Source organism: Megalops cyprinoides, chromosome 6 (genome assembly GCF_013368585.1).
Source record: "Megalops cyprinoides isolate fMegCyp1 chromosome 6, fMegCyp1.pri, whole genome shotgun sequence".
Classification (NCBI taxonomy): domain Eukaryota; kingdom Metazoa; phylum Chordata; class Actinopteri; order Elopiformes; family Megalopidae; genus Megalops; species Megalops cyprinoides.
Genome location: NC_050588.1, coordinates 36275678 through 36419856, shown reverse-complemented (window position 1 = coordinate 36419856; position 144179 = coordinate 36275678). Strand labels below are relative to the sequence as shown.

General features: G+C 41.7%; 2 protein-coding genes across 2 annotated transcripts in view; both read left to right on the top strand.

Moving 5' to 3' along the window:
• Positions 1-86800: 86800 nt before the first annotated feature.
• LOC118779724 (V-set and transmembrane domain-containing protein 2-like protein) lies at positions 86801-129909 on the top strand. Its single transcript, XM_036531934.1, has 4 exons — positions 86801-87137; positions 122310-122479; positions 124846-124890; positions 129173-129909. Exons 1-4 carry the CDS (start codon positions 87020-87022, stop codon positions 129494-129496), a joined length of 657 nt encoding a protein of 218 aa, XP_036387827.1. The 5' UTR covers positions 86801-87019; the 3' UTR covers positions 129497-129909.
• Positions 129910-143836: 13927 nt separating this feature from the next.
• Positions 143837-144179, top strand: part of LOC118779365 (regulation of nuclear pre-mRNA domain-containing protein 1B-like) — an 11396-nt gene continuing 11053 nt past the window's right edge. The window contains exon 1 of the mRNA XM_036531431.1: positions 143837-144179. This exon is cut by the window's right edge and continues 639 nt beyond it. The gene's annotated coding sequence lies outside the window, so the exon portion shown is untranslated.

Genomic DNA, 144179 nt, shown 5'->3' with positions numbered 1-144179 from the left:
GGGATGGCCTCCACCCATTTGGAGAATTTATAAATTATCACGAGGCAATAGTGATACCCCCCCTCTGGCACTAGGCAATGGCCCAATGAAATCTAGTTGCAGGGATTCCCATGGACCTTTGGTGCGACCAGGTTTTCCCTGGTTGAGTCGCACATATTGAACATGATTTTGCACCAGTGGTCAACGTCGGTATGCATTCGGGGCCACCAGAAATATTGTTGAATTAGCTCTGTTTTCTCTGAAACATGAGCGTATTCGTGATGTAGCTTGATGATCGGATTTTGGAGGGCCCTTGGCACGACACATTTACCGTCCCGCATTACGATGCCTTCAGCTACTGAGATGGCTTGGTCCTGTTAAGTGCGGTGCAAGCTCTCCGTCTGAGACCTATAAATCTTGTTGGTATTGTTTGAGATCTATGGGGGTATCTTGGATGGTGCTTATGGCAAAAGCGGGTAGTTTAATGCGGTGCCAAGGCTCTCCTTTTCGATGCTCGAATCTTGACTGATATACACCCGAACCTTGACTACGGAGATCCGGTTGTACTGCTTCCCATATTGCTGTATTACTTCAGTGTTTAATGGGTTTCCCAGCGGAAGTTAATTTTTCGCAATTGCCATTGGGCCATAAAATCGTGCACAACTCCAAATGTATAGCGGCTATCGGTATACACACACAACGGTTTGGAATATGTTTTTATAGCTTCTAACAATGCAACAGGTCCGGCTTCCTGGGCCGACATGGAGGGTGGTAGCTTGAATAGTATTTGGTGGCCAACATTCGAATTCGGAGGTTGAGGGGTCCAGAGAGCACACCCAGAATGGAACTGACCATTTTCCCAAAATCTCGAACCATCAATATATACTCTAATCTGACCAGGAAGTTCTCGGTCCATGACTGCACTCGGGGTCTCTAGCCCTGGTTCACAGGTGTGTGCCTGCCCCTCGATATCCCCAAGTAAATGTGGGAGAATCCCATCATTAACTGTGGTAATATCTCGAACCTGAATGTTTGTCAGCAACCTAGCCAGTCTTTGAGCTGACACTCCTTTAATTTGGCCCTGCAACAGCATTTGAACCGGGGTGTGCATTGTGTGCACAACAATGGGTTGAAAGCCTACAAGGGGCTCCGTTGTTGTAAGCATCCAGTGCACCGCCAGAACATGCTGTGTGCATGGGTCAAAACACTGTTTGATGGGAGATTTCTTCCAGCTGTAGTATGCAGCTGGATGCAGTTTGCCCCCGTAGTCTTGTGCTAGCACTCTAGCCTAGCCATTATCGGGCTGCTCTTCCGCCAGGTGGTATGCGATGGGCAGTAGTGTGGGTCATCCTGGGGACTGACCGAGCGCTTCCGACTAGTTGACCGTGTGGCAAGGTCACGCGGGCTATTGATCATCTGTCGAATTGCGGCGACAGGAAACCCGGCATAGTCACATCATTCCTCAAGAGTCGAGGCGTAGTTTTGGCCATGCTGTAACCTATTTTGGAGGCTAGCAATTTGGCTCGCCATTGCTTCACCCTGCCTAGCCCAGCTTTGCTTTTCATAGGCAAAGCTGTCTATTTGCATGCGAAGTTTCTGCATTTCCTCTGATCGTATCTTCTCTTGGTTACACATGCTAATGAGGGTTCTCTCGTGTTCCTCTAGAGTTTTGAGGTCATTTCAGCAAATGCACAATGGCTGCTTGGAGGTTTTTATATTTAGCTTTGGATGCTAAACCATGGCCCTCCGCACCATACCAATTTAATATTTGGCTATTATCTGCTGTAAGAGCTAAGCCCTTGCCTTTTATTTTAACGAGGACATCTTTCACAAAGAGTGCCAGGGTCTACATGATTTCCTGTTCTACTCTTTCCCTATTGTGTCCTTGATCAGCCATGTTATATAGGTTATCAAAGTCTTAATAAACCTCCGGGTTTCTACGGTCCCCAGCTAGCTTGGGTATGTTGACCTGTTCTACCAATGTGTCTGTATGTGGTCTGGGTCCCTGAATGTCCCTCAACTTCCAACTAAAGAGTAAGAAAAGACCACTTACCTCAGGAGATGAGACCAGAACAGGGTGCTCGCCAACATACAACACATGCCCATCCAAAGACACGCTAGAGATTACGCAATACCTTTTCTGTATTTACAACCAGGTCAGATAAAAAGTTGGCGAATTCCAATAAGAAAACACTGTAAGGGCCAGGTGGCCTGTAAACTATTACAAGGGTAAATAGCTTTGCACATCCTGACAAGACTGCATTTCAGCCAAGTACTAAGTTCAAACGAATGGAAGTTATAGCCAGGTTTAAAGGTGGCACAGAGTTTGAAGCGGTGTACAGCAGCAATGCCGCCACCTCTACCAGTAGGTCGAGGGACCTGGTGATTACAGTAACTGGGAGGAGTTGATTCATCAAGAACCACAAAGTCATTAGGTTTAAGCCAAGTTTCAGTCAGGCATAAGATATCAAATTGGTGATCGGTAATCAATTCGTTTAATATAGCTTTAAGTTGTAACGATCTGATATTTATTAACCCAATCTTATGGACCATTTGTCTACAGGTACTACTTTCAGGTTTGTCAAACTTAATTTTTATCAAAAACATCCAGTAGGGGCTGGTAATTTGCTGATAATTTAAGAAGTTTGGGAGTTGTGGAACAGACACTGACTTATCAGGGCCAAGGCCAGTCCTACAGATGTCTGCTTTTTCCCTGGAACCACCACTTAGTCTGAATTCCTCTAAACTTTGTCTCTATGGAATTGACTATGATTCATGTTTCTAGAGATGATAGTTGCACCCTCCCTCGAGGGGTGGATACCATCTCGTTTTAAAAGACCAGGCCTCCCCCAAAACTTGTGCCAATTATCTATAAAACCCACGTTGTTAGAGGGGCACCATTCAGACAACCAACGATTAAGTGACGTTAATCTGCTATAGATCTCGTCACCGCGCCGCATGGGGATGGGGCCAGAGAAAATTACTGAATCCGACATTTGTTTGGCAATCCTGCACACCGACTTAATAGTTAACTTTGTTACTTCCGATTGCCTCATGCGAACATCGTTAGTGCCAACGTGAATAACAATTTTTGAGTATTTCGCTTTACTTTTACCTTTAGCTTTAGCCAGCACTTTCAAATTGGCTTCAATGTCGGAAGCTCTGGCTCCAGGAATGCAATTGACTATGGTCGTTGGTGTCTCTATGTTCACGTTTCTAAGAATAGAATCGCCAATAATCAGGGCTCTTTTAACAGGTTTCTCAGCAGGTGTGTTACTGAGGGGGGAGAACCTGTTGGAAACGTGAACCGAGGGTTGGTGGTGCACCGGGGGCTTGCGCTTGCGTCTATTTTCCCGAACCGTAACCCACTCGCCTTGCTGCGAAGGCTCTGCCGGGGTTGAACTAGGGGAAAGGCTAATTGACGCATCCGGTACTGAAAAGGATTCGATAAACTTTTCACTAGCTTTAATCTCGTATAAGGTGCGGATGCGTGTTTCTAATTCTGCTACCTTCTCCGTCAACCTAGCGTTAAGCTCGCATTTAACACAGGTGAAGTTGGTCGTAATGGCGGAGAAGGAATAACTAAACATGTTACACACAGAGCAGGGGAGACAGCGAGAGGGAGGAGAGCTAAGGATTGGAGAAACAGAGCTGCGAGAAGCCATCGTACGTAACTAGTGGCTACTTACGTAGTTTTTGCGAGGGTGTCAAAGTAGTGTCGGCGAGTACTCCGGGTTTGGGTCCTGGTTGGGTCCTAACCGATCGGCATCTTGCGTCTGGCGTTTGGGGACGAGCAACAGGAAGTGCGGGGAACGAGCAACAGGTGAGGAGCAGCAGGTAGCGAGCGAGAGCGTCTGGAGCGAGAGCGTCTGGAGCGAGAGCGAGAGCACAATGTTTTCAGGGTATCTATAAAAAAAAGCCAAGCGCTTTTTTTTTTTTGTCACTCTATACGCACATTAACGTGTGTGTGTGTGTGTGTGTGTGTGTGTATATTGCTCTTAAGGGGAACTTACATGCACTTTATTTGAATGGAATGTTATAACGCATGCATAACACTGTAATAGTGACATAGGACACAAAATATTTCACAGTAGCTGTGATCAGGTGACACAATATCTGTGGTGTTGGACATTAAACTTGTAAAACCTGATGCAGAAAAACTGTGACCATGTCATAAGAGCTGAAGCTGGACAAGAGAGCCTGTCTGATGAAAGTGGGTGTTATTGAGGACCATGGAGGTACATATCTTTTACCCTGCATTTTAGCCTTGGGTCTATTCAAGGTGGATGAATCTGAATAAGCTGAAAGTCAGATTGTATGACAGATTCATGGTCACTACCACAGATATCAGCATAAATAAGCTGTCATGACATGCTATGTCTTATGTCACTGTTATGACAGTGTAATGGATGTGTTATGATGTACCATTCGAACAAAGCATTCATTTTTCCTTAAGAGCTTAAGAGGGGGCGGGCATTTCCTGTTTACTGTAGCTGTTGGTTGGGTGAGAGGTTGTGAAACTGCAACATCACTTCCTGTGAGATCACGTTTCACATTAAAAGTGGTTTGTGTTACTGTCCGTAAAAGTTGAACTAATAAAATGACGGACGGCACTGCACCTACATCAGTTATTGAAAGAGAAGCAACTGGAAAGAGTCTTGTGAAATGTCCTAAGACATTTAACAATGAAACAATTTAAAGGTGACAAGTTTTGGCAGAAAGGTGAAGGCTTTCTTTAAATCACGCTAATGTGCATATAGAGTGCAACAAAGATTTATAATAACACCGCTATAAACCTTTATTTGTGTTTATATGGTGCAAAACAACGACCCTTCACAGCAACATTACCTTGTATCACACTAATGAAATCACCGTGCTTAGCAGTGATTGAATTGTATCTTATTTCAGGTTTTCAGAGCAGGCGAATGGTATCTCATCTCCAGATGTGACCCACACTCAGCTGCCACACGGATGAATAGGACAAACGACAAATTCTGCAGCTGGCTAGAATCGAGCTTCAATTGAACTCCAGCCCATCTGTCCACTCCTATTATCTGGGCTCTGAAGTCACCCTGGGCCCAATGACAGCAAGAGGCTTCTGAGAGAGTGTGCCTATTCGCCAGCCTCTGTGCTCCAACTTAAGTCAATTATGTGTGTCTAACTGCTTTTAGTCTGCTGTCTGCTGAGATGCCACACCTGCTTAAAACAGGAGAGAAATATGCATGAGATGACACATTCAGATCATTCTTAAAGGGACCATTTTCTACATCTTGGCACATGAAAAATATACGAATCCATTGAATGTGAATATATAGGTCCATTTTTCCTTAAAAGCTTTGACTCAATAACTCTGACCCAAAAAAAAAAACACAGAAAATATTAGTGGTTAGAATGTTAAACTTAGCATAGCATAGTTTGAATACTGTCAAGAGACTTTCAGTAAGGTTTCATTTAAATGGGCCTATTCATTGCAGGACAATATTCGACTGTTTTTCTATAAGCGTAAAATAATGGAATGAACACGTGAAACATCCAGATGGCATACGTATGCTATCTTTCTGAATTCCTCTTCAATCCAGTTCTGTCTATGGATTTTGTGCGCTGCAATGAACCACTGGGGTCTTGTAGGGCTGTGCTCCTACCAGTTCAGCAGTAGTCTGTTTAGTGGATTTTTTTACCAGCAAAATAAGCAGCTTAAATAGATCCAATATTTGGAAGGTACCATTCTTAAGGTTACCATTTTCCTGAAAAAACATCTGTGGCCTACCTTGTCCCCACCATCTCTTGGGCATTTTGAATTCAAGTGGTTTTCAAAGAACCAGCTGAAATGAAAAAATCATGGTACTTCACTTTATGAGGAATGTTAGAACTGGGAGAAATGATCTACATTTTAATGTCAAGAGTGACTTAAAAGTTTTCCTGGAGGGCCACTTCAAGTTGAGTTAAATGGCCATTTGAATAGTTCATGGTTTACTGATTATCCTCATAATAGTGTACCTTAAGGTGGATGAATCAAGTTGTTTACGTTTGTGCAGAGTTATTAAGCAGTAATATGCTATTGTACACAGTAATATGCTAGAGAATATTCACAGAATAGGTGCACTGCAGTATTAGGATCTGCCTCTGTCCCAGTCGTATACCGTTGGTGTACCTTCTGCAAAGGACTACTTTCCCCCCAGGCACTGATAGCCTTGGTACTTTGATTAGCACTTTGCCTTTCAACAACCTCTCTGTCAAGCATCATTTCACAAAGTGTCACTGAGCCAATCTTCGCTGTTTAACAGGGCATATTCTTATGATACAATCCATTTTACTTGTTATATCCATTATTAGTCAACATTTTTCCTTTCCTTTCTCTTCAGACAAAAGAAAGTGACTCACTCTCAGTGCTCAATAGTAACCGTATTTCATGGGGCTGTCTGCTTATTGTTATGAAGAAATAAATGACAGTCACCACATGCATATGGGGACGCTGACAAGAGAAACTGACATTGAAATGGACTTGGAAAATAAGTGTTTCCTTGTCATTCGACATGCATTAATCACACTGACTGTGTTCCATCCAGACACCATCTCAGCCAAATTGGCCATGTCCAAGCCTATATGGCCCAAAATGCATAACTTATCCTAATGTCTCTGAAGGAAGTGACTTGAAGGCCAAAATGGCCAATAGATAGGATCTTCTATCTTTCTGAGCAATCAGAAATTTTACACCAGTATTAAGTTCAGACGCTTTGGTATTACTTATCGGGAGATGATGGCAGAGACATTCTGACCTAATGGTTGCGGAGCAGATACAGTGAACTGGAACAGAATACTTTTATATGCCCCAATAAAATGTTATTAGGGATAATATATTTGAAGCGGGATGGTTTGGATAGTGATAGTAAAAGCCAAAATGAAATGTTGGCCCATGTCAAAGCACTGATCTGTGACCAATTCTGTTTTGATTCATTGACATTTTCTGGTCTATAAACTCCAGTCCAAGGTCAATGGCAAGTGTGCGGTGCAGTTGAGCTGGACTGCTTAAATCTCAGACGAGTTTTTCATCTAATGCAGTACATCACCACTTGTTTTTCTCAATTTAAAAATTAATTATTGTAAAGATTAAATTACAAAATCAATAATATAGAGGTGAGGATAAATCCTAGGGATGACAAAGGAAACGTTCATGTGAATGAACTTAATTTCTTCCTATTTGGCAAATCCTGTATTGGGGAATTTCAAAGTGAGTAGTTCACTAATTCAGGCTGTTGAGAAATTGCTTTGGTCTAGGTTGATGGGTTACCCAGGTTCTATCAGAAATACTAGAAAAGGCCCAGAATTTCTCGTTTGTGAAAATGACAAAACATGCAAGTACCACAAAAAAGTGAATAATAATATTAGTGGAGCTACTTAATATACCCATCGCTGTCCTGCCAGGTGATTTACCAATAAAGAAATTATTACATCAACCAATACTCAGCTGACAGTAACGGCCAATATTTGCACCTACTCCAACTGATGCACATCAACTGGCTGCCTGCTGTTATTGCAAGATGAAATCATTAAAAAAAGTCAGTCGATTTTATCAGGTGTCCCTTTTATGATTTCACTCTGTGATAACAGCAGAGAGCCAACTGATGTGCATCTCTTAAGTATCAGGCATCTGATAGTGAAGAGATGGCCAGAATTCCTATTCAATATCCAAAATGTAATATCTCCATCATTGCAGGGCTCGATGTGGATGAAATTTTTTTTATTCTGACGGTGATGAGGTGGCCATGAAGGGAAGAAGGATTCAAAGGTTTATGCAGAAAGTTTGATTCCCCCTCAGACTGACTCAGGAAGAAAAATTCTTCAAATTTTCAAAAAGTGTAAAAGTTGAGCTCTGTTAGTTTAAGACAGTTGGATTTATATGTGCATATGGATATATGGACTGTATATAGCCCTTTCACAAATTCTTTTTTGTAAGTAAGAGAAAAGGAAGCACGGTAGTAAGAGAAATCCAACTCAACAAAAGAGATGTGGGGATGGGGGAGAGAAAATAATGCAGGGCAAGTAATAGACAAGTGATATATACCATGTCAGTAATTCAATGTATAATTTATGGTAAATCAGCTCTGACCATTATCTGAAGTGTCTGGGAGCATTACATCAAGATTTTCTATTTTGCATGTGATGACTGTGCTGCATATCGGTGCTTCCCAACCAAAGCCCCAGGGGTACACTGGGAACTCGGCCTTAATGAAAACCTGCATGCACAGTTAATTCTGATTTGAGCTGTTAATTGAATTCTTTATTTTTACAACTGTACATTTATTCAGCTATATCTACTGAAAATATATGGCGGAGGGTGTACTTGCTTTATAAAGGAACTTGTTTAATAAACTATTTTTGCTAATATCTGTCGAACAAATTAGTGTCTGGTGTTTCTATTAAGCATAATTTCTTGCTCAGTTAAGGCCCCATGATGACTAATTACTCCTAATCAATAACGTTGAATACCACAATCTCAGCAGGCATAATGTAATATGCCAATAAGAAATGTCAGACTAAATATTCTGTCCAATTTGCCTCGTCTGAACTCGTACATTCTGGCTGTGCCTGAGATTGCATTTGCCGTTTACATTTAGTCATTGGGCAGATGCTTTTATCCAAAGCGACTTACAAGTGAGGTACAATACAACACAAGTGAAAAACCATACAGAGTCAGTGATATTAGTGATGTTAGAAGTGCTGCATGACCACGTTTCAAAGGTTGCCCAGGCAAGGTACAAACTAGCAGGTAAAGCTACTGAGTATGTTAAACCATTAGACCATTTTTTTTTTTTCAATTATTTTATAGTTTGGTAGGAGACAGTTGAAGTTCCTTTAGCGGGGTAGTGTTTCAGTTACTCAGGTGAGCAGTAAGATTGTCCTTGCTGTACTTCCAACAAGAACAAGAACGTTTTCTGACAGCACTTTCCTGTACATTCCTCAGCAAGAGGCAGTGGAAGCCACAGAAGAGGAAATTCAGAACCGTAAAAATGTGCATAGAGCCAAAAAAACGCACTGGACAGAAGTGAATAATTTATTGGGTCCAATTTTAGTGGTGTTTAGGTTTGGGCAATGCTACATGGTCAGATGCACATGCAACTTCAGTTGTCCATTTAATCACCACTACAGGTGAAACATTAGTTGGCTACCCAGCTGTTAGCTAACCATGTACCTTTCCTACATTTTCTCATACGTTTAACAGGGGTGTTTGTACTAACAATAAGGGTAAACTGTCAGGGTATAGAATGACTTGTTGGCACTCTGTCAAAATAGCATAGCAAAATGCCATCCCTGAATATGCAAAAGCACTCACTGGCCGCCTTTAACTTCACCCTCAACCACAGGGAAATGCAATAGCTCAGTGGGGGTCTGGGGTATTGACTCCACTAATTCTGCAGTGAACACAATGTTTAGTGACAGATCCACACTCAGTTTTCAAGAATTCTTTTTAAAGAACAAAAAAAAAAAAAAAAAAAAAACTTGCACTATTAGAACAATCGCACATGAACTCCAGACCCCCAGGCATCAGCAAATATTTGTGAAATGGTGTCAGTCAGATCAGTGTTTAATTAACAGCTAAATCAAACCTTACTAATTAAAAGCTCAGCCAGAGAAAAACAAACAAAAAATGGCTAACACATTATGCCTCCAGCATCAGGATTGGGAAAGCAGGTTTCAGATTTCACTACTGATCATGAAACAAACCCCGCAATAACATCGAAGCTCAGAGTTCTACCATCCAAGACTCCCAAAATCTTAATATACAGTGCCCTCCATATGTATTCACACCCCATTTTAAACAGGAACAAAAATATGCTGTAACGATAGTTAAAATGCATTGTCTGGGAACAATGACTTTCCTCTTACGATTACAGTATAACATTTTTATATTGAGCAAAAAATGATCCAATATGTACATTTTTTTTTTTTTTGTTACATCATACTTTAGTTTAAAAAAAGTCAGAAGTACAAACACCTAAGGAGGTCACTGCATCCTTTGATGCATGAAATCCTGATTGTACAACCCTCAGTTGTAGTTTTTTTTTCTGTATGTGTGCATTTTTCAATGCCAATGACAAACGAATACTCACGATGACTTGGGTCACCCCCGATAGGCAAACACCAGGTCCGATGTCTAACATCGCTCACATTAAAAAGCCATCTGGCTGATAAGGGGTTTGGTGTCTGTGACTTTGCGGCTGAAGCCAGATTTACTTTCTGGGCGCTAAAAAGAACACAAATTTTTCTTAATCTAAATTGAAAACTGCTGAAGTAGAAAATAATTTCATTGCCCCACGTACAAAAGTGTCTGGGGCGGGATCATTTTCTGAAGGCTGTGGTGTGATAGCGTGTCAGCAGTCATCAGGGATAAATGATTACCTGCATTAAACAGAAACACTGAGGTGGGAGAGGGTGGGGGGGGAAGGTTACTTCTACCGCTTTCCTTTTTTACACACACAACCAGACCCCCCCCCCCACCCCCACCCCCACCCCCTCTAAACCTAAGCGCTCATTAATTATACTGGGGTGTTTGGTTCCTGGAGAATAAACCTCTTCTCCGTAAGGCCGGTCTCATCTCATTCATCCAACTGTTTGTTCCACAAAGTAGAACCTAAGTTACACGTGCAAACAGCACCAAAGCTAAGACTGCCCAGGCTCAGAAGAGCACTTGCATAAATACCCAGTTGTGATTAGGTGACACCTCAACAGTTTCTGATTACACTTGGGCAGAGTGACATGATGGTGAACTACAAACATTGATATGGTGATGACCCTTTGTTCAAAGACAGCTCCTGCAGACAATTTGGTGTGATTCTGCATTCACATGATGGCACTGCTCTAGGACAGTTCCTGTGGGGAAATTGGATGTGATCTAGAAAGATTGTCTCGCCCTGATTTAAATTTGACGTGATTTGGGCGAGTAGATGAATGTACATCCTAACCCCCCCCCCCCCCCTTTGATCATAGATTGTAACCAATCTTCTGATCAATCATACAGATCTAGTAAGTGTTTACCCCAGTGTTTCTGATGACATGAACAGATCTGCAGCAATTCATCATAAACCCTCCACTTGTGACCAAGGCAAACACTTCATGTTTTTTATGATCAATCTTGCTGGAGCATTCCAGACGGAGTTCCTGTCATTGGCAGGTAGTCACTTCCTTGTTGCATCTAGGGAAGTCAAGTGCCACCCCCCCCCCGAACACAATGTAGTCATCCGCTGTTCCTTCTGTTGCTGGCCTGATCAACCGGGTGAAGTGTGGTGCAGATAATGGTAATGGCGTATGTGTCTAGGGATGTGCCAGTTTATGGAGCGTGTTGGAGTCTGTTCTCACACTTACACTGATATCACTGAGGTTACCAGCACTTGTTCTGTTTTGGCTTCACGCCTGAGCTTTTGGGTCCCATTTGACATGGCTGGTGTAGATTCACCTCTGCTTGGTCATGGACCCGTGATGATGCTTTGCTCTAGGACAAGGCCTGTGGTAAGTAAACAAAAAACACAGTCCACAAGATGGTAGATTACTCACCTGTGAAGTCCTGGGGCCCCACTCACAAGGTGAAAAAGGGTATAACACAAAAAATAAAAGGCAAGATGCAAATGAAATCTAAGTGCAACAGTAAGTTTTACTGTCCCAAAATCATTTACATTTACATTTATTTAGCAGACACTTATCCAAAGCAACGTACAAAAGTGCATACAGTAAGTATAGCGACAGTACGGGGGCAGGATGTGTAGAGTTCCACAATGAGACAGTAGTTCTCAGCTGAGAGCAAAGTCTGTCTGGGGACGCAGTACTAGCTAATTTATACAACTACAGGGTATAGGGCAACTAACAAGATCCGAATTCAAAAACAGCACAATGAGTGCTGTTGGGAATTTTCTCCCTTCGTGGAACCAAGTTGGGAACAGTGAAGTAACACACTGACCACTTCAATTGAAAAGATTTATTTGGATGCGCAAAGTGAGACTCGCGTGGGTGCAGTGACAATGCGTTCTGACCGAATCTCGACATACTCGCATATCACACCTGGATGTCCTGGGGGACACCTACTGGGTCAGTTAGGGGACATCCCTTTGAACCCTATATGTGGGTGGCTTTCTCTACATTCCCACACACACACTCTGTAACAGCCCTCTGACTGTTAAATACAAAATGTAGGTCAAACAAAATGCAATTTTGTGCTGGGTCAGTCCAGGTAGTCTGTAGAGGTGCGTCTGAAGGAATGGGGTGAAGGAGCTGTCCGTAGCGGGACAGGGAGTTTGTTCCACCACTGGGGAGCGATGTAGGTGAAAGGTCTAGCAGAACGAGCACCTCCTGCCTTGACCATGCAAGGAGCGAGGCGTCCAGTTTCTGCTGAGCGCAGGGATCGGGCTGGTGTGTAGGGCTGGATGAGTTCTTGGAGGTAGGTAGGGGCTGTCCTGTTTGCAGAGAAGGCGAGGGTCAGGGTCTTAAATCTGATCCTGGCAGCGACAGGAAGCCAGTGGAGGGATTTAAGCAGGGGAGTAACATGGCACAATTTGGGGAGGTTGAAGATTAGTCGGGCAGCTGCGTTCTGGATGAGCTGGAGCGGCTGGGTGGTACAGGCTGGGAGGCCTGCGAGGAGAGCGTTGCAGTAGTCCAGGCGAGGGAGAACTCTGGCCTGTGTCGCATATGTTGTCAGGAATGGACAAATGCTTCTGATGTTGTGGAGGAGGAATCGGCAGGCCCGTGACGTGCGAGCAATGTACATTTTACATTTACATTTATTTATTTAGCAGATGTACTCCTTGAAGTCCAGGTTGCTGTTGAGGATGACGCCCAAGCTCTTTGCTGACTGAGAGGATGGTATTGTGGTGCCATCGACGGTGATGGAGGTCATGCAGGAGGGAAGGGCCGGCTGGGATGAAGAGCAGTTCTGTTTTTCTGAGGTTCAGCTTCAGATGGTGGGATGACATCCATTTGGAGATGTCAGCCAGGCATGCAGAGATTCTTTTGTTGACCTGGGGGGTAGAGGGAGGGAAAGAGAAAGAAAAGGAGTTTGGATGTCGTCAGCGTAACAGTGATAGGAGAAGCCATGTGATTTGATAACTGAGCCAAGAGTTGATATAAATTGAGAAGAGTAGTGGTCCCAGTACTGAACCCTGTGGAACTCCTGTAGTGAGGGGGGTGGGTGCAGAGGTGGAGCCTTTCCAGTAGATCTGGGAGGATCTACCAGTCAGGTAGGACTTGAACCAGGAGAGGGTGGTTCCAGAGATGCCCATCTCGGACAGCTTTGATATTAGTGTCTGGTGGTTGACTGTGTCGAAAGCAGCGGAGAGGTCAAGGAGGATGAGGACAGATGACAAGTTGGAGGCCCTAGCAGTGTGGAGAGGAGGAGTGGCCAGGGGTGCGGTTTCCGTTGAGTGGCCAGCTCTGAAGCCTGACTGATAGGGGTCCAGAAGGTTGTTCCTGAGAAGAAAAGGGGATAGTTGGTTAAGTACTGCACGTTTCAGGATTTTAGAAATGAGGAGAGATACCGGTTGGTAGTTTGTAATATCTGATGGGTCTGTGGATGGTTTCTTCAGGAGTGGTGTGACCAGAGCTTTCTTGAAGTCTGTGGGGACAGTACCAGAGATTAGTGAGGCATTGATAAATGAGGAAAGAAATGGGGTGATCTCACCAGATATTGATTGGAGCAGAGTAGAGGGGATGGGGTCCAGAGGGCAGGTTGTGGCATGGTGGTCTGTGATGAGTTGAAGCACCTCCAAGTCTTTGAGCGGCATGAAGGAGGACAGCTGGTTGATGCAGTTGGTTGTGGTGGTCAAGGGTGTTGTTGAAGGAGTGAAGGTGTCCTGGATGCTGGTCACCTTTTCCTCAAAGTAAACCCTGAAATCATTGGCAGAGAGGAGAGAGGGGAGGGAGGAGGGTGGAGAAGGTGGAGAAAAGTTTTCGTGAGTTAATGTTAGCAATAATTTTGGATTGGAAGAAAGAGGACTTAGCTGATGTTGCAGTTGTAAATGCTGTTAGCAGAGCGTGATAGGTAGCCAGGTCCATGGGGGATCTGGATTTCCTCCACTTCCTCTCAGCAGCTCGCAGCGCAGTCCTGTCAGAGCGGTGGGAGTCAGTCAGCCATGGACAGGAGGGTGATGGTCGCGATGGCCTGGAGACAGTAGGGCAGAGAGCATCTAAAGATTGAGAGAGACACGTGTTAAGGACTGATGTAGCAGACTCAGCAGGCATGATGGAAAATGAGGGAAGGGGAGGGAAGGTAGAACAGTGGAGGAGAATGCAGAGTGGGAGAGTGTGTGGAAGTTTCTTCTGAAAGTGAAGGTGGGGGGATCAGTAGGGGGGTTGGGGGTTGAGGGTTGAGGGTGGAGGGGAGAGTGAGGGAGAATGATACGAAGTAGTAGTCCAATACGTGGAGGGGAGTCACCATGAGGTGGGTTGTGGCGCAGCTCCTGGTGAACACAAGGTCGAGCTGGTTGCCGGCCTTGTGGGTTGCAGGTGATGGCGAGAGGTTGAGGGCGAAGGACTGGAGGAGGGAGGTTATGTTGGCCATCGTGGAGGTCACAGATGGAATATTGAAGTCTCCCAGTAGAGTCGGTGTCATCAGGGAGGGAGCTCAGAAGAGTGTTGAGCTCATCAATGAAGAAGCCGAGGGGACCTGGGGGGCAGTAAAGAACAACAATGGTGAGGTTTAGAGGATGAGATACAGATATGGCATGGAATTCAAATGAGTTAATTAGAGATAGTATGGAGGGGCAGAGGGGAGTATCTCCAGGATGGGGCGATAAGCAGCCCTGTGCCACCTCCTCTGACTGACTGGAGTATGCGGAGGACAGGGCAGCAGGGGTGGTGGTGTTGTCCGGGGAAATCCAGGAATTGGAGTGACATGGTCTCAGCATAGGCTGTGATGAATTCAGCCTTTTGAACCGATGACTGGCAGTTCCATAGTCCACCCACCACTGAGATCACCTATATGGCAGGATACTGCCGTACCGGCAGCCTCTGTGTTAACTAAATACCTGTGATGCTAATTAACTTGATCAAAAACACAAAGTACAAACAGCTGGTTACAGCTGAGCACAGGTGATACTAATCGATGATTAACGCCACAATAGAACAAAACTGGTCACTGCAAACACAAAGTTAAGTACAACTACAGCTAACAATTACCAAGAGCTGGAGGGAGGACTGGGAGGCAAAGGCAGGGATGAAGTCAGCTTTTTTGACCGCGGACTGACAGTTACAGAGGCCAGCTGGGAATCGGAGTGGTGAGGGGCATGGTGTGTGAGGACGCCTGTTTAATTACCACAACAACAGTTCTGACGTGTAAATGGCTTTCCGGTTGCCAAAACTGTACCGCTTAAGCTAACGGTTCATTTCAATTCATTTTTATTTGTATAGCGCTTTTTACAACACAAGTTGTCACAAAGCAGCTTTACATTGTTCCCAGACCTGAGACCCCTGAGAGCAAGCCTAAGGCAACAGTGGCAAGGAAAAACTCCCTATCAGGAAGAAACCTTGAATACTTCATAGGTTTAGGTTAGGTAACAATAATACTTCAAAGCACGGAGATTGATAACCAGACCGACAAAACTAGCAAATTCTAGCTAAAGATGAACACAGCTGTAATACACGAACAAGAATAAGTGAATTGGCTCCCAATTCACTCTGTAAGATAAGAAAGAAATGCTAAACACCTGCTTTGGACATGGGCAGAAAATGTAGCATTCATGTCTGTCCAGGTATTTAACTGAAGTAAGCGTAGTTGTGCTGCCTCTTCTCTGCTCTGGCTTCATGAAAGTCCAGACATGTAATATGACCAGCCATGTGATTAAGACTATGCTCGCCTGTAATTCCCTTTCAAAGGCTAGCTATGCAGGGAAACGGCAGACTGTTTGGCTTTTTTTTTATTATTTATTTTTTTTATAACTGTAACGGTGTTCCTTTCTCTGGTCACCGTGGTAGTTTCTTACCAAAAACGGCAGTGGAATTCTAGTTTGGTTGAAATTTATAGTACATTTGCTTTGTCATATACATCAGTAAAACTAAAATGGAACGTGCTGTTGAAATTCTGTATACAGAAGGATAACTGCAAGAGACAGCCGTGAGTGCAGTTTGCTGGATTATGCAAAGAGCAGGTAAAGTTGCTGCTCTGTTGTTCTCAACTTTACTTGTGCATGCTCATGTCAAAGATTTGGAGTTTAAGTCAAGGTAGATTTTACCAATATGAACATCTGATAGACAGTCAGCTCATACACCTCATTGGGCTTTCACAGGAGATTAAGCTTAACCTGACAAAATGCATTTCCGTGAAAAAGCTTAGCTTTCAACAACTTCACGCATTCCATTCTCCTTCTAATCCATTTTTGACCAAGAAATAGATTCTCATTCCGCAAGTTTTGATTGATTACAAACAAAATGCCATGTTTATTACTTGGATCGATTCATATTTAAGGGATTCTTGGTTTTTTATCTGTGCAAGCAGTGGGAGATTTGAATTGTGCATGCACGCTGTTATGTGTTCAAATTGCACCAAACATTCATTAAAGGGAAAAAAAAATCAATTGCTCACATCGGTATGGCATACTAATACTAATATTCTCACAGCATTCATAAATCCACATGCCATACAGCTGTGATGTCTGTAAAGGCTAATTATTTTTGTCTGACTGAGGACAAATGTTTTATGAATTTTTCATTAACAATGTCATTATTCAAGCAATTATTTGCATATTAACTGGCTGTAAATGGAAAAGGCAGGGACTGCCATCAGACTGACAGATAATTGTTTGGTCGTGACTGAGAAAGTTACACGTTGACATTCAGTGGCTGTAGATAATGCAGACACAGGCAATGGCATAACACTGTCAAATGTCTAACTGAAGCCCCAGTGTGTCTGTTGCTTTGAGATGTGCAATTAAAGCATTGTTTTCATGAATTTAAAGTGTTTTTTGGAGCCCTCCTTTATTTGCCAAGAGTAGTTTAGCTACACTTACGCACCTACTCTCTCCTATAAGATATGGGAGATTTCACTTATACGCAACACCATAATGATTTATTGATCTAACGGCAACAGTCATGATTCCTCGAATATTACAAAACTGTTCATCTTTGTGACAATTTATGATTCATGGAATATAAAAAGTGAACATAGATTTATTCAGACATGCTCCAGTGCTCCCCACAAGCTTTCTGCTGGTAGTGTCAGCTAACTTGTACATGATTATAAAAACCACACTAAACACTAATAACAGTAAAAACACCTCAGATAACCCAGCTGCAAGAATTTTGGCTTACCTCAAACAAAAAACCTAACCAAAAGTAATCATCAATTGATCAGTTTCACCTTTGTAGTTTTTATTACTCATTTAGATGTGCATTTAAAAATCTGTTAACTCTATTCACTCTATTTACAGTGATTTTGAATTTTAGGCACTGCCCATATCATTCAGATTTATGGATAGCTTATGAAGATGAGCATTAGCTCATCTTCCAGCTCCCCAAGAATGACATCTTCCAGTTAAGGTGGGGATTCATCACAACAGCTTAAGTAAGGAGGAGTCGCCACCATATATATATATATATATATATATATATATATATATATATATATATATATATATATATATATATATATATATATATATATATATATATATTTTTTTTTTTTATACATCGTGTGAGCTACTGGACACCTGAATTTCCCCAAGGGGATGAATAAAGTGTCTGTCCATCTATCTATCGAAATGTAGACTGAATCCATCATGGTATATATGGCAGGATACTGTTCCAGTGATGTGCATCAGCTCACAACTATGATCTTTTGTGCTTTCGATCCACCCCCAAGTATTTCTCCCATCTAGTTTATATGCATGTCTATGGTTCACACCCTTGAGAATACTGCACTGTTTGGCCAGCGTAGTTACTATAGCAACTGAAGGAACATAGTCCTCAGTCACCTGCAGGAGACAAATGGACCACCACTTAGCTCCTAATGCCCACCTTCTATGCATTACTCAAGTGCAACACTCACTGGAATAATGGCATTACTTAAGAAGGCCTTAAGGAGCTTTTGGGGACCATTTCTACCAAGTTTTATAGAAACAAGTAATTTTGAGTGCTTTCTGCAATCCAACTCCACTTGCTCTTTACAGCTAGTTACTGGCACTCTTGAGAATCCAAAAACATTTCTGTATAAGAACATGATTGAGATTTTTAGTAGGTTAATATTTGGCTATCACCATTTACCATTCACTCTGTCAAATGGCCTATAGCTGCTGACATGCAGGTTTAAAATACTAAGACTTTTAGTTTACTCATTGATAAATGAGTCAAATTTTTGACTTTTGGCTCAAGTAAAATGAATGTGTAGAACTACAACACAGCGGTATGGTCTAAGCCTAATGGCTTAATGGGTACACCAGAGAGCGTAGCCTAACAGCTTAATGCATTTACATGCATCAAGTTAAACAAATAATTGTTCTGCCGTCCAGGTCATTTCCATTAGTAGTGGTAATGGATTACTTGATTTTAAAACTTCAGGCTTGTTTTGAGTATTGACTCAGAATGCACTCAGTAAAGGACAGGTGTGAGCGCTGAAGGGAGTCATGTCAATACCGTGGAGTATCCATGCATAACGTGGAACCAGGATTCCTGCATCTCGTGTCCGTCTCACTCACGTTGCTGGGCCTGCCATTCATTTTCTCCAGTGCATCTCATCAGTCATTGGCTGTCCCAACCCCTGATTCATCACACAGCAAGGACTCCACAGTGGAGCACAAATTACTGCACGGTTACCACACTTTGATTCCCACAGCCCACCATGCCCACACACACACACAGACACACAGACCAGGTGAAGACTGCTGCTAGATTCTTCCCAGAAATTATGTTAGGAAGCTAGGGTTACTGAAGCTCTTTGTTGAGGAGCTGGTGCAATCAGTCACCAGTAGATTTTATTCGGAGGGCTCACTCAAACACAAGAGGACCCAGCTTCTTCTAACCCTGCCTGAGGTCAGAGCAGCCTAGAAATGACTGATGGAGGGAACTCGGAAAGTGGTGCTGTGCTATGCACAGAAGACACTCCTGAGTGAACCTGAACATTAGGACACATCAAGCATAGGTCTTTGAAATGGACATAAGCATGCATACTTTGCCCAGGGAACGCCTTTGAGTCCTTGAGGCTGTGTGCTGCTTACTTTTAATGGGATATGCGTGCTAGTACATGCATTTCCTCACTCCGAGAGACTCATACCTTGAAATCCTCCTAAGAGATGTGCCCCTTTCACACAAACGCAGACAGGCAAATGTGCATGTGTGTGTGCACACACAGACTGGAAAAACATGTAACTTAGTCAAACGCAACAGTCATAAACAACGTAATCACGACTTGCACCATTTCGAAATGGCTGTGAGACACATTTCATGCGTGTTCAATTTTCTGCCCAGCTGTTTGTAGACGCTGTTGGGTGGCACGTTTGTGCAATTTCCTAACCTTAATAAGGGATGATGGGTGGATGTGTATTGTTGCATGTTATATATGTAGATTGTTTTGGCTTCCCTTGGCATGTAAATAAGCTGGTGCAGTTTTAGATTAGAGCTCTTCTCCAAGCTAAAACTTCAGTTTGCGTCATTTGTCTTGAGCAATTCTGTATGTTGCGTTCGCCTGCATTATGGATGTGTAATGACAGGCATCATAGCCATCCTTCCATCCCCTCTGAGCACCTCGCATGTTTACCCATATTGCTTTTGAAATATATATAATAATTGCTGATATAAATCAGCTCTGAATGACAAATAGAGTATATAATTTTTTTAAAAAATCTGCTCAGTTCCGATTTCATTGGCTGTTTTTCACATTACGTGGGGGGAAGCGCTTTAAAGCAGAAACGGTGCAATGTAATCAGCTATTGAGTGATATTTCCTGTCTGCATTATTTTCACTTGTTTTTCCAATCTGCATAATTACCGCTGGCTTTATTTATAGGCACACCTCTAGCATTCACACTTACACTGGGAAATTTGCACACTGATGTTTCGTCGCATCAGTCCTGCTGCTGGAGTGGCGTGTGCATGTCATGATTGCAGGTTTTGACACACTATGATGGAAAAAAACAGACCTTTTGGGAGGTATTTACCCTTTCTGCCATCTTACTGACAGCCCAGAACCTGCAGGACTGGATGATAATGAATTGAGTCCAGTGATCATGTTTCACTAATGCTCCACAAACCCAGAACTATATAAATGTAGCTTGCCCCAAAAATTAATCAGTCATCGTCCACCCTGTTTATTAATGACAGCCTGTACAGAACTGAAAATGGCAAATTTGTATTATTTCTTGGGGCAGTTATCTTTGTGTTACTATGTGTGTGTGTGTTGGGAGTGGTAAAGTATTCCCCTGTATGCATCTCCTCCCTCTCACATATGCAATCAGCACACAGGCTAAGTGAATCAGGAGTGAAATTTGTCTCTGATGAAATAAAGCCCAGTAGCAGATAAGGCTGGGTGCAGGAGGGCGGCCATCTTGTCATCGCTGCCTCCCCCGCCAGTGGTATTTGGCTTTTCTGCCCATTTCGTGGGTAATGGATAAAGAGGACAGCAGTGGATCAGAGAAATGGAGGCTGACAGCTCATTCAGTGCCTGCTGAATTTGTTTATTCCAGAGCCTGCTTCCAAAGGAGGGGGAGGGAGGGGGGCGTTCACACACTGTTGGTAACTATAGGCAGGTGCGTGTCATACAATACCATAAGATGAGATTCAGAGGGAAGGGAAAAAAAAGAAGAAATGGGTAATATTGCTGGGGAGATGAGGGCGCAGGATGTGTGGTGGTGGTGGGGGGGGGGTGCTTATTTCATTTTTAGAGACAAAGGATTAGTGGGATTGACAGGAAAAGGCCAGGTAATAACTGGCATGAAGTGTGTCCAGACTGAGGTTGCAGAATAAGACATTATTATTTTGAGTGCTGTTATACAACAATAGGTCTCAGTTCGTACATTGTCAATGTTCCTCCGACACACTGTAATCTGAGGTCTATTGTGGTCTGGAAAAATGGATTTCACTAGGTTGATGTCATTATTCCTTATTAATCCAGTAAAACCTTACAGATATGGTACTTGTTCCGTTAGGTAGGTTCTGCCAGGTAATGGACTCATGCACAGTCATCAATATCTGCTTTTCCCACACCTGTGACAAGACAATTCATTCAGTCATTACTCAAGCCTTTACAAGTTTGATTGCAAATGGCAGATCTTCTCACAGAAGTTGATATATGAACATACAGTATCAGCAAATGAGTTGTCCTCGGAGCCTCTCGGTGACTCCCAGTCAGTAGACTCCATGCAGTCCTGAAGCATGTCTGTTGCTTCTGGAGTCCGTCTCCTTACTGTGGTCCTGGCTGGTTTAGCCCTCTTCAGTTGCTGTCTGTATGTCGGGACCATCTGTATTATGCAATGATCTGAGTGTTCAAGGGGTGCACGGGGGATGGAGCGGTACGCATGCTTGATGGTGGAGTAAGTGATCCAGTGTATTACCGTCGCGCATTTCGCACGTCACCAGCTGTTTGTAACACGGCAGTTCTTGTGAGCGATTACATGAATTGAAATCTCCCATGACAAGAACCACCGAGTTCAGCCAAGAGTTACCCACGGAGGAAATTTGCTCAGCCAGCAACTGTTGTGCTTCTCGAACGGGGGCTTGCAGGGGGATGTAAACACCTACAATGATGAGACGAGAATTCTTTCGGGGAGTAGTATGGTTTTCACTCAATAAAAACTGATTTCAAGATACTTGAGCAATGTTGGTATGTTTTTACTACATCCGAGCACCAGTTTTTGTTGATGTAAAAACGCATACCTTCTCCCATTGATTTCCCACATGCCGCTATGTCCCTGTCAGCTCTGATAAGTTGATATCCAGGTAAATCCCCCTCGGTGTTGGTGATGTCATCGTGCAGCCAGGTTTTGCAGAAGAATAATGCAGAGTTCCTTCGAAAATCTTTATTGGTCCTTAAAAGTAGATTGACTTCATCCATTTTATTAGAGAGAGCGCATGTTTGACATGCAGATGCAGTGTCCTCTCCTTCTCCATATGAGGAGGGCACCAGCTCACCAACTCCTGTAGTGCTGCACCTTTTGCTTGTAGGCCGGGCGGCCTTTCCAGTTGGCTTCGGGAAGTATGCAATCATGGATTTCCTCCGATGGACTCAAAGACGGAGATGAAACAATTGACATTAATTCCCTGATGTTTAGGAGCATATTCCGATCATAGCTGTAGCGCATGTTGGAGAGAAAAATAAATTTACATGAAGAAACTATGTAGTAGAGGGAGCGCTGAAACACCGTGGCTGCCACTTCGGAAGGTGGCGCCCATCATTGGATCTGTCCAGGCTTCCCTCAGCCTGATCCCCCTTCACCTTGAAGCCCACAATCCTTTTTTTATTCCTGACCACACACCTCGCACATTGTTTTGCTGGAGCTTGCTCACCAGCTTTTGCCTGTATGCCGCCTTGCTCTCCCTCAGCCTCACTTTCAGCTCCCTCTGCACGCTCCTCAGTAACTCCCTGTCCCCATCCCTGAAGGCTCTCTTCTTATTCTCAGCAGCCCCTTCAGGTCACTGGTCATCCAGGGCTTATTATTGGGGAAGCATCGCACTGTCCTGGTGGGGATGATGATATCCACACAGAAGTTGATGTACTCTGTTATACAGTCAGTCATGGAGTTAATGTCATCTCCATGGGGCTCAGAGTTCATCCCAGTCTGTGGCCTCAAAACACCCCTGAAGAGTCTCATTTGCTTCCTGTGACTACCTCTTACCACCAGCACAATTGAACATAAGTGTATCCACTCCAGTTAAACAAGCAACAGTGTCAGGCAAGGATAACACTCCCAGACCAGTGATTGTGAGTGTAACACCATTCAAGCCCTACCACAAGTTAGCTTGTGCAATCTGATTAAGCAACAGAAGCCAAGTATACCACTTCTACAAACTGTTGATAATCTACAATGAAAAGTTAAAAAGTATGGTGTGTAAATTCAGGTAAATATATTGCATTACTAGTGCTATGAAAGGTGAATGTCCACATAAACTGATTTCAGACAGGTGCCATAAACACCCCCCCAACCATAATCTTGTCAGAATGATTTGAAATGCGCACTCAGATGAAAATAAATCTATACCTGTTATAGCTGGGAAGCTGTCACACAGCCTTCAACTCTCATAAACTCAGGTCACCTCCAGATGCCTTTTCATAACTATAGAGTTTGTAATAAAGGCTTTTTAAGACTTAAAGGGGTCTGACAAAAGCTGATGGACACAAGTTTTATTTGACCCCCAGCCTAATGTTCTGAGATCCACAATGTTTGATATTTTCATCCTAAGGAATGTTTGAAATATGTGCAGATGTGTGACAAGAGTTCACTCCTCCTCTCCCATCTCTCATCTCTGTCTGCCTTCTGATCTTTCTGTCTCCCTCAGTTATAGCTGTGTCTATCAATCCCAGACTTGGGCGGGACACATTCATTTCACAGGTCAATTCATTTTAATTATCATGCATCTTAATTTTGTCTCGGTTAAAACTGCGCGACTGACACTTTATAAAAATCTCATTAACCTTCCAGCTTTCCAGTCCTGTTCTCAATTCATAAGATGGATCGACATTTTGGGGAGCTTAAGCGGCAAATAAAATCTCTGGAGTTTGAAAGGACAAGCTGAAGGGGAAAGAGACACGAGCAGAATCAATTGATTTGCAGAAGAAAATATTGGATTTCAATAGTAATGTCTTATTGCTTTTGACCAATGCTGATTCCGTATGATTTCTCTGCTGGAGTTCCTCTTGCTGTTCTTAAGCAGTCCCATTTGGCAGAAATCCAAGACTCTTTCTTTCTCTTTCAAATTCATGATCTGATTGTACAGGCAAACAATGCAGGGTATCAACTCCAACTCCTTTTTTTTTTTTTTTTTTTTTTAAATGTCTCCCTTCAACCCAAATAGTCCTTTTCACCACAGAAATCTGTTCAGCATTCCGAACTCAATTACAAACGCGCACGTGAGAGGTCTGATTAAAACCACTTGCATTTCAAAAGGATGTTCTATCTGTTCGAGATAAGGTGTCCGACAGAGGTGCGGTTGAAGCCGCGCTCCGCGGTAACGTTAACCTCCCCGCGTACGCCGCACTCGGCATCACCTGCCGCCGCTCATCACACTCGCCCGCGTGTGGAAAGGTAATTAGATGCCGGCTGATGTAGATTAATGCTCCGCTCTGCCAGTACCAGCCGCCGCCATTGACTGTATCAATGGGTTCAGCCTGCTCCCCTGCATTCCTGATGAGCTCTCTTCCATCCTCTGTCAACATTTGACTCCTCACAGCTTCGGCTAAGGTGAGGCCGCTGGTGGCAGGCTCAGTGGCAGGAGAAAATAGAGGGGTGCAAACGCAATCCACGGGGGGGCACAAAAGTCATAAATACTGTGTAGACATTGGGATATAAGGAGGCAACTGGGGGTGCACCCCCATAGCGCCAGGTCTGGCTGTGTGGTTGCAGTTTAGAAGTGCAACATGTGAGCGTGCGGGGGGTTTTTTTTTTTTTTTTTTGTGACTGACCACTTGACAAAGAAAGCAGTGCATACATATTTAATTTCACAGTGAAAACAGACAATTAAAACTAATGATACAAGTACACATATATATACACACATACATTGTCTGGGAAGAATAATATGCACTGTGCTTTTCAAAGTCAAGAGATAACCAGAGGCAGGGAGACAGTTTGAGGGGCAAATCCTCTCGTTCCAGCATGCATCCTGCAAATCCTATAAAGATATGCAGATCAATCATAAATCACAGATCCATGACGTACTAATGCTATCTAGCTGAAGAGCTTTAGGCTCTGTCAAAAGCTGTCGATGTGCGCAATATAACATACCCTGAATGACCTGAGTAATTCAGTCTCTCTTGGAGATCTGACAAAGAATGTTAAATATATTGGTGAATGCAATTTATATTTACACTCATCCATTTCGCTCTACATGTTTCCTGCTTTAGTTTAGTTATATTCATAAGAAACATCATGAAGGCCATTTTTCCCCCTTTCATTCTGAATTTTATTTGCAGACATCTCATTTCTTTAAATGAAACCAATGTGATGTGTTCTTTTTCCAGAGGGGGAGAGAGAGACAGGAATGCAATGAAATGTTCTGCATTTACCTTCAGGGTGAAAACGAAGACCTTTTGAGAACTTGTGAAAGAAAAATATGCCCACCAACAAGCAGGCAAGACTTGGAGGTTTGCTTGGGTAGTGTGTAGTGTATTTCTGTGGGTACTGGGGGTGGCACAGAGGACCCCCGGGGTGGGGGAGTGGGGGCTACTGATTTAAATTCTTTCTGACTGCGCCATTCCCGGCTCCCTGATCTCTTCTCCCACCATAATCGACTTCTCTTGCAGGCCCACAGCCTCCATTACGATACTGATTAACCTGGATGTGTCCGTCCGCCTGTTTGATGGGGCTGGATCGAGGGAGTTCCACGGATGGGGGGGGGGTGGATTGGGATGTTGGGGTTGCAGGGTTGGGGGGGGGGGGGGTGGAAGCTTGTTAAAATGTATGAGTTTTATCACATCTCATTTGCCGTAGTTCGCTTGCTGATTGAAGTGGTGCTCTATGGCAATATGGGCGGATGGGCCTGTATTCCATTTTGCCTGTGAATGGCAAGACCGCGTGATGCTCTTCCCACAAACAGCACTGTTTTTTTTTTTTTTTTTTTTTTTTTTTTTTTGGGGGGGACAAAAAGTCCAGTCCTCATTCTCACTCTTTTGCAGGAGGATTTGATTAGGACTGAATGGGCTACAGACAGAATTTCGCAGTTTGAAGCTGGATGTTATCAGCTCTGCACTGTCATTAATCTAATGATGGACTGACAGAGAAAGGACAGAGGCGCTGTTCCTGCTGTTCTCCCCATCAACCAAACTACAACAGCAGCACACTACAGAGGCCACACACATATGGGAAATCAGATTCATTAGCATTCTTTGCTTTCACCCCCCCCCCCCCCCCCCAAACCTCCCACATCCCCATGCTCCGGTGTGTGTCTTGATTTTGTTCAACACAGACACCCTACAGTCAGATCCCTGCTCTGGGTCGGGTACTGAGTAATGATGATGCATAGGCAGGAGAAAAGCCATTAGGAACGCATTGCCCTAAAGCGTCAGAGTGTATAAACAAAACTTGTTTCTCCCTTATCTGCCTAGAGCTACAGGAATCTCTGTGGCACCAGACACCCCCCCCACCCCTGCCCAAACACGCGCGACTTTGCATCAAGGTCGGCGGGAAGTGGAATTCCAGGGGGATTGATTGATGGTAATTTCATAAAGGTGTAATGAAAGAAGTATATCAAAGTGGAAAGTTTCTTTTAAACTGAGAAAATGTTCAAGTCATAGGACCTCTTATTTTCCTCTGAGGGCCACACCAAAGGACACTTTTGATATTCCAGTGCTGCCTCACTAATAAAGTTCCAGACAGTTTACATATTAAGTGCAATTTTGTGGCTTATGATTGCTTGAGCGTCTGTGGATCATATTGTCCAAAATTTTGTGTGTGAGACACAAATATGCTCAAATCTAGTCATTCATTTTCCCGTCATTTTAAGAAAATCTTAAGATATACAAAAAATGTGAAATTCCTACTTAGATGCCAGCTGAATATTTTCAGTGAGTGTATGGTGTATGCTTGTAGGGGGTCCCTGTTGTGAAACACTTGTAGAAACTGTAGATTTTCTTCCATTTGCATTATGTTTTAATGCATGTACCCCATATCTCCTATTTTTTGAACATTTCTGTCCATTCGAGATTACTCTGCATTTTAGGCAAGTGGATACAGAGGAAGTAACCTTCTCTACATTACAAGTTTATGCAGATGTAGCTATCAACTCAAAACTGCAAATTTCTCTCTTCCCTCTACTGTATTGCATTTAATGGGTGATGCATGAACAAGCCCATTCACTGAAAAAGGCTAGATGCCTTGTATTTCATCGTGGGGTTCTGTTTCATAGAAAAGGGTGAGCTACACATACTATGCAGTGCTCCATATTAAACACTAGGGAATCACTCTGTGCCATTACGCTACAGTACCATGTTTGTCTTTTCCCACAGAAACCAAGTAGTCACACCATTCACTCGACATACATCTAAGTGCTACGTAAGAGTAAAACTGCAAATATAGAGCAAATTGATTTTTCTTTTCCCTCAGAACTTCTACATTGTACCTGTTTAATTTTAACTTAAACTTTTGCATTGTAACCACTCAATCATATTCTCTCCTTTTTACACAACAGAGAATGTCAGGGATTACTTTTTTTAAAAATATGAGAGGATGCAATTGCCAGGCTCAGAAGGCACTGAATAGCAGTGAGTTTTTGCAAAAGCGGTTTATTTTTATGTAAATACTAAGCTTTCACCTGTAAGGAGTGGCAATAGTGAGGGGAGCTAGGGTTGTCCGTCTGTGTAGAATACAGTAATATTACCCGATGTTAAATAGACTGCGTCTGGGATCGGAAAGCTGGAGGGCAGCCGTCCAGGACCCAGAATCGCTGCTCCAAGTTTGATCTAATCACTGGCAGCCTTTGTGGATTAGCATAATCAGCTCACAGAGTATGTTTGAAATTATTGTTACATTTGAAAAGAAAATGACAGAATTAAATTCAAGTCATTGTGCACACAATTGTCATGCCAAGTGGTGCAGGGGAAGGGGGTATATTATTAAAATCAGACTGTAGGAAAATGTATATTATCCTGATTTTTAAATGGTTTTTATTATTGAAGTACTTTGACAGCCATGTGAAAATGACTGCAGTTATCACTTTTGTGCAAATTTGAAAGAAAGAACAAAGAACAAATTTGCGCTTTGTAAATTAGTCTGCGGGAAATTTTCTGCTAGCTAAGTGGTCCTTCACTCACAAAAGCCCTCATACCTTTGAAATATGGAATACTGTGGAGTATTACAGAATATTTTGAATATCCATGGCACGGAAACTATTTACTCTCACACTTGTACATATTTCCCAGTACTGAAAGATAACAAATATTCATTAAATTTAAATCTGGTACTGTAGTTAGTCCTTTTGGATAAGAGAACTAATTACAATAAATCCAATGTGCAAACAAATCAAATGCTTCAATCAGCTTTGTATACTGTCATAGCTGTCTTTCATTGAACTCAAAATGTGCTTTTAAAATGACATTTTGCACAGTAATTAAAATATCTTTAAGATTATTAATAAATTGAGCTGGGGAACTGTTTGCTTTTATTAATACGCACTGTTCAAGAAATAATTCAGGCAGAGCAGTTATGATTCAGAGGAGCAAAGCTTTATTCTCGTACCTGTGTGGGGAGAGTCAATGCATTCATGCTAGACAGGTGATGCAGTCAACTCTGCATTTGAGTTTTCAAAGTGGTTTGGCAAAATTTCTGTTACGTCGCCGGCAGCATTGGCGACCCCTGAGTGTTAAAATGTTTCATATGTATTTTTCCTCTTTCATACACAATACAAATCATATATAAAATATGATATATCATATAAAAGATTTAAAAGCAAACACAGGAAACTCCCCCACGGTCACAGCCCAGGTTGTTCAGGCCCATTTGCTGGTGTCCTCCCAACACTACAATCAAGATTCAAGAACTTTATTTGTCACAAGCACTGTTATAAACAGTATACAACTTGCAGTGAAATGTACAACTGGTCCAACTCCTGCTACAAATCCCATCAGCCCCCAGCCTTCAGGTCCTTTGGCTGATGGAGTTTGTCCTGCTGGTGCCATTGAATGAACAGGTAGGCCATGTTCGTTCAAATATTTATCAAACGTTCATCCAAACCACAAACATTTAATTTGCTTTAGCTGTTAACGGTGCGTATTAACAAAAAATGTCCAAGATTTAGAAATTCTTAAACATCCAGTCGGCCTCCCTGCATGTTAAGATATTTCAGCCTGTTTCCTTGTTTGTAAAGTCAATGGTGTGGGTGTGTTTGGGAGGAGGCAAACAAAGGACTTCGTGAAAGAGGTCTTATAAAATGACTTCCTCCAGCTTGGGTGTGTGTATATGTTTGTCCAGGATATTCCTATTAATTTTAAAAAGGTCCATGGAGCAGACATGCGCTCCATTACGTGAACATAAGTGCATCCATTCAATTTAAATGAGCAAGTGTCAGACCAGGCCCACAACACTCCCAGATCAGTGTCTGGTTAAAACGTTCAAGCAAACCATCTGTCTGAGGGCAGTAAGGCGTGGTCTTAATGCCTTTTATACCTAACAATTGGTGCACCTCTCGTAGTAGCTTTGACAGTTTTTCCTCTGATCTGTCACAATCTTTCTAGGTACCCCCCCCCACCCACCCACCCATAAGAACAGTTGTAATAGTGGGTTTGCAACATGCCTGGCTTTGATTTTACTTTACGTTACATTTTCCTCCTGAGTTAAAACAAATGATGAAAAACGGGTAGTACCAAATTCAGGCCACATCTTTTCTCTTTATGATGGAAGTGATAAAAAGTGATTTCATGGCTTTACATCACCCACTTGTATCAAACAGCTGGCTTCCAGTGGAAAATTCATTGCTACCAAGCTAAGCAAAGCATACTGTAACCCCTGTAAGTGTTAATGTTTATACCATTCAGAATATAGACTGTGCATCAGCTCTTACCCAGTGAAAACAAATTCAGAGGGCTTTGAGAATTTCTGGTTAACTTGATTATCTGGATGCCTTTTCTGTGCAGAGGCAGGTCTCAGTTTAGCAATCAAAGAAAATGAAAACATGGAAGGGGGGGAAAATCTTTGAATATTAAGATGCATGCATCTCAAGCTAGAAGCCTTTAAATGACATCAAAACGGTGCCAGTAACTTTTATACTATTATACATCATATCCTTTTACTTGCAATCCTGGGGTAGCAGTGTAGCATAGTGGAGCAAGACTTTTAACTGCTGTACCCTTGGCAAGGTACTTATCTGGATATTTACTGAGGCAATTGTGGGTTGTGTAAATGCATAACATGTAAAATTGTAAGTTGCTCTGGATAACAGAATCTGCTAAATGACAATGTGAAGTAAAATCAATTTACATGAGAGCAAATCCTGTCACCCTTAAAGTATGCCAACTTTTTTTTTTTTTTTTTTACTTACTGATACCATTGCCTTTGCAGCTTACAAACAAATGTGTTTCCCCCCCACAGGCTGCAGTTTGAGTGGTTTGATTTTTGTATCCATTTTCTCAATTCACGAGAGCTTGAAAAAGAAGTGCTTGCTCTATGTTCCAGCATGAACACAGCTGATTCAGAGCGGGATACTCATGGCATGAAACAAAGCTGGGCCTACAGGCACAAATTTAAACTAGTTCATAAACACTTGGCCCTGATCAGCAGTGAGAGAGTACTCAGCAGTGGTTGTGCACGGAAGAGACATGAACATAATCATATAAAACCACTACAATAACATACAGTAAAGGAGACTACACTATAAGGGTCTTTTTCTTTGGCATTTTCTACTGCTATGGATTTATGAGAAATTCCAATGTGTTATACTGTCAGATGCTGAGTGACAGTGTGGTTTTATGATTGGCTGTTTCATGTGTCACAGAGTAGAAATTCACTTGACGTGAGATAAATGCTCTGGATCACATTCCAGCCCATCCCTGACAGTTTGAGGGGAGATGCCACGTAGCGTGTGCTACTTCACACAAACAGGAATGAGACGAGGAGCTTGTGTGTGAGGTTTTCATCTTCATTTTAAAGTGTCTGATGGAATTTCCTGTGCTATTGAATTTGAATTGAAGTTCTTGAGCCTCTCGGACAAAATAGAACTGTAATTGAATTGCCCCTATTAAAAAGTGTCAACTGCTTACGGAACACTGCAAAAATAATAACAAAACTGGACGCAGACTTACGTTCTGCCATTCTTTCTGCAAAGAATTATTATTACAGAATCTTTAATGCAATTAGTTTCAATTTCTTCACCGCAAAACATCGCCTGAGACAAGATGAGCCAATGATGTCTACAGTTCCTTCACGCTTCTGTTCCACACACATGCCCAGTAATTACAAACGGCCGCATTCTCAGTCTTTACCTGATCTGCATGCCGCTGGGTTCGGGGTTGGTTTCACACGCTAGTCGTCCAGGCCGATGACATTAAACTTCATTTAGAGTGCTGAATATGTCTGCCACGGCAGGGATTCAAGTTAAATTACAAGTGGAAGCTGCCATGTATCTCATTAGCATTCTGAGCTGTCATTTTCATTACCTAATCTTAGTGCCAACAAGGATTTGGATAAATTACTCACACAAAACCCACCACCTGTACAGAATGCAAGTGATTTCAATTTCATGGATGCATCCATAACTTTCAGTTTATATGCCATGCACAAACTTTACGGACGCTGAAGCCCAGTACTGAAAATGTCAGACAAGTTATGGTGTGTGTCTTTACTTTCTGCATCATTTTATTTTCAATGATACATGGCATTATTTTGGTGACACACATTCTTGAACATCATAGCTTTGGATGCTGTACCAGGGAGAAAAGCACAGCATATTCGACAAAGAATGATTGAAATCACTGAGTAAAATACATTACTTTTTGAGCAGCAGACACTTTTATCCAGGGTGACAAAAATAGTACATGGATTGTTTGTACATTGTTTGATGATATTTTGCTAAATTTACTCTGACAGCTCAGCCTATGTACATTGCTCAAGGTTACAGTAGCACCTGAAGCTCTCATACAAGTCCAGCTCCTTGACCACCATGAATGCAAGCTGCAAACAACTTTGTATTAATGCGCCCTCCCCCCCCAGTCCCTTTTATGTTGCACCATATTGTGTGCACAATGAGAAATGATTAGCATTAGAAAGGCAAAATGCCGAACATAGTTTGGCATGCATCTCAGAGCTACCCTGCTGTTCCCAAACTAATTATAAAGGAGATTGAAACAATTCATGCTACATGTAGATACAGCAAAAGATACAGAATACAAAAAGCCTATTGTAAGAGGACGGAAGCGCATAAACACGCTTTTAATTGGCACCGATTGTAACCGTCTTTGTCAATTATTTTTCTGTTCATTATTACTTTGAAACTGATGGTATAATTGTCTAACCACCTCCATAAAAGGTCTGGTGATACTGGGCCAGTGAAAGGACTGGTTTTCCTAGCAGTACCTAATGCTGCTGTGGAAGAAAAGCAAGCAAATGGAGGCAAATATAATGAAACAGAATAGAATGGGTTTGCTATATTGTAATTTACATGGCTATTTTAATTTAATTTCCTATGACGTCATTTACATGGCCATACCATTTTACATTACCTGCTATGGTATAAATTACAGAGAAAGTGATAGCAACGTCTTGGTGGTTATTTCCAGTGTAGTCTCTCCCTTTCCGGCCTGCTGTCCCATTTATAATTTGATTTTGTTTTAGGTTGTGGTTGTGAATGCATTGCTTTAATGGACTTGCAGGTAGTTTAATGAGATGATGGCTGTGTTGTGTGCCAGTAAATGTGTTTACAAATGAGTGGTACTGTGTTAAGAGGTTTATGTGAAATGTCACTGTGGAACATCCAACATAAAATATGTATTCAAATTATTTAGATGTGGATTGTGCCTCGCAATGTTCTGTACAGTACATTTCTATGCTTGATAATTTTAATTCTGGTTTCTCCCCACTCCTTTGCTCTGTTAACATTAGAAACCTTTTTTTAATCATTGGAGTGTACAGTAATGTGTCTACATTAAAAGATTCTGGCTTCTGCAAAAACAAGGTGATGTAGTCTGTGCCCCAGATCTTAGCAGTTGCACTAGTCTGTGGAAGAAAAAAAAATTTTTTTTTTGTTTGATTTGTTCTCACCCTGGGTACAAGAGCGGAGCAGACAGGGTAGTCAAGTTTGGAGTGAACCACAGAAAACAGACTTCGCATCTCCACGATGCTGAGTCTGAATAGTGAGAGAGGCCTTTTTCACTCCTCACCCAAACCGAAATCAGGTGAGCCATTAAATGAAATTTTCCATTTCACATGCATGTGAGGGACAGAACTCCCTATGCACCTAAAACAGAAGATACAGTAGCATGTCTTTGACTGCAGAGGATAGTGTAGTTCTGTCAGAGTTAAGTGGATTGGCATAATTCAGGAACATCTTGGTTTCCTCTTCAACAGCAAACAAAGATGTTCTTGAATTATACTAACTGTGGCACATCCATATAATAACCAAGTGGTCTGGAAAATTAATTTCATGTTTGCCCATGAAACTCACCATCTCCAGTGGTGTATGTGTGCTCCTTGTGCATAAAGAAGACTCTTATATGGCAGTGGTGCAGGTGATGTCACCTACACCAGATGCAAAGGATGTCACCTACACCAGATGCAAAGGATGTGATTGGCTATAGTGAACCCTTACAAATTGGGTGAATATCATAAAGGGTGATCATGGGAAGTGCCATTGGTGGAACTGAAGGACTTACAATGAGGTTATGCAGCATGGGAAAAAAAAAAACACAGGAAGAAGGCTGGATGGTAGAAGGTAAATATTTTTAAGGACTTAGACCTCAGGGTCATTGTGGTTATTTTTGTAGGAAAGCTTTAAAAGGATGCAATTCTGCATAGGTATGGAATATTCCTCACCAGTATGTAAATTGGTGACGTGCCATCACAATACAAAGATAATACAACATTTTTTGCTTCTTTTTTTTTAAATCCATCATTGCAAGAGACTCAACGCCACCTACCTGCTCGGTAATCGTTTTTGCATTCCCATGTGTAGTGACACTTTGCATTGCATCTGCCTTCTGTCGGCATGCACGTGTTTTTTAGCCTTGAGTTGCTACTCCTCCTCCTCTGCCCTTTGCATGCCTTCTCAAGGCTGACTGCTCTCCAATTGCCCTGTTTGCATGTTGCAGCCATGCACTCCTGTCACAGTCTGACAGGGATGAGATGAAACAAGGACAGCAGGCAGGCACGGTGCTCATAACACTGAACGGCACACTTAGAAAAATGGATTTTCTGCTTGTCTGACAAGCTGTGCAGGTAACCGCTTTCGAAAAGACAAGGCTTTGAAAAGCTTTGCTCAGTGTATTTGAGATACGATTGCATGGAGCGGGACAAGGGGCAAGAAAAGCTCAGAATTCAGGACATTCCGAGGGGGGTTGTTTCACAGAAAAGGGGTTTTCTAAAGCCAGATTTTAGATAAATTTGCGTTGAATACTATAGAACAGCGTTTCTCAAACCTCTCCTGGAGTACCCCCTGCCCTGCATGTTTTAGATCTCTCCCTGCTCCAACACAGCTGATTCAAATGATCCACTCGTTATGAACTCCTGAAGCTGCTTAATAACAAACTGATCATTTGAATCAGCTGTGTTGGAGCAGGGAGAGATCTAAAACCTGCAGGGCAGGGGGTACTCCAGGAGAGGTTTGAGAAACGCTGCTGTAGAACTACAAACCTAGGAAATATTTTACAAATTAAACACACTTATTATTTACATTGATCTGTACAGGGTTAATGTGCGAATGTGTCAGGAACGGGGCTGGTGGCGAAACCCTCCAGGGACTGGCCGATGGAATCCAGCTGGTTCTGGTGTCCCCCCAGCAGAGCACCCTGGAGCTCCAGGGCCGTCCTCAGCTGTGGTAGGTCTGCTGGGTCCATGATGGCTCGTTTGTTCTGTCAGGAACGGGGATCGGGACACAAACGCGTACCACCGGGTAAACGGAGCCAAGCGTTTAATAACAATCAGCGGGCAGTTCGTCGTACAGGGACAGGCAGGGTTCAAAAACACGGGGAAGCAGTCCGGGGGCAGATCCAGGATCGGAAGTCGGGGCGGGCAGAGTCGGTAACCAGGCGGGCGAAGAGTGTCAGACAGGTTGAAGTCGGCGGGCGAAGGACGAAGTCGGGAGACAGGCAGGATTCGGCAAACGGCAATCAGAATTCAGGTAGACTAGAGCGGGGACGAAACAGGAAGAAACTCACTGAAACGAATGAGCAATCAGACAGGGACACACAGGGGAGATATAGGGCAGAGGTAACGAGGCGATGGGATGCAGGTGAGCAGACAGGCAGCGGGGCGGGGCTGAAACAAAGGGGAAACATAGGTAAGGGGAAAAAAACGAAAACACCGCGACTAAGGGGGCGGAGCCCTGACAGAATGTGTTCTGTGTGTGAGGGAAGATGTGGTTCTGTGGATAAAATACTGTGGAACCGTAAGACCCAGTTCTCTCAGAATCTTACTTACATTGAAATTACTACATTTTGTATTGCAATGTGAATACTCAAGTAAAGTGAACTTTAAAGACTTTTGAGTAGACTGTGTGTCATTTTCATAATGGTCAATTTTAGAGCGTAGTGTCTTTGTGTGTTCCTCAATGTCCCTCTTGGTGTTTGCTTTATGACTCTGATAGCAGCAACAATGGTAAAGTATATCCAAAAACTTTAAGATGCATTTGGGGATTTTTGGTTATTTTCAGACTGAGGTCACACTGAATGGAACTGGTATGGTAAGTGTTAGCTTTTTACCTTTTGGTGTGATGATAACCCATGGCTAACAAGGACGGAAACATTCCTCTTTACAGCAAACTCATAGGTTGTCTATTGGACTAATTGTGAATAAAATTAATCCAATTTCCCCTGCTTCACAGTCCCCTCAGGTGAAATATGTATAAATCATTTATTGAACTAAAATTCATTACTCAATGCAAATATATATTTAATGTTTAGTGTACTCTGTCTGCATAATGCCACTCACCTATTAAGTTGTACAAAATGTTCCAAAGTGTGGGAATGTAAATTGTAGCTAATTTTTAATGCCCATGTGAAGTGCTTAAGTATTTTTTTTCAAGACAGTAGAAATAAGCCTCCAGAAATGTTAAAACTCATTACTGCACAGCCTGAAGATACTAGCTCACAAAGGTCCTCTTAGGTTAACTCCTAGTGAGAACGCCATGGTGCCGGAGAAGCATTTGAAAGCGTTGCCGGTGCAACAAAAAGATTCCCAGGGGGCGTTTGTGACTACTGCTATGCAAAAACAATATCTCCAAATAAAAGCTGAGCTGAAGAAAACAAGGAAACAATGTCAACTATGCCACAGAATCTGTTAAGCAAGCGGGAACAAATACAGGGCTAAAAAAAAGATATGTATCGGTAAATACATGTAGTACCGCATGCTTGTGAAATCATTACTGCCCCTTTCAAAATGTTTGAATACATCTGAACAATTCACCGACACCTACTTCGCCCTTGAGAAAGATCTTTCACCTTCTGAGAAAATGAAAACGGCTAATTAATTGTGATGGTTTGAGGTTTTACTCAAGGGCAGATTTCTCAATGTTTCGCTGGCCGTGAAAGATCGTTTGACAACTAACTGATGAGAGAACTTAATATAAAACAATCATGCACACTGGAAGCTGAGAGAACCAATAGACTTTTTTTGCCTGTATGAACCAACGCTAAACTGATAAATTAACTAATGTACTAAGTCAACCAAAAATGATAGTGTGAATTGATTCTCAAAAAAAAAAATCCACTGTGAGCAATGTGATACATTAAAACCAGCAGGCTGGAAAAGTTGAAAGAAAAACGCCCCGGTGTGTGCAACAGCAACAAAGGACTTGCTAAAGAGGTCTTATCTAATATAGTACCTACAGTTCATATTAGCCTGAAAGGCTGGAAGAGGCACCTTGGAAAGGCACCTTTTTAGGGTTTGGGTTAGACTTATGGTTAGGTGAGGGAGGAAAATCTTTCTTTCCCAAGTTTCCTCTTGTGAGGGCTGCCTGGCGAAAAAAGGTTGCACTGGCCATTCAATTTTATGGAGCCTTTAGGTGAGAAGAATTTGGACCCTCGTGTCTTCTGTTTGTTTTGTTTTTTACCGTTTGTTCAAACTTCCTGGGAATCTGGTGTTCCGTTTTCTTATCTTTTCAATTTCGATTCAGTTTATTTATATAACGCTTTTTACAACATGAGTTGTCACAAAGCAGCTTTACATCGGTATTCCAGGCCTGATACCCCCTCAGAGCAAGCCAAAGGCGACTGTGGCAAGGGAAAAACTCCCTGACTAATAGGAAGAAACCTTGAGCAGAACCCGGGTCAGAGGGGGAGCCCATCTGCTTCTGGCTGGCACTGGGTGGACAAATAGAGTAGGAAAGAAAATCCTAAATTTATCCATTGTTTCTCTGTTCTACATCTGTCCCCCTGTGTCCAATCATTTGTTTGTAGGCCCTATATTTCTAGTGCCCCAAGTCCATGGTGAATGAAATGAGCCGCTAGGTGTGTGTCCGTGTCCCTGTGGTTTTTGATGTTATATACAGTATGTGATATGCTAATCTAGTTCTAATTGTGTTCTCGGTTTCCTCAACATATTTTATGTCACAGTGGTTACACTTCTACATGCATGCACTTGTTTGTGTTTGTGGTGTCATTCTTGATTGTAGTGAATTGTTTGTAAAATATCGAGCCTTGTGTGGGTGCCGTGCTGATTCCCGCGAGTTTGCTCCTTACTAGGTGGTTCCTGAAGTTTTTGGATTTTTTTTGTGTGCAGATGATTTTGTACTCCCTGGAGCATGTGGGTCCATCCCAAAATATATACAGTGTTGGTTTTGATCCTGTCGTTCGTCTGGCTGAATGCCGAATATGTGGTGATTAGTGGGATGATTTTCCTTTCGTCCTGTTTTGTCCAAGAAGGTCCCATGGCATCCTGTATCCACAGGGGACCTCTGTGTGCTAGCCTTAATTTTAGCCATCTCTTAATCAAAAAGGTAATTGAAAATGCATTTAAGTGCTTCTGTGGTTTTTGTCATTAAACTTATATCAAGAGAATGCTGGTTTGGCTCATTGCCATCCGCCTTGTCTTTGTTTTCAACCGGCAGCTGTTTTAGTTACAGTAATTGAGTGTCCGGACCTTCATCGCTGCCTCCAGTGTGACTGTGATTGTTTTAGCTATGAGAACTGATACAGCTGATCGTTTCCTCCTGGAATAAAAATGCTACGCATACACAGGTGATGTGACTTTAGAAGGTTCAAAGTAGATTAATTCATACTAGAGAGAATTTGGTAATGATTGAACTGGGGGGGTGGGGTGGGGTGGGGTGTAGGGGAGGATGTAAAACGGCTCACACGCCTCTGTGGTCCTGATACAGGTATACATATCACCTGTTTCTGAAGTCATTCATATGGCTCTCTTACCCACACGTCACTGGCACTGACCCATGCCGAAATGCTGGCTTTGTTTTTGATCTGGATTCCTGATCTCCCTGATTATACATGCATATGCTTGCCTTTTCTCATAATCATTTCCCTCCATCACAGGTCCCAGCGCTGCTTTGTCCCAGTTTTTCTGCCGACGGGGGGGAAAAGGGCAATGTGTTTTTCCTCAGAGCTGCCAGTCTTCTCCCTTTCCACCTTATCGGCCTCTTTTCATGCGTCCCTCACTTTGTTCCTCACCCCTTTCTGTGACCATCTTCTGTGGCCTGGCTCCACTGGGATCTGCAGGAGACTCCAGCCCTGAGAAGGTTATTCTTCAGGAGCTGAGCTTTTGCAGAAATGTCACGTGATGCCTAACATGATGGATTTAAGGGTTACTGGTAAGGACGATTTTAGTCCATTTATTTTCTTTTCCATGTTCTTTTCAAGGGTATTCAGTATTTTTATTTATTTTTTTTTTTGGCATAGCCATTTTAAGACAAAGCTCATCAGTGTCGTGCTTCAGCAAAAAACACAATTCCAACTGCCCCTTAAAATACATAATTTAATAATACAAAATGTTTGATTTATTTCACCGAATGGGTAAATGAATGTCACAGGTACATAGTGTCAATACGGCAAAATCATGTGTTGCAAAACCATACAATACTCAATTTTTCACTGTAAAAAACAATCATACTTTTTAACAATATAATTATAGGTCTGTTGACAGGAAACTTCATATTGTATAACTTCATATTACATCTTTTGTGAACTGTTTTTTTTTTTTACCCGAAAAGAATGTCTTTTTACAGTGGAACTCAAATTAGGATATTACGTGTACACAAACCAGTCTCCGATAATTTTAGAGGCAGTAAAGATCACAAACGCTGTTGTATGTAGTATAGCCTTATAGCTGACAATCTCAACTCTTAACCTGCGAATTTAGCCAAATCATAGGTATTAAATTTTCATTTAAGTGAGGATTTTGATTGAAATATTCTCAGATTCAGCGAGCTTTAGGATGGCTTGAAACTGAGATGGGCAGATTGCTTTGGTTCATGTACTACCATCAGTAAAAAAAAAATCCTGTATACTTCTAAAAGAGCACTAGACCTGGGTGAAGTCATCAATATCTAACATGTAATACCATAACATTTCACAATTTGCTATATATTTATAGTAAGGCATCTGCTCTCTGTCATTTGTATTCTTTAATTTATGTTATGGGGCAGCAGTGTTGTGTAGTGGTAAGGTGCAGGGCTCATAACTGAAAGGTTGCCGGTTCGATTCCCGGCTGTGGTACTGCTGTTGTATCCCTTGGCAAGGTACTTAACCCAGAACTGGTTCAACAAATATTCAGCTGTATAAACATTTAACATGTAAAAACTGTAGTCTATGAAAATCACTCTGGCTAAGTGCCTCTACTAAATGACAGTAATGTAATTTTACCTTATCTCTTATAAAACTTGTTACTGATGTTTTTTTCCTCCAGATTTTGTTTGTGTGATTGTACACATATACACTGCAAACACATACTCAGTATTAATAACCGTAATAATCTGCTGTCATTACATATGCGACAAGGATACGTTCAATCTCAGCTTTTAACAATGGAAGCAGTGCAGACGCACAGGTGCATAGATAATACCAGGGAACAGATACAAGAGAAGAGAGCGACAGAAACAAAAATAGAACTCTGGTTTCCATGGTACCATGCAAGGCCAGTGACAGACTTCTTCGCATACTGTACGCATTGCTATGATCACTCATACCAGAGCTCTTTATCACACGCACAAAGGTGGTCCTGCTATAGGCTCACAAAGAGAATTTCAGAGGGGCCGTGTATTCTGTACCAGCTACTTTTGATTAACTTTGCTCTTCACAGGTGATTAATTAGTCACCCTCACTGAAAGCTCTTCTGAGACCCGCTCCTCTCTTCCTGCTTCCAGCATCCACTAAACTCAGTTTTGACCTCTCTTCCAGAGCTTGAGTTTTGCATCAACGGCAATGTAGCATAGTGGTTAAGGAGCAGGACTTGTAACCGAAAGGTTGCCAGTTTGATTCCTCAATTGCGACACTGCTGTTGCACCCTTGGGCAAAGTGCTTAACCCAGAATTGCCTCAGTAAATATCAAGCTGTGTAAAATGGGTAACAAAAAAAAAAACTAACCTATGTTAGTTGCTCTGGAGAAGAGTGTCTGCTAAATGCCTGTAATGTAATGCATTTCCACCATGGTGGGAGTGAATACATTAACAATAAAGAAATGCATACAAATTAATTCCACGGCTTCGGCTGCATCCTTTTTTTAACCCTGCATTGCCATAATATGCTGGCAGCAGCACTTGCCATGGGCACTCCTGTATGCAGCTGTGGCTTCAGGTAACTCTTTCAGACTCGAGTCAGATTATCAGTGACTCGGTATACGTCAATGTTCCACATGATTCAGCCAAAACCGCAGAGACAGGGATAGAGAATGGGGCTGCAGGTGTGCTGTGGGATTCCTGCAAAGGTAACTCTGTAGGTGCTCAGTCACCTGGGAGTGGTATAACGAGATGAGACTATTTGTCTGTCTGTGGAGGCAGACCAGGCCATCTGTTGCCCCGGGAGAGTGGAACCTCAGGGCATTCTGAAAGGGGAGGGGCTAGGAAGATGGGCCAATGAACTGTCAGTCTGCATGGCACTTAAAGGTGTGAACTGCAAGTTCATGGCTAAATAGTTTCATCCTGTAAATCCCCTATGATCAATATTAATGGTTTGAAGAAGTTCATCTTGACGATACATTTTATATAGACAGCCCCAAAGGTGACAACAAGCATGCATTTTGATTATTAAATGGTACGTTTGGCAAGAAACAAGACATGAAGGGGGAACATAAAGAGATCCTTAACTTGGTTCTTCTGTCCAATGAAAATGTGGTACATTTCCATCTTTCAATTCATTTGTTTGTTTGGGAGGTATTTTGCATTCTCTCTCGAGGGTGAAAAAACAACATAATTAACTTGCATAAAACTATAACAGTACACTAGCTTAATTTAATTAGCTTAATTCTCCTGCTGGAACATATCTTTATGGATATTTATTATTATTCAAACTAAACCACATTATTTAAGTTTCCCGAATTGTCAGCAACAACAAGTGCTATATCTCAACCCTCCAGGCATCAGACAGAGCAGGGATATAACTCCATTTTGTATGACACATTAAACCGAAAGCTGTTCTCACGTTTTCTAGAGAATTGTTTTCTAGTGAGCTGGCAATGCGATCTCCAACGTTGTGGATTCTGGGTGCCCGACTGTCTTGTGTGGGCGTTCTGTTTTAGAGTTAATTTGGCGCTTGGCATTTGTTCAGCTCTAAGCCAAACACTGAGAAGTGTGGCTGTGCAATGGGAAAATGGGAAAATATCAATTTATGGCTGTCGTGGCTCAATCTGTTTCTGTCTTCTGACTCTATCAGCAGCTGTACCAATGGAAGCAGCCCATGATCGTGAGTGAACCAGGCTCGGCCCCCTCCCTCTGTGGATTGCAAAACATACACATATTTTACGAAACCCTAATAAATAGGGTTGGTAATAAATGATATATAAGGAGACAACTGGGGGTGTAATGCACCTCTAAGCAGCCCCATGGCACCGGCCCTGGAGTGAACGTTTTTTTTTTTTTTCTTACCACGATCTGGCTGACCCTCAGAGAGGGGGATAATCCCAACAAGGAGGATAGTGACACTGTATAAAGGAGACAGTTACTAGTTAGGATCTTTTCAAACTTCCCATTCTATGAAGTTTGTTTGTATAAAGGAGACAGTTACTAGTTATAAACAAACAGACTTTGGTATCTCCTATCTGACAAGGCTATGTTGCTCAATTTACATGATTTACAGGATGTAGTGGAGATAAATATCTTTACCCTTGGTTCTCAACAAATGTTTTCTGATGTAATATTACCATTGTAGAGATTATGGGGGTTATAAGTTTTGAAAAGGTACAAGAATTCTTGCTGCCTCGATCTTGGTCAGTTCAAGAAATTCTCTGTGCTTTGTATTTGCTGTTTTCATCATAATGCATTGCAGTTCCTGTACTTGGCCAGTGTTGAAGCCTTCAGTTATATTTCCGCTGATAGGACAAAGTAATATGTGAGCCGAACTATATTGTCACTGGTGAAGCACTTAATTATTTCAGTAAGAAAGCTTTCATTGCCAACAAAGTTTTTCCTGCACAAAGACTAAGGCTCTAATAAAAATGTAAACCCTGTACATTGCTCTGGATAAGAGTGTCTGCTAAGCTACTGTAATGTCATTTCTGTGTTATCCATTTATACAGCTGGTTATAAATGAGAGCATTTGGTTTAAGCACCTTGCCCATGGATACAGCAATGGCGCCCAACCAGAAAACTGAATTGGTTACCACTGTGTTACAAGCCCTGCTCCTGGTGCTTACTGGTACCCCCATACTCCTGTAAATCTGTGAATGTGAGCTCAGGTAAGAAGATGAGCCTTTGAAAATCCTTTAATTGCCAGCCTGAGTGACATCATCTTTTATGTGGTGCTAGATGTAATTGTTACAGGACATTGTGGCCAATTACTGAAACCTGCAGGGCGTGTGCAAAGAATGCGTAGAGCATACAGTCATGTAGGGCCCTGCTCTGGACGAGGGGCCAAAGATGCAGAGAGGCTTTGTGCAAGAATGAATGAATAAGAGAATAAAAGAATGAAGAGTTAAGCTTCTGTTTTAATGCACAGTTGTGTTTCTTGTATTATAAATAAACCCACACACAGCACAGCTTTGTAAAATGTTAGGGGAACAGGGTTGACTTTGAAACAACTGGGCAAAATTACATTCCTACATATGAAAAAAGATGTGAGGACATTTAACCCGCCCAAATGCACCGCTTCCCAAAGAGGGTTTTCTGTCACCACAGTAGTTGTTTACTGTCAGCTAATTTCAAGCGCAGAGCTTCCTCACACAAAGCCGGTGCTGCAGTGAGCATCTCGCAGGAGCCCAGATTTCTAACCTGCTTTGCGAGGGCAAATGAGGTGCAGAAGTGTTCGCTGATGCCCTGGCAAGTTCTGTCCCCCCCCCGCCCCCCCCAGCCCCGTTTATCTACAAAGAACAGATCAGGCTGTTGCAGATTGATTACTGACCAAGTGCGGAGGCTGTCGAATTTGGCAAGGACCATACAAACCTAAAGCTCCGCTGTGAACTGGCCTTGCATTCCAATAATCCACTCCGCCTGACTTAAGTGATGCGTCTGCTCTGCTGAATGAGAATGTGGCACGGGCCCTGATTGCAGATGGTTTTGCTGGTGAAGTCGGCAAAGCAGATGGTAAAGTAGTTACCAGACAGAAATTCGTCCTCGTATGGTGTCGTCGGCGCAATGAGCCGTCACAGTTACCGCTCACTGGAGCACACGGGGATCGTTGAGTCTATGTGGCATTATCATATAAATTTTTTTAGCCCAACTGGTGCCTGCCATTCCACAGGAGACAAACAATATCTTCTTTTCTCCTGATGTATTCGGGAATAAGAGCAGTTAGTATTCTGGTTGGGGCGTCGGTGTGCACTGGTGCCTGATTGCGTGATGTGGAGTCCCTGTTTGAAATTGGACACTTGCACAGTGTGGCGGAAGTGTGTTCTTAATCTTAAATCGGTGATTATGGCTACCTGCAGATCCACGGTGCATTCAGTGGTGTATGCCCCAGAGCTGGACTGGAATTTCAATATGAGTCCTGATTTATTTTTTCCACAGCTGTGGACATCAAGGCCATCATTTTCATGTTTCTGCTCTTCTCGCTGATCTTGGACTGTGTATCTTTCTAATGCATTTTTTTTTCTTTCTGCAGGTAGACATTGTTCAAAGGACAGATTTTTTGCATGCTGTCCACAAGCACTTGCATATCAGTTGTTGCTTAACGTGTGTGTGTGTATATATATATATATATATAATATGTTTTGGTTTATAATGCATTCAATTATGTATACATCTTTTTTGGAGGTAACTTCCACATGTATTATAATCAACCTGACTTGGATAAGATCATCTGCTAAATGATATTGTAATGATGGCAATTATCATTATTGTGGTTATTACTGTGACTGTTGTACAGTACTTTTTTTGCTGTACTGTGGATGAACTCAAATAGATGTTCTGGCTTCATTTTTCTCCTCTGCTGTGGCCAGCCACAGCCCGTTGCCAGGAGTTTGGCTGAAGGCTGTGGTTGTTTGCAGAGCTGTTTTAAGTTAATGTCTCATTAGCTCCACTGGTATATAAAAGATGGCAACAAATCTCAAATTCCTGTGACCTGAGGTGATGCCATTACTTTAGAGTCAGCATTAATCTAACTGCACCTTGACTGTCCATCCTGCTTCTGCAGTACTGTCAGCACAGATTAGTCTCTTAAACCTGGGTTGCCTTTCAGCTACGCATTTTCAAGATGATACAGATTGAACTTTCACTGACATGACCATAGAGGCTGTGTGAAGATCAAAAGAATATTCCCAAAACTCTGAAATCTGCATTCAGTCATACTGCTTTTGTAGTGCAAATGTACAAGAGATCAAATACAACATGGAACATTTGGCAAAATTACAGTGGTATTGGGTAAGTTTCCTGTGTCACAGAGCACATCACAACACTTGAAAACTAGCGATTTTGTCTTGGTTTTATTGACAAAATATTGGTCAACCTATTCACTATTGACACGATCTGCATTTCTTGCAGGTTTTCCAAACCACCTCGAAAGAGGTTCTGTGACCAGCCGTAAAATATGACTCTGAACTGTTAACTCTGAAGCAATCTGAAAATGCTCAGAACTATGTTTGAAGCCATGGTTCTAGGATTAGCAGAGTATTAGAATGATGGGGTGTTGTTTTCCTCATCAAACTCATCCAGGCACATTCTCTGAGCCAATGGTGAAATTTCTTGGGTGTCATACTGTGCACATGGTTCACACATTCACATATCATATCTCATATGGATGGCTCATTCCATTCATTTCTCAGTGCCCATTATATGAGACAATCCACATGCTGTAACCATCAGTGAATCAGCTGAGAATCTACACAGCATCTATGCAGCATAGCGCATAACATAACGACCATCGCTCGTAAAAAGCAAAGAGTAAGTATACTGTCTACTGCACACATCATTTTTATGACACAGATACTGCATTTGTAAGTCAATGGCAAAATGACACCATGTCTATGCAACACCAGTATAGAACCTTAAACAGCACCTCAACCCCAAGACAGACTCTGAACCTACAGAATGCCACTGTGAAATATCCACACTTCCAAAGAAAGAAAAAAATAATAAAAATCACAATGAGGTCCACTAAGCCCATGTTCATTCAAAACCTTTTGAAGTGCACTGTTGCTCCCGGTAACGCATAGCTGCTCTCATTGTGAGCTCACAATCAATTTTTTCAAACATCTCTGCAATCCAGTCAATGTGAGATGACTCTTGGAATCTTGCCACGCTGACTTCTGATGAATTCTGATGAATGAATTCTTTCATTTATCTATTGCGTCCTTTAATGCTCGAATACCTGCAACTAAAGGTTGTTTTTAGTGCCACACCTGCCACCACCAGACTGGTACTGCCAGTGTTTCTCCCCTTTACATCCCTGTCCATTGCAGAGTGACACCCTTCCGAAAACAAGCACTAAAGAGGCAGGATACCTTTTCATATTGCAACAAGCTTTTGTACCATGTAATAAATTCTGTGTATTTTTTTCCTCAATATTTTTGTAGCAATGAAAGGATGTCATTAAAGAACTGCCCTTAGGGATTAAGTGGTTGGCCAGTCATTCTTTAGCATCCCTGCTAAGAGGGAGTTTTCCCTCAGAGGCCATTCACTCAACCTTTCGCACCAAGCCTCCCAGCCTGTTGTGCTATTGGCTACCTGTGTCTCCAAGCAACACTGTTCTCAAGAAAATTGATGTAAGCTGACAATAATGCTCGTTCACACAACCTGTTGTGCTTTTGTTATAACTCTCTTGTTGGATTCATAATAAGCAGACCATGTTACGGAGATTCTGTGGAGAATTTCATAAATTGATTGAATAATTAATAGTGAAATAAGAGGTCACACTCCCAACATTATGCACCACTTCTACATTATACAAATTCATCCCAGGAAGTAGCAATGCTACATGTGAGATAAAATATGCTTTTCCCTGAAATAAATATTACAACAACAAAATGGCAAAATGGTAACCAAAAAGCCTTATGAGCAAATAGCATAACTCCAGGTCAGCATGCTCATTTGGCAGTAGAAAAAGAGCACAGGAGAGGGGGTGGCGTGATCCGGTTTAGGCCTGGACCAATGCCTCCTAGTAAGTTCCACGTCTTGCGGATTTGAAATGAATCACTCTGGCATTTTGACTTGTTTTCTTGAATGGGGGCTGCTGCTGCCGCCGTTACACCTACTCGTCGCTTATTTTCTCTGAATACATCAAAATTGCCTCTGACAGAGAACTGCTAGAAAAGCATCACTCCTGGGAGGGGAAAAAAGCTGCGCATAAACGGAGACCCTGGCTAGGGCAGATACGTTTGAGGCTCGATGTGCTGCATTTGTGTGTGCTGATCCTGAGTTATGGATGATGAAAGGAAAGAGCTCCCACCAGTGGACTGGGATTCTCCGAATGTTCACAGATCTCCTTCCAAGACCCTTGGGTGGGGAGAGGCAGAATGAGTGCATTTCTTCAGAGTATTAGCCTGAAATGAATTGATTAGCTGATGGTGCTAACCGGTCTTTCATATATCTGGGGCTGTCATCCTACTCCTTCCAATAACCATCTGAGTCATTTTCCTGCCTGCTTGAAATTCACATTGGGTTTCACTTTTGAAGTTCCCCTGTTCTAAAGACTCCCATCAGTTATTTGAATGAAAGGTAAATGTTCCATGCAGAGTCCTGCACCTCAGCTGTAACGATTAATCCATCGTCTGTCAAAAGCAGACCACTTTCACCTCTGGCACCACAACATTTACATTCATTCATTTGGCAGATGCTTTTATCCAAAGCAACTTACAAGTGAGGCAGATTACAACACAAGAAAAAAAAAAAAGCCATATAAGGAGTCAACAATATCAAAAGTGCCACATGACCAAGTTTCAATAGTTGGCCAGACAAGGTACAAGCTAGCTAGCAGAGACGCTAGTAGAGATAAGAAATAGCTTTAGGTGGTAGTGATTCAGGTGATCGCAGAAGAGCTGTGTCTTCAGACCACATCCAGTGATTTACTAGCAGTTCAACATTAAATTTTCTGGGACTCAGTTCATAGTCCACCATACAATATTAATAGATTCATATGTTTTGGCTTTATGGCTGATTGAAGTTGAGTGGCAGTTTAAGTGAATAATTTCTTCCACTGGCTCTGCAGTTGGCAATCACGGTGGCATTTTCAATATCATATGTTCTTGGCAACACTAAAGCACGTTAGTTATAAATGCTTGATAAATTTTGAAATGGATGTCATTTCTATGGCCTAAACTTCCACCTGCATATGAATGATCAATAATTTCTATATCCTGAGCATCCGCTTGCATATGATCTGAATGGTGTTATGATAGTGCTGGGTGATGCACCGCCTATTAAAAAGTTGCATTTTCAATAATTAAATACTCAAAAAGCAATCGGCAACCTCAGCCTTATCAGTCAAGTCAAGAAAGAATGACCACTCAATTCTCTCTTTACCAGCCACACACACACGTGTAATTTACCAAGACCAACAGTGGAGGTTGTTGGCTCATTAGCCAATGGCTGGCTTCCCTCTCACACTTTCTTCACTTGCACAAAATAGCAAATGAACATGGTGTATAGCTGATGGAACAGCTCTGCTGTTGGTTAGCTAATTCAGTGGGGATCCTTAAATCACATATTTAAACATTCACCAATGCACTCGCATAATAAAAGCATGTTACCAATAATTCCTGACCATTTCAACAACTTGAAGAAGCCTTGGAATAATGTGACATGAATGAGTCTGAACATTGATTTATGTATTAATTTATTCATTTGGCAGATGACTTAAAACACAGCACATGAGAATAGAGGCAAAGCGGATAGATTCTGTTAGTACGCTGCTTCTGAACATTGCAGTGCTGCAATGAGAGATTTCAAACTCCCCCCCCCCCCCTGTTCCTTTGTATATACATATGGTTCTTCATTACATGCTTCTTTAACATATCACAGTTAATTGAAAAACTGGGCTCGAAAGGATTGCTAATTTACAAAGGAATGAAAAAGTTATTGTGAGCCACGCTGAACTGTCAGCTGATGGCCCTAGCACAGCACAAGAATATATAGCAGTATAATACAATTTGTTGAACTTTTGAGGGATGTCTGATGTCAAACCCCTCTTTCTCACACTGACAAATTGTCAGAATAGCCACTGGTCACTGAAAAATCAGTCCCACTCAACAGATAGTACAACAGATGCATTGTTTAGTCACTAACACGAGATTCTTCCTGGAGTATATGCTCTTGTGAGTCTATGTAGAACCTAGTAAACCTGCATAACTTACCAATCAATCAATTAATAATTAATTAAACAAAGGTTCCCCCTCCTCCTCTCACAGAACACATAACGTCTCATTGTGGCTGCACGGGTTTGGTGAAATGTTTATCAAAGATTGCCAGCTTTAAATTTTTGCAGCATTCTCTTGAGTCAACACTGTGCACACTGTGACAGTTAAAATGATTACAAGTTTTAGCCAAAATGTGTTTTGGTGGAATTAACGACACGTTGTGAAGTTAAAAAAGAATACTCGTTTAATTTCATTATTCAAAGATCAAAGGCCAAATGCATTATGGTTAGAATGAATGTAGCCATGTGTTTCTGCAGTATCACTTGCTACCTGTATTCAGTATTTACTATACAAAATTGTATACAACAGCAGTGTGATGGGAGGCATCTCCAAAGCCAGCTTTCCTCCATTCATAAGTGAGCTGTCATGTCATTATTCTTGGCACTTTCGATTGCTCTGTAGCTTTGGTCCTAAAGGAGTCTGTCTGCTCAACTGCAATCTGTGATAAAAAAAGCTTTGTCTTAAATTTGGCAGCTATCAGGCTCTTTGCTCTGGTCTATTTCTTTTGTGTTTTCTCTCTGATTGAGATCTCTAGTGTCTGGGACATGGGACAACTTTGTCATTTTAATGTTGAGAGACCTAAAACAGAACATCCTGACCACTAGATACTGTCAGAAGCCTCATTTTGCTCCATTTCTCTTTTTTGAATTCATTGTTTTTTTCTGGTATGACACTGCAGAAAACAATTCAGATCTCCATGGGTGGGTGATCTCACTTTGTGAGAAAACACAAGCAGAGAGACTTATGAATCCAGACACGACATGAACCTGTTCTCTCTATGTTTGCAGATCACTTGTTATGAAATTTCATTTGAAACAGAGCTCAGATCACAAGGAAAGCGGGGAGATTGTTCTGTGGTTCCAATCAAGTTTAGTTTGTTCCTTGTGGTCACTTTCTGGCAATTTATGTAATCGTATTTAAAATGGCCCACACATTCCCTTCATATTTTCTTTGACCTTGTGCCTTTCTGATTTGGTGACACTGAGCAGCTCTGAGGAGATGCAGATTGCAATGTATATTTCTCCACCTGTGTTCTTGTCACTCCTGTGACATCCATTTAATGCATTTCTCTATGTATGTCACAGATGCACACTGGTACAATAGTTTGTATTTAATGTGAAACTGTCTTTCCTAAAAACTATGTAATCAAAGCCTTTACAGTGTTACAAAGATGATTTTATGATTTGGATGAAGTAACCCTTTCCAATACATTGAGTAGATTTTTCAATGTTCTATATATTTCACAGTTTATGTAAAAAAAAAAATTATATTGTTTACTTGTTTTGTTCTACAGCCTCCCAAATCTTGGAATGCTTTCAGGACCTGGGACAGCGGCGACTTTACAGACAGGAACCCGCACAGCCAAGGCTGATTTCTAATCACAATCTAATTCTGTCATTCTGAAGAGGGTTTTTTTCTGCTTTAACCACCATGCCCACACTAGGTCTGATGCAGTGCAGCTATTCATTAAAATAAAAATAAGAACTGTTAGGCCCATCAGCCTGGACTGGTCCTTTTTTAGAAAGATGCTGTTTTTTAAACTTATCCACATTATACTCATAAATGCAAGTAAAGACAGTGGTGTTAAAACTGGACCAGATGTGCACTATGTGAAACGGAGTGAGCGATTTCCCAATGTGCTGTTATAGGGAAATAGCAGTAAATCATCCTCTAATGGATGTCTCTCTTGCTTGCTTTATTCTCCTTCACCCAGGCTGTTGTTAGGCTCCTCTGTTGCTAACAACCTGTTACTAGTGCCTACCCCTGACACCACAGAAGTGTGAGTATCCTAAGAGGAATGAATTATCAAAATCCCTGACTTCAGCTGCTGAGACTTTGGTGTGAATGGGCATGGGATTTTTACGGAGACAACTTAACATTCGGTTTATACTTTATCTGTTTCTCTGTTCCCATACAAAAATGAAATATATTGTAATATATTGACACATATGTTCAGCCTGTGATAAAATATATTAAAAATATACTCATCCATTGCAGAAATACATTTCAATACACCAAAGTAGCAACAATTTACATATTTTCACTATTATTGAGCTTGCCAATTTATTTTCTCAAACATGCTCTTGAAATATTATCATTTTGTATTGGCCTCTACCAGCAGGCAAACCAATCTAAAACTGCAGAGTCTTGCAAGCAGCATCAGTTCGTTCGTTTTTTTTTCTTCATTGGATTTATTGTTTACACTACTTACAGCCATAGAGGTTCTTCTGTTTTCCTTCCATCCCTGGTCTCACTAATTGCCTTCGCACTGTCTCTGGTGCCGCAGCAGCTTTGAGAGAGAGAGAACCTGTGGCTTTTCTCTGGCTGCCTCAGTGCTTGGTCATCGCTCCCTATCTCTCCCTTTCTCTCCCTTCTGTCTGCAGAGGTCCTAGTGGGTCTCAGGGCTACGCATTAATTAATTGGGTGACCTGCTCACTTCCTCTTCCCACAGCTCTGCACAGAGAGGGAGCGTCTGGGATATAATTTAGTTCTCGTCACGGGCTGAATGTGTTGGTGTCTGTGTGGGCAGGCCTTTTGTCGGCTGGATACACGCATGCTCTCTGCTTCTGGTTCACAAAAAAACGCTAAAATAATTGAAACCAAGGTCAGAAATCCTGCAGTATGTGAAAGGATGATGGGGAATGGTATATTTGGATGCAAGCACAACTCAAACAACTTGTCAGAAGTACAACTTCATTCAAGGACACTGCATCACAGAGATGTTTTCAATGCTTTCAGTTTGATTACCATGGCTGCCTTAAATCAGAATAGATAAAATCTCTAAAGTACCTTTAGGTTTTTTATATTAGTGTAATTCAGTTTTAGTAGGTAAAATACTAATCTTACCTTTACTGACACAATAATGAAAAAGGGACTCTGACTTTGGAGTGAAAGTCAATGTGAGATGTGAAAGAGATGTACCTGGAGCAGTTTGTGAAGATGACCAGGCTTTGGGAAGGTTTACATTCAATCAGTGCAAAGGTCCTGGACCTTTATTGACACAGGGTGCACATATTATTATTATTATTATTATTATTATTATTATTATTATTATTATTATTATTAATAATTTATGAAACGACCATGCACAAGGCAAGACAAAATTTAATTAATCAGATTCTGGTTAAGATGAAATGGGGGATTTAAATGTTGCACATATTGGGATAGATGAATAAAATAAACACCTATCAACCAAATCTATGGAGTCGAATTCTGAGCAGGTGTGTTAACTGAATGACAAGGTGCACTTTAGCTGAATTTGCATAGTAGTAGCAGTATAAGTATTAGGTCTAAGAGTGTAGTTTGAGTTATTATAAATTTGCTTGCCCGGTTGTTTATAGAGGCCACTTAAAGCGGAGCTTTGGATGTTAGACTACAAGATTACAGTGTGCATGTACCAGAGGACACAGAGTGAGACCTTTTCAGCACTGAGAGGGATTAAAAGGCAGCTGTTAAGCTTTCGGAACTTGTTTCTTTCTCCTTTGAACACCTGCTTTGCTGTCGTTCGTAGAGGGTAAAGTAGCTGGGGAAGCAAAGATGAGGCGCTTGCTGAGCCGCCCCGAGGACATGCTGCATATTTTCACTCGCTGATACTGGATAATGTTTTGGCCGCTAGCAGCGTCCTGTTGGGACATCTGAGGCAACGGCGTTTCTGGCACAGCCAGGGCCCAGTTTGACAAAGCAAAAGGAAGAAGAATGAGAAAAAGAAAACAAAAAAAAAAAAAGACTCAAAGCAAAATTGAAAGGCGTGTTGTTGTTGTTGTTGTTTGCCCCAGCTTGACTCTTCCTATTCAGTGAGTATGTTCACAAAGCTGACCTCTGACCCCTAAAAGAAATCTTGGGAGACTTCTTGGAAAGCAGCGCTGTTTTCCAGCACAGTAAAAGACATGCAGTCAGTAAACAAAACCCTCCAATAACCCGTCAAGCATTAATAACTCTTAAAATAAAAATTTAAATCTGTACTCTAAACTTTTTTTTTTTGGGGGGGGGGGGCATCTATTTTAAGTAACATAACACATGTATTAAGTGAATGCTATATTACTTATTCGTCTGTGCATGATTAAGCAGCACAGATGTGGCTAGTTTCAACAGCACCCCACCCCCAAGCCCCTTAAACCTGGCATTTGGCTCTTCACTATGTTGAAAAAAAGCTATAGGCTGCCACAAGTACCAGCTGACATAAAACTGCAGCTGTAATAAAACTTGTATACAGTGGTGCAAGAACATTGTAATTCCTGCTGAACCTGCCCTCTCACAAAAAATAGTGTGTATCAAGCAATCCACGCTTGTCTAATGGTAGCTAAGAAGCTAATGTTTAAAATAAGCCTTTAACTTCAGAGATGCTAACCATGTGCTGGAACAGGAGTGGTCAGATGGGTGACCAGAAGAGGCAAGTACCATGGCCTGCAGCCTGGTATATAGTCGGGAAGTGAATAATAATGATTTTTGTGATAAAATACAGCGAGAAAATAATAAATCTGACCCACTGTTGGGAAAACAATCAGGCTTACATAGCTTCATGCCTGCCTGTCTCTGTCACTTGCTTGTCTCACTCCCATCTCTGGCTAACTCTCCTTCTATTCTGCTAATGTCTTTAAAACGTGTACCTGTATTAACTATACAAAACCTGCCAGTGATTAGCTTTTGAAAGTGGCTTACCAACACCAGCAACCACAGTTTTCCCAGAGATTACTATCTTACTACAAAAGTGCTATAGACATTCGGGGAACAAAGTCTGAAAAATGCAATTTCTCCGCTGGTGTGTGCTGCCCGTCAGCTGTGGATGTCTAACAAAATTTGTAGCTTTCCATCCCCAGGCTCGGTGCCAGGAGAAAATACAGAAGGGTGCAACTGCAATCCAAGGGGGTGCACAAAAGGTCATAAATATTATGTAGACATCGGGATATAAGGAGACAACTGGGGGTGCACTGAGATTGTTCTGGGGGTGCAATGCACCCCTAAGCAGTCCCATAGTGCCAGGCCTGTTCATCGCTGGTAAATTTCAAGGACAGTTGGTGGAGGAGTTGAAAATTTTCAAGTCTCTCCTGAAAAATAAATTGCAGAGACAACAAATGTGTGACATCGCTGTCCTCGACTGACAGCATTGCTAAAGCTTCAAGCTACAAGCCGGTTTATCCACTTCTCTCAGCGCTTTACAAATTGAAAATATTGTTTCAACGCCACATGTATGAATACACTTGTCTCAGCCTCCTGCTTATGGTAACCCTGGTATTCCCTAGTGTTCCCTTCCCTCGAAAATAAAAATGGAAATCTAAAATTCACAGGTCATTCTTTGAGGAGTTGTCCACTAATGTGGCATCGGCTTTTTTTTTTGCCTTGAAGCAGGCCAGGTCAAACTTTCTTGTTCTGCTCAGTGTGTCGTAAGTTCTGCTGATGAAGAATTTTTCTTTGTGTTGCTACTTGATCTTGATCTTTCACGGTTACTTATTTCCTAACTGGATCACTTTTAAAGTTTAAAAAGTGATATTGCTGTAAATCTCCTGGCACATTTTAAGATGACACAACTTTTATCGACTTTTGTGTTTCAGATAAGAGACACCGGCCTTCAGAGAAAACAGTGAAGCACAAGGTAGCTCACCTTGTATTTTTTTAAGGTCAACCGCCTTAAATTTGACATGCCAGCCAGAAATAACAGAAGTAAAAGAAACAATGAGCTACACACCGAACTGGCATGAACAATGTAGGTATAACATCGAAAGGAATGGAAGGAGTTTGCATAATGACAAGGAAGATGTGGAGAAATGAGCAAATCTTGACCCATGACAAATAACCAGCTGTAATGCGTGACTGGGAACTTCGGGGAGGGGTAACCATTGTCATGTTACCTTTACAGATACAACAATTAAAACAGGACTCTTCAGTCTTATTTTCATTATTCTATTTGGAGTCTGTTGACAAATGGGTGTAGAGATGGGCCAGTTTGTGAAGATGACCAGTTTGTGGGGCTGTTTAGCTTAAGCGGTGCAAAGGTCATTGGCCATGCCAATACTGACACAGGGAGTACTGACAGCTGCCAAAGTACATGCAGATCGTAGGCCAGATTACCATCCTCATCCTTTTCTATGAACATGTCCCAGAATTCCAGAATCCCAGAGGCCATTGGGCAAGAATCACAGACAGACATCAAAGCCACGGACTCAATAAAGGGTAAAATAAATAAATAAATAAAAGATTCTAAAATATCCTCCTCATAACCTCGGCACAGACAGGACCTAAATGCACTCGTGTCCTTATTTATCAAATATAGCAATGTGTACCTGATTTTGCATTTGTGTGGCTGTGGCTGTGCTCCTGGACTGCTTGATGAAATAATCTAGCATCTGACAGCGTGCTGCTTTGATTAAATCTGAGGAATGTGCTTCCCAGAATTCACTCTTCTAGGTTATTTCATTTCATCACACTTGATTGTTTTCTTTCCAAATATATTTGGCAGAAAAGTTTTATGCGGCAGAGGAAAGAAAACGGGACAAGTGTGTGTGTGTGTGTGTGTGTGTGTGTGTGTGTGTGTGCCTCAGGATGTCATATTTGATTTCCATTCAGCTCCATATTTAGTATTTGCATGATGATGTGGGCATTATTGGTTTAGCTTTCCTCCACAGGTGGCAACGGGCATTTTTTGTGGTAGAAAATCCAAAAGACACATTGTCCCATTTAATTGTTTTAATTTCTTTATTTCCACCTAAGGTGAAAAGATTGGTTTTTCTGTCTTTTTCCAGACTGTGGGAGTGAAATGAATTAACCCCCGGATCAACAGTAGGAAAAGAGATTTGAATAGAAAAACAACAAACAAGATATAACAGGAGAAAACAGAATGGGAGACTCAGATAGAGGCTAAGAAGTCGTCACTCTGGTTTCATATGCCATGAAACCACATTGCTTTGAACATGTTATTGCTTCCTCTGTGTGTGTGTGTGTGTGTGTGTGTGTGTACATGCGCGCGTGCGTGCGTGTGTGTGTGTGTGTGTGTGTGTTGGAGGTTGGGGGAAGGCTTTGTATTCCAATACAATACAATAGAAGGCTGGGGATGGGGGACAAAAGAGTAAATACAAAGTATGTGCCTACAGGAACAAAACCTTTGTTTTCCTGACATAATATTTTATTTATTACTGTCATATTGAAACAGTTCCAGTTTTAATTTGCTGGAATTGTGAATACTCAAGGGGTGCTTTTCTTTGCCGTGTCATTAAAAACATATTAATTCCTGCAGATTTATCTTTTTAAAAAGAACTGTATAATGGTTTCTCCTTTGCTGTGTAAATTGGAAGGGGAGGGAAGTGATGCTCAAGGAAACACAATGCACCCATACAGATTAATTAATTATCAGCAGCTACAAATGAGGATTAAGATAATTAGGAAACAAACACTTGTGTGCATGTATAAGAAATGAGCTCCTCACAAAACGCCCTCTGTTCTCAGTTAAGTTCTCCTCATTTCCAGCGTTTGCTTACAGATCTCACAAATTAAGACGGCTCTTACAAAAGCCTCCTTATCCTTATAAATAAATCTCAATATAGCACAATTCTTCATACATCTGCCTGGAATTAAATAAATAATGAAATAAATAATAAACTAAGGCCTTTATTCAGCTCATTGCTCATGGTAATTGTAATTGTACTGCAGGCTTTGTTTTGTCTTATTTCCTCACTGAGGCACCCTGAGGTATATTAAAATCTGAGCTGAGAATGTGTAACCAGGAAAGCCGAAGTAAAACAGCTCTCAGTATATTGCTAGAGGTTTTCACATTAGAATTCAATTACGGGATACATTATCTAATTTCATATAACCGTGTCTCCTGTTTTTGTCGTAGGTTTAATCATAATTACTGTAATATGAAATTGCACAACCACCGTATGCTACATTTTAAAAGGCACGCAATGCAATATCAGCAACTTTATTTGTTCTTTAGGAAAGCAGAAAGTTTATTCCAGATGAGTGGAGTGCTACAGCACTGAGATGTTCTGATATATTGATTTATGTATTTATACAATAAACAATGCACAACATCAGATAACTGCCTAAGAATTTATGCAGGACAGAAAATTACCAAATTTGAGTTTTCTTCAATTATATAGATGTATGGATTATTGTATATACAGGCAATTGTACAGTAATTTTGTGTCAGAGCTCAATCTGTGGCCATACCTCAAGCCTTATTTCTGCATCCAAGCAACTTTCTAAATCTCGTAACATTAATTTCTCAGCAATAACACATCATTGATTTCCCATGGTGATTTTTTTTCTGCAATTTGGTATTTATTATGAAAAACCTGAAAAGAGGTTGAGAATGAGTGAGAGCTAAAATTAAAATAACTGAATGACAGCCAAGATATAAGATATATAAGGGGTACAACAGCAGTGTGCTTGCGGGGAATCAAACTAGCCATTTTTTTTTTTGCTATCTTTCCATAGTTTGGTACTGGAATTGATGTGTATAGGCCCCCATTGTACCAGGTATAGAGGATGTAAAGAACAGGTAAGTGAGAATACAGTAAACAAATTGGCATAAACTGACATGTTATGCCTATGTAAGAAGAAGAAACTGTTTTCTCAAACGTCATTGTGTCTTTTGTCTATTATTAGTTAGCTAATTAGCTAGCCTTCATTCATCATAAAGATGGTGGCCATGTTTTTGCAGCATCTGCTAATGTCTTTAATATCCCCTGTACATGCACAGTCTCATTGCAATTCGAACTTTTTGCAGTCCAGTGTTAATGTTAATGTTTTCTTTACATTGCAATTGTGTTCAATGAGAGCAGGTGACAGTTGAAGCAGGTGAAGATTTTCCTAAAGAGAAAGGAGAGACCTTTGGATGGAAATATTGTTAGAGGTACTAGAGCATTAGCAATAATCCAGCTGGTAGCAAAATTCAGGTAAAGGAGGAGGAAAGAAAGAGAGTGATTAAAAAATGTGCATAGATATTTATAGCGTGGCAGTATGTAGCTGTTTGTGAATCCTGCCTGCAAGTCCTTTGAGGCGATATGGTCATTGCTGTGGGAAAACCATAAAAGGTCTTATCCCTCAGTACCTTGTAAGTATGGCGCTGTGTAGCCAATCCATAACTTGGCAGCTTGGCCCACCTATTGTTCATCCTGTCCACTGTCTTATTCCCTTCTTAACACATCTGTGTAGACTTCCTGAATGCCACGGGGCACTGACACACCAAAAAAAAAAAAAAAAAAAATGTTTATAGCTGATAGCGGTTGCTATTAAAAGTCAGTCCATTAGTGCTGATCAAAACAGTGAAATATTATGTCTCCCGCTGTTTGAGAGCACAGACGCACAGAAGCATGACTCCTTTACCCTCTACTGCTTGTAGGCAGGAGAAATGTAATTAGAGTTTGTCAAACACTGACTGTATTGACCAAACCGAATTCACACAAGTCCATTTTTATGACAACCCACTTTGTACAAAGACACCTCGCTCCCACTAAAGCAATTTTTATCGGATGATTTTTTTTTTTCCTCATTTTTTTTTTCCTGAGCAAAGAGTGTTCTAGCCGCTTGTATTTTCACAGTTGACTTACCAGCTTGATATTTTTTTTCGTGGATGTCCGTAATCCAGTGCAGTGCTGAAACCTCAATGGAAAATTCTTCAGCATTGCCATTCTTTGAAATTTCACTTTGAGAAAATGATTAAGAAAATGACTTTCTAATATTGAATAGAAAAAGAACCGCAAATGGATCGAACATGAATCAGACTAGACAGAACATATTATCTATTAATTTTCAGCCTTTAATGTAAAGATCAATCAATTACTGGAACCCTTTACTGGAACTTATAGTATCTGGAAAAACTTCTAGCATGATGTAACAATAACCATGATTACCAAAACTTTTTTATACATTCCTACAAAATGTCCCTGTGCAACTATCTCTGTCCTTGGTCCAAAGCTAACAATGTAAGTTTTTTCCAATGTCAAGCGTGAAGGGTTTCATCCGTGACAAAAAGGGTGAGGTAAGATGGTGGATGATTTAACAGATTCGCCCTCTAATTAACAGTGCTAAAATGGGTGTGCTAGAGTATGCACTGTCCCAAAAGTGTGGCATAACAGAAAATCTAATTAAATGGATCTGGCTCGTGTTTACCGCAAAGAGCGTTGCCCGATTACATCTGAACTCGCATCTCACCAGCTCAGGCCTGACACCCTCGCCTCCGCAATGGGGTTCAATCAGAGTCTGCGAAAGGAGATGACATTAGCATAAAAGCCCCTTTCTGCTGTCATCTGGGGGCACTTATGGCTGAGATCAGTCTCACCGCAGGGGCTAACGAAGACAGCTGTAAAGAAATTGCACTTTGGATTCATCAGCGCCGCTCGGAGCCGGCTGCTCACCTGCTTCCTCCTAATCATCGTCCTGGTATTTAACAGCATGCTGTAGCCTCATTTGTTCTGCCTCTCTGATGCAATGCTGCTTTCATTGCAGGAATCCTCACAATGCTGGACCTGCCATTGAGACATGTAACGGTTAGGCTCACAGGTACATTTCATGCAGCAGGTGGTACCACTGTGGCAGTGTGGGTTAAGGTTACAGCTATTCCGATTCAAGCTGCTGCGCGTGGATTTTGCCGATTATAATGGTACTGTTGTTACAAGTAGCTACAGCTTACATATTCGGGAGGACATCCACTTTAATACTATATGGTTCAGACAGATTTTATAAACAGTAGTAATCTCTCAGCTTTAAAGATTTTACAACCAGACTAGATCAGACAGATTTTAACAAACCATGGAAAAAAAAAAAAATAATAAATCACTACTTTCCAGTTCAGTTCATTTTCTGATAATTTGCTCTTGGCAATTTCTGAATTTATGGAAATTTTGGACTTATGTAGCATTCCATTTAAAATTATGCCTGCTAGGAGAAAAAACTTCATTAGAAAGACAGTCCTCAAGCTAAGAACGTGATTTTAAAAGTTTTTTTTTTTTTTTTTTTTTTTTTTTTTTTTTGTCTCATGACACCTCTAAAATGTATTACATGGAACCAGAGACTGGTAATACAGATTTAATAACATTGGAGGCCTTGACCTCATCAATTTGTGAGCATCTTAAAACCCATGGAGAGTTATCTTCACAATTTTTCTCATTTGTACAACATAGTCAATCATCCACTATGAAAACTACAACAAATAATTAAAAATTATCCTGGTGTAATAATAAATGCAGTAATCAGAACATGTCATGCCCTAAAAGCAAATTCGTCACCCATAGGCAATTATTTTTCTAACTGTCATCCATCTCTGTCCATAGTCTTTTTTTTTTAGCTGTTCACAGACAGAGACAGACAGGCAGACAGACAGGAATCATCAAATAAGCCCTGTTCCATCTGGCCGGGGAGGAAGTCACAGCAGTCTCTGCAAGAACAATGAACCCCCAGCTGTTCTGCTATGGAAGTGTAATGACTTTACAAGTTCAATAGTAATAATGCCTTTCTTGGTTTGATAGCTAAGAACGGATAAATAAAAACAGAAACCGGTAATTAATAAACACGGGATGAGTGCTCTTACTGTGCTATTTCTGTGCTCCGAACCCTCTGCCCCCTCACTGGAGAACTCGGCTCTTGTGAAGGTCACCTTATTACCATTCCCCCATGAATCCTTTTCAGCTATTGCGGTAGCGCTTGGCAGGGTGGCAGCAGCATTAGGCAGAGCTTTTGTGGGCCTTCCTCCTGTCGAGATAAGGGCGCAGCAGCCGTAGTAAGGCCAGCAGATAAAGGATTTATCTGCTGCGGCTCGTGCTGGCTCCGTGTAGCCGAGATGGATGCTCACCGCCCGCGTCCGTGATCAACGACGGCGTTTATTCGGAGGCTAATGAAGGTGCCAGGCTCAAATACTTTCTCCAGATCCTGCAGTGATGAAACCGTTCGTGTGTGTGTATGTGTGTGTGTGTGTGTGTGTGTGTGTGTGTGTGTGTTAGCATCATTTGTCTAGTCTCTAAATATTCCGCCATTGTTGTTTGTATTATATTGTATTATAGGGTATAGAAAAACGTACAATGTACAGGATATGGACACATAGATTTGAGAAATAACTGCTATTGTGGTGGGTGATGAGAGAAGGTATTTCATTTAAATATTAAATTGAGTGTAAGTCAGATTCTCATGTCAGAATTTGAGCACGAGATATGACAATTACAAATCTTCGTTAAATGGTAAGGCTCACAGTGGGGCATACGTCACTTAATATCCCATACACACATTTTGTTTGTTTTGTTTTCAGGATTTCTACTCCTAGCAAATTACAAGTGTGAAAGTGTTGACTTTACTGAGCCCTTATGTTGTCTCTATTACTTCTCTTTAGCGGCCTCTTTACAATGCCATCATGAGTGTGTCTCTGTGATGCAACTGTCTGCTTTCCTCTGTTTGAATACGGCCGTTGCTTTGAAACAATCAGCTTTGCTTTCACAAGTCCATCGAAATGTGCCACAGCCGGCAAATTAATTCATTAGGCAAATATCTGTGAACATGAGGACTGCTCATTACTGCTGCTGGCAATGTCCATTAAAATGTGGCAGGGGTGAAAACAGATATGCTTTAATCTCCCCGTTTTCAAAGCAGTTGTGTAAAACCATGAAAAATGTAATACAAGCATAAACCTGACAGATATAAGTGATGAGTTCCACAGACAAGGTTTATTGACTATTGACACTGCTATCAGTTTACCCCCTACCTCTGCTAATTAGAATTTGTGAGTAATGAGAACAAATTGTCAAGGAAAATTTGACAAAACGATTTGGATGAGGTTGTAAGAGAATTTTTACCACTCACTTGGTTCCACATTTCTGAGACTGTAATCACACCTACATTAGATGTGATTGTAATTATAAATCTGTTGTTTGTAACTGATTATATAATCTACATTTGCGTGGTCATTGGAGCAGTAAATATAATTGGAGCTGCTTTTGAATAAGCCGAGATCCATTTGGCTAGCCTTGATATTTTCTATAATAATGAACTGTAGTATCCATTATTCAGATAACGTGAAATCATTTACATATCAGTGTTGCAGCTCAATAGGATTGAACATGTCATTAATGTGAGATTTGTGCCTGATTTTGTATGGTAAGCTGCATCAACCAGTCATCATTTGGGAGGGTACATCAGGAATAATCAGTCAACACGTACACGCACGCACATGCGCGCGCACGCACGCACGCACGCACACACACACAGACAGTTCTTTAAAAAACATACACGGCCAATGACCCTGAAAACTGCTGAATACATACTTAATGTGGTCTATTGATTGAGTAATGTGTGTATTCATAAATTCATGCACTGCCATCCTAAACAGACTCATCCTGTATGGCTTTGTCAAAATCCTCCTTCACATGAGAATTCTCAAACCAGAAGTATAAATCTGCTAGTGGACCTACCATTACAAGACGGCTAGCTATATTACCTGGAGGTACAGTTTAGGCTGGGACAGATGGCTCATTGGCTAGTGTGGATGTGTGCACTGTTACTTTTTATAGTACATAATTCCTTGATTTACAAATAAATTCCCCAATTGCCCAATTAACACATGCAATGATACAAGCTATTAGCTGCATCTGTGCTACCTAGGTAGATTCTTCAAATAGTTCTACATGTCTTGGTAGCTAAATGATCTAGCTAATGTGGCAGTGCTCTACCTTCAGTAGAACTTCAGTGTTACTATCACGTAGTATTATTGCCATACAGAAGATACCTGTACTGCAGTAGTTGTGTAGTATTTCATTTTCAAAACCATAACTGGTTCATTAAAATTCAAAGAATTGCTTGCATGCTAGACTAGGTAGTGAAAAAAAAAGTCAGTAAGGTAGAAATAAAACGATGTAATGGAGGTTTGGATGCAGATGGTTAGGATGAGAGAGAACTGCATAACACCATGACAGGCCAGTAAATACAGTAACACAATTAGCTACGGTTGCTAACAAGGTAGCATGCATTACCAGGTAGGTTATGTAAGTCTGCTAGCAACGTAGTTACTGAAGTAAATGCTTGAGACTTGATACTCGTGTTATGGTATCTAAAATAATTACAAATATGTATTGCTGATAGCTATATATTTAAAATATCTTCATGTGTTCATGTGTTGGGCAAACTGTTAATTGTTTTGTTTTTGTTTCCAAGATTGCCATTTCAAACTCATTGTTGCACATTGATAGGTGTAGCAGGGTTTTAACATAAGTATCTAGGACACATAAGCCATTTTAATATTGTATGGAAACAAATTTAATGAGGTAAATTCATAGTTGTTGGGGAAATTAAAAGTAATAAGGAAATGAGGTCATGACAGTGTGTTATATTGTAGGGAATACCCCAAATCTGCATTCCACTGCTTGCTGATTTGCCCATATGCCGCTCAAAGTTTGTCTACAGATCTACCGACCTAATTATTCTCTGCATAGCACTGGTGACAGATAATGTGGAACATGCTGACAAACTTGCATATTATCTCACAGCAAGCCTGAGTGTGGCATATGGAATTCATAATCCCAGGTGACCAGATCATAAACATTGTTTGTGCTGACCACACCCCCTTGAGACGAGGAAGGTTCCTCTCCATTGATGACCACATTGCAGCCAAGGAAATTCATGAACCTCCTCTTTGCAGCCTACTGTATGTGATCATGACTGTAAACTGTCATAGAGGTTTTTTTTTTTTCATGAATAAACCGTTACATTACAACACATTATGTTCACTTAGCAACACTCCTATCCAGAGCGACTTTCAGCACAAAATAAGTGTTACCATTCAAGTTAAATGAGAAACGGTGTCAGACCAGGCTAACAGCACTCCCAGATCAGTCAGTGTGAGCACACTCTATTCAAGCCCTATCACCTTGTGCTAACCTGACTAGACAAGGAAGCCAAGTAGCAGTCACTAGATCACAGAATCCAAAACGCATCACAATGCTACACATAAAATAAACAGTAAGTAATACAAGTAGCAGATGTTAGGAAGTGGAGATTGAGGTGAAACTGAGACGTAGTCTGAAGAGCTAGGTCTTCAGTCTGCGTCAGAAGATGGCCAGTGATTCTGCTGTCCTGACTCGTGGGAAGTTCATTCCACCACTGAGGGACCAGTATATACAGGGATTGTGTCTAAGAGGATATGTCATAGAGGTTCATTTTTTTATGAACAAACCAGACTGATGTTGATCTACAGGCTCCACTTGTCTCTCATTTGATGCCACATACAATTATTTTTAACAGAGTACACAGTAACCTGTGGAGACTGCATGAAGGAGACACAGCTGATGGACACATGGGCTGTTACAGGGGATTCAGGAGATTCGCCACGCTTTGTGTGGTACAGCTCTCCTAACTGAATACAGCTCCTTATCTACCAACTTCCTGGGCCCTTTGAGACTCAGGCAGCCCATCCTTGGAGAGGTGGAGGGATGGTATTGTGTATAAATCATCCGCATTAATTAACATCAAACTTCACAATTCTGCAGGGTGATGGTAATTGATTTGAGGTTTGCGATTAAAATGTCACCCATTTCAAAGCGGCTCAGACAAATGCTGAAACAACAGGAAATCCTGTGTGGTATTTCTGCATTTATTGGCAAAACATTTGTTTAACCCATCAAGACGTTTTGACATGTTTAATTTTCTAGGCATCAAGCGAGGGCTGTTTCCTTTTCTTTATCCAGCCTATTCATGCTAGTTCATTGTGCAGCGATCTCTATACAACAGGCCAGTGTGCGAGATGCAAGAAATATTAGACTGCAGGTGATCAGTCAGGAGTAGTTGCTTCCTTATTTATCCTGTGCGAAAGTCACATAATTCACAGTGGTGGAATATCTATGACTCAAGAAATGTGCAGAAATACAAACCATCAATTTACAGCCTGTTAATTAAAATGTGACTGATGTATGGTAGCATGCTTGGCTTCTATTGCCTAGTCAGATTGCACAAGTTAAGCTGCGGTAGTGCTTGAATAGCGTTATGCTTCCACTCACTGCTCTGGCAGTGTTGTTAGCCTGGTCTGACACTGTTGTTCATTTAACTTGAATGGACAAGCTAAGGTTCTATTATGCTGGACGTTGCTCTGGATAACAGTGTCTGCTAAACGCATGTAATGTAATGTAAAATGGCAGCTTAAAATATAATTTTGAACATAGCAAATGGATCATTCATAGTTTGCAAGTTACATATCAACCCATGGGATGTCAAGATTAAAAAAAAAAATATTCATCCAAATAACCAAATCATTAGATCCATTCAAAGAAGGTCTGGAGGTATGCACACTAGAACCAGGCTCTTCACAGATGTAGTAGTATTGTAGCAGTGGACATGAAAGAAGCACAGTGAGATATCTTGAATTGATCAGAGTCTTGCTTCCAGCTTCATTAGCAATATTAGCATTAGGAGCTTGGCCTAATTTCAGTGGCCATTTACTGGTTAACACGAGGTGCTAGGCTTCTCTATGATGGTAACTGAGCACACTCTGACATTCACACACACTATTACTAAGTTCAAAGCCCCCTCTAACACACACTCACAGCCATGCTGTAATATTTCACACTTCAGGAGAAGACTACGCTAAAGAACACTAAAACAGTCATTACCCATAATTCCCCAAACCAGGAACTGCTTAACATAACATGAACTCGCCGCTACAGTATTATTCTTACTTTAAGGGAAAACAAGCTCCAAATCATGTCTAGTTTTACCTCCTCGTTGCAGCTGTTTTGACCCACGCTGTTTTAACAGCAGTAGATGTTTTTAAGCCCAGCTGTAATTATGCACATTTGTGAGTATGCAATTTATTCAGCGTTTTCTTTTTGCAGGTTGACAGGCCAAAATGGAGATGCAATTTTAAAAGCTGGAAAGTTGACTGGCAAGAAGACTGAAGGGAGAAAACAAGCGAGAGACCGATCCTCCTCTCACATCTCCTCACGGGAGACTGTACTCTAACCTGTATTGACAAAAACCACAGTAATTGGGGTCGATCTGAGTGCCAGAATAAGTGGGACTCTATGTGAGAGAGCGGTGTGCAGCATCTCTGAGAAACTGATGTCTCACTATTTCTTTGGTCTGGATTTATTGGTTTTTGTGGCTTAAAAGAGCAGTTGCATAAGACAAAAAAAAAGTATTTTCTTGCACCTTGCATTTACTAAACACCATTCTAGTGCCATCTAGGGTCATCCAGTGTGTGTTTGGTGCAGATAACTAAAAATATGTATGGTTTTTGTAGATATATGCTAAAAATACAGGGTAACTCTAAATTCCATAAATTGTATATGTTTATTGATATCTGAATATGCATAAATGCATAACACCATACTAGAAGAACTCATTGCATAACAAGTTTCAACACTGCTAGATTCAGTCAACATTTGTCCATTTGACTTACAAATGAAAGCAATGATCATTGTCTTTTCTCAACACAGTTTGTTTCCTCCTTCATTTTCGGGGTTCCAGAGCTAGCCAAAATTGTCTGGGGATATAAAAAGTGACACTTTTTATAATGCATTCATTTTTGAGTCGCATAAGTTTAATTGACACCCTGCAGAACAGCACACTTTGAAAATTTCATGAAGGGATTTTGAGAAGGAGGACACGTCTTTATGTTTTCTGCGTAAAGATATTTTATTAGGTGTTAAGTCACTATGCTCTGCAACCCTGGGGCAACTGACTGTTCTGTGCTGATGGGTTTGCTCCTCTTAGTCACATTGTCAGTCTCTACTGGTCCCCTGGTGATGGAATGAACTTCCCATGGGGGTCAGAACAGTAGAATAACTGACCGTCTTCCCAATGCAGACTGAAGACCCACCTCTTCACACTGCATCTTGGTTCCAATCCTCAATCCCCAGTCCCTTAGTTTTCTAGGCTGTCTAGTTTCAGGTTAGGACAAGGCAAAGTGCGGTAGTGCTTGAATAGTGTTGTGCTCACACTCACTGGTTTGGGAGTGTTGTTAGCCTGGTCTCATTGCTCGTTGCTCATTTATCTTGGATGGATACCCTTCTGTTCTCTTGTGATGGAAGCCGCTCTGGATAAGAGCGTCTGCTAAATGAATGTAATGTAATGCAATGATTGATTGAATTAAAAACAAAAACAAATGCAATCAATTTACCTCTGAGCATGGTTTATGACTTATGCATTGAGGCAATTTCACTGTTATTAATCATTTTTAAGAAAAGAATAATTAACCCCTGCGTGAAGCAGTTGAGCCTGAGTGCCACATAATGTTTATTACTCCACAATTGTGAAAAAATAATTATTGTTCGAGTAATAATATTTGCAATGACTGGATCAGGGAAATTGAGAATTTGGCCCTCCATCTATAAAAACCCCTTTGTGAATCAAGGGGCATGCTTCACTAACTCCAAAGGGATATTGCATTATTATAGCAAATTATTAGCTAAAATCTTAGGCTAAATCACACTTTGGGAGACAATAATATGGTAGACCAAATGGGTGATTTAGTCCTAGATCAGAGCTAATCAAGGTCCTGTAAGTAGACAACTTTGTTGTGCCAAAATATATAATTACCCAGGATGACCCACCAATTTAAGTATGTCTGCAGGTGTTACTAAAGCATCAGTTGGCAAACTAATACTGGAAATGATTTTAAATGAGCCATATGGCCTTGTCAACACCCAGATTCATTTCTGAGTGCCTTCTGTTTATAATGGACGAGACGACATTGCCATTGGCAGGCTTGCAAATGGCCCTTTTCGGTGCTAATGACGACCGGAAGACACACTCACAATGAAGAAGTGACTCCATTTTAAGATGGAGATGGTTTTTAGTCATTGAGAGACCCACTTCAGCATTTCAGTGATGGGATCTTGGGCAGCCATGCTAAATCCTCAAGGTATATTATAAAAAATGGACTAACATTATTAGCACTGAAACGCATGATCATGCACAGGTCCAGCACCAGCTTGTAACTGCTGGATGACTCATAATTCACTAATAATGTAACAACTGTACTTCCTATTCACTCATTTCAAATAATGTGTATTTTTCCCTGTGTGACTTCTTGGCCCTTTTTTACATAGCCACATAGCTTTTTTACATAAACCATAAAGATCAGATTCAAAAAGGACTTTATTATGAAAAAATAAAAATTCAAGCTTGGTCAGAAATTTCCAGGATTGACCATTTTTTAAAAAAATTTATCAATTTTTTGTAGTATTTTATTAATATGTGCACTCTATTTCTCCTCTCTGTGAAGGAGAGGCCAGCTGTTTTCAAGTTTAAAGGAGAGTCAAAATGATACTATGTTGCATAAAACTTTAAAATCATCTCTGTCTATATTATGACAATGTTTAAAAATAAAGCCTTCCATAGGTTAAGGTCTGTAGGTGAGGTGCTGTTATTACAAAATCAATTTGTTACATCATTATAGTCATTTCAGATGTTCCTGTATGGACCAATCAAGACTGCACGTGTCACTCGTCACTACGAAGCAACCCTCAAATCACTCCGCCAAGACAGCAATTTACTTAAATGCGAGTTGCCTCATGAAGCCGAGGTCACGATGTTGATTGCGAGTACAAAAACTATTCACCTTACAGTCTGTCGCCTCCAGCCATTTCTGCAACAGAGAGATGGTATCTGCAGAAGGAGTGTTGATGTGGTGTGAAATTGATTTGCGCCCATGGCAAGCAATTACCACCACGGCTCCATTCAGGTTAATCAGGGCTTCTCCGGCGCGGCACATCCTGTGGAAGTCCAGCAAGCGCTTTTTTTTTAAACATCTGTAATCCCTAATCGTGCTGTCAGAGCCCTGCCGTCTTTATGGAGACTGCCGCATTTCCAATGCAAACAGTCAGGAGAGGAATCCATAACTCCGAGGGTTTTATGGCTTACTCATAAAAGAGTGTGATTTACATACAGGAGTATGGAAACGTTAGTGCAGATCCTTAAAATGATTTCTTCTGGGGTGGGGAAGAATATTTCTCATGGCCCTTTGGGGTCTTTGGTGTAGCATAGTGGCGAGGAGCAGGTCTCATAACCGAAAGTAAACAAAACTTTACCCCAGATTGCCTCAGTAAATATCCAGCTGTATAAATGGATAATGCGTAAAAATTGTAACCTATGTAAGTCACTAAGATAAGTTTCTGCTAAATTGCAGTAATGTAATTTTTCTAGTGAGTTGACAAGATCCATCTGAGAAGCTAAGGTTAAGGTTGCTCCCACAAATCTTAATTATTTGCCTCATCTTGGTCTCTCACACCCCTCTGAAACAGAGAGAGCTTTTTTAAATTGTCACAGAAACATATATAAACTCTCTCTTCCTTGTTCTGTGTGGCTTCAGCTTAGTACCCTCAGTATTCTCTTTCTTTTTTTTTTTCCTCTTAGCCAGGCTCGAGCACGATTAGCAGTGTGGTCACATACCTTCAACCTCCATTATCTCAATCCCTGTGTACTGGAGGCTTTCTCAGTGTGTGCTCAAGGATTGGAGGGATCTGTTTAAAACTCAGGCCTGAGAAGCTCACGTTCATACGCCTCATTCCTCAACCACTGTGTCTTAAGGAAAAAAAAAAAGAGAACAGCAAAAAATAAAAACAAGACTATGCCATTTAATGGGATCAGATGACAGCGTTCTGGGAGGATTTTGGGTTGATAGTAAATAATTGAAGCTTTATCTTTGTGTTTAGGAGTCTAAGGCATTGCTAAACAGAAGTATGATGGGGCTTCAGTTAAATTTCTTTTTCTTCAAAAAATGTCACTGAAAATATTTCCCAGTTTGCAATCCCTCATATTACAGATGATGATGTTTTTTAGATGTTCTACTGTCCTTTACATAACATTGTTATTGCCACTTAGCAGATGCTCTTACCCAGAACAATATACATACATTAGGTAACAAATTTATCCATTTATACAGCTGAATATTTGAAACAATTGTGGGTTCAGTACCTTGCCCAAGGATACAACAGCAGTGACCCAGAAGGGAGTAGAACCAGCAACCTTTCAGTTAAGAACCCTGCTCCTTTAACACTGCACCTTACTGCTGATCCCTGCTCCTCCTCCCTGTAAGTTGTCAGATGTAGCCACATTAGAAGATATCACTGCTTTTAGAGGCTGCCTTCTGAAGGAAACAGTGAAAAATGTCCTTGGTTGTGCTGTAAGTACCAGCATCAGCAGTGGAGCATTTTCAAGGGTCTAGAAATCCCCCTAACTTTTTTTTTTCCCCCCGGTCTTCTCATATCTCTCCCTTAACCATAATCACAAGCCTCTACTCCTCAGCATTTTTTTTTTTGCCTCAGCCCGAGAAGAAATTTCTCTTTACTGGGGCTTAGTTGTTGTATGAGTATTTATTTTTTCACCACTTTTTTTTCCAGGAATTGCAGAGGCCTCACAAGTAAACAGATGTGACAAGCCCTGTAAACACAAGCCGCTAAGCTCAAGGAAATCACTGATAAAAGAAGCTGGGACAGTGGAACCTCTCTGCATCCCCGCAGAGTCAAATCACCCAGCCAGCCCTTTATTTTCAACACTGTCTATTTAATTCTGTCTTATGGGAGCCGCAAACTAAGAGCGACTTAAAAATCTGTCCCTGTATCCCTCCCCATTACTGGGAGATTGCCAGCCTGCATACCTTAATTGACCTGTTCTACATAAAGAGCTACTGTGTCTGCATTAAAGCTCCTTTTGAAAATGTTTTCTCCCCAGCCCTCTTGTTGCTAATGAGGAAAGTTCTGGTACGTCAGTTATGCCTTTGTCCCTTTTGGTTTTATCCAATTATGAATATTTAACCCCTTCCCCCCCCCCCCTGTTTAGCTGGTGAGATGCAAGAATTAATGAGACTTTTTTCTAACAGCAATTGGGATTCAGCCTCTTCAAGGCTGTTCCGTCCCACTCATCCTCAGAGACAGCAAGCATCAAATTGTATAACTCGCTGTGGAAATGCTTGCTATAACATAAAGGAGATTACAAAGACTAAATCTCTTGTTTAATATGCAGATCCGCAGTCACCGGCTCTTTCCCTCTCATTTGTTGTGTCTTTCTTACTCTCATCTCCTTGTCTGCAGGCTAGAGTAATGTTCTAGCTGTTTTTTTTTTATTGAGTGTTTTGTACAATCATCTCAATGTGCCAGAGCCCATTATTGTAGAAATTTTCTTCGAAAAGAATTACATTTAATAATTACGAGTCATACATCAAACAAATGTATACACATCTGCAGCAATTTGCTCACAAAATTCATATGTCCTCGATGTCTGTACATACTCATTTTAAAAAATATCTTTGCCACTGAAAGTATTGAAATTAATAGGAGGCCAGCTTACCACAAACAAATTTGCCCAATTTATATGTCACATATTAAAGAAGCGCTCTTCCAAAGCAATGCAACAAAATGCATTTGCACTTTCATGCTACCCCACCCAATGCTTTACAGTTTTAGCATCTGAACATAATATTACCTGTCCACTTTTCTGTTTGCTAAGATACGTAGGGCCAGTGCTGAAAATGGTCGCAAAATATTCCCCAGCTCCTTGAAACTGTTGTTGAAGAGCTGCATTCTAAAAGGGATATGCCTGTGCTAGCTTGTAAAGCACTTTGAAATGAAAACAACAACCTTCAGAACAGCCCAGTGGTTAGCAGGGTTATTGGCATTAATGGGAGCACTGCAAGACAGATGTTTGAATAACTATATTAACATATCATGATTGATGCTGCACTGGATTTTTTTTTTCTTTTAATCAATCCAAGCTCATTCTGGTAAACTAAGTTCTCATTTCCCTGCTTAAAGGCAAACCCCTATTGGGATATTGCAGCCTTACTACCATATCCACAGTGTGGATTTGCCTCTAATTGATATTATCCAAAATAGTTTTCAATTGCCACAAGGAACAGATGTGCTAATAAGATGAGCGTGGTGAAATAGGCTACCCAGACACAACAGACAATCAGTGAAGAGTAATAGTACGGGTACCAGAGCATTAGCGGACTGGTCTAATGAATAAAGTTTGGCTATTTATGTGTGGACATAAGAACTTCTATCTGAATTATGTGTGTTCAAATGAAGTTAGATGACACAGAAACATGTAATGTTTGTAAGGAATAAAATGTCAGGATTATTGTCCATTTCTGTTGGACAACACAAAAACAACCCGGACACTGTGGTCTGGTTGTTGCCTTCAGTCACTTTAAAGAGTTGCATGCCTGCATTCACTCTTGTAGCTAATTAGTTCTATTTAGCTCTATTTAAAGTGTTCATTAACTTATGCACTGTATCTATGTTCGATTTGAATTGTAGTTATTGCCACATTGGCCTGTAATAGCAGGCATATGCTAGTGAATGGGAAGAAATCATTTTGCACCTACTGTCAGTCACTAACCACCCTTTGCAGAGCTTTCTACCTTTTGCAAGGGCTTTGTTTTCTTCACTCATCGATTTTAAATTGGCTCAGTAAAACTATTTGTCTGAGAAAATGGTGGACATCCTCCCTGTGTCTTTCCGTGAACTATTCTAAAGATGGGCAGACATTTTTCTCACTTCTCTAAAGTTCTAATGCTGACGCGAGAGGCTTATTTCAATCAAAGCGATTACGTCTTGCCCAAATACCAACTGTCATGTTCTCTCCTAGGACAACAGCACGTTGAGAAAAAAATGTCCACAAAGTTGGGCAAAGCTCTTCTGAGTAGTGACAAGCCATCACAGACCCTTGAGATAACTGGAAGTCAGCCAGCAGGAGACGGCAAAATCCCAGCAATGCCTAGTTTTAAAATGAATTAAAACAGGGAAATCTGGAAGATATTTCCCATGGGATTTATATTTTGTGTAACATAAAGGAAGAGCACAGCTTTTGGAATTGATGGGCAGATGTGGATAGGCTATTAAAAAAGAGTACAGAGCATCTGTACCTACTCTCCTCATCTGTTCGGAATTAACAAACATGAGACAATGACTGCAGTTGTTTTCTTTCTTTTTCTTTTTCTTTAGCCCTGAAATATGAAACGCATTAGAATATATGGCATGCACTTTTGAATGGCTGTGAGAGGCGGTGATTTTTCGTGAACGCTTTTTGATGAAGGAACACCGTCTGATGCCCAGACGGCAGTGTTAGCATTGCTCCCATCACCAGGTGCCTTTCACACTCGCTCGAGTGTCCCTGCCAGGTCTCGGGGACTAAACTAAACCAAGGCTCATTCCTTCTGTGGTGGTGTCACTTTCTGGCCCTCCCTGCCATCATGATTAATACGGCGTACAACAGATTGTTAGTCTTCATTTAACCCCCTCTCACACAGCTGCCGCCAGACGCACTCAGGTGTTCGTTACCCGGCTGCATGCAGGTAAATTCATTACAACCACTTAACACCGGGGGGACCGGGTGGCATTGCAAAATATTTAATGGTTCCTCAGAGTATGGTTCCTTCAAGACTAGATCATTGGAGACATCCATGGTTCATTACGATGCTTGGTCTGTTTAAAGGAGACAAAATCCCTGCATGTGTTCGCTTCTACAATTATCGAATGTCTGATTCACCTCCGTTGACATTCATCCATTATTAAGACATAAACCGTTGATGGGTGAATGTTCTGTCACAGAGAGTAAGGGTTAATAAAATGAGCAAGCCGTCCAAAACATTTGCTTCTTCGGCATTTCTTTTTTTCTTTTTTCAAAGCCTTGGGCCACATGAATTTCAGCAGTTAATGTGTTGTTTTTGAATGGTTTTATGCTCTCAGTGGGATCAGTCTTTGGCTTGTTAATGCATTAGGCCATTTAAAAATATCTCCACATGGGACTTCTTTCTCAGATGACAATCTGGCAGCATCACACCAGGCATGCATGTAAATAGCTAACTGTGTGTACAAATATTTACTTTGATAAAGTAATGACACAGCATTATTACAGATTATTATTATGAGATTGGTTTCACCACAGAGAGTGTATTTGTGTAAGATGCTATATTATTTAACACCTTTGAGAGGTTACATTCCACTAGACATTATGTTTTGAGATTCAAAGATTAGTCATTTCTTTGTTCAGTTTTAAAACCACTGATCCACTCATTGATTTTCAGTAAAAATAGTATGCATCTACTATAATTGGAATCCAGATGACTTTAGTCCTCCTTCAGTGGTCCCAGTATGCAAAACATTTATATTTTTTGCAAAATGTTGTTTTTTTCATTTGCATTTAGTTGCTTATAAAATGCTCATATTTAGAGCAATTTACATAGATCATATGTATCATTTCCACACATTATCCATTTATACAGCTGGATATTTACTGAGGAAATTCTGGATTAGGTACCATACCTAGGCGTACAACAGCAGTGTCCCAGTAGAGAAGTGAGCCAGCAGCCTTGGGGTTACAAGCCCTGCTGCTTACCATTGAACCTCACTGCTGCCCCTTAAAATATAATAAACTAAATGATGTTACAACTATACGTATCCTTAGCTGAAGAACAAATGCTATAAAATGCCCCAACGCTAAGGTCGTTGTCGGTCTAAACAAACACTATCTACCAGCTTCCGGTAAAACAGTGCCATGAAAACAATCAAGATTGTTGTGGCCCCCACAAACACTGGCTAATAATCTCACCACTAAAAGCGCGCTTTACGCACTCCTGCTCCTGAACTAGAAAAACGGTCACCGCTGTCACTGTGTAGTTCAAATTCACTGCCATGGATTTTCTATCTTTCTTCTGTCAGCAGTTCACCCCTACAAGATTACCTGTAATGGAGGCTCTCTAGCTGTGTGTGAGTGTCAGCAGCATGTGCCAAATTAAAGAAACAAAACAAAAATGCGTGTGTGCGCGTGTGTGTGTGTGTGTGATGTGTTGTGCCCCATACTAACAATGGATATAATTTTACTGGTTTTCTGCTGTTTGATAAATCAAAAGCTGTTTGGATGCTTATGTGGCTTTCAGAGTTTTTTTATAATTTTTTGTTTTTCCAAATCCAGAGAGGTGTCCAGTAACACTAAATGTTTTCAGTAAGAAAATATTTAAATCAAGACTAAAATGATTTAGCCAGCTGGGCAGTATATGCTAATTATAGAGAACCATCTCAGTTTATTTTGCATTCATACTCATGTATTCATGTTCTAGATACATTTCTTTTTTAACTTGTTGATAACAGCAGAAATTTTCATACTAGAAGCTTCCAGTTGTACAATAAGGCACAAAACAATAGAATACCAATTCAAATAGATTTTTCCAAATAATTGCAAAAACCATATTTGTCGCAGCTCATGCTATTGAACTTGTATATTTTTGCATAAATTTATAAGTGTGGAAAACAATCTCCCCCTTCAATATATTGGCAGTGGAAAATTACCTGGAGCTGTAGATATTAAGGTCTATACTGCATGTGATTTAATAATAAGTGGAAGTAATCTAAAAGGCCATCATTAAGCTTAGCCCAACAATCAGTTTGAACAAGGTTGGAAAAAATATGACCGTTCATGATTAATCAAGATTCATAAGTTGTAACATGTAAAATTTTAAAATTTTTATAAGCTCTGTTACAGGTCTGTCCAAACAAAAGACACACATTCATTTTCAAAAGCTGACTTACAAGATCTATTTTCTTGTTTCTCTTTTTTGATTTTTTTTTTTTGTTAGAAAGCTGGACCGTGCACACACTTTTGCTCCTACCCTGTGATAATGCTCTATAGCTTGGAACCTCCCCAGGGCACTTGTTTTTCAAAAGACACATTAAAGCACCATGGGACTGGCAAGAGGGCGGGTGGGGGTGTGTGTGTGTGGGGGGGGGGGGGGTTGAGTCTGTGCCAGCCCCTCTGCAAAGACACTGGCACTGTCAAACCAAAAACACTAAAATAAAAGAAAGCCATCTGCTGAAAGACTGAGGCAGAGCCAGCGGATCTGTTGCTCGGTTTGTGGTCGACTGCACAACGCCAGTCTTTCTTCACATTCATCCCTTTTTTCCATCTCTCTTTTTTAACATTTATTTTTGTTGTGAGCGTTTTCAATAAGGGAGCGCAGGTGCACAGTGTTACTCTTTGGAAGGTGTGAAGTCACGGCTCGCAGTTAGTGGAGGCGCTCGGCACCCATGGAATGCAAATTGATTGAACTCTGGCTAGCGGAGACAGGAACGCCGTTCTGACTCTCACTATGAAACAGGAAATAAAATTGAAATGAGTGACAATGTGTACCCTAGATCAACATCTACAGAGTGGACTACACCACATACATTCCATTATATTACATAATTGCCATTTAGCAGAGGCTCTTATCCAGAGTGATTTACACAGGTTACAATTTTTACATGTTATCCATTTGTACAGCTGGATATTTACTGAGGCAATTCTGGGTTTAGTACCTTGCCCAAGGGTACAGTGGCAGTGCCGCAGGGGAGAATCAAACCAGCAACCTTATGGTTAGGAGCCTTGCTCCTTAACCACTATGACAATAATGTTATGTAATAATTGAATATAAAAATGATTGTTAGCTTACTTGTTTTTAGCATTGAATTAGCAATGGCACTTTGATCTAGGTGTCTTTATATATATAAATGTACAATAATGTATTTTCTGATGTTTATAAATTGCTTTATATAAAGGCTTTACTAATGGTTTATTAACAAGAGTCATTCTAATTACCTGGTCATAGGACATTTCATTTAAGTGACTCTTTACCTGGAGGTAGTCTCTCACTCTCCCTAAAAAGGGGTTCCCTTATGATCAGTACTTGGTCCCTTTCTTTTTATATCACTAAGATCCAGTCTGGCTTTTCCTCCCACTCATGGCTGGACATAACAAACTACAAGTCCCATAGTGTACCAGGGGGGTAATGAAACCCACCCAAATTACAGGGTGTTCAGAGTTTTAACAAAAGTTCACTGTTAGCCATTTCTTTCTTTTTTTTAGTTACTAAAAAACTTTCTTTTTTTTTAGTACTTTTTTTTTTCTTAACTATGGTTGACTTTAACAGAGAACGACATTTGATAAAAATTGCCGGAAAATTAAAAAGCTGTTTGTTCCAACCGGTGCCAGCTGTGTCCGTGCAGTTTCAAGCCAAAAAATCAGGATGCATGAAAGAGCGCTACCTCCACAAGGTCTCACTCGCGGCACTGACCGCACGCAGAGAGTGCCCACAGCTCTAACGCACTCACAGACTCTACCACCCATTTTTATTAGTCCTCTACAGCCTGCCTTGCACACGCTACACAGACTACTCCGAGAAAGAACATAAAGCTCAGCAACATGCAAGTGCACTTCGGTAGATTGTAGGATCATTAAGTGGCGATTGGCAAGGTAATCAAGCAGTGCTTTCTTCATTACTCCTGTCCCCTGCCAGGTGGTGAGACTCGGGGGGGAGCGACTGAATTCCTCAGTGAGCTGCATCAGCCAAATTCTCTTTCCTCCCCACTGAGGCAGTTTGTTGCTCTCGCCACTCTAATGGGACAGCAAGTGGTGCTGGGATATGACGGTTTAAAATAACATGAAGTCAAATTATCGATAATGGAGACTGAATTTCTCATCATTTGTTCATTTTCAATATACAAGCAAGAACCAATGAATGTCTCACACAGCTGCAGCTACAGTAATAGTTTTGAGTGCAGAACAGCATGATACCCAAGTGAGGCCCCACAAATCGCATTGCGGGTGGACCTACCATCTGTTATCAATAGCTAATTTGTATAAACCGATCAAATGCCATTATTCAGGCGGAAGTAAATTATTATTGCGCATATTAAGAACTGTGCATTTAATGTTGAATTTCTATGCAAAAATAAAGGGAACACAGCCTAACCTTTTATGAAATGGAATTGCGCATTTATGCATTTCATTATGACATCGTCTTCACTTGAAAGAGCAAGAGAGCCAAGACATTGTAAAGAGGGGTTATTCTAATCCGGAATCGGCACAGACATTCTGCCAAATCATCAGCTAGCAGAACACTTGGCAGAAAGGATGTTTTCATTGTGTAGTCTTCTATGCAGTCTTCACATCATAACATCTACAGTCATCCAGGGTTTACTAATTACATGCACGTTACATTATATTACATTATTGTCATTTAACAGACACTCTTATCCAGAGTCACTTACACAGATTTGTATCCATTTATACAGCTGGATATTTACTGAGGCAGTTCTGGGTTAAGTGCCATGCCCAAGGGTACAGCAACAGTGACCTAGCGGGGAATCAGACCAGCACACCTTTCAGTGGGTTCCAAGCTAGGATCTCGTGCTCATAACCCGTACATTAGTGACCGAAATGCACCGGAAACGTGGAGCATATTTCAACCGAGAGAGAAGCCATTACTCGATGAACCGGAAAATGGTGGCAGAGTTTTTATCGCGGCTTCCTCTCCGCGCGGTCAGCTGGATGACAGGGGGAACCATCGTCACCTGCCAGGTGGGAGGCGGACCAGAGCCAGGCTGCTCTGTGACACTAAACGTACTAGATCTTCAGAGAGGGAAGGCCGCTTAACCCCTTCTTGCTAAAAGCTCATATAACATTCAGCAAGCAGAATGTAGCTAAATGAAAGGTTTAAGGAGCCAGCCAAAGAGGGACTGCAGGGATGGTTGTGCTTTTGTCAGCAGGATGGCTTATAACGCAGCTTCACCTGACACTCTGCTCCTCATATGTTACATGGTTATATTTATGTTGCAGTATACTGATCTCATATCTGATCATGTAGAGTACTAAACTACGTTGAGGATATTTCTGGTATGTTGTTATGGTGTACGATGCGCTATCATGGATTTCACTTCTCTTTGTGGGTGGCAGTGTAGCACAATGGTAATGAACAGGACTCAGCAAATATTACATTAATATTAACATTTACATTTATTCATTTGGCAGATGCTTTTATCCAAAGTGACTGACATGTGAGGCAGAGTACAACACAAACAAAAAAAAACATATAAGGAGTCAACAATATTGACCAGGTTTCAATAGTCGGCTAGACGAGGTTCAAGGTTTTTAGTAAAGAAAATGTGTAAAAAAACATGTAAAACATGTAAATTGTAACCCATGTAAGTTGCTCTGCATAGGAGTGTCTGGTAAACACCAATAATGTAATGCAATGCATGCTTTCAATACAAATGGAAATTCAATCCATCTAGGCAACCTCAATCCAAAAGGTTTTCATTCATATTCAGTGTTAGTGTCCTGGGCTAGAAATGCTCGGTCTTAATTGTATATGTGTGATCGATATCCCTGTAAATGGACTCCTTGATTAAGACTTGCCCTGCGTGTTCATGAATATCCATTTAGAACAGGCCCTACAGTCTTTATGTTATACATGAACACTAACATAATCATCTGTGTCCATAATAAGCTTTTTTGTCCATAATCATATATACTAACAAATATTAGCAATTATCAAAAAATAATGAGATTATAAGTGGGATTAGTGTGCAGAGCAGGATCTCGTGTACTCTCACGCACCACTTGGACCGAATTAAGATTGATTTGCAGATTTTTTTTGTAGCAAAGGACAGTATGGGGTCAGAAATTCACACCTTGCCATTAAAAGTCCAAAGACAGCCACAGATATTATTACATTAATGGGACCCCAGAAACAATGCTCATGGTGAGGTAACTCGGCAACAAAGAGAAGGACCTGTCTTTTCACTGCAGGATGCTGCTGTTGTAGGGGGGTAGCATGTCACCAAGCACAGTGTGTACAACTGTCACGGTAGAGGAGTGAGCTCAAATTATTCAATTCATGGCACCATTAAAAACTCTGTTTCCTTGAGTAGTCATGAAAGGGGTTTAGAAACGTATTCCTGTTCGGGTTGCAGTTGGACAGGAGGCACAATGGAGTGAGATCCACAAATTCATTTTGGACTGGGGAATTACTTGGCTCTCTCTGTACGAATTCTCCGCAAGTTTTCTCACTCTGTTTCACTGCAAAGTCAGTTTTTTTTTTTTTTTTTTGTGCAGTGCATGCTTTCACTGACTTCACTTTGTGGGGAAAAAAGTAAAGGTCTGCTGTTTAAAACTTTCTTTATTTATTTAGGGCAGCAGTTTAGGGCATAGTGGTAAGGAGCAGGGCTTGTAACCAAAAAGTTGCGATTCCCTTTGGGGCTCTGCCACTGTACCCTTACCCCAAGGTGCTTATCCCAGAATTGCCCCAGTAAATATCCAGCTGTATAAATGGATAAGAAGTAAAAACTGTAACCTTTACTAGTTACTCTGGATAAGAGCGTCTGCTAAATGATGATAATGTTATGTGTTTTTTTATTGCTAATCTGCTTCCTCCATTTTATTTTTTCCAGGACGGAAGCAGAGAGCGTGGTATACAGTGTAATCCTTGGAGACTGGCACCTGTGCAGAACCAGGAGTGCACTCTCGTGTTTGACTCACAAATGGCCCTTGCTTTTTGCAATGATACCCCTGTGGTTTTACATGTTTAAGTCCTCTGCCACTAGAGCGGGATGCAAAGACTCTGGAATTAAGCCTCCTTGGATCGGGGCACAGATCAGGCTGTAGCATCTTCAGAATCTGCCTCAAATTCTGGCATGGTTGAACATGCGTGTGCAGATCCATCATAGCTAAGCTTTCACCCCATGTGAGCAAAGCTTAGCTTGCTTGGCTTCCCAAAGCTTATGGCACGGTTTTAATATTTATGAGCTGCCAGAGAATCGAAAGGATTTGTGCAAGCTGAAGTGCAAAGGATATTCCACGCCACTGTCACCGAAGGGATGGATAAAGAAAGCAGGCCAGTGAGAAAGTAACTGCACCACTGGAAAACATGTTTCCAGGGAAATTTCCATCGCCCAAGTTTGTGTACATCAACAGATATAATGCAACTATTATGATGTCCACCAACCTAGTACATCACAAAGACATACAACTGCATCCATAGATTATATTTGTATTTTCAAGAATGGATTTTCATTCTTGCACGCTACAGTCATGGGAGTGCAGCAGTAGTTTTGAAGCTGTCCTCATCCTTTATTGCGTATTTTAATATGACGCTCTGCTGTAAATTTCACACATATTGTATGAGTAGAAATCGTACTTTAGAAACAGACAGCCAGTGGGTTCCTTCCCTTTGATTTTTGAATAAAAAGGGCCTTTAGAGAGATTTGATTAAAAATGTACAAAACTGCTATACTACTCTGTCATCCAACCATGTTAATGTTGTTAACAGTATGGAAAAGTAAAAAAAAAAAAAGTATGGCTGCAAGTGGAACATCCATCATGGGTGGTGTCATAGATCTAAAAATAGAGGGGCGAAAGTGAGAACTTTTCACATACAGAAGAATCAAGCATGCAATACAATAAATTATTATTAATATTGAGTAATGGTGTAACCAATGACCATTGTAATGTTTGAGCAAGTCAAACCAATGGTGTCTGCAGCTCACTTAGGAGATGGTGATTGTGAAAACTACAAATCCACTAAAATTAAAGGTTTGGAGTAGGTTTTGGCATGGTGCTGCTGAGAGTGGTCGTTGTGCCAGGTTGACTGGACAAAAAGCACATCCAAGAATTTTAATTTAGCAATTAGCCACAAGGTTGATGTTTCTCAATACTCAAGGATTATATGGATAACATGATTATTTTTCCACTGCTTGCTTATGTCATGTGCTCAGTCTGGAAATGGTCAAATAGTGTGGTTATGCTTACGTTTAGCACATTTCCATATTTAATAACCTGTGTTCAAGCCACACATCTGTTTTGTGAAACTGATGTACTGAAAGACTGAACATTTTTTTAATGTTTGGTTGAAATAAACCCTTTTAAATCACAAATAGGTCCTCAGTGAAAAGCAAGAGCTGAAAAGCCGGACTCAGATGTTCATAACTGGAGCATTTAAAGACAAATCAACTGGCAATTCATCTCTTTGCTTTGTGGTAGACATTTGAACACACTTGAACGAACAGCCTGAGCTTGTCATAGGGATTCAAACCACACAGCACGTGGATCGATACCAGCTCTTTAATCCACCCTGAAGTTTGAGTGAAAGTGACAAGTGACAGTCAGACTTCTCAGACTGAAACCTTCTCCCGGGTTTGACTGTGATGTCTTCTATACTGTTGCCCTTTCATGTAGAACAGCCACTGAAGCTGTACTTCTCAGCTTTCCCATTAGCAAAGCCTCTGAGTTAAAGTGGTCAAATTTCCACCCACGCTGGCCGTCTCCATCCCTTAGTGAATAGAGTGAAAGAGTTGGGGTGGTATCCTTCTCCAGACACCTGCCTGCAGACATCAGCTTCAATTTAACCTGCTGTGAGAGGCTGTGGAAAAAAGGAATATATATATATATATATATATATATATATATATATATATATATATATATATATATATATATATTCAACTTGGGCTGTTTTCAATAAGTGTTTGACAAAGTGCCACATGAGTGAGACATTATCAAACTGAAGTAGCAATTAATGGAGATACGACAAAGTGGATTAAAAATGATCTTTAACATGGATTATGAAGAGTAATGATAAGAGGAATATTTTATCAATAAGTGCAATATGGACACTGCTCATAAGAAAGTACAGTATGTATGGATATGTATTGCAATTGTATACATTTGTCTTAAGCCAGGTGAAGCCAAAGACTGCCTTCAAGAGGGCAGTATAGTTGTTGATCTTCTTCTTCTTTTATTATCATTATTATTATTATTATTATTATTTGTCGTAGTAGTAGCAGTAGTAGCTGTACGTATTTATAATGGCTGATGTATCTGTGCTGTGTAAGAGTACTCTATACTTGAAACTGCGTCGTTAATCTAAGATTAAGAAATTCAAGTGCGATAGGACATCGGTGTCCAAGAACATTTCTGGAATGAAGATAAATGATGTTGTTACCAAGGAGAATAGAACTGGAATAATGACTGGCTAAAAAATATATATATAGTGACTGAAATTCATTTTGAGGACAATACGTTATTGCAATTAGCCCAGAAAAAGGAAGAACGTGTCACCATCCGAAACAGCTTGAGGCTCCCGTTGTGATGAACAGCGCTGTGGGTGACTGCGCTGTTCCTGCTCAGCATGTGTTCCACGAGCCAGCGCTGTCAAAGTTAAAATGCAAATGGGAAAGAGCTTCCGGCCAGCGCGAATATTGAAATTCAAGGGCACCATCTCCACGGTGATGCCTGTCAGGGGGAGCAGCGTGAGTTATCGGTGCGGCAATCCGGCTCATCGGCTGCCGGGGCATTCGCGCGGGGAGGCAATCCACGCAGGGCCCAACATCTGCTGCGAGAGAAAAGGGGCTCCACGCTCCGTTCCCGTGCTTCTAATAACAGCCAGTGGCCCCGTTTGCTCAGTTCCCACGCACGCTTTTTGTGTGGGCGCATGTCACAGGCAGCCTTAATCACTGATTATTACTCCGGCAGTTTTCAAGACCGATTTTACAGCAGAAAGGATGCAGAAAAAATGTTTTTCTCTCTGTTTGGATTAACCTGTGTTGTGTTTTTATATTGTTTGTTTTGCACTATGATTTTAATTGTTTAAAACATTAAAACGCAGACCATACAGCCGGAGCATGGTACAGGCAGCGGGGGACCAGTGGTGTTAAGCAGATGAATAAATCTCTGACTTTCTACTTTATGATTTTAGCATAGCTCTGCATAATAAATACACTCACAGCCTCTTTGTATTTTCACGTTTTCCATTATAAGAGAGCAGAACACATTTAGAAAAACTACTATTGTTTTTTTTTTTTTTTTTTCATTATGACACAGATGAGAATCAGAGCGAGGTGTACAAAAGGTGATGCGAATAAGAAAGGACACATTAGGGGTCTTTATCTTCGTTTGTTATGTTCTTTTTCATTAAGTGAACCATGAAATGGAAGCTGAGAAATATGTGCTTTATGCTTTGAATGTGTTTGTGCTATCGAGCTCAACCCTCCTAAATATACTCCTGTCCAAACACTATGATTTGCATCTTGCTGTTCTCCATGTACAGTCATTACAGACCACCACCCAGTGCAGATCACAATGCAGAATATTTACGACGTGTGCCACTTTTAAGTATATGTAAATGCACGAATGTCTACATGGTATTGATCTCTTGAATGTTTGACTTAATTCAAGATTGATCAGGTTTGATTTCTGGCCCACGCTAAGAAAGCTGCAGTAACCTTGTTTATAACAATGTATTTGTGGGAATATCAGATAAAATCCCTGACTTTCAAGTTCATGACAGAGTTTCCGTTGTGTCATAAAAGCCTGTACCCTGCACTCGGACATCTGTTCAAATATAACTCCCGTTCAGTCCCTGAAATTAGAAATGCCGGCTGAGACAGCTTAGCCACACCAGTAAAGAAGGCGGAGTGCGCCCTTGCTAGCCTATCTTGGGTTGCAACCCCTATACAGTCACTAGAGTGGGTAGAAGATGACGTGAGAACCCAAAATCATCGAGAGCTTCTCTTTCTGCCAACCACAGCCCATCCTGCCCAAACATAGTCCCAACAGGACGTACAGACACAATACTCTCACCGGCACTCCTCATCAAAAACCTTTCACTTACTAAACCAGGACCTGGCTCTTTGAGCAAACGGTGCAGTGAAGATACTCTCGTAGTTTTGAACAACCTGTCACAATGTGACGCTTTTAAATATAACAATAATCCAAGGTCTTACACAACAGCGATTGTGCGGGAAATGGCACTGCCAGTTTGTCAAATCTGAGTGCCTTTCGTAATAATTAAGATAATTACCCATCTAATGTCTTTTCGCTGCTGGCCTTCTCGCTCCACGAGGTATCAGGAACATTTTCAATATCCATTCATGAATATTCATTAGTTTCTGAGATGCGACTCATATTACAATCATCTCCGGATAAACATATGTAAGGTAATTGGATAAATTGTGTTAATCAGGGAAATGATGGCAATTGGAAAAAATGACCTATCATCTTCTGTGTTATTAGAAATGATTGCTTCTGTCGTTTGAATGTAAAATCTAATCTCTCGGTCACTCGGCCGTTTCGATTCCACTGCCGATTTCACCGACATTTACTAGTACTTTTTACACTCACTCCTTTCCTCAGATTCTTTTGCTCGATTGTCTAGTACACTCAAGAAATGACACAGCATTTTATTCAGAAGTACACATACACACATTCATATTATGCGCTGAACAATGAGTGTGTGTGTGTGTGTGTCTGTGTGTGTAAGCGCACACGCGCGCACGAGATAGTACTGATTATACTTCATAATAACTATTCGATGTTTATTTAGTCATTTGGATGATATTCACAATGGAACGTTGTCCTTACCACTGTCGAATATTTTAAGCAAGTATTATTATTATTATTACATATTACCACAGGCTAGATGATCACTGCAGGCAACGAAAAATAACGTGTTAGAATCCAGAGAAGCTCATGGCCAGCTATGCTACTCGGAGTTTATTATAAAGCTTCACTGCGATCAGATTGAATTCCCCACTCAGTCATCGTTAACGTCACTCATAACTCATATTAAGTAACTGCAAATCACGCTAATGTTTTTTATTGTTAACCGGCGAGTTATTGTATAAAAACAAGACGTGAATAACATTTTACACCAAATTATGCTTTAATATTGTTTACTCTAGTTAAAGATTCATCCCTGGATAAAATGCACAACTAGCCAAAGCAAACAAAACCACTACAAAAATATTTCTCTACTACCGTTGTTCATGTCACCAATTATTTTCAGAAGAGTGAACGGTGCAAAGAAATAGTGTCCGCAATAATGTACGTGTTAAATCGTTCAGATTATAACGTGCTTCTGTCGTGTTCACCCTGTCAGTGACCACCCAGGTGTTGCGTTCCTGATGAATGTTACCACAGCGTGTCTCGAGTCAGCCAGGACCATTGAAACAGGTGTAGGGCTAACGGAATATTTTGTGTAGTAAAATGGCACACACTGGTGGTGTGTATTTGCAGAAAGTGTAAACATGTCCATACAGCCTCATAAGAGCGTCTATCATATCTGTATTAGAACGTCAACTGAGCAGTCGCCCACACGCTCCCATATGGTGTAAACCGGGAGCTGTTCGCTCCCACGGTCCTGAAAATTGGCCTCAACTGCCAGATAGACACCCACTGATCTTTTTCTACCGGTTTAGATGAGTTCATTCGTGTATTTCTTTGCGCAATCGATCACACAATAAAACAAGTCTTTGCCTACAAACTGGTTAAAAATTCCGCATCATGTGTTTTGAGGCAATGCTTAAAAATTCAAAGTAATTTATTATATTTTGGCTGGGAGGGAGAGCATACTTGCCAGTGCAATCGCATTCATTTCCTTTTAAAAAACCATTACAGCCATCTAGTGCCAGGTCCCATCCATATCACTATGCATAATGTTCCTGTTCATGGCTTGGCATGTTTAGCATATGCCAAGCACAATCTGCATTGTATCCTCAGTTCTGATCTTTCATACTTTTTTCACAGTTCACTTTGGACATTGTACTGTATTAATTACAAGTAATCCATTCATGACAGCCTAAGGCACTTTGAGGAATATTAATTATTACCCCTGCAAAGAATGCAGCAACTATTTTCAAGCAATTAATGTGAGCAAGGATTGTGCATGACCCCAACATACAGGCCTATCGTGAAAATATTCTCTTTCGACAACCGGGCGCAAAAGTGAACGTATGTCTGTGAAATTTGGTGCAACGCCGTTACAGCACGTCATATTATTTCTGATACTACAGGAGAAGTCATGTTTCATTTCCCTCGGACGCTGCCATCCATCAAAATTTTATGAGAAAAAACACCTTTATGAAAAGCAGGAGAACTGCCAGGCTGCAATTTTCGACAGTTCAAGACTGTTCTTTATGCAGCCAAGACGCCCTGTAGCACAACACATTGATCGCTCAGAATGCATCTACATTATGCATTTGTTGATCATTTAAGGTCGATGTAATTGCGGTGTATTCGTCTCGTGCGCGCATTGAATCGACTGATCTACTTGTCAATCAAAGCCTTTGAATTTTTTTTAAACCAACGTGTTACCTGTGCTAAGGAGATGTTAAAATACCCTTTCCGTGCGGTATTGAAAATTACAGACTTGTAAAAGTTTAATGAATAAATCACCGACCCAAATCCCTCCGCCTAATTGACATCCTCGATGTAAGCCCGGGCACTCTTTTTCGCTCTCAGAACCCATCTCCCTCCGCCGCAGTTTAGACTATAGGCGGTCGTAATCAAGCGAGCTGTCGCGAAGAGAAGCAGCAGTTGGTGAGAAAGGGGGTGAGCTGCAGAGCCACAGCTTCACAAAAGCACTTTTTTTCTCTCTGTCTGTGACCTGGAGTGGTTCTATTTTAAGGGAGAATAGTCCCTCCTAGGACGCGACTGGATTCTTTTTGCGATTCCCTCCGCCTAATGTGAGAGCGGCTAATAATACTGGAAGCGCAAACAAAAGCGATGGGAACCTTTGGAGTGTTAGTAGGGATTTTACATTACGCGGGACTCTACATCCAACTTAGCGCCTCGTCCAGACAAGGCGGTCACGCTGAGGTGGAGAACCGCATCTCTGGAAACGGTACGTATGGCGCAGCCGGACGCCGAAACGAAATAATGAACGGAAACAGCTGCGGTACTCCGCGGCGAGACCCAGATGTTGAATGACAGCGTGGGGCGAATATCCGTGTTGGGCGCGGTTGCTTTGTGATTAATGTTGCGAGGGTGTTGAATCGTAGTTTGGACTTGTACCACTGAAAGTGAGCTGAGAGAATAATATAAATAAGAAAATCAGAATTTTAACACATACATGTAACTGAACCCGCTCTGATTCATACAGCATCATATAGCATCTCCGGAGTCCCTACTTTAGTGTTATTTATATATTTTTTCTACAGTTACGTGTATATTATAAATAAGGATTCGCCATACACTTGAAAGTTAAACACTGATGTAATTTCTCGCGTTGGACTAAAATGGATATATCGGTAATATTGTTGCCAATGGTTTGCTGGTGAAGCGCACCTATCGAATTCCTCGTTTGGGTTATAATGGAATGTGAGCAAGCAGACGCTTTTTGCGGAGTGTCGTTCTGTCATCCTCAGAGAGTTTCTCTGTTCGTTGCACTGCTCCAGTTGACACACGTATGTGTTTTTTTTTTTTGCTATAAATCTTTACTGGACTCTTGCAAAGTGTCTCTGCCTCTGAGCTTGAATAAGTGGAATGTTGTATTATCGGAATTTACTGTATCATTGATGTCAACGTACATGTGTCTTTTTTTCTACAATAAGTTTAAGTGAAGGGAAGTCGTGGCAATGCTCCCGTAATACAAAATTACCTTCTTAACTTACACAGTTTAAGTGACAATAGACCACATACTGCAATGTAAAAACGTTGATACATAGTGAGTAATAACCATTCAACTAAACGTCTGTATGATCTGGTTTATATGTTATAGTTGTGCTCATGAAAACGAAGCTACACGATTTGTGATTCCCTCCTAGCAAATAAAAAAAAGTTTTGTCAACAAAATGGTTAATGAGGCAAATCTGATTTTAAAATCTCTTGGTTTAGAAGTGACCATTTACTGGTAAAAGGCAACCTACTCTGGCCCTTCATATCATTTTTGCCTTAGGCTGTTTTGGCCTCCCTTACTCTGAACTGAAAACACCATTCAAATCAAAACATTTTTGTCTTCAGGAAAAGACTACACTGTAAAACTATCTAGTGTATTAAAATTATGATGTGTGTGTGTGTGTGTGTGTAAAATCCCATGTAAAACCTCATTTTGAGTATGGTATGATTGTACAAAAGAGTATCAATCTGAGTTACCTAATGTGAAGTATTTGCTGTGATGAGTGGCATTGTTTTGTGACATGCCGTTGGAAGAGAGGGAGGTGATGGTCATGGTATGCTGAGGTTAATTATCATCTTCATTGCTGAGTTGTCTTTCATAGTGTGCAGTCCACTGATTGCCTATCTGCATTGTTACAGTATAAATACAGAATTTAATGTTTCTTGATGTATATGCGTAGCCATATGACGTTCTCTTGTAATATGGAGGTTATGAATTTTGCTCTTGCTGGAAAGAGTAAGCTTAATACTGCTTGGTGCACAAACTTCTATAAAAGCTGTGTAAAGTTGTACCGCTGTCAAGTTTCGGTACTTTCAGCTACCATATTGCTTGCTGCACAAAAAAGATAATATATTAGGTAAGTCAGTAACCCAGTATTGAGAGACATGATCAAATCATTGAGAAGCAAGAAAAATCTAAATAAGACATCCACAGGACATTATTGGGCTGAGACGAAGTACAAAATGCTCCTTTGCCATCCTGTGAAATTATTTTACTCTGAAAATGCAACTCCACATCAGATGTTTGGCTGTTTGTTCAGCAGTGCCATTAATTTTACATTGTGGTGCATTCTAGCAATTGTCAGACTTCATCAACATCGGTTTGATGATGCAAACACTTGCACTGTTTGTGTAAGAATACTGAGAGGTCTCTGCTAATTAACTGCCAGAAGAAAGCAAAAGAGAGAGGGAGAAAAAAAAGAAAATCAATCAACCCTCAGCTGCAGAGGTGATAAATCAATGCTGTCATTGTAAATTAGATGAAGGGGAATATACTTCAACCATCCCGGGCTCCATAAGCTGAGCTGCAGTTATAGCAGTCAAACGGCTTCTTTCAAAGCGGACACGATCCTTTGGGGACGTGGTGACTTGCTGTCTTGCGTGAGGGAAACACAGGGTCATTTACATTAAAAAGGTACATTCCCCTTCCCCTGAGCCTCTGTGCTGTGGTCAGGTTCAAAAGTAGGACGTTGGGCCTGCTGTTGAAAAGCAGCGGTAGGAAGTGCTGGAACAGTAGGGGGCAGTGTAGTGTGTGTGTCTGTGGGCCCTTAGTGATCATTAGGATGCCTCAAAAATTTCTCTGGATCTTATAGGTAAGCTGCAGCTGTGCTCTATAGTGTAGCAGACTACTTTGCATTTGTGGAAAACGTTGTCAACCAGGTTTTCAGCTGGCTTTATATTTGTGTATGAGGGCCTTGCTGTGGCCTGTAATTTATGATTTGATTAAGTGAACATGATAAACATTTAACATGCCATACTCTCAATCGGAATAGCATGTCATCTGAATTATGAAAGACCAGAGAGATATTTGGACACCAGGCTAAGGCGAGAGACTGGTTGTTTTGCTGTTGCTGTTCCATTGCCAGTGTGTACTGTCAATTGCTAATGCACAACTACAGCTAATAGCTAACAAACCAGTTATAGTAAATTAAAATACATTGGTCTGCTAGTTAGTTTCATGCCAGCGTTGTTCTTTATATAGCAGGCTCATAATAGCTTAGCATGTCATGCTCTTGGAGTTCTTGAAATTGGCCCTCAAGTTTTTTTTTTTTTCCAGTGGGCTTTTTTGACAGTGTGTACTTGGAAGGCACAGCCACTGCAGTCTTGAATCAAGATTGCTATAACTGTGCATCTGTATTGAAACCACCTATACACAGTTCTACACAGTTCACACTGACAATTTAGACCAGCTAGCTAACAGGCCTGGCGCTATGCACCCCCAAATGGACCTCATTGCACCCCCAGATGTCTGCTTATATCCCAATATCTACATAGTATTTATGTATTTTTGTGCACCTCTGTGGATTGCAGTTGCACCCCTCTGTATTTTCTCCTGGCGCTAAGCCTGCCAGCTAACCATGTACCAGACTAGGAAAGTGTTAAAATGTTACTTGCAGAAACTAAATCATGGCAGCATAGAAATGTGGGTACCACTACTGATGCTGGTTTTTGTTCAGACTTAGCAAAATCAATTTAGTTTGATTTAGCTGTTAACTGAACACCAATAGTTTCATGTTTTACACCTCTTGATTATCTGCCAGAGGCCCTGTTTAAAATAAATCCATTATTAGAGGCATGTTTCTGTAAAGGCAAAGGTTATTTTTGTACTTATATTCTTGACATATCTGGCCCTTCAACAAATTTAGATCTACTGTCTCAATTGATTAAGCTTAATTAGATTTTTAATTGTTCAAGGCCATAGTACATTAGTTAATTCATTCTTAATTAATTATCTTGAATGTTTTGTGTATCACTAATTTGTACAAGAGCCGCAAATGAGCAATCCTTAATTAAGAAAAACAGTTACTTTTGTCATTTCATCAACAGAAACGCACATACAGCAGGGTTTTTCTTATCTCAAAGAATGGTCAAGAGGTGCCAGCTCAAAATTGAGTAACAGCTCTGTCAAACCTGATTAAATGAGTTGAGCTGAAATTAAAACCCTCACACAGTGGGTTATCAGTGCCAGGACTTAGATCACAGGCCTGCAGCTTTACTAGGTCAAGCTGATAGATGCAGAATATTTAACATTACAGAGTATTACATTACAAAATCATAACATTATGTCCAAAATAAAGTGAATGGGACAAGATGGGTCAAAAACATCGTTGGTATCAAGGCTTGGTCAGCGAAATATAAATAGCTAACATCACAGTGCAGGAACCTCCATGGACTTCTTGTTGGCCCCTTAACCAATAAGAAAGGATAACATCATTAACGTGCATCAAAAATTGCAGTTGTTTGTAGCCTAAGTATAATGATATCCTGCATGTTCAAAAAACAAGTGATAATATGAAATTCTTAAACATGTGAATGCAATGCCATATTCCATCACCCTTAAACTTACGATAAAATGCGTTGTCCCTGCATTTGCTTGAAATTATGTTTTAGAAGCTGATTTAGTGTGTTGGGAACTCCCACTCCCTTAAATACTAGCCTGATCCGTTGTCTTAATAATAGCAAACCAAATGAATATAGTGTAAACCGGATCGACATGGGTTTACTCGAATCTTGGGAGAAAAAAAAAATTAATTAACATTTATGACAAGAAGGGGGGAAATTTAATTAAAAATAGCGTTTAACTATGGAGTTCTTTCCCCAGCGCAGTTCCTATTCAGAGGGGAGAAAGGGCAGGAATGTAATAATCGGCGCAGCTAATTTAAAAATGCAGCAAGTCAGCCTGGTGATGCTCAGGTCTCACTGACCGCTTCATTTAGAATGGCCGTCCTCTCTGGCTAAGTGCTGCTCTGTAAGCCTTGGAGGAAACCAGAGAGCCCCTCAATTATGGAAGCTGCACCCTCTGAGATTGGGGGGGGGGATCTGGGGGAATGGTCCATTCACCCAGAAGCCACTGGCATGTCAGGATGCCTGGTGAAAGTGTGACATTGCCTTGTGTCAACCGCATGCCGAGGCGGAACTCCGGAGTGGCGCTTTCTGGCACGTCTCACATTCAGCATGGCCTTATCAGCACCCAGGCCCTGACGTGAGCTGTCTGCCGGAGGTCTCGGCTCGTCCCCGCTCCCCCCTGTTACAGTGGCATGTAGGCCTGCTCCTGGCCAGCGGGCTGGAACTGAGCCAGCGGGAAACACCAGCAGACCGGGATCGTGACACCTGACCGTAACAGCGTGTCAGCCTGAGGCCTGACAGCGTGTGGCAGCGTATGGGGGTGGGGTGTGCCGGACGGACATTAGCTGGCAGTATGCTAACGTCTGGGCAGCAGAAGTGATGACAAGGGCAGCATAAAGCTGATTCATGTCTCATTAGGGCCACAAAGGGTTGTAACACAGACAGGCTGTATTTGGGGGGGGGGGGGGGGGTTGTTGACCAAAAGCTGTTGCCCCTTCTCCTTTAATATGTCATCATGTATGTATTTTCTGAGCAGAGAAGGCTTCTGAAAATTTGCAGTTACCTGAAATTGATTAATACCAGTGTGAATAACAGCAGAGTGTTGCATGGAACTTTATGAAAATCCCATTGTGAAATGCACTAAATGCGTATGATTGTGTTTAATGACTGATCGATTATATGGCTGATTGATCTTAGGTCAACCTGTGAATACAACAGCAGTATTCAATGTCAAGGTCTTGAATGTCAGTCTCACTTCAGGAATTACCACATAAGGAAAGATTTTGTTTTGGAGTTCTCACATGCTTGATCATCCTTTCGTTTTATGTTTTTTTTCTCAAAGAACAGCACACAAGAAACACGCTGCCATGTCTGCCCTGTCGCAAACCACAGCAGGGAGGAATTGGGCACAGGCTCACGAAATGCCTGCCGCTTCAATCACAGTACCTACACATTTCCTTATTTGACACTGAATTGAACAGAACTACCAGAGAGATTCTGCAATTTCTGCTTCCCTCATTCCCAGAGACCCGAATGCATCTATTTTTGCTTGTCACCAATTTCCAGCATGTAGCATCTGTAGCGTATGGCCTTGTTTTCCGTCTAAAATCCCACTGCCTGCTCGAACCTACATCTCGCGGCTTGTGTGAAATATCAGTGGCAATTTACAAAGGCTCGACTTCCTCCCTTTCTGCGTGCTGTCTCTCAAAGATGGCATCAAGCTCAACAGTTTGCAGTCCCTTTTTTCATTAAGTTCAGATCATGCTGTTGGGAAGGAGCCAACAGCTTGGACGCTCACCCGGGCTCGGGAACGGGTCACAACTGCGTCCCGTTCTGCGACAGATTGGCAGAAGCACTGCACAGCAGGGCTTTTTGGCTGGCGACACCAGGCAGAGGAGACAGGTCTCGAGGGGCGGACAGGCGTCTCAAGCTCATTAATGGCGTGAATAGGCTTCCCGTGTCCCCTGAAACCACTCTGAGGAGAGACTCCGTGGAAAACCATTTCCAAAATCTTTAATGCTTCAAAAGTGGGATGCTTCGAACTGATGGGTTTTCCAGCTTTCATGCAAGAGGGTTTTCCAAACATTCATTTTTTGATTCTTTTGTTTTTTTTATTTGTCTTCTGAGGATTTGAGCTCTGAGGATAAGTGATTCTAAAGGAGCAGGCTTTTGCTGTGGGTTCTATTGTTGTGCGGTGAGGGTTTGGGTCCAGTGCACCCTGTGACGAGGACCACAGAAGAGAACGCACTGAAACCACAGCGAACAATCCTTAAACCCCGCTTGTGTTCCCGATACATCAGCACAGCTGTGATCCGCGCCTCAGGGAAACATTCTGCACACGGTAATTGTGTAGGCTTTATCGTGGGAGCCGTGGCTGGAGGATGCTCGGGAACACTCGCGGTGAGCCGGTGGGGTTTCGTTTTGGGGCCAGCTTATCTCGCATAAGACACGTTACCACCACAGAGGCCACAGATGCTTCGCTGGGAGAGGATCACAGCGTGACTGCTGGCAGTCAGCCTTAGTTGAGAAATGTTGATATGAGTGAAAAAAAACTGGAGATTTACTTCTTCAAACAGCTCCAGTGCCTGGAGGTTTTTTTTTTTTTTATATAAGTCAATCCCTTTTAAGACTCCCTCAAGAATGTTGGTTATCATGTCAGTGATCTTCAAAGGAGGGTCACCTGAAAACACAGTACCAAATCCACAATGGTGAAGCATCCTTCTCTTGTGCTAAGAGCAATTCTAATTTCACTCACCCACTGGTGAACTTTTGGCTGTTTTCGTGATATCAGTATCCTCCTAAATACTAATACTAAATTTGCTCACAGAATCAAACATTTGTAAGTTGTAGTTTGATGAAATTGGGGAAAAAAAATGAATACCTTAACTTCTGCATCATCAAATGCAGTTCAGCTCAGTAGGATTTTTCTTTTTTGTGGATACTGGCCAAATGTAAAATGTATAAAGTTCTGCAGAGTCTGCAGTTCAAATCTTTTCAGAAGATTCTATGGATCATCTAAACATGTGACACAATATATTATGTATATATATAGTATGACAGCCAATGGTGGGATGAGTTTCAGCAAACCAATGGCATTTAAAAGACCACTTTCAGAATACCAGTACAGAAAAACAGAAGTGAGAGAAATTATAAATCAAGAATGAAATCAAAAGGAAAGCAAAGTCTGTCACTGTATATTTCATGTAAGGTTAGCAATGACGTAATGTTAAAATATATGATAGTCGTTAGTGACTGATTATGCAGCATGTGCAAAAAATAAGAATAATTGTAAGGCTGTTTATTATGCCTCAGAACTACAGCTGTTCTCCAGGTGGGAGCATTACTCATGCTAGCTGTTCAAGCAGTGGCTATCACAGGAATTTGTGCAACCCACACAGGCACAGCCAGGAGCTGAATTCTCCTCACAGAGCCTGCAGGATGTGACATGATAAATGACATATTGTTAAAGTGATCTATCTACGGCGCATTTTAAGGCTGCCATGCAGAGTTGAGCGCGGCTGTTGTAATTCCAGAGATTCTCATTTAGCAGAGGGAAATGTCCAAGGAAGAGGCACCAGCATATCTTCACTATGTCCAGCAAAACCATGTCAAGCAAGCCAGCAAATTCAAGTGTACAGCTTCCACTTGTCCTCAGCATGTAATGTTATCTACCGTGCTTGCTTTTGAAGTTCTGTGGCTATGGGGAAAACCTTTTCCATCTCCATGTAACATGTTCCATCTGCCTTTATCTGGACTGTCACTCTCACCCATATGATGCATGCCGAAATGGGAAATGCTATAGCGTTAAGTTCAGAGGACTTCTGGTTTTCTGTGAAAAATATCTTAGCCATTGATAATGCATGGTGGATATGAAAGCCCTGGGATGTTGGGCCAAAGTCCTGCTGTCTGGGTCCTTTCATCGATTTCCTTAGTTTCTCTAATGATGATAACAATGAAAAAAGAAGAAGAGTTAATAATAATAAGCATAACAACAACAATAACAATACTACTACTAATATTAATACTAATACTATTACAACTAATAATAATACTAATAAATAAGAATAACAATGAATACATTTTAGTATTTCAGGAGACACTCGGTGCAGTAGAGTTGCATCGATGCATCTCCCACCTTTGTGGAAGTGAAACGGGGGGTGGCGTGCATATAGCAGCCCTAGGAAGGTGCAGCCTGGGTCTCCATCTCCAGGGGTCCGTCACATGGATCTGATGCAGCAGCTGCGGGTATGCAAGCAGCCCAGCAGCCCTGTCAGCATCACGCTCACTCTTTCTGCACAGGAGGCGTGTTCCGTGGTGTACAGGGCCGGCGCTGTGGGGGTGCTTAGGGGTGCACCGCATCCCGAGACAGACCTCAGTGCACCCCCACTTGTCTGCTTATATCCCCATGTCTGCATAGTTTTTATTACATTTTTTTTTTAAGATATGAGGTTTTGTAACCCCCCCCGTGGATTGCGCCCCTCTGTATTGTCTCCGGGCGCCGAGCCCGGTGGTGTACCTCGGTGCGTGTCGTCCCGGGGGGTCACAGAAACGCAGTCCTTCCCTGTTCGTTTGCTCCTGCGTCGGCACAGCTGCTCCTCTCGTTACGGAGAGATTCTTCCTTCATCGCTCCCCCCTCCGCCTTGAACGAAGCCTGAACGTCCAGCTGCAATCCTGTATTTCCCACAGGCACCTCCGGGCGGGGTTAGCTACTCTGCCTGCTGCTGGGGGCTTCTGTGAAGTCCTTTTGTTTGTGCTTATCAGAGTAACCGAGTGCGATTGAGTTGCTCGGCGTCCCGATGATAACTGTAAACAATTCTCAGTGTGCGAAAAAACAACAACAGCACTGAAACAGGCAGAGTGCTGGGCTCTCCCTCCCCCCCGAGACTGACTGGCACCCGGGAACAGCCCGCTGCATAAGCCCCATTCGAGCAGCCCCTGCATGAACTCACCATATCATTCTGTTACAAAGACCCTTATCAGTGCTTTAATTGAAAGCTAATTTAAAAGACAGAATAGCCCATCCTTTTCATGGGCTAATGCCCTTGTTCATTTCCCTGCTGAATCTTTATGGAGCTTGCAGATTGGCCGAAACCCGAAAGAATTGAACTGATCCATTAGACTTGCTTACCAGATGTGTGTTTTCAACCACATGTAACTTACATTACATTAATGTCATTTAGTAGATGCTCTTATCATAGTGACTTACATAGGTTACAATTTTTACATTATCCATTATACAGCTGGATATTTACTGAGGAAAGTGTGAGTTAACTGCCTTGCCCAAGGGTATAGCAGCAGTGTCCCAATGGTGAATTGAACCAGCAACCTTTCAGCCCTACTCATTACCACTATGCTACACTGCCATTCCACCAACAATGAGAAGATGGTTCAGAGGGTAAAAATATCATATCATATACCATATCATCACCCACTCAGCGCTTGGTAGGATGTATTTGCAGAATTCATGTTCTTTAATCAACAGGCAAGATCACCCTGACACGTTTGTCTTCTCCCCTGTCTTCATTTGGGGTGGCCTCCATATGAACAGCAATGGAGTAGTCTGTGGTGTCTGTGGAGTTGAGTCACTCATTACTGTGGCATATTAGCTGCCGAGGGTCTCCTCCTTGAGCGCACGCACTGGAGTTGTTTTTAGTATCTGTGGTAAAGAAGCGTAGCCAGTGTTTGTCATGCAGCGATGTTTAGCTGTCTTCTCCCCCGATCCTTTTTTTTCCCTCAGCTTTCTCACATTTCTGGACAGAGGGATTCGACAGAGAGAAAAGTGATGTGTCTGTCTAGGTGGTGCTTTTGATGCAGTGGCTTTCGAAGTAGACTGTATTTAGTATGTTTCATCTGATTAAAATGTTTACAGCACAAAATGTCTTTATGTCCCCTGGCTTTACACAGATGCTTTGCTTATCACAGTTGGACTCGCTCGACACTATCTGAAATTGTCTTCGAGTGATGCTGATTGGGTTCAAGTACTGTATGTCAGACCAAAAATCTGTTGCAGTGAAGTCTGTAGGACCATAGATTTGGGAACATTCATTGTGGTACATTGTGCTGTCTGTATCTCTGTGAGCCAGCAGCAGGTTTAGTAAATTCACATAACAGTGGAAGTCTCAGCATCGAGGACATCCACTACACATCTACATGGCAAGGCCTCAGCAGTGATCTTGCTTACACATTGCATTTCAACATGACCGCTGCAGCTGTAACGAGTCCCACCAGTAGGAATATTCACACGTGCAGCAGTCACAAAGCATTATAGGGAAAGACATAACCGCCAGCCCACCTGCAGACAGGTAAGTAGGTCAGCGCGGAAAAGCCAGCGTAACTCCCTCACCGACTTCACCGACCGGCGCTCATCCGCATGCCCCAAGAATGAGCAGACCCCTGACTTCCAATCAGCTTGCACATGTGTCCAACCCCCTCCCCCTACACACCCCCCCCCCACCCACCACCACCACCACCACCACCACGGTGACACACATATTAGTGATGCCACTCCAGCCCATACTAATTACGCCTCTGCAACGCCATCTCGCTCGCTTTGTCCCTTTGGAGTCCGCGGGTGAGCAAAGACAGAGAGAGAGAGAGGGGGGGGGGGGGGGGGGGGATAGAGAGTGTGAGGGGGGGGGGGGGAGAGAGAGGGGGGGGGGGGGGGGGATAGAGAGTGTGAGGGGGGGGGGGGGAGAGAGAGGGGGGGGGGAGAGAGAGGGGGGGGGGGGGGGGGGGGATAGAGAGTGTGAGGGGGGGGGGGGAGAGAGAGGGGGGGGGGGGGGGATAGAGAGTGTGGGGGGGGGGGGGAGAGAGAGGGGGGGGGGGAGAGAGAGGGGGGGGGGATAGAGAGTGTGAGGGGGGGGGAGAGAGAGAGGGGGGGGGAGAGAGAGGGGGGGGGGATAGAGAGTGTGAGGGGGGGGGGAGAGAGAGAGGGGGGGGGGAGAGGGGGAGAGAGAGAGGGGGGGAGAGAGAGAGAGAGAGGGGGGGAGAGAGAGAGGGGGGGGGAGAGGGGGAGAGAGAGAGGGGGGGAGAGAGAGAGAGAGGGGGGGGGGAGAGAGAGAGAGAAAGAGAGAGGGGGGGGAGAGAGGGGGGGAGAGAAAGTGAGGGAGAGAGAGAAAGTGAGGGAGAGAGAGTGAGAGGGGGAGAGAGGGGGGGAGAGAGAAAGAGAGAGAGAGGGGGGGAGAGAGGGGGGAGAGAAAGTGAGGGAGAGAGAGAGAGAGGGAGGGAGAGGGGGGGGAGGGGGGGGGAAGTGAGGGAGAGAGAGAGAGAAAGAGAGAGAGGGAGGGAGAGAGGGGGGGATAGAGAGAGAGAGAGAGAGAGAGGGGGGGAGAGAGTGAGAGGGAGAGAGGGAGAGGGGGGGATAGAGAATGAGAGAGAGAGAGAGAGGGGGGGGGGAGAGTGAGAGAGAGGTGGGGGGGGAGAGAGAGAGAGGGGGAGAGGGGGGGGGGGAGAGAGTGAGAGAGAGGTGGGGGGGGGAGAGAGTGAGAGAGAGAGAGAGACAGAGAGATGGCCGCAGGCAGAATTTATTCATCTCATTTTGAGCTGGACCCGGCCAGCAGTGGTGCTCCCCAGAGAACGCCCGCTTTTCCGCCTTCATTTCTTCATTAATATATTTATTTATTTACTGACTTATTTCATTATTTCCTTCTGTTGCTTCTCCTTTCTTTCTTTTTTAATGAGGCTTCTGCCACAAGCAGCCAGTGTACGCGTAGCTCCCGTTTCTGTCCTTTCACGGACCACTGCAAAATGAAGAAATACTGCATGCTCATACTTACAAAAAAAAAAAAGCAGGTGGCAAAATGTAGTGTTTTCATACAGATTATGTTGTATAATTCTAGGAATCCGGTGCCATTTTCTTGAGTGTTTTGAGTGACTAAAATGATGGTTTCTGAATGAATGGATGCAATTTTGCTCTATTTACCTGTAATGCTAGCCCGTGTTAGAAACTGTGATGCGTGCTCTGTAACTGTAACGTCCTCTGTAATTCATATCTTTTATCTCAGTCACTAGTACCCCTGTAATTTCTGAAAGGGTGTTTCTCAGAGACAAGGTACATATAGAGAGAAATAGCATTGTATTTACAAAAGAGTACTTTTCTTCTTGTGGTGCAAAATAAAACTGAATTCAGCTGTCAGCATACACAAAAAATTTGACAAGCACCTTCACAATGCCTTCAAGTGGAAATCCCCCTGTCACATTTTGTCCCTAATATGAGATTCAAGTGAGGGAGAAACATAAAGTAAGAATGTTGTATTAACACAACAAACTAATTCCAAATATTGCTTCTTCAACAGTGACATACGTTTAGAAAGCCAGTGAAAATCATAATGCTTTATATCACTCTTGTTAGAAGTCAATTAGAATGTTTATCCCTCTTCAAAGTTCAAAAAATGCTAATATTAGCTGTATTGTCAGCTAATTATTTTTATGCTCTTGCTGTGTCTAAAATCAACAAGTAATTTTCATGTCTCTCACCTAAACCACCACTGAGCAGCACCCACCTGGTGACATTTTACACCAGAATACTCCCCACACATCACTTGAAGCAGAGAGGCAAATGTTTATTCAGAGAATTAAACTCGGGGATGATTACCAGAGCTAGATGTAGAATTTAGCCAGGCCAAGACGAAGAGCCATAGTCTTTTCACTGAGCACCATTGGGGTTTTTTAATGTTTTAATGACCGCACTGATTCAGGGCTGTGGGTTAATGTATCGTCTGAAAAACAGCATCACCCTCTACCAATGCACTGTACTGGAGCTTTCATTTTCCTCTTTCGTCTGGCCCAGATGGAGAGCTGCCAGCCAGCTGACCAACCAGTATCAGTCCCAGCATCACGCCAGCTCAGCCTTTTAGCAGGAGAGCATGACTACAACAGTATGTGACCGCATCCACATACCGACTTTAGACAACACTGCATATGTCCTGGTAACCGAGCACATTTGTGTACTCTCTGAGGCAATATTACACATTACATTACATTATTGGCATTTAGCAGATGCTCTTATACAGAGCAACTTACAGGTTATAATTTTTTATGTTATCCATTTATACAGCTGGATATGTATTGAAGCAATTGTGGTTTAAGTACCTTACCCAAGAGGACAGCAGCAGTGCCCCAGCAGGGAATCGAACCGACAACCTTTCGGTTACAAGCCCTGCTCCTTACCACTATGCTGCACTGCCACCCTGAATGTCCCCTGAATACAGGAATATATACCGCACAAGGGCATGTAGGTACTGCAGCATGTTACTGCCTGGGTTTAGCCTCCACTGGATATGTGCTCTTGTATTCGCACAACGTCTGGGAGATGATCATTCCCTGAAGGTGAACCCGGGGGCCTCTCTCACTGAAGGTGCGTGAGAGTTAGGTAAGGACATGGTGTGCTGCTACCAGTTTGAGCTGACGCCTGATACTGAATGTGCACTCTGTAACTTCTAATCTCACATCCCAGGTTTCTGCTTTCCTGCACGAGCGGCATCAGTTGAGATGCTGCAATGATCCACAGACTCTGCTGTTTTAAGCTTTCTTTTAACAGGCCCATTAGCCCGATCACAGCTGCAATGCGCTACCACTTGTGTCTGTAGGTAGCACATACCTTTAGAATTAAGTTCCTCTCTTAAATGCCCATTTAAAGTCCAAACTGTCCCCTGGGAAATGGGGCCAGTGGTGCATTCTGGTGACCATTAGAACGTGGTGACACCCCATATTGCAAGGGGCCGTATATGATTGGATAGCTCTCAGATTGAGAAGGCTGAACACCAGGCCTGCAGATAAAGAAAATGGAATCTTTAGAGTGAGTGTGGTGTCTGTCGGTAGCAGTTGCCTGCTTCATAATGTGCTTGGATTACATTCTGGAGGAATGTTTGCGCATGTGTGTGTGTGTGTGTGTGTGTGAGAGAGAGAGAGAGAGGGGGGGGGGGGAGATGCAAGAATTAAATCCGAATGGGAGGAATTGGAAATGAGTGGATGACAAGGAGGAGGCATGAAGGACACACAGAAAGAAGTGACAATCCCCAGGACTAAGAAAGAAGAAGAAAAAAAAAGCCGCTGTCACTGTAAAGTTCTCTTCGCTTGAGGAAACCCTCCCCACCAGAATGAATAGCAGTTTCCTTGAATATATTCACATGTATATATCTGGAAAATGACTTTGTCGTAGACACTGATGTATACATTTAGGGTTGCGGCTGTATTGTGAAATCGGCCTGGGACACCTTTTCATCACAGTAACACTGGATTTGTTCTCGCTAAGTGCTTCTTACTACAAGCACTGGGGTTGAGAGAGCAGCCGAGAGGGTACCCCCATTGCAGTTCTCCCTGCAACTGTTTGACCTAAATACTAATCTGCAAGGTCGACCCGGAGACACTCCTGATATGTTGCGGCTTATGAATTGTGACACTTCTCATAACTGTTATTCTTTTTAATGGAGCGTGGCGGAGTTATTAAAGATCCTTTCATCACTGCACTGTCAAAGGGACATCTTAACTGCTCTGACTCACGAGCCTGATACACACAGTCGAGTGGCGAGATCAAAGATGGTGAAGAATGAGTCGAGTGACTATTTCTGGGCTTGTTAGGAGCATATTAATCACACCCTCTAAAGATCAATAAGGTCATGGAGCAAGGCATATTACAATAACCGTACAGAATACAGTCTTGCCAGATGTCACAGCCCTGATTAAAGAGGAACAAATATGTTATATTTTTCTGCTGTAAATTTCTCTGTAAATATTATAATTTAATCCTCACACTGAACACAGAGAAAATGTGCATGTGGATTGCTGCTCATGATGAACAATCTTGCTAGGGTGTTTTCAGTGTCATTTTGACAGCTGGTTGTGTTTTGCCTTCATAAACAGACTTTTAATTTCAGCCCCGATTTACTGCCTTCTGCCATCAGGGCCTTTACAGAGCCCCTCCCTGAGCCTCCAGCTCTCGCCGCAGTTACAAGGAGATCAGATATCAGACACACTGATACATCTACAGCAGTTGGAGTTCCTCGATTTTAATCTTGCACAGCCCTTAGAGTCAGACCAGGGAATGAAGCGGAGAATCTCTGTCCTCTCTCTGTTTTTCATCCATTGTCTTCGCAGGATGGTAGATAGCATTGCTGTGGTTTCCTGTTACCTGTCATTACTCTTAGGTGAGGGGATGAGGAGGGTGCACCCAGGTACTGCAGCAGAACTAGAACATACCTGTGCACTGATGGAGCCTCAGCTCAACTAGCATCAACTTAAACTCGCGTTTTGATAGGAATAACATACGGAACGTTCTGGACAATTGAACTCTCTCACGTTGACGTGGGTATGTTCCCTATATCCGTTTTAAGTTGGTTCTCTTAACTTAAGTTTTACTATAAAACTATATTTACTATAAAACAGTTTGCCAGTGCTATTTGTATAGCTGGTTTATTTACTTAAAAAGGGGAAAAACATTAAATTCCAATTCCGTAAACTAAACTTAGTCGAAATCAAGCGTGCATGCCGCCTGAAGTCGAGCTGCCTCTGGCCAGTCAGAGTACTCAAATGTCCCTGTAACCTAGCAATAGACAAAGAACCGAAGGCGTTGATACCATATATGTTATTATCTATCATGTTGTTATTAGCATGTTATTATTCATCATCACAATTATATCCATAATTGTTGAGATAAGAGTGTAACACTGTGCTCATGGATTGGCAAGTGTTGCCTCTCATGTTAGCTTACTTTGTGTCTTAGTGATGATGACATCAGAACCATCAGTAACTACTCCTTCACTTTTAACATACCATTGCATAGCACTGTTAACAAGGATACACAGCTAAACAGATTAACAAGGGTGGAGTCATTCAGTTTGCCAGACAACTTCATGCTGTCTATAGAACAGCTGACTCAACGGTGACTTTAAATTGTATTCACCATTCCTAAAACTACAGTTTATAATTACAGTTATCATACACGTGAGCTCCCTGGAGTTGGCTTAATTAGTCTGTTTTTGTTGATGTGCCGATCTTCGTCAACTGAAATATGTTGTGACATCAGTAGAACCTTGAGAAAGATCTTGTTCCTTTTGAAAGTTCCATTCTGACCTGATGATGCTGTATGACCGTGCACCACTGAGACTAGCACATAAGAGGTCAGTCAACAGAAAAGACACTGTGAGCTGCTCCTCTCTGGGGTGCTGTATGCAGGGCTGCCCTCTTGCTCTTTATCTTATCTGGCACTGCCTGTGGCCTGCACTCTGTTTTACTGTGAAGAATAAAAGAAGAATAATAAAAGAAAAAAGCAAAGTAATATGTTTTTACCGAAAGTACAAAAGTAACTTATTCATGTCACAGTTTACACAAACTTCTGTAAAGGTGCCATGCATTTCATGCACTCATCTGTGTTTTTGTAACACCTTTCTGACAGTGGCTTTCTTTTCACACTCTTTTTCTGTGAAGCGCTACAGCTAAAAATGCATTTAACAGAGGAAGCACATTTCGCTGGTGCTTTAACACAAAGGCAAAGTGGTGAAATGTTGAAGATTACACCTGATGATTAAAACGGAAATCTCAACACCCACCAGGTCCTGTGCACAGAAGTTGTTGATTAGGATAAAAAAAAGCTGACAGATATAATCAAAATCAGCTGGCTGTTTTAGTTTGCTAGGTCTTACAGTAGGAAATTGTTTTTCAGTCGTGTTTATGAGAGTCAGCATGGTGCCATTACAAAGTTAGCTAGTCAAAACTGCTATGCACACGTAGTCTTGAATGTGGTGGCTTATGTGATAAACAGCTTCTTAAAATTACTGAAGATTATTAATTACTTAATGAAGTATTTCTAATATTTGAGACAGTTTTAAAACAGAATTTGTGACATTTGTTTGCATGCTACAGTATGTAAATGTCTGGATCTGTTTGACTGCAAAATGAAACTTCCAGAGAATTCTGTAAAACACCTCTGCCCCCTTCATGATTATAGCGAAGATAAACCTTATTCTCAAAGTGGAAAAAAGACCAAATTTAATTTAAAACAATAGTCAAACCAATTCTCCTCCTCCTCCTAACTATATAGAATTGTGTTTTGGAAATGGGAACATCCAATCACACCCATCCTACGTGTACCAGAAGAATATTGAATATCAGCACTCTCAAGCTCTCAACAGCTGCCCTGGTGCTTCAGTTCCCTTTCAGCCTGCATATAGTTTATATAGAGAGTATCAGTCTGAGTCAAGCAGCTAAAGTCCTGGATTCAAGGCAGAAATGTAAATTATGCAACTTGCAGCAATGTTTTCTGACACAAAAGCCCCTTTGAAAGAAGATTACATTGCAAGCACGCTTTTGTCACTTTTTTCTCACCATCTCATTTTGAGTTTATTATTCCATTTGTGTTTATAGGTTTGTGTCTGCACAGAGGGAAGGCATTTTTCTGTGGCTGAGTTTTTTTTTTTTTACTTCCCGTTTTTAGTGTGCGAGCGTATATGCTTGCTTTTGACTATTTCTGCTCTTCATTCTAAGCATCCAGCCTCAAACCTCACACTTCAGCGGTATCGGATGACACTGTGCACTGTTTGGGCTGCTTTCATAAGGGATCTCACTTGATCAACACCAGCACTAGCAGCTCCAAGGATGTCTTCCGAGTTCTTAAGTACAGTTTACCGCTACCATGGAAAAAGTAACACTTGCAAAACAATGTTTTATAGAGGGGTTAGTTCCAACCCATTGTTCGTATTGGTCGATCTGTGTTCCAGCTGTGACATTATTCCATGAATTACCAGGATAAATGGAATTTTCGTACATTTCTTTTAATATCATTGTGCATTGAGCGCCTGCCACTTTCATAAAACAGAGTCGCAGTTGCGTGAACGTAGGGGTAGCTAGCTTATCACTTAGCAACTTGAAGTAAGGGGGAGACCAAAATTAACAAGTTTTATTACTGTACACAAAACATCATATGTGTATTGCCTAAGAATGCCCTTTAGCCATTCCGGTAGTCATGCTATTCATTGACAAGTTAGCTAGCTAGTGAATTCAGGATAGATTGCAAGCCAGGGATATAACATAGATTAAGTGACCTCAAGGCAGAGTGCTCACTGCCAAGTTATGGGTAGCCATCCCTTGAGAGCAGGAAATAGTGGTGTAGTGTCTTGTCTGTCTGAAATAAAATACGTGCACCCTCTTTTGCAGAGACCAATTTCCAGGATACAGGTCTCATGCCATAACACTTTAATAAACAGTTAAATCCATGAATTATGTAACAGCTGGGACAGAAATAAAGAAGCAAATCAACACTGAAAGCCTAACATCTGAGAGTCAGGCGAACCAGCCACAACAATTATGAATTAGATGTTTAAATATCTTTACATTACATTCATTTGGCAGTTGTTCTTATCCAGAGCAACGTCCAGCACAAAAGAACAGAAGTGTATCCATTCAAGTTGAATGAGCAACAGTTGTCAGACCAGGCTAACAACACCCCCAGACCAGTGAGTGTAAGCATAACACTGTTCAATCACAGTCACTGGATTACAGGATCCAAAACCCTCATCAAATATTAAGTTATGCATTGTGCATTCCACTGGTCACAAGCAGGCCCTAAAATCAAAAGATGCACTGGGAAGTTGGTTGTGAATTAATGTTTGGTTGCTGTTATTGTGCTCTGGGCAGCAAAAGGAAACTGATGGATGGCTTCATATAGAAGCTTTCACAGTGTATCCAGTCCCTCTGGGACCGAAACCAATATCTCTCCCTTTTGAAGTCCTGTCTCCTTGCTAGAGCAAAAGTACACAGCGTTTGCTGAAACCAACAAAGGGAGATGGTTAGCCTCATTGTTATTTGTGGGAGATGATTGCACCTCTTTTATGATTCTATTGATTTACAGAGAGAGATTGCAAGTCTGGAGGAGAGAGGATTTTTTTTTCTCTCAGGCTAGAACTATGCCAGTTATAACAGAGTTCAGGCTATGGGCTGGGAATTTTTACAAGGTTGTTTAAACCATCAAAGGAGGTGTACTGGAGTGTTAAAAAATATATTTGTTTGTTTTATGGCCTGCTGGAGTAATTGGCTGCTGGCCAGACTTTCTGTAATGTTTGATGTTGTCAGTGATTTCTGCACACCCTGAAGAATGAGTGTGTGAAACCTTAAGCCTCACTTTACTGTGAATCCAGGACAATGTAGCAGTCAGATTTTTTTATTGTCTGAGGTCGGACTGCATGGAAATAATAGCCTTGAATGTTGCTCATTCTACTTTACTTTATTATTTTGTGTCAGAACTTAATTCTCCAAGAACTTTCATAGACCAACCTGAATCCACTGATTCACTATGTCATTGTCTCATGTCTGAATAGAATTTTCAATATCAGTCATAAAATTTTATTTATTTATTTTTATTTTTTTTTTCTCATCTCATTTTCATATTATCTGCTAGGAATTTTAATTAATACCTGCAGCATTAATTACATCTCAGGAATGCATTTCTTTTATAATTGTTTAATGATTTTTTTATTATTATTTGTTTTGGAGTGATTATGTAACGATAGCCTTAGGCTATGTACAGAATGCGAGTCTTCGCTTGTACAGCGGATATCATCTGTCATGCCTTTTAACAACTGTTCTGATGATAATGTGGCTCTTGTCATGGATAAGAGAATTCTGCCTTTATGGTCAGTGACCATAAAGACCGCCTACTATGAGCTGCTGTCTGTTCTCCAGCAGGCTAGCAACTTGCTATGCATGACAATATTGATTTATCCCATTGCATGACTAGGAAACTGTCTGTATAGAACTCTAAAAGGGAGTGTTGCACATCTAAATTTCTTGCTCTCACACACAAGGGAGTTGCTGTCAATGAGGAAAACATATACAATCCGATGGCCAGTTCGCAAGCTGTCGTTACTTGCTGTTGTCATTATACAGCTGCAAAATATTGAGGAAAAGTGAGCTCCAGGTGTTTAATAATAAGTAACACAAGGCATTATGTTGACTGTATTTGGAATGGCTGTGTTGTAGTGGAGTAATGACACTGTCAGCTGTGCTTCAGACTGTTGCTGTGCCACTGTCAGAGCAGTGTCTGTGTGAAAGTTTCTTAAATGAGCTCCTGAGATTTTTTTTTTTTTTTGGAAAATGTTAAGCCGCAGAAGAAGGCCGTGAAATTCAAAGCCCCAATCCCAACGCCCGGATAAGGAGATACTTCTGCTGACAGACTGACAAGCCTGCCGTGTTGCTGTACCATGAGTTCACCTCATTTATTCCTGCAGAGTGATCTCACTGACAACACACAGTGCCTCTGCTCTACATGGGCCATGAAAAGAAAAAAAAAAAAATTCCACCTCAGGAGGCTGTAGCTACTGTTACGTGCTACGCCTTATTTAGCGGTAACACCGAAATGCCTCCCCGTGTTTACCTCCCAGCTCTCCCTTTTGACTGCATACTGTGCTCTGTCAGCACGTCTGCGTGTGCACGTGGTGGTGCTGACTGAGGCGGCATTCATAAACAAAACAGCAGGAGGAATTTACAAAATAATAATTTAAAAAAAAAATTCACAAGGACAGATGGAGAAATGTCAGCCTTGCAAGGGGCAGATACAGGTGTGAGGGAAAGACGTCTGCTTTTTGGTTGGATGGGCAACATTGCATTACGTTATTGCCATTTAGCAGGTGCTCTAGTGCAGAGTAATGTACGCTGGTTACATTTTTTACGTTATCTATTTATACTATCTATATCTATGTCCTGGTAACAGAGCACATATGTGTACTCTCTGAGGTAGTGTTACACATTACATTACATTATTGTCATTTAGCAGACACTCTTATACAGAGCAACTTGCATAGGTTATAATTTTTACATGTTATCCATTTATACAGCTGGATATTTACTGAGGCAATTCTGGTTTAAGTACCTTGACCAAGGGTACAGCAGCAGCACCCCAGAGGGGGGAATCAAACCAGCAACCTTTGTTATGAGCCCTGCTCCTTACCACTATGCTACACCGCCACAACACAATCTCTTTAGTCCTTCTTTTGATGAGCGAAGGCTTCTCCTTCACAGCAGATAGTGCAGCGGAGGTGAAAGACACTGAATATTCAGGGAGTTTTTTTTTTGCTTTAGTCTGCTTTACTCATCCGAGTAGGCTATAATATTATGTGTGATTCCCTGGTAGAATTACACTGTCATTTAACAGTCTGGCCCTCCCAGTTAATTACTGTGGTCTCTGAATGACACAGAAATGATGAGGCAAGAACAGTCTAGAGTTTGACTCATGGATTGAACCTTTATTAGCTCCTTCACCAACCTTGTAGTGTGCACAGTTTGTCAGTTTGACATGTTTTAGCCTTTTATGATTGTAGCCTTGCCAATATTATGTTCCATTGTGATGGAAGTCATTCTGGATAAGAGCGTCTACAGAATGCATGTGATGCAATGTAATGTGTATTAATACTTTGTTCCTTTGAGTGTCAGAGAGTTGGATTGAAGTGAGAGCCTACTGTATATGTACAGACTGTAAATTTATATGCGAATATGGAAGCGGAATGTCTTCACAGTGTTACTTGAGGAAGCCTTTTTACTGCGATAGGGATGGCATGATGGATTGTAACCTGGGAAAAACAAAATAAATCGTTCAGCTTGATTTTTGTTGCCTTTTTTTCCTCAGCTCTTCACTCAGTCTCAGGGTACCCTGTTGATTTTGTAGAATTTGTGTTTTATTTTCTAAATGAGAATTTTCACCTCTCAAAGTTAACTTACTCAGACAGACACCTTATTATTCGCCATGTCACAGAGCAGTTATGGGAAGCATATTGCCATTCTGAATTTGCCATTTAACAAAGCATACTTGCAGCAATACCAAATTTGAAATAGTGTCTAATTAACAGCTGTGCAGTGAATAAAAGAAGTTACAAAAGAAGCATTAATTCATGCTATCTGGAGACAGCTTTTGTGTTAAATATGCCTTCCAAATGAGTCTTCCGTGCCTCTCAATTTATAACAGGCACTTACTGAACTTTGAGCAGGCACTCTTCTCCGGTTCAGAAGGGATGAAATGTAGAATGGTTGTTCCTCTGAAATCTTCCGAGCCTCTCATCATCTTCAAGAAACATCTGAAGACAAAATCTTCCTGAAATACTGCCACCTAAAGCAATGTCTTATATCTTAGTCTTTGTTTTCCTTAAAAAGAATCAAATCTGTGCTTTCATGCACTCGTATCTCTACTAGCTAGCTTGCGTCTTGTCTGCCCAACTGTTGAAACTTGGTCATGCAGCACTTCTAATATTGTTGACTCCTCATAAGGCTTTTTGCTTGTATTGTACTCTGCCACACTTGTAAGTCGCTTTGGATAAAAGCATCTGCCAAATGAATAATTGTAAATGTAAAATGTGTGATCTGACGTCTGGAGACCAAACAGGGTAGCTCTGAGGTTAACTGCGTTTACTTGTCCAGAAACGTTGAAGCCGGTTTTGACTGGCCCATTGTACTGGTGAAACTTTTGTGTCCTGGCTGTGGGTGGTTGCTTTTTGAATTGAAATACCCCTGGTTTTTGTCATAAACTCAGGATTCAAGGGCTGCATCTGTGCTGAATGCATTATGCCTCGCTTTTCGCACAAAGGAGTCATGCTGTAATAAAAAGGGCCCGGGGCCTTTGCGGCGTGTTTGGAGGTGTTTGGAAATGTCATCTGCGTGACGTCTGTCCATACACTTCCAAAACTGTGTCATTTTGCTTTCCTTTTCATCCACACTTTTCTATATTGTTTTCCTCTCCACAGCCCCCCACTCACTATATTTGAGTTTTCATCTTGTCACCTCATGCCACCTCTCTCTCTCCCCCCCCTCTCTCTCCCTCTTTCTCTCTCTCTCTCTCTCTCTCCCACTCTCCCTCCCTCTCTCTCACTCTCACTCTCTCTCTCTCTCTCTCCCTCTCTCTCCCTCCCTCTCTCTCTCTCTCTCTCTCCCTCTTTCTCTCTCTCTCTCTCCCTCTCTCTCCCTCCCTCTCTCTCTCTCTCCCTCTTTCTCTCTCTCTCTCTCCCTCTCTCCCTCCCTCTCTCTCTCTCCCTCTTTCTCTCTCTCTCTCTCCCTCTCTCTCCCTCCCTCTCTCTCTCTCTCTCTGTCTCTCTCTCTCTCTCTCTGTCCTCACTTCATCTTTCTGTCATTTCCAGCCCTCATCTTGAACATGCGCATGACAAAAGCAAGATTTAAGCCTCTGTGTCATCTGAAAGGGGCTACCTGGCAAAGTTACTGTGAAAGCATGTCCTCTAATGCATAATTCTGGCATTTATGAGAACACGCTCGCTGATAGGGTTATCAGCAGATAGCTCACAAATATAAAGCTGTAAGGGTAAAAAGATACATAAATCTCCTGCCAGGGCCTGTTCCCATTGCCACCCAAGACACAAAACATGTTTGATCATTTGTCTCTTGTGTTCTTAAACATTTAGCAGAGTTTGCAGTCCTAAAAAGGGAGAGTGTTACTGTACATTTTAGTTACATTATAGCTAGCGCTGTGAGGCATTGTAATGTCACGGGGGGGTATGAACACACATTTTCAAGGATGTGAGTCCATACTCTGCCTGCAAAACAGGCCCACTGCTTTGTACTTCTGCTGTAGCTAATGAATCCAGAACACTTTGCTTGGCAGTAGCAAAGCTCCACTCAAGTGACATCTGGTGTTACTGTCAAATTGTCATTCATCCTTTGACAAAATGTGACTGTCAACTCCACTGTGCCTGTGTTGTGGATGCGGCTTGCTCTTTTTGCAGTACAGCAATCACAGTTCGTCTCCTTGGCTCCCTAGATGATGATGAAATATGAAAGCATTAGCTCATGCAATATGTCTATCCTTCTCCTTCACTTGAGGGTATTAGAATAGATGCGCGGCTGAGAGGACACTTCGAACTGAATGCATGAGACAGGCATTCCAGTTTTTCTATGAGAAAATAAATCCTAGGCGTTATGATCAGCACATGCACAAAAAACCTTATTGGCTTTTTTTTTTCCAGAGAACAAACCAGTCGTTTAAAGGAGGCTCATCAGTCTCTATGTACCCCAAAGTGAATATATTTATTATAATTATATAATTTATAATGATTTTAATAGTAGTATTTTTCTCTGTAGACTCTAATCTTTATGTGTAATGAACTATTAAGACCACAAATATATTGTGTAGCTATACAATGTAAGAAAGGCATTCACTGTAATTAGGTCTGTTTGAAGCCTGTGTGTGAAACACATCAGACGTTTTGCACTGCACACTGAATGGAGTGCCCACTGCTCATCACTGCTCCTCTCAGCATCAAAGGCTCTCCACAGATTGAAGTGGGCAACGATGATGATCTCCTGGGATTAGTGAGTGTCCCTGCTTTTTGATGAGCAAAGTTAAAAAAAAAATTAGGGTGATTAGACATTTGAGTAGAATGGAATAAGCAAGCGTTGCATTCAGGCGCAGACAGTGCCAGTCCTGTAGGGCCAGAGAGATGCGGGTTTTACTGTAGGATTACCTTGCAGTCTGCAACTAATTGACACCCGAGGCACCAGGTGAAGTGACATCCTATTCAAGTACTGACTTCTACTGAATGAGTAAAATGTGATCTTAAGAACAAAAGCCATCACAGCCATTGAGAACTGATGCCTTACCACGGTAAACAGATTAATAACGTAGATTACATTACATTCTTGTCATTTAGCAGACACTCTTATCCAGAGCAGTATACATAGGTCACAATTTTTACATGTTGTCTCGTAATACAGCTGTATATTTGCTGAGATAATTCTGGGCTAAGCACCTTGCCCAAGGGTACCCAGCAGGGAGTTGAACCAGCAATCTTTCGGTTATGAGCCCCACTCCGAACCACTATGCTACACTGACACCCTATAGATTGCAAATCACTGTCTACTGTAATGATCATGCAAACTAAACAAAATCCTAAACAATAATTAGCAAGCCACAAAGCTGGAATGTGTTTTGGCATGGGGTCAAGGTCAGGTAAATGCTTTAAAATGTTTTTTTTTTGGTGAATTTTGACCCCCTTTTCCTTTACATAGGAATGCACTCTTTTGTACATTCTAAGCTCGTTGTTGAAATTCCTGTCTGTTCATTTAATCAAGGTTTCCAGGGCAGCAGAGTGGACAGGCGCATGGTGGTGCTGGGGGGGGGGGGGGGTGGAGTAGAGTAGTCAGGAGGTAGTGCTTCTTTTCACTGAATATCACACAGCTTGCGCCTTGCAAACCCCCCCCCCCCCCTTCCCCCCAACCAAACCATGGGCAAGGTTTAGTTTCCCTTGGCTTTGAACATCTGCCAGAGCCCAGTGGGGGGAGCCTGGGAAATCACCAGCGTGTAACTGAGGAGCCAGGAGAGCTGCTGCTGTCTGAGAGAGAGAGAGAGAGACTGCAGATCCTGCAGTTAGTCCCTGTGGGGGATGGGGGGGGGGGGGGGGGCAGAGGCACAGAGAGAGGGTGTGAGGAATAGAGGCACTGAGAGAGGGAAAGAAAAATAGAGACACAGAGAGAAGGAGAGGGGGAGAGCAGAGAGAAAGTATGAGTATATAACAAATAATACAAAGACAGGAAGAGAGAGGCAAAAACACAAAGAGAGGGGGAGAGACAGCAATACTCAAAGGGAGCTAGATGAGAGGGAGAAAGACGCTGAGATAGGCGCAGAGAGGGGAAGAAGACAGAAAGAGAGAGAGAGTAGGAGAGGTAGGGTGAGGAGTGGTAAAGACATTCTGAGGAGACTTATCAGGGCGTGGCGTTCTGTTCGAATCATAGCTGTACTCATAGCTTGTGAATTTCGTCATAGCTGTACTACCTGTTTCCCACCTCTGGAATCTTAATTTTAAACCCTCAGACCATCAATTCTTGCTTCACTTCACTTTGTTTAATAGTCAGCTTTTAAAACAATGCACCCCGTGGCCATTATTGCTTGTAATCAAGCACATGAGTTGGATGGCATATTAGGACAGTGACATCAGTTGGACAAGCTGTGGATGGATGGGAGAGATGGTGAGGGAAGATGGCAGTGTAGCATAGTGGTTAAGGAGCAGGACTCGTGACCAAAAGGTTGCCAGTTCAATTCCCTGCTGAGACACTGCTGTTGTACCCTTGGGCAAGGTACTTAACCTGCAATTGCCTCAGTAAATATCTAGCTGTAAAAAAAAAAATGGATAACACTGTGAAAAAGTGTAACCTGTAATGTAAATCGCTCTGGATAAGAGCGTCTGCTAAATGTTAATAATGTAAAAGATGGCACTGAGTGGGTCTCAGCCAGCCTGCCCCAACTGCACTCAGCTTTTGTTTCTTAGGTAACTGCGTGAATGTTGATGGGATGTGCATAATTCATTATTACATTATATTATTGCCATTCAGAAGATGTTCTTATCCAGAGGGACTTACATAGGTTACAGTTTTATCCATTTATAGGGCTGGATACTAACTGAGGCAATTCTGGGTAAAGTACCTCGCCCAAGGGTGCAGCAGCAGTGCCTCAGCGGGGAATCGAACCTGCAACCTTGTGGTTACGAGCCCTGCTCCGTACCACTACTGCACACTGCTGCTAACTCCTTGCTCACCTGAGTATTCTGTCGCTGTTCCGGGATAAAACCCCCTCCCTCCGCTGGCATGAACAAGCGCACACAGCGGCTCCAGGAGCGGAGAGGTGGTTTAAGTGAACCGCCCTGCCAAGCATGACGTTATATTCACAACATCTATACTGTGCATCACACTGCTGCATCGCTGCTCAGAGCATTGCCTCTCGCTATAATGATGATGATGATGATGATGTTGATGATGATAAAACAACTACAGCCGGATTGAAAAAAAAAAAAAAAAAGCAACCGGAGAAACAAACAACCTAAAAAATAAGACGGGAAAGTCACGCTAGGTTATGGATTCTTTCCACCCTTGGACAACTGCAGGGAAGCTGTGAGGGGGAACGAGTCACGCTGAGAAACAGCGTAACTAACAGAGTCCAGCTGATAAGACGATGCTCATATTCCTGTCACCGTTCACTGGTGTCAGTGACTTAGAGCCATTTGTCCTCCATCCCTGCGCAGCCTGGTCTGAATCTGCAGCCGTGAGCACTGCAGAGTCTCGGTGCGTTCGGGGAGGAGGGCGCACTGAAATGTGGCTAATGCAGGCGGCAGATTTTCCGGGCACCGCGTCTGTGCGCTCTAATCCCATCTCCTCTCTCGGATGAAGCTCCTGCATGGGGGAGGATAGCAGAGAGGCCGGGGCACGACTCCCGGGGGCTCTGAGCACACGCACGCTCCGTGCTGAGGGTGTTACCAGCGCTACGAGAGCGGAGACGGAATATCAATTATACCTTCCCTCTCCCTTTCTTTCCCCTCTAAAGATCTGAGTCCTGTCTCGTCCGAGGTCTGCGCAAGGGGATTATTTGAATTAAGGAGAAAATGCAGCACAAAGCTTTTTCTGAGCTTACCTCGGCCGCTGTTTCATTTTCCCCGCTTTGCATTTCAAAGGGATTCCAGAAGCCTCAGTCCGGCAGCGTCTCCTACCTGCGTTCCAAAGATTCGCTCAGAAAATCGTTTTTTTTTTTTTTTTTTTTAACGAGATGATTGTCTGCCTCTCTCGCTAAAGTATAGCCCCTTTCACATCAAACAACATCAAACATGCCGCTGATGCGCTGGTTGTAGACTGTCCTTGCCCCTGTGTCACCATTTACACCAGAGCCTCCCATGCTGCCCACACACTGACAAATTTGATGTGGAACCATGTGCAGACCCTTCTCATTTCTCTCCCCTGCATATCTGTATGCAGAAAATAAGTTTTACATTTCAAACCTTTTTGATATTTTTTACATTACAGTGTTCTTTAGACCTTTGTGAATGTACTCTGTTGTTTTTATCTGGTTCAAAGCCAGGTTCTGTCAGCTCCCCTGACAGATATGAGTGTTTTCCCACTGCGCTCTTCAGAGGTGGGTTTGAACAATGTAAATGGATGGAAGAAAACAGATTAATTAGCCACTTTAGCTACAAGATGAACAAAAAAAGACAAATTACACTCTGAGATACGGTTTTTACCCAAAAAAGGTCAAACACAAAATGTTGATGTTTCCTTATTGATATTACCTTTTGATAATGCCAGCATGAAAAGGCCAGTTTGCATTAATATTTTGTGCATGTTGTTTAAATATTTAAATTACTACCACAGCAAATGCTGGTTTGATGATTTCAAGAAATGAAGGCATCCCCTGTGGTATGATGAAGGAGCAAGAGGCTCTGTGAAGCTGTGATGCTAAGCTAAATATGCTGTTACCAAAACAAACAGGTAATTATTGAATGCTCTATTGAGACCTGTGATTGGCAAAGTCCACTATTTATCCATCAGTATTCGTGACACATTGTGCAAGGCAGTTGTGTATACAGCACAGTCATGGAAGTCACCATCACCATTCAGATTGCACAATGGTGGGCTGCCAGAAGCTGCCGATAAACAATCTTAGACGTGATACACTAAAGCAGACCTGGTGCTAGCAAACTTACAGCTGAATGGAAACAGAGGTAACTCCAACAGTGGAGTGGAGCTGGCAAAAAGCTGACTTTGCGGCAGTATGAATGGGGCTTACTGCAGAACCTGCCTGATATTGTGAATATGGCTTTATTTACTTAACCTACTTTTATTTAACACCAAACGCCATAGGCCTGGTAACTGCAGCTGTAAATATTTCATCTGTGCTACATACTTATACACTATACAATATTGGTGCCTTGGTGCTTCTGGAGAGGAAGGGTCATTGTGTGCCTTCATTTAAAATGGAGTCTCCCGATTTAACCCGAGTGATTTGCATGGTGCATATAAAATCTCATTTTTTTAATTGTCAGAAAGATAATGATGGCCCCAGGCTTTTGTGAGCCTCATCTGATGAGTTCCTCAGAGATCCCCAATTATGCTGTGTAGATACTGTTCTAACAATTACACACCCAGCAATTGTTTTTGTTATGATTGTTAGGATATTAATGCAGACCCTGAAGCTTTCCTAAATCATTAGTTGTAGAAGGGATAAAGAAAGGGACACATACATTCTGCTCTTTCTCTTAAAAACCAAATGAAGTTTACTACTAATTTTGCAGTCTCATCTGTTTTTTTTTGTTTTTTTTTTTCCAAAAATAATCATATTGCAAACATTGCTTGGGAAAAAGCTGTGTACTAAGAGGCATAAGTTGCTCGACAGGCCTGCATGGTTTGAGAGTTGGAGAAGTAGGCCACCATGTTAAAAGTATGCCACAGAACCTGAGCTATACAGAACCGCAGCTCAGTAGTTGAAATAAATGATTTATTCCGCAATTTGGTTTGAATCACACCAAAGTATCTTCATGTGTGAATTATGAATCATCGCTAGTTGACACCGTGTAATGCAAAATCAATGCAAAGGGTGGAAATGAGGTCTCGGAAAATGAAAAATACAATGGCTCCCAGTCAATTCGCAACAATATATGACTTCGGTTTTTGGCCAGGATTCATTTTATATTCAGCTTGCACGGATACAGTCACTGCACAGAATTTCAATACTAATTAAACTCAGGATGGGGGACCATCGAGTGACAAAAGAAGAAGTTTGAGCTGAAACCGGAATAAAGTCTTTACGTGGCATATGCTGCAGTAGCCATCCGATGTTCCTCTGCACAGGAAGAAGGATTAAATACTGCGTTTGGCACTTATAATAAGCTGACAGTGTTTGGCATTCAGAAGCACAGGCCTGATAAAAGCTGTTTCATAGAAGAAATGACAGTTTTTAGATTGAATTCACCCATCTGTTAATACCTTCCAGAGACAGGGACAGAGGTAGGGGACACCTATATCAACAGAATGTGAATCCATTTACCATAGTACTGAATGCTTTTATGAAGCATGCGTGTATTCTTGGCACATAATACTTTTATTTTGCATTGTGAATGTGATATAATGCATAAAGAACAATGAGCAAAGTCCTCTGACCAACCATAAAACATTGTAAGAAGTGCAGTAATAAAATGCATTGTTGTGTACATATGTCTGACAGTATTATAAGGACTGCTCATCAATAAAGAAAAGATCCACATTTGTTAGCTTTTCCAAAGAGATGACCAGGAGACTCAGCAGTCCGACCATAAAAGAAAGCTTATTCCATACAGTGGTCCACAGCAAGCTGGAAATGAGTCTGAAGTGAGGATATATATAAGGACAGATAAACAGTGTATATGCTTGTGTGGCACTGGCAAAGCACGGATGTTTGATTATCTGCAGGAAACATTGATTAAATCACACATACCTATGCAATGTGGTGTGCCACCTTGACGAGGTCAAGTACAGAATGCAAATGTGGTGTTTCACCTTTAAAGAGATCAGGTAATAGAAAAAAATTCTAAAACAGAAAGCGTACACAGTTCAGAAAAACACATTAGCATACAGTGATGCAATCTATCAGCCATTTATGCAGACGTTAGTGGAATCCTGGCTTAAGCCGGTACAGGGAGATACAATGAAGCTATGAGCAGGAGAATAGCATTACAGGACACAGGTGTTTCATTTATAATAACACATTCACAGACTCCCATCACCATGGTATTCCAAAAGATGACCCTGAAGCTCACAGGTGGCAGTGTAGCATAGTGGTAATGAGCAGGAGGCATAACCAATAGGTTGCTGGTTCAATTCCCCATTGGGGCACTGCTGCTGTACCCTTGAGCGAGGTACTTTACCTAGAATTGCTTCAGTAAATAACCAGCTGTGTAAATGGATAACATGTAAAAATTGTAACCTATGTGAGATGCTCTGGATAAGAGCATCTGCTAAATGCCAATAATTTCATGTAAATGTCAGCTGCTGTTTTGCAAAAAGGAAAGTAGAAAGACACTTTCGGAGATGGGGACATTTCCATTCCATGCTTCCAGCCCTTCCGTTTCAGACATCCGCCCATAGAGGTGTGAAGAACTGTTATCAACAAAGTGAACGACTCGAAGCCATTTGTCCTCCATCCCTGCGCAGCCTGGTCTGAATCTGCAGCCGTGAGCGCTGCAGAGTCTCGGTGCGTTCGGGGAGGAGGGCGCACTGAAATGTGGCTAATGCAGGCGGCAGATTTTCCGGGCACCGCGTCTGTGCGCTCTAATCCCATCTCCTCTCTCGGATGAAGCTCCTGCATGGGGGAGGATAGCGGAGGGGCCGGGGCACGACTCCCGGGGGCTCTGAGCACACGCACGCTCCGTGCTGAGGGTGTTACCAGCGCTACGAGATTGGAGACGGAATATCAATTACACCTTCCCTCTCCTTTCGGTCCTATCCCAAGAGCAGAGCTCGGTCTTCATAGTGTTACTTGAGTCATGATGATTTGATGTGTTACAGCAAAACTTCGCTGTCACAGGTGACAGTAAGAATTACTGTAACATTGCCGTAACATTACCGTAACATTGAGTGGTGCACATGTGACTGGCATTGCAGTTGTCTCCCCCCCCCCCCCCCCCCTTTTTTTTACTCTTTTCTATAATATAAAAAAGCCATAAGATCCAGAGGAGTTATTTTGTGCGTATTAAAGTACTGTAGATTGGCTAGCAGCAGGCAATCTGTTTTTTTTATGTAAATGTTCACATACAGCAAATTAAATGACATTGGAATTGCAATGTAGCTAATGTCAATGAGTATGTTCATAGTATATGTTATCTGTATGTATGTATGTATATATATATATATATATATGTGTGTGTGTGTGTGTGTGAGTGTGTGAGACATACACACACTCACACACTCAAAAAACATTTTATCTGCAGTTGCTATTAATAACTTGCTATTTACATTTGCATTTACACAATACATGCATGTTAATGCAAGTTTTGAAAACATTTCAGTTAAAATTTCTCCCTATTCTTAATGATTTTCAGTGATTGTTTATTGTTTATTTCATTGCACCATGTGAGTGGTGAAGAATTGCTTTGTCAAACTGAAAGAGATTAACATACGTTTGAAATGACTTTATACTTCACCTAGACAAAAGTGGTCATAATGCTTAATGACCAGCTACTGTTATGATCTGCAAAAAGAAGAGAAGGTTTTTCCAAGGTCATAAAAAGTCAAAGGTGACAGTAATGGTGAAAGCCATATCATTATTGCAGGAAAACACTGTTAATTAAAAGGTTGAAATTGCTCGTTATGTGCATCAGACCACCGTCTGATCATCCCAGTTCTAATTGATCCACTTGTTCCACTCATAGCCTCAGGCACAGCGACCATTTAATAAGAACTGTTGCCTTTGTACTTCTGCAGTATCACATTGGAACACTGTTTCTTAATCCTATTACCCATTATGTCTTTTGCATCCACAGAATGGAGCTGATTGACAGTCATTTGTCTTTGTTGGGATTTCATCTGACGTACGCTGTTAATCACATGTGTGAAATACAGTTCTGAACAGGAACTGGAACAGGAAAGGACACTCTCTCATCCAGCGTTTACACTTCTTTTCTATCAGTGGAATAGGCACAGCTTGTCTTTCTCATTCCAGCATATGTCACTGTAGGGGGTTGTCTGGGACAACCTGTCTGTGTATCATATAGTTCCTGACAGAAGTGCACACCCTTGCTGTGAAGATCTCAGGTGAAACCCGGCCATGCCTTTACACAGAACAACTGAGATATATGCCGGACAAAAAAGAAACGTGAAAATAGAACATCTCCATGAACGTTCTGTAATTCTGTTGAGGAATGTTATAGTGTCATCGCTCGTGTCCAGTGCTTTGCCTTGATATGATTGATTAAAATCCAAAACAAACTAAAGCTTTATTTTTTGTTTTTTGTGCATGTTTGTTAGGCGGAGATTGGTTCTTCTGAAATATACATCCACCGTTTGAACCGCCTTTTGAAGTTTTTATTTAGCCCGGCCCCTCTGTGCTTGCATGTTCATAATGGGGATTAGCTGCAAATTAAAATCTGTTTAAGGGAGCAGTTAAGAGGATTTGGATACAGTTAATGGCTGCATGAGCAGGGATCAGAGAAACTGATGTCTTCATCTGCAGAGGCTACTTTAGGCCCGTGTGGGATTACAGCCTGTGTTTCTCGTGGAGCTGAGCCAGCACAACAGCTACTCTTTTCAGCGAGTCTGCAACACGAGGCTTGTTCCTGGCATGCGGCGTGAAAATACCTCATGCAAGTTTATGGTGCATGTTTTTTTTTATTTTATTTTCTTTAAGTATCACTAGCACACTGTTTTAATGTTAGCACTGTCAGACGTTTTTTTTTGTGGACAATCAGCGGCTAGTTATGTGTTGGCTGCAGTGTGTTCCTGACATTGGGTTTCGAGTTTCATCAGGTGTTTAATGGTCAAGTATTTGATCGGTCATCTCAACCCAACGTTGAAGAAGAAATTAAAAATGAGAAATACTTGATGAAATGTACTGCAATTCTGTTGAGCAGAGGATGTTCATGCTGTATGTCACTGTGAAGGTGAAGGATCAAAGGTCTTGCCAAAAGCAAGATACTGGTGAAGAATCAAAGGGTCGGCCTTCACAGGTGTTTATTTCTCCAGGCTAGGAAACAGGTGTTTTCCTTTTGAGTCTTCCTGGCAAGCCAGAGTTCTCTTAGTTGTGTGTGAAGGGCCTGACCTCAGAAATTATATAATGGAGAGTTGAATGTAAAATGGTAGTTAAAATTGGATGATATTTGAGCAGTTTTACATCTCAGTGGATAAAAGTGTCTTCTAACTGAATAAACAAATGTGCAGTAAGATGTGCACCAACATTTTTTGAAAATAGGTGTTTTTGCCTGTGTTTAATGGTGCATAGGATAGCAGATGTCCAGGGGCTCAGAAACACATAAGAAATACATATGTCAGAATGGAGACGGTTCAGCAGCTGTTATACAGTAAGTTATTAGTGACACATTTATTTTAACAAGACACAGGGTATTTTACTATACACTGAAAAAGTGGTTTGGTTAAACCAACTGCCGTGCATGTATGGTTCTGAGTTTGACATACCTTTACACTATACAAGGCATTTTCATGAACAGTGATCTTACTTTATATTATGGGCATTTAGCAGATGTTCTTATCCAGAGCGAATTACATAGGTTATAGTTTTACATGTTATCCATTTATACAGCTGGTTATGTACTGAGGCAATTGTGGTTTAAGTACCTTGCCCAAGGGTACAGCAGCAGTGCCCCAGCAGGGAATCGAACCAGGTTACAAGCCCTGTTCCTTACCACTATGGAACACTGTTTTTTTTCCTTAAATATTTTTCCTTTACTTTTTTCCTTTAACTTTCAAGTAGATCCTTCCACCAGAAAAAAAGAAATAAACAAGACTCTAAAAAGCAGTGATCATATTCCACCTAAAAGGGTGAATGCTGGCTGACCAGCCCCAGTTCTTGGAACATCCTGCTTTTCCCCACGGGCTCTCGAATCCAAGTGCTTATTAAGGCTGGAGCCGTCACTCGTTAGTCATTTGGCAGAAGAAGGCTACAGGATGGTATGGCGGCTGATGCAAAAATCAGCTGACAATGGCTGTTTCCTATGAGCAGTAGCTTTGTGAGCTCAAAAGAGATGCAAATGACTCATCACTGCATGCAGGTTTTGTATAATTTAACAGAAAGCTACCTCTTATCTCCCCTCTTCACTGCTTTATAAAATGAAATCATACACAATGTGTTTGAGGTATATATCCTTGTATCGCATAGTGGATTCATAATGGTACTGAAAAAAGCATCGACACGATATACTTAGGTACACGATAGGTTATATTATCTTTTTATAATGTAGTGAGTTTGGAATACAGGAAAAAAAGGGCGGCAGTATAGCATAGTGGTAACGAGCAGGACTTGGAACCAAAAGGTTGGTTCGATGCCCCACTGGGGCACTGCTGTTGTTCCCCTTGGCCAAGGTACTTAACCCAGAATTGTCTCAGTAAATATACAGCTGTATAATGGGTAAGATGTAAAAAACTGTAACCTATGTAAGTCACTCTGGATAAGAGCGTCTGCTAAATGCCAATAATGTAAATGTAATGTAAAAGGTTGAAAGTGAGAAAGTAAAAATAATGTGGCGCACCGCGGCCCTGTGTGTTTGAATCCACCGCAGAAGCACGAACAGTCCCTCTGTATTAAACGCTCCTTTGCTTATTCTCACAGCACTCTTCACAGAGGTCCCCCATGACATCACGACGCAGAGTGGCCGGGACGTGGAGATGGCCTGCTCTTTCCGCGGGGCCGGCTCCCCCTCGTACTCCCTGGAGATCCAGTGGTGGTACATCAGGAACCACAAAGAGTGGACAGACAAGCAGGCCTGGGTGACCAATCAGGTGAGAGAGGGAGGGGGGATGAGGGAGGTGACACATTGACTGGGGCAAGATGGAGCGACTGTCAGACCTAAGAAGTGACCTGATAGACAGCTTACGGGTATGCTCTGCAGGTGTGTGTGTGTGTGTGTGTGTGTGTGTCTTAGACTGTGCTGCCGTTAGAGTGTCAGACTCCTCAGTCCGGTTTCACTCTCTGTTCCCCTTCTTAGAGCATTCAGAATAATTGGTGCTGGAAAATGCATTTGCCCCTCTAGCAAAAATTGCTAAAAGAGGAACAGGATGGACTTTACTTATATTTAATAGGTAGAATATTTATATAGAATACATACTTTAAGTAGATTACATTACATTACAAATGAGAATGACAATAATGTAATGTAATTACATGCATTTAGCCGTCACATTTTTATATAGAGCTTCTTCCAGCACAAGAGAACATAAGTGTATCCATCCAAGTTATATGAGTAACTGTGACAGACCAGGTTAACAATAGTCCCAGTCCAGAAAGTGCATACATAACAAAATTCAAGCATCACCACAAGTTAAGTTTTGCTAATCTGAAAATAGACAGCCAAGAAAACAATGGGAGGTCATTAAGTACAAACACTACCATATATAACAATCACAATGCCCATAACTCATGCCAATAATACAAGTGGATAAGAGGCACGTAATACAAGTAGTACTTGTATTAGCAGGTAGCAGGTGCTAAAGGTTGGGGATTGAGGTGGAACCAAGATGCAGTCAGAAGAAGTGGGTCTTAAGTCTGTGTCAGAAGATGGCCAGTGATTCTGCTGTCCTGACTCCTGTCGGAAGGTCATTCATTACATTACCCTTAGATAGGTTACAGTTCTTTTCAGATGTTTTCCAGTTATACAGCTGGATACATACTGAGGCAATTGGGGGTTAAGTACCTTACCCAAGGGTACAGCCACAGTGCCTCCAGGCTTTTGGCTACGGGTCCTTCTCCTTAACCACTATGTTACACTGCTGTCCTATGTGCATGTTAGGATGACGTAATTTACAACATATGATTCATTAAATGCTGCATGTATGCAGAACTTTCCCTGGCTCTTGAATAGTGGTAGGTGGTGTATGTCTTGTTGTGGATGCTGGCAATTTATAATATAAAAGACTGGTGTACTTCTATGAAAATGTCATGATGTAAGTTATAACATTGCTAAGTGCCTCAGCGATAGCTACTATTCAAAGGCTCTCAGAAAAGTATTTAAAAAAATGCATGTATGTTTTGATTTTGATCATTTGTATTGAATTAGGTATTACAATTAAACAATCACACTATAAATATATTCTCTTAAAGACCTTAATGTTAGTGATCTGTATCTCAGGTATTGAAAGCAGACTGCCAAGGGTACAGTAGCAGGAGGAATCAAACCAGCAACCTTTCAGTTATGAATCCTGCTCCATAACCACTATGCTACACTGCCGCCCACTTATTCAACCACCGTGGGGCCACTATACACAGATTACTGCTAAAAAACAGTGCCTTATTATCTGAATATGCATTGGTATAAACAGTCATAGTTTTAACGTCAGCCGCTGGGAATCAAGAAGTCTTTTTCTTTACTCTTAAAATACAGCAGTGAGGAACCTGGAGCCTAGTGAAGCAGATTGCTTTAAACTACATTTCTGTTGCAACAAAGGGTCGCTTTCCACTCAGTCATTGTGACAAAGGAAAGGAAACCTATTCTTAGCTCTGGGAAGCATATTAGAAGCAGAACCTCGCAAGAAGAGTTTCTCTGAAGGAAGTTTTCTCACCTACCCCCTGCAGTTTTGTTAGTCACTCTAATTGGACGGTGGGGGAGGGAGGAGTGTGTGTGTGGGGGGGGGGCAGTGTTAAAGCAACTCCAGCTCAGTCACCACCCAACATAATTCATACCAAAATCCACAAGACCTGTCTCCTCCTGATGGCCCCCGTCTGTTCTCTTAAACTAGCTTTAAATGTAACCAGTACATTTTGACCTGAACAGATCTGGGCCAGCATCAATCTGCTCATAAAAACGCGCTCATTTAAAATAATTGCTGTCATTTTACATCTAATGATTTCATTCGGGTGACCTCTGCGGTTCACCTTGCACTCACAGCCAATCATTCGGCCATAATGGATCATGAAAAAAACACCGCAGAACGATATTACATTCTGAGAGAATTGGAGCTCTCTGTTAAAAGTGTCAAAGGCTAAAACAGTTTTTATATGATTGTAACAAACACGTATCAAATAGAGTCCTAAGAGTTCACCGCTGGTGACTAACACAGCTTCATATTTCTGAACAGCTTGTTTCCTCACATGTGCTTTGCTTTGACCTGTCCTTGCTCTGACTTTGGCTTTGTTCTCTCTCTCCATGTAGGTGGTACCCCAGGAAGAAGTCTCAAAGGATGCCACCAAAATAAGTGTGAGTTTGCTTCAGTGGTTGCCTGTAATGAGAATAGTCATGATATTGTAGCTCTAGAAAAGAATCGTTCTTCTACATCATCTTCTACTTGCTAAATATATTACCACTTTATGAATAAAATTTTCTGTATTTTTATAGACCACATTTTACAATATATCTATTTTTACAATGTGTTCTACAGTATGTGAATGAAGTTTGTTGACGCTTTGAGGTTTTGTTTTTATTTTTTATGTAATAATGTGGAGATTTTACAATTTTACAATAATGAGATTTCACACTTCAGCATATACTATATATTATGGACTATATATACAAAAGCTGTATGTGGTTTTACATAGAGGATCACTAAGCTGGGAGCCAAAGGAAGACCAGATGAGGTCATGTTTGTGGGTAGGTCTGGATCTCAGTGACACAGCTAAGGTGACATGTGCTGTAGGGTTGCACAGCATGGTGTTTTTTTTTTTGTTTTTTTTTTGCGTGTTTGAATGTAAGGTGAATCCAGAAAGCTCCCTCTCCCAGGTTGTGAGATCAAGGCTTGTTCCGCCGTGACAGCGGTGCCCTTCCTTTAATGAAATGCATAAGCGAACAGCTGACTGAGCCTCAGAGAACACCATTCTCCCCTACACCTCCCGCAAGTGCTGTCGGCCTGCCAGGTGCTCGGCAATGGCCACCGTCGTACGGCGCGATTCATACCGTGTCTGTTCACCGCGCAGCAGGCTCTGACAAACCCAAAGGTCACTGTCTGTATATACGTCTCAGATTCTCTGCAGTTTCGTGGTTAATAATATACACTAGCGCACAACCTGGAATTAAAGTGCGCCTATCAAAGAGGTTAGCGATGAATTCGGGCAATCACGTTCGACACGTGCTAATTTCCTTTGTAATGTCCTTTATTTGGTGAACCGTTGCAATGTCACTCTGTACCTCGGACTGTGACAGACTGCGGGATATCTAGCTGCTTCTGCAGCACATCTGTTTCTCTCTCCCAGGCGGAAACATCGTGAGATTCTACGAGGGAATAGCTGGCATGTACTGTTATTATTTTGGAAAATGTATGTGCATTTGTCTTGTATAAAATGTCACCACATTTGTCGTATACAAAATACAATTCAGTATGGTACATTTTTAAAGCGTGGTCGCACTCATTTTGGCATTTTGTGCATATGTGTGTGTATGTGTGTGTGTGTGTGTGTATGTGTGTGTGTGTGTTTGTGTGTGTGTGTGTGCGTGTGTGTGTGTGTGTGTGTGTGTGTGCATGCGTGTGTGTGTGTTTGACTCTTTGCTCCTAGATGGCTGCAGTTAATGCCATGAACTGTAGTATCAGCTGGTTGAGGGGCTCAGCTTATCTGAGTTATTCTAACATAAAGTGTTTGTGTGTAATAACAGCAGTTTCAGAATCATTGTTCTTAATGGAGTGCCATGCTAGTGAAATCTAATGCATTTAACCAGGAAATTCATTATTACAAAGGAATTACTCCAGGTTTGATGTAACATAGTATGTTTTATCAATTATGATATCAGTTCATTCTGCACCCTAATGTAGTACAATATTTGGCAATTGTGCTAGTAATAGCTAATGTGATATTTTCTGTTTCTGTGACCAGCAGGCTGGCTGCAGGTAGTCCTTTGATCTCAGCTGACTGCTTTTAAACAGTACTCTTTAACTCATGTGGACTTTTTTTCAGAACTAAGGAGGTCAACACATCCCTCATGAATTTCCCTCAGGCAGGTGCTAGTTTACGCTGGTGTGTTGTGTCTGGTGCTGGGGAGCATTTCATATGTGCCAGACTGTGGGATTATTCAATGAAGACAAAATGTCTGTCTTACGTGCAGCAAAATTGTGAGCAAGAGCAAAATGGAGTTTCTACATTTCTTTATTTTTAAAGCTCATTTCCATGAGGAGAACTGTAAAGAGCACACACTAGCAAAAAATTAATTAATTAATTAAAAAATAAATACATAAAAAACTCAAATTCAAAAGCACCAGATGTATCGTAGCATATTAACAGCTGGCATATGCAGGCAACGTGAGAGGCAGTTGACCTCTGATGGCGCTTGATCTGATCCAAGGTCAGGTATATAGCTAAGGAAAAGCAACGAAAAGGCAAGGAACCATAGTTTACAGCATCAGAGAAGATGTGGACAACTGAGAAGGTGTGGATTTTGTGTCGTAGAATGTGTGCATTTTTCATTTGTTTGTTTCATAAACGTTGTGAACGCAGATTGTTGTAAAACACGGACTGCCTGTATCTGTTTTCTATTCAGACGTGTAACCTAGCAACAGTTGGAACTGTCTCAGGCTCGGCCTGTGCATATATCCCAGTGTTATAAACAGCTTAGGTCTCTTGTGTCCCACTCAGCTGGTGAGCTGCACAGAGGCGGGAGCACTATGTGGCTATCTCTGTGAGCGGTTTTATAACATGATGCTTCCGACAATACCCTGAAAGTGGAACAACACAATACAAATAGAATGTCCTGCTGCCACGGTTGAAGGGATTTTTGATACAACATGAGAGCAGTGCAGAAAAAAAGCTACTCCTCGCATCATCCATCTTATTTAGCCATGGATGGACAGCTTTGCTTTGGTTGGGAATCTCTGCTTCTTAACACAGGGACGGGGTTGCATCTTCAGATTCTGAGCGGTGCACACATGCCCTGAATTACCCTTGAGTAAGGTAATTAACTGGAATTACTTCAGAAAACATGCAGTTGTTTAAATGTATAAAAATTGCAAGCTTCAAAATAGGCTGGATATGAAATTATGCTAAGAAAGTTATACAAGAAAGATGAATAATTGATCTTATACTGGCAAGTTTGAAAAAGACCCCGTGCTGACCCCATAGTGTTCTTCATAGCATTTCAGCTTATGACCAAAATCAGCCTCTAATGGTGTTTTTTTATATGTATATAGGAGCGCAGGATTAATGAATTCAGTATGATTATTCATTCATGGGCTGCATTTGGCTGAGTGCCCGGCACAGTCATCAAGTAAACCGGAGTTACAAAACAACAGGAGACTCAGCTGCCGAGACAACTGCATTACTACACCTGCGAAGGTGGAGAGTGATTAAGAGCACGGCATTTAGATGCTGGCACATCACTGCTATGAAGCCCCCCCCCATGCGATTACCGTGTGTGTGCTGTTTCAGAGGAGGACCGTCAGGCCGCAGGCGTCAGCTAATGACCACGCATCGGTGCACCTACAGTGGCACTTTGTCTGGCTTCAGTTCAAAAGCAGCCACAAAAGGCTTTTTTTTTAAAGAGTATTATTAGAATAAAGGTAAAATTATTGACATTTAGATAGATGAAAGGGTTTTACAGGTACGTGTGGGAGGGTTTTTTTCTTGCTCATTACATTACATTATTGTCATTTAGCAGACGCTCTTATCCAGAGTAAATTACATAGGTTACGGTTTTTACATGCGGTCCATTTATACAACTGGATATTTGCTGAGGCAATTATGGGTTAAGTACCTTGACCAAGGGAACAGCGGCAGTGCCCCAGCAGGGAATCGAACCAGCAACCTTTCGGTTACAAGCCCTGCTCCTTAGTGCTGTTCTACGCTGCCACACTGCTCTACTCAGAAGTAGCGGTAATGGCGGCTGTTGCTAAGCTTCAGCACGCTTCAAATTGCAGGGCCTTTACTTTTCAGTGCTGTGAGGCAGGAGAGATGAGGCCTGCGAGGGGCTGCAGCCTTCGCTGCCTGTCTGCCTGTATCTGCACTCTATCTGTTTCTGCGGCAGACAGTTTTATTGACGACGCGGGCGCACCATGGCTGCTGTAACAGCTCTGAGAGCAGGAGGCGGGTGCGTAAGTGGTGGTATGTCACAGTCCGAGGGTTTCAGCGCAGTGCAGGTGGACTGACTCCACGGGCAGCTGCAGGTTACTGAAACAACAAAAAGACAGAGATAAAAGAACACATGCTATGGTATGCACAGCAAAGTAGAGCGTCAAGAAAGTAGCCTAGTCCTATGAGTCTCCTCAAGGGTGGTCCTTGTTTTCTGTCTAAGCCAGTATTCCTTCTCAATGGTGTGGGCCAATGTGCTAAGAAGGTACTCAGCAAAAAGACTGGAAGTCACACCATATCATCTCACAGTAAGCCATCTACTGGTATGAAATCAAACAGCATTTCATACTGAAGACCCATCCAGATATAAGCGTAGCTTAGCTCAGCTTTGTTATCTGCACCTTGTTTTTTGTTGAAACCGTTCCTTCTAGCACAAGGTTGTCCAATAGAAATGGACACAGTGCAGATTAAACATTATCTCCGTGTGTCTGAAGGTGGTGAAGGTGGCTGGAAGCAACATCTCCCACAAGCTGCGGCTGTCCAGCGTCAAGCCGTCGGACGAGGGCACCTACGAGTGCCGGGTCATCGACTTCAGCGACAGCAAGGCCCGGCACCACCGGGTCCGCGCCTACCTGCAGGTGGAGCCGGAGCGGGACGCAGCCCTCCGCCAATCAGGGACCAGCGCCCAGCCTCCGGGAGGCCTCCAGCCGGAGCACCCCAAGCACTCGCCGGCACACAGCCATCACAAAGCGGGCAGGGAACTGAAGAAGCGTTCCGCAGACAGCGCCAATGACTGTACTGACAGCTCTGTGCTGTAACCCCGCCCCCTCTGTGCTGTAGCTCCGCCCACCCCAGCCCCAAGGCCCCAGGGAGACACCCCCCTCTCTGTGCGTTGTGTAAGATAAAGGATAAAAAAAAGGAGTGCATGTTATCTTTCTATGAATGTTTATCATATATACATGGAGAGGCAGGATACACTGGGTTGCTTTTTTTTGTTTTTTTGTTTGGTTTCTTTTAGTTGCTTTTTTTTTAAAATAATCATTTTGCTTCTGAGAGGCAGAGGGCATCGGCATGATGATTTCTGATTCACAGTGTATTCCTCATTGCTGCTGAGCAGGTCACTTGTTTTCTGCTTTGTCCATGTTTTTATGACTCTGAAGCCAGGGTGAGGCCTACCGGGACAATATTTTGTACAGTGCGTTGGGGAAAAAAAAGAGGCTGTTCAATGTCTGCCGAGTAAAAAAGTGCTTTCAAGTGCCACATTTTTCATTGGTCCTTGACTTAAAAAAAAAAAGAAAAAGAAAAATAGTATGTCATAAAAAGCTACGGTATTTTAATGTTTTACGCTTTCTTATGGAAAAAACATTTATTAACGCTTTGTGAAAGGTATGTTTAAAGGTTCTTTTTCTGTTACACTTTGCTTTGATGTGTTTTGTAAGAGATCAATGTAAAAATATTGTACCTTTTTAAAATACCTTCTAGAATGTTGGTCTCGCCCTAAGCACATGCCCTCATCGCATTAAATGAATTGTATATGAACCCAAACGCCATTTGACTTGTTTCCGTGGTATTTTTGTTGATGTAATTATGTGCATTCATCACTGGAATTAATTCATGTTTTAATCTGATGCATATTCAGACTGCATATTACTCATTAGGGGATTCTAAACACCAATTCATATTTTACGCACTTTGCGGGGTTTACAGTCTACTTGACAATAAATATACAATAAATACACAGAGATGGGAGATAAAATGCCACACAACATACATAAGTACTGTACTACATGTACTGTAGCTACATTATATATATGTATATATATATATATATATATATATATATTATGTGTGTGTGTATATATATATATATATATATATATATATATATATATATATATATATATATATATATATATATATACATAATACATTCCTTATATTTTTTATTTTATTTTTAACATATATAATATTTATGTAAGGTTCTGTTTAACTGAAAATTCCAGAACATTTAGTCTAGACCTCATTTAGCCTACAACTTTGGCTTCACACTATTAAAATGAAAACAACTCACCATGCCCTCAAGCAACCAGAGCAATCTGTATTTAGAGGACAGGAGACCTGAACCAAGTGTACATGGCTTACTAACGGGAACCACTTTAATCAAGTGTTCATGGAGGATTGCTAATATGCACTCTCGTTGCAGGACGTGCCTGCGACCTGTAGCTTTCTGTTTCTGCCAGCACAGACCCCTCACAGCTGTGTGGTTTCTAGGCGGTTAGAGGATGTTTTAAGACATCAACTGGAAACTACAGAGGGTTATTTCAAGATGGATGCTTTTTTTAATCACCTGCTGTGAATCTGTGGGTCTTGCAGCCGCCTTGTGAATGGCTCTTTCAATGTTATGGCAGATATGCTGTAAGCGTTTTTTTTTTTTTTTTTTTTTCATCTGAATGTGGCTTTACTCTGAAAGGAACAAAATCGACAGACTCTTATTATTATAGTGCACTCAGTCATTCCACAGTTTTGGTCCTCAAGCTAAGGCTCCTGTCTTTGCTCCAATACCTAGCAGACATTGACTTTTCATAGCACTGGCTTGCTTGTTTTAAATAATTCTTGGCTGATATTTTGATGACTGTGATGTATATAGCTAATATATAGCCAGCAGAGCAGCACAGTGAACCAAAAATTAAACTTGTGTAAGTGTGACACTTAAAATACAGTGTATTAGTAATGTATTCCTCTTGAATAATTTCTCCTGAATGAATTCTGAAGATACTAGAATGTAGTGGCTTCAAGGTTACACCAGTCATAGAACTCTGTCAGTGAATACAATACCATGTAAAAGGGGAAATTTTAAAGAATGAGAATAAACCTCAGGCTAAGTGTAAAATTGATATAGCACACAGTAATTCGTAAAGGCCTTTGCATCTTAAAACTGCTAATTAAACATTTGAGCGGAGAGTACCACTGAGACCTCCTGTCTACATGAGAGTGCTGAGAATGTTGCCGCTGCAGGTCATTAAGTACGGCGACAACCTCGCAGTGTTTTGACGACAGGATGTCATCCAGATCTGTGATGGCAACGAATTAACGAGAAGGCACTGAATGGATCTGTTTTGCGAAACAGAATATTTAGAGAGTCAATCACATCGCTGACAGTAGGAAATAATACCAGTGTTGAATTAGAAGCGGTGACAGCACTGTGAGAGCATAAAACGGCCTCAGCCAGAAGGCACCCTGTATTTTGTTCTCAATTATTGCACTATTGCACTATTGCACTCAAAGCCTGTTCATGCCTACATCCAATGTTTAGGCAAGACTGAGAATAAATAATAAATAAGGCCTAAGCTCACTCAAAAGACTTAAAGAGCTATTTTTTTTTTAAAATCAGCACCCCCAGTCTTCTCTCCATGGTTGCATTCGATCCAATTGCCTGGTAGTGATAACTCAATTGAAAAAAATAAAATCAGTGTCTTAAAGGTAGGTGACACACTTCATGAACTTCTGCAGTAATTTTTATATTTGAAAGCTGGAATACAGATATATTCTCATTCATGAGCATTCCTATTCCTTATCGCTACAAGGTTGGACAACCGAATGCTCCTTGCATCCCAAGTTTGTTTCCAGAATAAAAGACATTTTGGTGTGTGTGTGTATGCCTGTTAAGTGGGCTATTATGTGCCAAACACCGCTGAAGTTGAATTATGTGCATCCTAACATCATAAAATACTTTTATTGAATATGAGTTTGAAGTAACAGCATTAGAGTGCACATTGCCTGCCAGGCTATCAAAGATGATAAATAAGACTTGCAGTAGGAGAAATATCAACTAAAAAATGTGGGAAAGGTAGAGCTTCATATGCTAAAACAAAGTACCTGCATACACAATAACTGTATGGCCTTGTGCTGGAAACATTCATTGATTTGGATGGTATGACAGCTATCCTTAGTGCCTATTGCTGAATGGCTTCATTACTATAATACAGTCTATTTTGCAGCTGTCAAACACTATGAAGAATTTCTGAATATAAGAAAGTAAATTATTTTCTCAGATTGTCTTTGCTATGTCAATTCAAAGGGGGCCGAGGACAGGAGAGTGGTTGTCATTGTTTTAGATTCTCTTCCCCCCACTCAAAATGAGGTAGGATTTGGCCAGGGTCACTGAATGTTTCTGAAATGATGCAACTTTCCTAACTGCAGATCAATCAATTCACTCATCCGGGAGATAACTGTGATTGATACGAGATGTGTAATGAGTCAGGACGGGCAAAAACTTGAACCCAGATATTCATGTGTTTCCACACTGGGCCAGCCTCTAGTTAGGGAAGAAAATCACACAGAAATCATATAGAACTGGAGGAGGATTCAAATAAAGGGTTTCGCACATTTGAAGTGACAATATGAACTGAGGTCACTGTATGGGATGGAACATTGATATGGAGCCCACTTGTAGAGTTCTAGAATTAGCACCACCACTGGAAAAATGTGAAATCACCCACAATGGCAAATCACATAAATTTAATAATCCAAAACAATACAAGTGTTTTTGCTGCTATTAGCGCTAATTGTTTTCACTCACGTTTCCCTGCTGTGCTGAATATTAGCAAATAATGAAGCAGAGCTAATGAATTGAAGGAACATGTCCTTTGACCAGCCAACAGGCCTATTACTTCATCGCATTTTAAAAGTATTTTGCCCCTACCTCCAGGTAAGGATCTCAGCTGCTTCATCCACAACATTTAACAGCAGTGATGATCATCTCAATAATTCATTTTATGTTCGAAAAACCCAATTAGGTATTCATGCCGCTCTGTTAGGCGCCCTCCTCTAACATCCTAATTGAGACGCAGCTTGAGCTGAAGACCCTGCTCTGTAGGAGGATATCTACATAAAAGCCATTATCTGGAAAGGCAGGTGGACACCTTTTGTCTCCAAAGAGGTGAGCAATGTTGCTAAATCCACTTCTTTCACAGTCAGGTTTAATGCCTCTGCATTGCCGCTGGTTTCTCTTCTTACCTATGGAAATCCCTTTCGTTTTTATTGTCTAATTACTCATTGGATAATGATTCATGTTTTTTTTGTATTATTTATTTGCATAAAAAGACCCTTATCCTGGGCATTTGATAGGATAGGTTACATTTTGACATACTAGCCATTTATAAAACTGGTGTTTTTCTGAGAGTTCAAGAACAACACCGGCGCCCCAAACAAGACTGGAGCACGAAGCTTTTCTGGCAACACCTCCAGTTCCTTGACTATCAGCCTGCTTACTGGCCTCGTTTGTAGGCATTACGCCCCCCCGCTCTACATGTCTTACATACTGTATATATGCAACGTCCATGGCTCCTAGCTGCTCTCCAGCCACCTGATCTCTGAGGATATCGTCTGTGCATCGGTTCCTCTGTTTGTCTGTTTAACTTGACTGAGATTTCACTGTACTGAGATCAGTCCGTGGGGGCTGAAATGAGCGTGGGTGGCAGAGCTTGTTCAGTGAAAACCAACAGGCAGCAGGAAACGTCTGTTCAGATGCTAGAAGACAGGGAGGTGCAAGAAAAGGATAAGCCGTGAGAAGGGAATGACAACGAGGAACAGATCGGTTCGTGTTTGGCATCACGGGAAGGAGCAGACATTAAGGGAGATCAGTGCTGCCATTTGCCTGCCGGTGTCTGCTCCATCTGATGTGAAATTCTCACAAACAGACAGCTATGTGCGCATACTTTTTTTTCAGTAACATCTGACCCCAGTCTATTAGTATGAAGTCAATGTGACCACTTTGGGTGAAGTTACGGGTTTCATTACATTACATTATTGTCATTTAGCAGACACTCTTATCCAAAGAGTGGGTACAATTTTTACACATTATCCATTTAAACAGCTGGATATTTAGGTAATTCTAGGTTAAGTACCATGTCCAGGTGTACAGCAGCAGTGCTCCGGTGGGGACTTGAACCTGCAACCTTTTGGGTACAAGCCCTGCTCTTTCCCACTATGCCACACTGCAGCCCCTTTAAATAAAAGGATCTGGGAGAGTAACCGTCACACACAGTAAAAATACCCTAAATCACAACAGCCCTCTTGTGGCTTGGGTCGCTGTTCCCAGCTGAAGTGGGGGTAGTGTCCGCCACTACCTGCTGTGTGTCCCCAGGCGGAAAAGAATGATGGAGAGACCGACACAGAGAGGATACCGCAAGCGGTGGTCTTCATTGAGTTCACTTATTTCTCCATCTCGGGCTGGAGAAAATTGAAAAAGCCCATGTGGGATTCTTGTCTTCATCACATTCCCATCAGCTGGAGAAAAGCCCAGAAGTTAGACCTGTTGTGCCGGGGGGGGGGGGGGGGGGGGGGGGGGGGGGGGGGGGGGGGGATTCCATTTCTAGTGAAGTTCACAGGACTGTCACATACTGTTCCTCAGTGTATCTAATAAAGAAGACTTTAATTATTTACACTAGACTATGACAAGTTAATGTTACCCATACTAATCATTGCATTATTGGCATCTAGCAGAAACACTTAGCCAGAGGGACTAACATCAAATACAGGTTTTTACAATATTATCCATTAATGCAGCTGGATATTTACCAAGGCAATTGTGGGCAAAGTACCTTGCCCAAAGGTACAGCAGCAATGCCCCTGTGGGGAATTGAACCAGCAACCTTTTGGTTACAAGTCCTGCTCCTTAACCACTATGCTACACTGCTGCCCTATGGGCATTTTAGTATGATGTAATTTACAACGTAGGATTCATTAAGCGCTACGTGTATGCAGAACTTTCCCTGGCTGTTGAATAGAGGTAGGTGGTGTATGTCTTGTTGTGGATGCTGGCAGTTTATAATATAAAAGACTGGTGTACTTCTATGAAAATGTCATGATTTAAGTTATAACATTGCTAAGTGCCCTAGTGAGTTAGCTAATATTCAAAGGCTCTTAGAAATGTATTTCAAAAAATGCATTCATGTTTTGATTTTGATAATTTGTATTGAATTAGGTATTACAATTAAACAATCATACAAATCAAACTCTAAATATATTTTCTTACAGACCTTAATGCTAGTGATCTGTATCTCAGGTATGGAAATCAGGCTGACAACTGCAGGTATCAAAATAGCATTGACAGCTTGTATTGCATAGTTAAAATAAGGAGGGAATTTCTTGGCAGACTCAACCCCATCCTGAATTTGACGCATCAGTTCTGTCCTCACAGTACATTTAAAACCTTTGGCAATGGCTTTGTTTGATTTGCTTGTTCCCAAAGCCCTGGGCATTAAATACATTTAACAATTTTGTTTTGTCACACTTTATTTTAAGGGCCCATTTATACTGTTTAACAAATACTTTGATAGTAGATGAGAGTGGCTTTCAACCAACTCTTACACAGATCTTTGAGGTTAAAGACACAGTACATGTAGGGCACCAGTCGCAGGTACACAGGTAAGTTTCTATCCATAGATAGGAGTGAAAGTAGAAATATTTCTAATTTGCTTGGAAATACTGGCGGCAATGGGGTTAAGCCAGCAAATTGCTTCATTAAATTCTATATGTAAATCACAGTTTTAAATCAAAGCCACCACTTCATCTGATGTGGCCTTGATATAGAATGGTCAGTATGAAAAAGGCTTCGGTTTGCTAGCCCAAGACTATGTCTAAATGAAAAAAAAAGCTGGTAAAATTAGCATTCCCTTCACCTCCTGCACGCAATGCCATTTACTGTCTTAAAGCTGCAAGTTTGTAACTTTTGTCAGTGGTTAAATACAAATGCAAACTGTCCTAAAATTGCCTCCTAAATCACACCGGGGAGAAACGGCGAGGGAGAAATTCTCGGCAGCTCTTACACTAAAGACCAAATCAAAGACTTATTGCATTCTGAGGTTTGCCATGTTGACAGTAATTGCATTCCAGAGGAGGTCCCAGTGGTTATCAGGAGCTGCATTTGTTTGCAAGCTGCACTTTTTTTGTATAATGTCAGCCTATTCAATTACGATATATTGGTGTGCCGTGCGGAGCAGTATCTGCTCATTTCCCAGTATTGCGCCGAAAAGCGTGCAATACGCTGGAGGTCCCGAAAGGCGTCTGTACGTGAAAAATGGGTTTAATAATAGCCTCTGCCTGGTGACTTGATCACGCCTGACAAACACAGCACTGATGTGTCTATTCAGGGAAAAGCAAGGAGATTTAAATGCACAAACAGCGCCCGATGCAGTCAGGCAGGGCATCGTTTTTTTGTTTTTAGAATCCCTTTTTTGTGACTCAGATTCGCCATCTAGTGGCCATCCTTGTATTGATTTCCCTTAACTTTAGTCAAAAGCAGTGAGGCTACGTTGTTTCTACTCGCCATATTCAGCAGAGGGTGCTTTGCATTGAATGTTGCATAACTAATTGTGGATTAGGGTATAAAGTGCCAATTAATGCTACCAAATAAAATAGATTGTCTGAGGGATAATCAGGTCAATGGCCTTATTTTGAGTGCTTGTTTATTTCTATTGGGCTGGTTCGGCTGAATCGGAACAGTATTGTTAAAACACGCTAACACGTTAAGTTGATTTTGAAGGAGCAGAATTTTCTTTTGATTGAGCCTATACATACACAAGGAATTTTTAAGGGAGAGTGTTGACCATTCCCTCAGGCAGAATCCCTTTAGGTCTCTCTGATCTTTATTTTTTAGTTTTGCTTGACCTGCGAACTGTTTTTTGAACCACACTTGTTTGTTTGACCGTGATGTGGCTTGCTGAGAACATTTAATTTCCTCAGTTCGATTGATTTGTAGACTGAGATGTGTTAGGCTTCAGCTTCTTGGTACTGAGAACAAGGTTTTTGGGCAAAATATCTTGGTTCATGAGTTTGTTTTAATCAGGGATTCAGGATCCATCAATGCCAAACAACCCTACAACATAACAGGCCCCACTGCCATATTTCATATTAGGTATGAAGATTTATTCCCTAACACAAGCTTGACTTTTTTACCCTTAACATAACACTGAAGACTATGCTCCAAACCTCCACTTTTTGTTTAATCTGACCACAATATGTGCTTTCAATTGCCAGTCTGATTTAGGTTGATAAAATCTGTCAACATTTGTCAAAGGCTAATTAATGACAAAAGCTCAATTATTGACCAAAGCTGTCAATGACTGACCTCATTTCATGAACTTCATTTTCAGACTGGTTAAATATAATTGTCAATGTCTGTGTAATTGTGGGAGTGTGTGAGAAGGCTAGCTATTGGCCTACAAGCCTCAGCTGTGTTAATTAGCTAGTGATTAAAGTTCACGCATGTGGCTGGAAAGTCAAGAATGGATCTGTGGTCTTAGGAGTATGCTGTAGCTTGGGAAAGTTGGGGGGGGGGTAATGAAAGCAAAAGAAGCCAGACATGCCTGTAACCAGCTATGAGGTCACCGAGGTCTGAACCTCTGTAATTCTTTTTAGAGCTAAAAATAAAATTTTAAGCTAAACACAGCTGGATAAAAAAAGTGGTTGAGAACTTCTCCTCCGAGACGAGTGCATGCTTAATTCAGTTTAGAACTGTTATTTAGTGTCCGCTGTGTGTGAGAGTTGTGAGAGAGGGTGCGAGCGCAGCCCCTTGCATCATCAGCACTTCCACTGACAGCAGCAATTGGAATTTACGCACGTTGGCAGCAGGAAGCAGCAAGACAAAGCAATGATCGTTATTATCTGTAAGAAATGTTCCAAACGATAACCTGGTACAGCGTCTGGAGTAAAGGCAATTGTATGAAACAGTTTAAATATGCGTACTCTGGCCATGATGAAGGCTAGGCTATTTCTTTCATTAGTAGGTTAGCTAACGTTTCACACAATGCCATGGCGACTAACCTTTTTTTGGCACAAGCAGCAAAGTGGTTATACAGTCCCACAATGCACCACAGAAGGGGATATGCCAGCTGGAGGATGGGCAGATCCCTACTGACATCAAGGGCCTCTGGAGGTGCCTCACGAGCCATTAGAGGATGGCACAGCAGACAGACAAGGGAATCCTGCTGATATACCTGCCTCCACTTACACTGGAACGAAGACAATTTGTTCCTCTGCTGTGGGCTCTCTGTCATTGGCTGATGTCACAGCTGGCATCAATCCCGGGGCACAGGGCTTAGCCTGCACTCAGAATAAGCAATTTAGCCAGCTGATCCACACATACAAGCAGAGCGTAAATCCAAATTAAGCGCAATGCCAGGCCAGACGGGAAATATTTAATGAGGCATCGGATTCTGACCTGTATGAATAGAACAGACCGTGAACTTCTTAAAATAGCCTAGAAATGTCCAATTAATGTGAGACAGAAATGGATGCTTATGTACAGCATGTATACTAGGACTTTTCATATGACTAACACTTAGTATGCTGAGTAACACATTGCAACATTGCATAAAGGGCAGGCTTGTGCATTAGCTGATGGAGAATTACACATGTGCATTCATTAAGAAACATGCAATGGAAAAAATAAAAGGAAGCTCTGTGACCTTGACATTTTTAGCTTTTAAGTGGGGGATACATTGAGTTCTGGGTAACAGTGGTGAACATCCGTGGTGTCAAGTTTTGTCAAAATACATACACAAATGGCTGTGTTGGAGGCAAGAAATCTAAAAAGAGCCTTTAGTACCTTGACCTTTGGCATTATGACCTGAAGTTCTACAAACATCTGGAGAACATTATGAGTTATATTTGGATGTCATTATTTGTATCATGTTTTGCCAAGATCCAATTCTAGTTGGCCATAATCAAGAGAGATGCAAAGCAAGACAAACTAAACTAAAATGAGTAGATGATGTGCTTTAATGAGAGCTGACAGTACAACCTCATGCTGTGATCCGGTCCTCTGAATTAACACAAAGACTTAAGCCCCACTGTCTGAAGTCAGACAGCAGCCTCACCTGATTACAGGAGAGGAACGCCCAGCCCTCACATCAAGACTGTCCATCTTCATAGCAGTTGGGAGTACCTTGGCGAAACAATCAAGGATCTTCCTTTATTTCATGCAATATGGACAAAGACATGCCTTTTTCAGGAACCATAGAGATGGAAATTTGAAAGCCTGCTGTTTGATGTGTATCTCAGAAGCTCTGTCATAAAACTGCACTATAACTAGAAACTAGTGCGGTATGGACTGCACTGCAGGCAGCAGTGTAGCACAGTGAGGAGCAGGGCTCATAACCAAAAGGTTGGCGGTTCAATTCCCTGCTGGGGCACTGCTGCTGTACACTTTCGTCAAGGTACTTAACCCAAAATTGTTTCAGTAAATATCCAGCTGTAAAAATGGATAACACGTGAAAATTGTGACCTATGTAAGTTGCTCTGGATGAGAGTATCTGCTAAATGGCAATAATGTAATGTAAAGAAACTAGAAAATGGCAAAATAGAAGGTGCCAGGGCCCTCTGTCTCCCCTGCGTCCCCGTCATTGGCCTTTTTGTCAGCTCCCTCTGTCTGCAGCACTCCGGGGGTAACTGATGCCTGTTGTGGGCTCCTCACTGGGACTCCCGGACATACCCAACTCCCAACACCCCTGCCAGCAGAGAACTGGCTCGCTATGGGAAAATGAGCCCTGGTACTACAGGTATCTAATCAGCATGTGATTGCTCATGGCTTCTGGCTGACAAGAAAATCGATCGATGGCGCTAAATAACTGCCACAGCCTTCAGGGGCACCGAGGGGTGGTTCACTTAAGGGCGATCAATATTTACCTCACTGTCATCTTTTTAAGTGCGGCTTGATATTAATTAGTCCTGTGGAAAAAAAGGTCAATGGGGATTTGAAAATTAAACCCGCAGATGGTGTTTGGCTTAGTTTTCCCAGAATGCAGTGCTGCTGTAGGTTAATACTTTATGGGCTTGACTGGACCTTCAGAAAGTATGCATTTACGATTCCTTTGCTTTGTGAAGAACTACTTTTGCAGGTTAGCACTAACCAATAACAGTAACACGATCTGTTTGTAAATCATTAGGTGTCCTTGGCATTGTTGGCTGTTGCAATAACAGATATTCATCATGTTAAGATACCCGGTTAAGATATGATTTAATATGTTCATCTAACTTGAGCTTAACATTAGTTGTATCCTTACTGGGAAAAGTGTATTTGAAAATAAACCCTACAGAAAATTTTTGGATGCACCAAGGATGCGGCAAGTCAAAGGTCCTTGCAAAGCCCATTTGTAAATGCCTAATACTGTGCATCCAACTAAACACCTTCTGTGGAGTTTACTGTCTCATTGAACCACCCTACACCTTTGAGCACTTACAGCAGCACTGGGTTCAGTTTTGCTGATGCAGACACAGGCCCGTCTGGACCGGATGGGGGCAGAGAGAGCGGTGGGACAGAGACGCAGCTGATAGATGAGATCTTGCTGTAAAGGCAGCCAATAAGCAGCGGCGAGGACGTCACTAACACCCTCCGCCGCCCGGGGGGTTCTGTGTCTGGCCGCCAGGGGTCCCGAGGATGGAGCGGAATGGGAGGTGCACACTCCCACAGCTGCTGTGCCCCCCCCATCGCTCACGGCCCTCACCTGCGTCCTCAAAGACTCTGCACTCCGCACCATCTGCTCTGGGGTCGGTGAAGCCCAGAGGGGCCGCGGGGACAGCCAGGCTCACCCCGGGGCTGTCGGCGAGCTGCAATGCTGCGGTCGTACGCTTGCTGAAATCCGTGAGGCTGGCTCTTCAATTTATATTACATTACATTCATTACATTTCATTCATTCGGCAGATGCTCTTATTGTGAGTGATTTCCAGCACAAAAGACCAGAAGTGCATCCATTCATGTTGAATGAGTAACAGTGTCAGATGAGGCTAACAACACTCACAGACCAGTGAGTGTGAGTATAACACTATTCAAGCCCTACCACGTGTTAAGCTAGCTTGTGTTAACCTGACTAGACAGCCTAGAAACTAAGGGAAACCAAGCGCACACATTACCATTCATCAGTCACTAGATCACAGATCAATTTAGCTTTCTTTATATCTCTAACAGAAAAAAGAGCTTTCAGCATACAAACATACAAACTCGTGTTTGCAAATCATCACTCGTCACTCGTGAGTGCAAATCATGTTTCTTCCACGTGCACATATTTGCAAAAAATAACTCAAAGTCAAAATGACGACTTACAAATAGCAAATTTTCTCACATTAGTCCACACACATTACAGAGCCACTATTCCAAATGAATGCTATCTAATGTGTCCTGTATTTCTTGAAATAACTTTCCATTGAACTTGATCATAAAAAAGTAAAGTTGGGTATCATGTTCATGCAATTTACATACATGGAATTATAACTACACTGCTGATATATGATTTTGGTGTTTATGTATTCTTAATACAAAAATACAGAAACTGCAGTTGGGACATGCACAATAATGCAAATGGGGACATCTACATTATTGTAACTGTAACTGTAACCTAGGTAAGTCGCTCCGGATAAAACCGTCTGCTACGTGACAATAATGCACCAAAGGCTATATAAAAGTTCAGGTGATTGTGTTACATTTTTCCTTGCATTCTGGTAATAAAGCAAGTAGGCAACAACAGCCGAGGGAGCTTGCAGCTGCTGATTGCATTTCTGGACTATCACACATCGGAGCCTGGTCTGGCTCCGGAGTCATCAGACATGAGGCTGGAAGTAGAGTCTTCCGGTCTGCGGACCAGCGTTTATTCAAAGGGAGAGGTGAGTAACAAGGAAACAATAAGCACAAACCTTCAGCAGCTTGCCCCCACTGCCAGTACATCAACTAAAACAACAAAACCCCCCCAAAAAAGAACAAAGACAAAAAAAAAGAACAAAAGACAGGAATTACAGTAACCCCCCCTCCACCCCCCTGTCACTGTTGACACAAAAACCTTTTTATAGCTGACTCACCCTGACAGAGTTAATCACTTTCAACTTGCACAGGTGTGCTGCCTCCTTTTTTGTCGCATACAGGGCAGGGCTTGGGGTTGTCTTCCCTTCACCCATCCCCACACACACACACATACCACATGATGGAAGCAGGGAGGTGTGCCAGACTGGGCATTTTATACCACCTTAGGCCTGGCTCCATTATCAGGAACACAACACATTGGGCCTCTCACAAGAGAAAAAAAGAATATATAAATACCACAGGGGCTGATGCATTACAAATATAGGGACACGTGGCCACTAACGCACACACAGACGTGCACTCACACACATGTATATGTAAATGATCAGCCTGAAAGGTACTAAAATATTAGCACTCAAAAGAATTTTTTGAACATGCACGTACAGTGGTGCCTTGCAATTTTCCTCAAGGGGAATATACATACATCAGACTAATATGTAATGTATCTACAGCATGACACAGCTGACCACAAGGTTGTCTTATCAGCTGTGGCAGAAATGGATATCCTGGACACTTCCCTTAACTGGATCTCACTGTACCTCTGTGGATGACCTGGAGAGGCTGTAAGCAAGGGAAGGCAATCTGGAGCAGTGTGGTACAGGAGGAAACAAGGGCAATTTCACGTGTTGCAGACATTAGGTAGGGATGCCCAGGTTCAGGAGAGGCACAATGCACACAGTAAAGCCACTACCTTCATTTTTTTCACATTTTTTTACAGTGCATCTAGACACAGATATATAATTGTCCTGGGCCAGATAACTGACCTGTGTGTACCTTCTCTCTGTATGACAAGCAATTGATGTTGATTTACTGTCATTCAAGCAATGTCAGCAGACTGACTGCAGATCATGGGATATCTATTCAGGAAAAAAAAAGTCAGATAAATTGTTGAAAAATATCCCATGCTAACACTAACATCCTGCCACAAATTCATCATTACTGGTATCCTCTGTGCTTTCTGTGATAGCATTTTTATATTTGGTTCGTTTCACGTTGCCGACTTCACTCTTGCACTTGCCTAACAGTAGCAAATCACTGCATATGCATGTCTACATAAAGCTGTAAAATCTTGGGGACTGACAACGTCTTTTAGATTAACACTTAAATGTATCCCCCAATTGACATTTCACCACTTTTGACTTCATTATAATTCATCATTAAGGTTTGTTCAGCTTGCTAAATATAGCTGGTAACCTCCGCCGATACCGCTGTTTGCCTGACCCTGGGGCGAACTCAACAACAGTACGCTCATGTTTTCCCGATCAACTCCGGGTAAAAGGTCGTTCGGCCATCTTGCAGGGACGGTGTTTGCAGATAGTGACGGCGGACAGCACTTAGCTAACTACCTAGCTAACAAATTAAACAGGAGCGCAGACTTCACAGTCGGTTCCAGTAAGCATGTTTTAGGTCTCTGCGATGGCGCATCTATGAAAGATAGCCCGAGAGGAATTTCATTTTGGAAAATAATACGATGTTCATTGCGTGGGATAGCTCACTAGTGAGCTAATGCGTTAGTTAGCTAACTACTCTGCAAATCCCAACGGTCATAGCCTTTACCGCGTCCGGATTCCGTCTGTCTTGGTAGCTCGCTGACTTAACTTAAATCGGTTTCGACGACCGTGAAAGAATTTGCTAGAAAGTAAGTAAAG

Excerpts from the sequence above, each read along its gene's own strand:
- LOC118779724 (XM_036531934.1), top strand. The coding sequence starts at position 87,020 with ATGGGAACCTTTGGAGTGTTAGTAGGGATTTTACATTACGCGGGACTC. Across the intron at positions 87,138-122,309 it reads GAACCGCATCTCTGGAAACG|CACTCTTCACAGAGGTCCCC; the intron begins GTACGTATGGCG and ends TTATTCTCACAG. Across the intron at positions 124,891-129,172 it reads AGGATGCCACCAAAATAAGT|GTGGTGAAGGTGGCTGGAAG; the intron begins GTGAGTTTGCTT and ends GTGTGTCTGAAG.